The 144,179-nt window shown below is 39.9% G+C and overlaps 1 protein-coding gene and 1 pseudogene across 1 annotated transcript; both read right to left on the bottom strand.

Moving 5' to 3' along the window:
- Positions 1 to 32,497: 32,497 nt before the first annotated feature.
- Cd2ap (CD2 associated protein) lies at positions 32,498 to 109,068 on the bottom strand. The gene is made up of 18 exons (XM_027387470.2): positions 108,929 to 109,068; positions 88,555 to 88,715; positions 84,104 to 84,257; positions 77,231 to 77,331; positions 72,295 to 72,415; positions 65,822 to 66,009; positions 62,473 to 62,551; positions 62,036 to 62,130; positions 60,058 to 60,162; positions 57,905 to 57,941; positions 56,541 to 56,603; positions 52,562 to 52,727; positions 52,068 to 52,210; positions 44,842 to 44,954; positions 44,038 to 44,139; positions 41,176 to 41,351; positions 35,547 to 35,610; positions 32,498 to 33,630 (listed from the first exon to the last, which is right to left on the bottom strand). Exons 1-18 carry the CDS (start codon positions 108,930 to 108,932, stop codon positions 33,589 to 33,591), a joined length of 1,914 nt encoding a protein of 637 aa, XP_027243271.1. The 5' UTR covers positions 108,933 to 109,068; the 3' UTR covers positions 32,498 to 33,588.
- A 19,011-nt stretch (positions 109,069 to 128,079) lies between these two features.
- LOC100770925 lies at positions 128,080 to 134,038 on the bottom strand (annotated as a pseudogene).
- Positions 134,039 to 144,179: the final 10,141 nt, after the last annotated feature.

A 144,179-nucleotide genomic window follows, 5' to 3' on the forward strand; every position in this document is an offset into this window, starting at 1 on the left:
TCCGAGTTCGGTTCCCAGAACCCACATCATGCAGCCCACAATGCCCATAACTCCAGGTCCCTGTGGTCCAGTGATATTGTCTGGCCCCCAAGAGCACCAGCATACATGGCATACAGTCACACAGACATACACATAAATAAAAACAAATTCATAAAATACATAATTATACTATAACTGTCATGAAAATACATATAAACATGTAATAGTTGGCCACAATTTTTTTTTACCTACAGATGTTCATTCATAAAAGCACTGCATGCAAATCTTTACATAGTATACACCCTCACATCTGTGCTCATTGGTAAGGAATAATATTTCTTCCTTCATAAAATGAGAATACTGAAGTGAAAACTTTTAACTTGCAGCCAAACTCCAATTACAAAACAGAAGATAGAATTAAAAGGTAGACTCTTGACTCAGTGACTTAATGATTACATTTAAAAATGCACATTTACACAGCAAACGATTTTTTAATCTATTCACAAATGGGAGTTGTCAATTTTTATGAATTCATCCACCTTGTATCTTATTTCTCCACCCCTCCCATCCCACACCTGTGCGCGCGCGTGCGTGCGTGTGGGGGGGGGTGGGTGTGTGGGTGTGTGTGTGTGTGTGTGTTCTCTCCTAACATGTGGGTCCCAGGGATTTAACTCAGATCATCAGGCTTGGCAGAAAGGATATTTAACCCAATGGCCCATCTCACCAGCCTAAAATGTAATTGCTTTAAACTCTGTCCTGGGACAAACTGTATAGCTGCTACAATTGGGACATTATGCTGAGCAGGACACTTTGTAGTGCTTGCTTACATACATTATTCTATGCACAGCAATCTGACTGGACCATTCTGATATGGGTAGAGTTTTGGGTTTGTTGCCAAATCTGTTTAATTTTTGTTTTGTGCTACAAAGCTTTCCTATCGATAAAAATGAGTTCATTCACACCATCCCAATCTTTCCAAAGACTTAATTGGGAAAAATAGTGCCAATAACAAGCAAGGACTTTGGTTGATCAACGGTCAGACACTCTCAAGTGTAGCTGCTCAAGGCTTGCTTTGCCTTTGTGAGGGGAGAGTAGGTTAGACTCCTGGTAGTATTGATATTGCTGCTGTTTTTATTATGCTATCATTATTGCTATTAATTACCTGCCTAGGCATGTTCACATCTCAACCAAACTTGTCTGGAATTTGCCTGTTCTTTCAAGTGTTTATCATGGGTGCAGCCACGTGAACAATAATATGCTTGGCCCAACTCTTTGAACTAAGGGAAAGCAGCTGACCTCACTGGGCCTATAAGCCCTCAGCACAAGAATTTTAAAACCTAAACAGGAAGGAAAAATTAGACTCCCTCCCTTAATCCAGAAAAGGAGAAGACAATGGCAGTCCAAAGCAATAATTCCTGATTTAATCACACAACAGGATTCCAAGAAGAATTTCTGTGCCTGAATTCAATGAGAATTTCTGGAAGGAAGACTCAGACACCAGTGTTTTCCATTAAAGTCTTTTGTGTTAGTTAGTTTGTCATTTTGACATAAACTACGGGTACCTGGGAAGAAAGCATCTCTGTTAAAAAAAAAAAAAAAACTGCCTCCATCAGATTGGCCCATGGGCATGTCTGTGGGGGCATTTTCTTAATTGCTAACTGATACAAGAAGACCCAGCACACTGTGGGCAGTGCCATCCATCCCGGGGCAGGTAGCCTGGGCTGAATGAGAAAAGAAACTGAGCAAGCCAGGGGTAGCAAGCCAGTAATGAGTGTTCCTTCGTGCTGTCTGCTTCAGGGTCTGCTTTCAAACTTGCCTAGACTTGCCTCAGGGATGGACAGTACATAACCTGTAAACCAACAAACCCCCTTTCCCCCAAGGTGGTTTTAGTTGGTGTTTTATCACAGCAAGAGAGAGTAAGCTAGAATATCTTCATTCTGCACGTTCTCATTACTGCTGACAAACTGGCGTGGAAGTGCAAGGGTACCTCTACGCTATACCTTGACTGCGCTCATCATTAGTGAAAAAGCCAACGTTTAGCGCTTCCCAACTGATAGAAACACTTGTGAATGAGGAGATACCCCAGGATTGGTATTAGTAAGTCATTGAGAACAACCCATCCACTGAAGGAAGTGAAGAACAAATCAAGAAGATGCCATAGGAAAACCAAAGTGAAAACTGAGAGTTGGACCACTGTCTTTCATGCCCTGGATGCCCCAGTATTGGGATGCAGTCCCTTTGAGACACTCAAGCTAGAGTGGTTTAGGAGTTTGCTGGCCGCATCTAAAAGCTTTAGAAATAATATGCAAAGGCAGTAAGAGTCTACAACTTTTATAAAAAATAAAATCAGGAAAGGAGAGGGTTTCAATAGTTAAGAACATTGGCTCTTCCTCTATAGAACTTGGGTTCAAATAAATCCCAGCACCCACATGGCAGTTAACAACCATCTGTAATTTCAGTTCTAAGGGATCCAACACACTCTTCTAGCCACTATGGGCACCAGGCATACATATTAGTATGCAGACATTTGTGCAGCCAAAAATACACATAGATATAGATAAAAAATAAAAATAAAATAAAACCAGTGGTTTTCTTATCTAATTATGGCTATTTACTGTCTACTCTATTAAGAGAAATAATAATAGAAATAATTAGAAATAACAATTTCTATAGATTCCCAAAGCTATATATATTCCCAAGACAGTGGTGGCAGTGGGAGTGACCTGCCCCACAAGGAAGAATCGCATTATCACTTAATGACCCAGAATTCACAGAATCCACCAAGGATTAAGTAAAGAGAGAAAAACTGACCATTTTTGAAACACACTTGTACTATTGTTCTCTATAGGCACACTACCCCATTTCCCCTTAGATCCAGGAAAAACTGCTTCCAACCTCATTCCCTAGCTCTTCCCCATATCCAAGTCTAGAAAAACAAATCCTGGTTCCTGTTTACAAAATTTCATTCATCCAGCAAACACACGGTATTGGTGAAACTCGGTACTCTGAAAGTATGGCTGGAAAGGGATGTGGGTGTATCTGATCTTGGAATATAATCTGTAGAGACTCAAAATGGAGCACTTGGGGGCTGGGAACTGGCTCAGTCAGTAAAGTGCTTGCTGCTCAAGCATACAGACCTGTTTGTCTCCCCAGCGTCTATGTAAAAAGGCTAGAAACTGGAGTCAGCACCTGCAGTCTCAGTGCTAAGGGGCAGAAAGAGAGGGACCCTAGGGACTCCAGAATGGACAGACCCTGTCTCAAAATACAAGGTGAAGAGCAATAAGAGACACCCAATGTCAAACTCTGGTCTCCACAAGAATGTGCACAGATGCATATGCAACCTACATACAGATGTGTGCCCACTTGAGCACACTCTCTCTCTCTTTCAGACACACACACACACACACACACAATAGTAGGGCTTGCAATAAGACTGCTAACTCTGACAATCACGCATCTAAGCTACTTAAGAAGTCAAAAGTACTTCCAAAATAAAAATGCAAATAAATACCCATCATTTTTGAAAGAGTCAATGAAATAAGCCCAAATTAATGAGAGATAAATGTGAGCTTCCCTTTCCAGCCAATAAGCTTTTTCCAATGGGGGGACAAACATTTTATCAAAATCCAAAGGGTAAACATTTTGAATAAGAATTGCGCTTTTTTTTTTTAGACCTTACATATTTAATACAGTGCATTACCCCTGTACAAGAATTGTGCTTTTAAAGATTGCACTCTACTGACAAAGACTCCTCTTGGGAAAGGACAGCATAAGTGAAGGGTCAACCACAATATGGTTTTTAAAAAGAGCATGAAAACAGAAAGGGCTGGCAGGATTGCTCAGAGAATAAAGGCACTTGCTGACAGGACAACCTGAGTTCCATCTCTGGGCCCCACATGATGAAAGAATACAAATAACACTTGAAGACGGTCTTCTAAACCAAAAGAAACCCCCCTCAAGGTCAGACAGGCTCCGTGGAAGTGTAGGCCAAGGAAATGACCGTGCCTCTGCTAGCTGATGGTATTCCAGGGCTTTTTGAGAAGGTATAAAATTTTCCCTCTGGTATCTAGGAGATTTTGAAGTTGGCAAAACTTCCATAATAAAATTGAGTGTTAAACATCACAGCATCTGATGGGAGCAAATGACAAAGGTTTCATGACCATATGTATTTAAACACGTGGAGATTACCAGATGGGGAGTCAGATGGAATCAGTTGTTCAGATGCTCTAATTTCCTATATTTCAAAATGTACATGGGTCAGGAGAGCACTGAACCAAAGATGCAAGTAAAAATATCTTCACCCGTGACTGGAGCTCTTATTGAATACAGCTTCCAAGTCACCAAATCCTTCTTGGTACTTATTTCCTGTATGTGTTATTGAGGCCCAAATAGCCAAAGCCTCCCAGCTATGCTGTCATAATTAGCTGCTCACTTCTGAAATTCCTCAGCATTGGTCACTGGAAGGAAGAAGATGCAGGAGTACTCACTGTGGCTGGACAACAAGATTCTTGGGGACACCTGCCCTCTTCCCTGGTGGCTTGAGAGAGGGGCATCAGTGACTTTCCTTGGTCATCTCTCTCTTCAGACCAGCAGCTGGGCTCTTGTACCTCTTGTGAAGTCACTTCAGCTCCAAATGGCAGCTCCAGAGACTGAGGCAGCTGTGCCGGGCTCTGCCCTCCCACAGACAGCTGCCCCATGTGCTGAGGAGCCCCAGCCTGACAGACAGGTCCTGCCTGGGAGTAGCATCTGCAGAGGGAGGGGCACAGAGCTGGAGAGTGGATGAGTCAAGCGCCAAGGGATACACACTCTCTCTCTCCAAAGGTCAAGGCTCTGCCTTTGACAAGAGGCCCAGGGCTGTGGTGATGGATGGGATTCATGGTACTTGGTCATACCTTCTCACCTGGCAAGTCTACCTGAGCCTGGGATCTGGACAAGTGGTAGTACAGTTCTCCACCCTTTGTGGTTATGGAGACACAGATGTTCCACCATGGTGGCCAGCAAGTCAGAATTCCAGCCCCTCCACCAGCCTGGGTTTTGTGTAATTGTAATTGATAAGCAAGCCCTTGTGACTGGCAGCGGGCATAAGAAAAGGTTGTTGTTTTTCTTAGTCACTGGTATCTGGGAGCTAGTTTTTACTACAGCAAAACCTAGCCTACACTGACTGATGTAAACACATGGATTCTTTAAAAGCAACAGGATTGTACCTTTCTGAAACTTGAAGCAACAGAAAAAAAAGAAAGAAAGAAAAGGAAAGAAAAGAAATGAAAAGGAAAGGAAATACTTTCCAAGTATTTGAAGGGGGCAAGGAGATTGGGGGTTTGGGTTTTGTTCATTCATGGGGGTAGGGGTCATGTTTGGAAAGCTACATTCATGGTTATGTAGACTGTCCTTTCCTTTTTAAACACTCCCAGAAAAGTTCTTGCAGTGTAGTAAGAGGCATGCTGTCCTAGTTTGCTTTCCACTGTTGTGATAAACACCATGAGCAAAAGTGATTTGGAGAGGAAAGGACTTACTTCACTTGATAACTTATAGTCAATCATCCATCAGGAAGGGACGTCAGGTCAGGAACCTGGAGGCAGGAATTGCAGCAGAGGGCATGGAGGAGTGCTGCTTACTGGCTTGCTCTCTGTGGCTTGCTCAGTCTGCTTTCTTACACAGCCCAGTGGTGGTGCCATGCACAATGGGTTAGGCCCTCATCATCAGTCAGTAATTAAGAAAATACCCCCCACAGACTTGCTGCCTACAGACCAATATAACAAAGGCATTTTCTCCATTGAAGTTCCCTCTTCCCAGGTGACCCAGGCCTGTGTCACAATGACAAAAAACTGACCAGCATACACACTTTAGTTCTACACACACACACACACACACACACACACACACACACACACACACACACACACCCTCTGTGGCCTGGAGTGTTTTAGATATTCTAGGGGGTGATCAGAACAGGACGGGGAGTCAGTAGGTGCTGACTTGGTTTGTATTTTCACAAGCTCTGGATTTCAAAATCCTCTTTGGGGTAAATTCATCTGGCAATCTTGTCAAATACCTCAAATGGGAAAATTCTATATTCCAGCATATTTTTATTTTTAGAATGCTAGGTTCCCAGTGGAATTGACCTGAGAATATAAAAAGGTTAACTTACGAGCTTTAATTTAAAGTACAAGATCTCTCATTGATCTCCATCTCGGCTCATATTAGTGACATACTTAATACAGCCAAAGAAGTTCTCAGATACATCTTCGTCAATCAGTTTCCTTCTCGATATGAATGATTTCTGACACATCAGATATATGTGAATTTGCAGACTTCCTTAAAGATGCCCCTTTGGAAAGGCTTCTGAGGCTCCACCCCTAAGGGAGATACTATTGGAAACTGAGGGCTGTGGATGGATGCTCCCGTAGATGCTCCCACTTCCAGGCCCATACGGGAAGCACAAGTGGATTCAGTGGGGTTTAACAACAATAGCAGGGGAGGTGGAGGTGGGGAGATAAAAATTGAAGGCCGAGATAGGAGAGGAACCAGAGGGGAAGGAGTACCGGGGAAATTTGATCAAAACCAGTATATGCATGTATGAAATATTCTGAGACAGTAAAATAAAGATGCCTTCTTTGCTCCCAGAGTTCACAGTCTTGGGGGAAGAAAACACGTGAGCACATCTGAGTGTTTCTCTAAGACCTGATAGTTATTGCAATTGCAAAGCAGTGAGGGGTGGCTGGAAGCTGGCTTGGTCTGCTGCTACCCCATGGACCATCCAGGACCAGTCCAGGCCTGGAGGAATTCATTCACTTCATATGAGCATAGTTTTCTTTTTTTTTTAATTTAAATTAGAAACAAGCTTCTTCCACATGTCAATCTCAGTTCCCGCTGCCTCCCCTCCTCCTCCAACCCACTATCCCAACCCCTTTCTGCTCCCCAGAGAGGGTGAGGCCTTCCATGGGGGATTTTCAAAGTCTGTCATATCATTTGGAGCAGGGTCTAGACCTTCCCCAGTGTGTCTAGGCTGAGAATCCCTCTATGTGGAGTGGACTCCCAAAGTTCATTGTGTACTCCGGGTAAATACTGATCCACTACCAGTGGCCCCATAGATTGTCCAGACCTCCAAACGGACTTCCTCCTTCAGGGGGTCTGGATCAGTCCTATGCTGGTTTCCTAGCTATCAGTCTGGGGTCCATGAGCTCCCCCTTGTTCAGGTCAGCTGTTACTGTGGGTTTCTTCGTCCTGGTCTTGAAAAGCATAGTTTTCATTGACAGTTCATTTGTTCATCAAACTTCTAGGCATCTACTAAAGACCAAGAATATAAAAAAAAAAAAAAATGGAAGTGTTCTTGCAGAGCATCCTGGAACAAATAAGAAAATCGACTCAACTCTCATTAGCGGGGCTGGAACTCCCAACTTTTATGAAGGTGGGGACTGGCATTCACTAAACAAAGCAGAGCTCCAGCTGCAGCAGAAGGCATACTCTGACCCCCATGTGATACTCCCGGCAATGCCTCGCTGAAGGCTTTTTATCTTGTGTTGAGCCTCCGAGTTTTGGTCCTCACTGTCCTGTGCTGATGCTGCCCTTCATCCCCTCTTCTGTGGCTGACTCAGATGCTCAAGCAGAGTTCAACCCAACACTTGCTAGAGGACGCTTCGTCCAAAGTCCAGGTGAATGGAAGCTAGCACCCTACTTCTGCATAGGACCCCTTATCACTGATTTTACAATGCTGAAATCCAATCTCTGTCCCCCCCTCCCCCACAAATCATCTCTACCAAGGTAGCAACCTACCCCATCCTGTTCATCCTGCTCCAGCCCTGCAAACTGGTTCCCACCCCTTGCCTTTCTGTTGGCATTTGTTGTCGCCTCCGCCCATCCCCACCCACAGCGTCACACCTGGTTGACTCACCTGTGTCCTGAGTGTCTCCTCCTCTGTCAGGCTTTCCATGACCACCCTCCCTGGCTAGCTTCCCCCTTTGCATCCCAAAGCACGCAAGGCTGTCTCACCTTACTGTGTGATTGCAGCTCATACGCCATCTTACCAGACACACATTCCATGACAAAGCTGTCACCATTGACTACCCCACACCATATTGCTTTCACCTTTTCTTCTTCCTCTTTTATTCTTCATCTTCCTTTTCCTCCTCCTCTTCCTCTTCTCCTTCCTCCTTCTTTCTTTTTCTTCCTCCTCCTCTTCCTCCTCCCACATTTGACTGTTCCTAATGACTTTTAGCTAGTTCAGTCAGGTCCTTTTTGCTGGTCACTGAACTAGACATAGGCGATGACCATTTTTTTACCTAATATGTTTTAGGGGATTTTCTGGGGAATAAGTGGTATTCTAAGAAGGATATTTTCTTGAAAGATGAAAATATTTTTCTAGGTACACTAGGAAAATAGCCACCTTGTCTCCATTTCTGACATATCTTTCTTCCTTCTGAGTTTGGAAATGATGGGAGGAGGATGTAGTGCATGCAGCTAGGACAGCCATTTTGCAACCATGAGGTGACAAGAATATGAGAGTCAGGGGTTAGAGGTGGGAGTGTGAGGTAGGAAATTAGGAAACCCCTTGGTCATTGATTGTGGCGATATATTATTTATGATTTATTAAAGCTTGCCTGAGGGTACAGAAAGCAAAGCTAGCCACAAACCACAGAGCCAGGCAATGGTGGCACACACCTTTAATCCCAGTACTCAAGCAAATGGATTTCTGTTAGTTCAAGGCCACACTGAGCTACATGAAATTGATCCAGTCCTAAAGAGAAACAGCTCACACAAAGGTGATCTCAGTACTTGGGATCCCACGCCTTTAATCCCACCACTAGGGAGGTATAAAAAGAAAAAAGCAAAGAGCCTCGTGGGGAGATTTATTCTCCAGCCACGCTGAGGAGAGGACAGCCTTTTCAGCCTTAGTAGAGATAAGAGCTGCTTTGTTTATCTGACCATCAGCTTGAACCCCAATATCTACCACTGGGTTTTTATTATTCGTGCTTCGATTGATAGCACCACTAATTTCTGGAAACTTCCCTGGGATTATTAGCTTCCAAGCTGTTAAAATAAAAGACTGGTGCACTGTGAGCTTAAGTCATTGTCAGTTTTCTGTTACTTATGATTGAAAAAGTCAAATTGATCCTATCTAAAGAAACACCAAGTCTTTCTCTATAACATTTCATTTATTTTCCTCACATCCATTAGGCCTCACATGGCAGTGATGTGTTCTGAGAAAAGCATTGTAACTTCATAATTGTGTTGCTGCCCTAGTGTGAGCTCACATATGCCTAGACTGATGCAGGCCAGTCCCTCCATATGGACTACCGATTCAGGCAAGAGATGTGGCCACTAGCAGGTATATATGGCTGCTACCAGAGTCTACAGTCCATGCTATCCTAAACTAATTTTTTTTTAAGTAGAAAGAGTATGTTTGAAATAGTAAAATAATATTATTATAAATGTGAGGACTGACATTAAGATAGTTGTTCCCTGGGCTGAGATGGCTCAGTCGGTAAATGCTGCACAAATATGAGGACCTGAATAAAAAGTTAGATGTGGTAGGGAGGTAAAGACCGGAGGCTCTCTGTGCTTCTTGGTCAGTCAGTCTAGGGACCCTGTCTCAAAATAATAGGGTGGAGAAGTGATTGAAGAAGACACCTGACATTGACTTCTAAACAACACACACACACACACACACACACACACACACACACACACACACACACACACGGGGAGGGGGGGGGATGACTATTTATCAGTCCCAGCACTTGGGAGGTAGGTGGAAATACAAGGCACGTCATCAGCCAGCCACACAGTGAGTTTTAGGATGGTCTGGTCTATATGTGTCTTGGAAAGGAAAAGGAAATGGGTTCTGCAGTCCACATCTGTGAGCACTGTGTTTTCATGCAACCAGACAGCAATAGGATTTTTACAGCCTCCTCTACCACAAACACAGAATGGATGTGCTGGACTACCTGACAAAAGCTGGATCACTAGACGACAGAACATTTTCATCTCCATCATAATCAGACAGGTCCACACCCTGTATGCTGTCTGTTACTGAGCAAACTGGCACTCTCGGGCATCGAGTCGTGATTTGAAGAGTGAAGACCCATGCTGTCTAGCATTTCTTCAACAACCACTTGTTGGCTCTCTTTGCATCAGAGTGACAAATGACTGGGCTCATTCGATGCAATAGGAGGAAACGCTGACTTTGGCTCACAGCTTTACAGGTTTCAAGCCATGGTCTGTCGGCCCGTTAATTTCAGGGCCTGTGGCAAAGAAAGAAAAGCATGTCACAGTGAAAGCATATGGAAGAAGCTGCTCTCACCTTCTCCAGACAGAAGACAGAGAAAGAGCAGGGACCAGAATCCCAATACCCCTGTCCTAGTCAAGGTCACTATTGCTGTGATGAAAACCATGACCAAATGCTGGGGAAGGAGGCAGGTTTTATTGAATACAGCTGAAAAAGGAGGCGGGTTTATTATACACAGCTGAATGAGGGGGCAGGCTAGCCAGTCTGGATAGTTTTCATGTTGCTGCCGTTAGGAAGGAGAAAGTGTGGTTCACAGTTTCTGCATACACCTGTTTTTCTAGCTAAAGGTCAATCCTTAGTAATGTCCATTCTTGTCCAGAAGTATGTGCTAGTTTCTGACCGGGGGAAGGCTTTGCCTATGCCCATGGGTCTGAGGCATCAAGGGCATTCACGTGGGACTCCATCTGCTCTCCACATCAGCCTGAGTCCAGCTGGCTGCTCCGACAAGAGTGATCATACATGGACAGAAGAGTACCATACTAAGCATCCCTGCAGCACTAGCCAGCATTCCCATGATGCTCTCTGTCAGGACCTGCTGCCAATGCAGTTACCTTCCCAGCTGCTGCCTCTCTCACTCAAGGCACCATACAGCCAAAGTCACTTATATTCCAGGACTTCAACTCTCACGTTATTGAGCTTACTGTCATCAACCATCGGGTCCTCTGCATGGGAGGTTTGGCATTTGGGCAGTGGCTACAGTGTCTGGCCCTCCTTTGGCTGTTGGTTGGTTAGTCAGGATAGTCTCAGAGGAAGGGCCAAATACACAGCATCCAGTCATCTATGCAATAAATCCTAAGCATCTGCTCCTTAGCCTCGCTTTCTTGCCAAGCCTCGGTCAGCTACGGTCTCTGCGTGCAGCTGCCTTGTGCCCTGGCAAGCTAGCTTATAGCTGACAGAACCAGAGTAGCGCATTTCATCACTTCTCATGAAGCATCAGGGGAGCTTCATGCCCAAATAGAGGGAGACATGTGGGGTCACTAGTCCCGCAATACAGCACTGATAAGCAGTAAGCCATGAACAAGTTTCCAGAGGTCCATGTCCTGTATCATCTCAAGTGCTGTTTGCTTTCCTTCACTGTGGCCAATGGCTGGGGCAGGACTGGGTGTCACAGGACCTGGACTCTTTATTTTGCTGGAGGGTGAGTCACACCCTGGTTCCCCTTTGCTTTGGTTGAAAGCATTTCCATGCTGTTGTGTGACTGACACAGTCCTGGGGAAAGATGTAAAGAAACAGCTACTGAGTTCATAGAGGGAGCCAATGGTGGAACAAAGTAAGGAGACCAGCAATGAATTTGTTGGGAATACTAACAGGATGAAGAGTTCCAGCCGGGATGGGAAAGGTATCCTGGCAGTTGGGAGGCAAAGAATAACACAAAGTCACACCACACAACAAATCTCACCCATAATTTATTAGGAGGGAAAAACCCAGGAGGGTGGTTACCTGTGTTTGGGTGACAAACAGCAAAGAACTGAGCAAAAGATAGGATTTTTACAGGGTTTCTTGGGGGGAGAGCTCTCCAGGGTGGCCTGGAATTGGAAGGATTATATGGCCTGGTCTTGGGGTAAGATTGGAGATTGGTGGGATTTTTTTCTTCTACAGGGCAAGGCCTGGTCATGCTCCACCTCAAGAGGCTGGGAATGGCTGTTAACACCATTAGAGAAGTTGAGAATGGGGATAGCTGTTGGAGATTCTCAGGGATGGGCTTGGTGGTTGGAGTTTCTCAGGGGCAGAACCTCGCCATTGGAGTTCCTGGGCTGGGGAGTGGGGGTGGGGGTAAGCTAGCCATTCATGTGCCTCACAACTCAAGTGGTTGCCAGAGTAGTCTAAGGATGGGGCCTAACAGAGGTCTCCAGGGGCAGGGCCTTCAGTGGGAGTCTTTGCTTGCAGCAAGGAAAGCCACCCCCACCCCCCCACAACCCCCCCGCCTGAGTGAATAGCCAACAAGGATAGGGGTGGGGTTGCTTACAGAAGCAGACAGACTCAAAGGCATTTGCATCACTCTAAGGCCACCCCAGCCTGGGTGATGGATTATGAAGCTGGAATCCTGAAGCTTACTGCACACCTGGCAGGCAGCTCAACAAGTGGGAAAGTATCTCTTCTAGGCAGCCTGGCTGGTCTGAGAACGTCTCTCCCCACGCAGTCCTTACTGCCTATACAAATGGACTGGGAGGGGTAGAGTGAATCTGGTCAGTTTCAGGGATGTCCTGGGGTTTCTGAGTTGCCTACTTCCGAAGTTTTAATGAGCCTCCCTGAATTGCTAATTTCAAAGATTTAATGAGCCCCCTTTTAAGATTTTCTGCGTCTTAACCAGCCTCCCTGCAGGATGCAAAGTTTTCTCTCTGTTTAGAGCAGTGCTTCTCAACCTTCCTGATGCTGCAACTACTGAATACAGTCCCTCAGGCTGCGGTGACCTGCACGTAGGGTAAAAGGTCAAAGCCCACTTCTGGTGTGAAAACCTCCCAAAACCCACCAATCCCTGTGCTTGAAAACCTGCCAATCCCTGTGCTTGTCTTGAAATTTCACCAACCTCCACCCTGAAAAACTCCACCCCTACTTCAACCCCCAGAAGCCCTATATAAAGCCTGCCTCCTGCTCAGTTCCCTGCTCTTTCACAGAAGCAAATGCAGCCACCCTCTTGGGTCTCTACCAGTAAAAAAACTCTTGAATAAGTTTTGTTGTGTGGTGTGACTTTGTGGTATTCCTTGGCTCCCGACTGCCAGGGAATTTTTCTTTTCAGAACAGTAATACTTATATAAGGGAAACGTCTCCCCTCAGAGCTGTGACACACCCCAACCATAAAATTATGTAGTTGCTACTTCACAGCTGTAACTTTATTACTGTTATGAATTGTACTGTAAATATCTGGTATGTGACCCTCCCCCCAAGGGGTCTCAACTCACAGGTTGAAAACTACTGGTTTAGAATATTCTGCATCTGTAGGAGTTTCCCTACAAAATGAAGTACATCAATTCAAAGAAACACATGCTTTTGTCAACCAGCTCAGTATTCAATTTCATCCTGAGGGATCTGGATGGACAAGCCTTTCTGTTTCCAGTTGGTGAGGCTCACATCTGCCCTGCCAGTGACTTCCTACCCTCTGAGCAGCTGACAGTGTCTGGTGCCATAAAGATGCAGCTAGAAACTTCTGGAAGGTGGGAAAGAGTTGACGAGGGACTGATATGGGAAGAAAGAAGGTTTTTGTGAACTTTTTGAATTTTCAAAGGTAAAAATAATTAAGGAATTCTTGAAAAAATGCTCAGAGGTCAGAGGCTGGAGAGATGACACGGGCTTTTGTCAAGGACCAAAGTTCATTTCCCAGCACATTTCACAAGTGCCTAAAACTCCAGTTCAAGAGTGTCTGACACCCTCTCTTCTGGCTCCATGAATAACTGCAATCATGTACATATCGTCCTACACAGATAAGCATAAAAACATAATGAAAAATTAAAATAAAATATTTTAAAGATAATCTTGACAATCAATTCAGTCTTCAAAATTTAAAGGTAATTTGGTAAAATAAAAGGGATATTTCTAACAAGATAATATATACTTAGTTTTACACTTGAGAGCAGTATTTCCTGTCATACCAACTACCAAACAACAATAAAACAAAATCAAACAAATAAAAACATTGGAAAAATCTACTTCTCAGTGGCTAGGGAAATGTCCCAGTTGTAAAGCTTGCTACATAAACATAAGGGCTCAAATTCAATCCCTAGAATTCATGTAGCAATGCCAGGCACAGTGGCATGCACCTGTAATCCTAGTGTTGAGGAGTAGAGACTGAGGATGCCTGGGGCTCACTGGCCAGCCTAACCAATCAGCAAGCTCCCACTTCAGGGAAAGAATATACCTCAAAAAAATAAAGTGAAAAGAAATTGAGAAAGTTCCCCAACATCAATCCCTAGCCTACACACACACACACACACACACACACACACACACACACACACACACACACACAAAATTATTTTTAAGAAAACAATCCATTCATATGCAAAGCTAGGTCAACAAAAAGAACTGTAGATAATAGGCTCGAACTCTACCTTCACAGACAGAAAGTTCCAGAAGATGAAAGTCAGAAGGAAAGAGTCATGGCACAGTGTTGGAAGCCTTGGAAATTGGTTAGGTTTGCAGCCATCATGTCTCAAATTCTACCTCCCTATCCAGCAGTAAATAGATCAGCTGTAAGGAAACCTTTGTATTATCTGAAGAACCTTTCTTACAAGGGGTTGTCTCTTACACAACTTTACTTAAAAAGAAAGTGATGACTTGGTTATTACTGGCTCCCTTCACTAAAAAAGATGTCAATTAATATAGTCTAGAGACCCAGGAAACTGGAACACTGTTTTATGTTTTCTTGAGTGCATTTTTCTGAGGGTGTTGAGATATTATTTCCAAAGCCTGAAGACCCACAGCATCAGAACTTGATTTTCGAAGAGCCAAACTTATTCTTATCCATTCCTGTAGTGTAGAATTTCCTTCAAATTGAAGCACTCCCTCCTTAAAGGAGGGAAATTCATAAGACTCAAGAAGTAAACAAAACCCAGGAAGTTCCTGAAACTTACAAGATGCAAAAGGCTCCTCCCCAATTGTACAAGCAGTGCTGCTAGAAAGAAGAGACTCTCTGACCAGCAACAGTGGCTCTAAGTATATGCAGGGATGATGTGGCATCTATGAAATTGTCATCCAAAAAGACTAGGGACTTAGCAGTGATTAAGTTGTTTAGGGTCACCCACATTCTTGTAAGTAAGCTCAACAAGATCACTGACTTGCAAAGTTGGGCATTGATGGAATCATTACTTTGGTCTGTCATTGTTGGTGTCCTATCTAGGCTAAGTAGACATTTGTCCTCTCTCCCCCAGGAAAAGCTAACCCATCGATCACTTACCCAGGGAAGTTGTTTATCTGCTTTTCCTCCATAAATGGGGAGGATGGGTAATCATAACCATAATGAAAATTGATAGACAAATAATGGCATCTACCATCTTCCCCATCAGTATTTGTCCATCAGTTTTCATTATCATTATGATTATTCCTCATCCTTGACTTTTTTTTCAGGACAGGAATGTTTTCCATGAAAATGCAGAGCTTCCTACAGACCTGTGCAATAGGGTTAGGATTATAAACAAGTTGTGACCAATGCAATGTCAGTTGAAGGGACCTTAGGAGGAAATCAGTATTTTCTCAGTAAATTCAGTAGCATCAAAAGAGCATGTAACTGTCCTGGCAGGAGGAAATATTCTAAATACAGGCACTTGTGTGTTGCTCCCTGTCAGAAAACAAAAGAGTGGAGCCCAAAGAACTGCAATTGCCCCTGGTGTTTCATGCAGGGACAGGAAACAGCTACGGTTCCATGTCAGTCACAAGACAAGAGGGCTTGTCTACAGAGATTTCCCACAGTCCTGGCAACGTGTCAGAACACCTTGCTGGAGAGCCTGGAACCCAGCCTGAACAGTGATGTGTGAGACTGTTTAATTAAGCCTTCTATTTAAACCCAAACCTCATATCAGGACCCTAAATAAAGACTTGGGGTCATTGAACCTTTTTAATTGTTCATCTTCCCAATGTGGCCATATTGAATAAATCTTTCTCTGTGCCTCATTATTACAATTATCTTTTTAATCAGCATATTGATAGTGGCTAAACCTAGCTTAGGGCTGTGTGAGCCCAGGTGTTGATTCTACAAACTGAGAATGAGCATCTTTGGCAAGCATGCATCTTTGCTATTTACCCGTCTCCTTTTTCTACCTGGGATGGAGATACAGCATCTCTTTTTAAACAGCAAAACAAAACTCACACTAAGGATGTCTGACTGGATATAGAGCAGGTATAGTCCCCGATTCCCTCCCTGATCTGTTACTTGAAGACTGTCTCCTAACTTACAAGATTATATGGAAAAGTCCCAGTGTCCTAGATTTTAGTTGCAGTTAAATAAGATTTGGTATGAGTGCCTTACATGGACATTTAAAATCGATTAGTGTGCATGTTGTCACTTACGGATGCTGCTTCCAAAATTCAGGAGTTGGAATGTGATGGCAGGCATTGAGATGGGATGTGAGGTCTCTAAGAAGTGCTTAGACAGTGCTCTTTGCTAAGCTCTGTTAAGGCTCTTACAAGAGGAGCTGGGGAGGGGCTGGGGCATGACTCAATAGTTAAGAGCACATGCTGGTTTTACAGAGGACCTAAGCATCTGGGTTGGGGCTCACAACCACCTGTAGTCCCATCACCAGGGGGATGATCTGATCTGATGCCTTCTTCTGGCTTCCAAGGGCACTGTAGTCATATGCATATGCACACAGAGATATACAGATAAATAAAAATAGTTTTTAAAGAGCAGCATGTAGTTTGTTCTCCCCTGCTCCTCCCCTTTGGGTGCCTTAATCTTTAACTCATGTGGGAGAAATAAATTTCTGTTCTTCACAAATTGCCCTCTTGCCTGTACTGTGTTACAGTAGCACAGAGCAGATTATAGCCTGACATATCATAAGGCCTTGATAAACGTTAGCCAGCACTGTTAGCATTACTACTGGGCTTCTTCCACTACTAGGCAATGCTAAGATAGCTTTAAGCATTCCTGTCTTGAAGAAGACTAACAGAACAGAAGGGAGTCTGAAAGAGTTAATAGAGAACTGACAAGAAGTGTTGGGCATGTTAAGATCCCCAGCTTAGGGGTCTTCTGCTTCATGCTTTAAAAAAAAAAAAAATCATCCTAAAGAAAAAGGGCAAGAAAAGTTCCATTTAGGACAACAAATCCAGGTGGGGAGGGTGTTATCTAATTATTTCAGTGTTCTTTGGTTCAATTTCCCTTTTCTTCCCTCCTTACTGTAACTTGAATGAGTGCTCTCTACAATAGAAAGTTATCATTCATCCAGGGTGAACTCATTTTCTGAGAACCCTAGGGTTGGTCTACTCATGGCATGTGCAGACTGAGATAAGTCTTAGGAGAATGATGTGAGGCTAGGTAGCTCAGTTGGTACAGTGCTTGCTTAGCAAGCATCAAGCCTGGGGTTCAATTCTCAGTACTAGATAAACCAAGCATGGGAGGCCCACACTTATAATCCCAGAACTTGGGACATGGAGGCAGGACTACCAGAAGTTCAAGGTCATCCTTGACTACATTGTAAGTTTGAGGCCAGCCTGAGCTATGTGAGACCATGTCTTACAAAATGAAAAGACATATACTGGTAATGTCTGTAATCCTGGTTCTGAGAGGCCAAGGCAGAGGAATCTTAAATTTGAAACCAGCTTAGGCAACATACAGAGAGGTTGTCTGGAGTGAGGGAAGTACAACGGGTCCAAGTTATCTGGATAATCATTGGTGTGCAGTGAACTAAAATGAAAGCTCGTCATTTTTATTTCATTTCCCTATTTCTCATTTTCCTCCATAGCACTGTTCATTATCCTGGCAAGACTGAAGAAACAATCCCATTCACGTGTGAACACTGTTCTCTGGCCTGTGACAAAATACACAAGCGCAATATAAGGAAGGAAAGGATGTATCTGGGCTCATGGCGGGAGGGTGCAGACGAGGCCTTTTTGGCAGGGAAGGCATAATGACAGTATGGTATGGAAAGCTGCTGTTCAGCTCACTGTCTCCATTGTATTCCTCCTGGGACTCCAGTCAATGGAACTGTGCTGTTCACATCTGGTGAGTCTTCCCTCCTCAGTCAGTCATCTCTGGAAAGAGCCTCACATACATGCCAGAGGTGTGCCAGCTTGGTGGTTCCAAGTACCTTCAAGTTGACACTGAAAATGAATTATCACAACATCTGAGAAACATCGTTAAGAGTCTCTGGTTTGACACCCTGTGTAAGCTCTGAGTCAATGCCATCTGATACACATGGCAGCTTTCCCTTTTCCAAGATGTGTACTTCTGCTAACTAGTTGTGGAAAACTGTGTGACATCACCTCACCTTTTTGGGTCCTCCTACACAGCACATCTCTTAAATGAGCATGTCATTGTTTTAAATTGTGACCCTGTGCTTATATCATTACCACAAGAGGGACACTTCAGTGTCCTATAGGGATTGGGGGGGGAGCTTCTTTTTACTTTTTCTTTTCCTCCGGGACAGGGTTTCACTATATAGCTCTGATAGCAAGTGGGCCTCAAAATCACTTCTTGCCTCTGTCTCCCAAGTCCTCATGTTCTCTTAGAAATGAAAGTCATTTAAAACTACTTAGAATTAAATCAGCAAATAAATGTGCTTTCTTCTGACATCGTCCTGCTACCACAGTCTCCATGAGCCACCCTCCCTGGACTGTAGTATGCCCTATGCATTACTGTAGGTTCCTGGGAGAAGAGAGGAACAGAAAAATAGGAGATGCCCTATCCAAAAACTCACCAAGAAGATACAGCATGCCTTCTTGTGAGGTTATTACATAAGGAATTGTAGAAAAGATGTATTTCCTCTTGGTTGCTGTAGAAGTGCATTACAGGACAAAAATAGAGAAGCAGAACCTAGAATAGCAGAGTGAAGGGTGGTAGATGGCAAAGACAAGATGGAGGAAGGACTTGTGTGTCTGCTGAAGCCTGGGTTGAAGGCACTTACCTCCACATCAACATGCAACTGGACTGTCAGAACAGCCAATCAGCTCTGTGGCTGCTGTGGGAATTAAGTATTTCCCCCAAACATCAGGGCATTTTATCTGCCCTCTATACTCCACCCCAGTGCATGACAAGAAGAAATAGCTTTAAATTATTGCAGGAATTTTTTGGTGTGTGTCTTGATGGTAAGAGAAATGACACGATTTGAATGATTTCTGGGCACATAAAGCTACTAATTTTGAGAGGCAGTTTTCAAAGCTATGTTGTCTGATTCAAAGGCCCTCAGCCCCATACCTCTGGCAGTTAAGCTGAGGTGGTCAGGCTGAGGGAATGAAAAGGGTAATCAGTAGATGGAGCCTTCCATGACTTTACGTCAAGTACAAGGTTTCCACAAGACACCAAAATCATTGAGCCTTGACTGCCATCTAGCGTCCATTTAATTTCCTTTTAGAGACTGAGCAAAACTTGGGGATTTTCTTTGCTGAGAAGCCATGAAAATCATTTGAGTTTACAATGATGTGCCTACAAGACAAAAAATGTCCCCTGATGCTCTATGTGTAAGCATGCCATGCAGAGGATATGGCAAATCACCCTGATAAATTATGGAGGTTCTCTTACCAGTGGAAGAATTTGACACTCAGTTTGTAAAGGACCACAAGTGGAAAAAGCAAAAGTGGAAGAAATCTGAGAGCCCATTATGTTCTGCCTCCTTTCCTATGCATTATCCACTCAGAGAGGTGTCTATAATATGGCTTATCAGGAGCACTGGCTACAAAGTCAGCTGAGGGATCAGAGCTATTGTAGTTCCATCACTTTTAGCTGTGTGACCTTGGTCAAGACATTTAACTTCTCTGAGCCTGTTTCAGTGGCACAGTTTTAAACACACTTCTTCCTCCTTCATGGTATAGTTAACTAAACTTTTCAATTGTTCAAGGGTCAGATGTATGTTGGTGTTATATACTTGCTAAGTTTTCCTCCTAGGGCATAAGAGATTTCAATGGAGGCTTTTGTGGTAAATGGAAATGATGAAGGAAAGAGACTGGGAGGAGAAACAGGTTGAAAGAAAGATAAGAGGAAAAGAATTTTATGGAGGGAAAAGAGTAAGCAGTAAACTAAACACATAATAAAATAAAAACAAAATTTTCTCAAGTTAAAAACAAGTTAGATAAATATAAAATTAGTTTATTAAGTTTGTACTTATTGACTTTAAAGTGTTTAAGCACAATTCATCAATTTAAAACTTGAAAAGAGATCCAAGTCAACAGCACTATACAATGTAATATAACAATAGACTGCAAGGAACACGAAAAATCAAGGCAGCAAGACTACTAAACTCAGAGACTGAACTAGGTAACATGCCAGGTAAAATGAAACTGAGCAATAACCTGAAAAAAAGACATAAAAAAGCACGTGTATTTAACCCTGCCCCTGGAGATGGAAGTCAGCAACACAAAAGACAAAGTCAGCAATATTAAAGAAAATCTCAGCAGAGACTGGGAACTTTAAATTTAAAAACAGATATATTAACATGAGACCCTCAATAATTTAATTAGAAAGCATCATTAAGATTCAGCATAAGTGCTTCCTACCCCCTCCTCCGCCAGCCTGACCCCTACCAGGCGGGAGTGTACCCTCTGCTCCTGTCCTATTCCTACCCGACTTCCCATTCACCCCGGATCTCTCTGGGCCTGCACCTGCTTAGAGTGGACCCGCCCAGGCAGGGAGAAGCTCCCTGAGTCTGGAAACACCTCACTCTTCCTTCCCCTTTCCGCCTCTGGCCTGACCCTTTCCTAGTGAGGAGACTACCAGGAGAGGCAAGACCATCCAGAGTTGCAGACAATGAAGTCTTGGCCCACAACCACCACCAGATGACAAGGGGAGATAGAGAGACCCCACCTGCACCCACTGGAAGAAGACATGGGAAGAAGACTGAATAAGAACACACTTAACAACAGAAAGACCAATATGACACCACCAGACTCTAGGGACTCAACACCAGCAAGATATGAAAAGCCCAACACAGAGGATGGACCTTTAAAGAGGAAACAAGAAAATCCCTTAAAGAAATAGAAGAAAAAACAGCAAAAAACTTACATGAAGTGGAGGAAAAGACAAACCAAAAAAATTCACGAAATAAACAAATCTCTTAAAGAATCTAAAGAAAGCCAAGAAAAAATAATCAAACAAGTGAAGGAAGCACTCGAAACAGTTCAAGGCATGAAAGCTGAAATAGACACAATAAAGAAAACACAGAATGAGGAGATGATGGAAACAGAAAGGCTGGATAAATGACCAGGAACTAAAGATGTGAGTATAACCAATAGAATTCAAGAGATGGAAGAGAGAATCTCAGTTGTTGAAGAATCTCTAGAGTATATACAGTCATCGACCAAAGAAAATCTCAAGTCCAACAAATCCCTAACACAAAATATCCAGGAAATATGAGACACTGTGAAAAGGCCAAACCTAAGAATAATAGGTATAGAAGAAGGTGAAGAAATACAGCTCAAAGGTACAGAAAACATGTTCAACAAAATCATAGAAGAAAACTTCCCCAACCAAAGAAGGATATGCCAATGAAAGTACAAGAAGCTTACAGAACACCAGACTGGACCACAAAAAGAAGTTCCCCTCGACACATAATAATCAAAACACCAAACCTACAAAATAAAGAGTAAATATTAAGAGCAGCAAATGAAAAAGGCCAAGTAACATATAAAGGCAGACCTATCAGAATCACTCCCAACTTCTCAATGGAAATTTTGAAAGCCAGAAAGTCCTGGATAAATATCCTACAAACACTAAGGGAGCATGGATGCCAACCCAGACTACTGTACCTAGCAAAACTTTCAATCACTATAGATGGAGAAAACAAGATATTCCATGACAAAATCAGACTTAAACAATACATATCCACAAATCCATCACAACAGAAAATTCTGAAAGGAAAACTCCAACCCAATGAAGAAAACTATACTCACAAAAACATAGGCAATATATAATCCAATTTTACCAAACATGAAAACAGGAGGGCAAAATCCAAAAACAATGACACCACCAAAAATAAATCCAAAACAAACAAGAACCAACAATCAATGGACATTAATACCCCTTAATGTCAATTATCTTAACCTGCCTATGAAAAGATACAGGCTAACTGAATGGATACAAAGACAGAATCCATCCTTCTGCTGTATACAAGAAACACACCTCAACTTCAAAGACAGGCGTTACCTCAGAGTAAAGGGTTGGGAAAAGATTTTCCAATCAAATGGGCCCAAGAAACAAGCTGGTGTAGCAATCCTAATATCTAAAAAATTAGACTTCAAACTAAAATCAATCAAAAGCGATGAAGGGCATTTCATACTCATCACAGAAAAAGTCCATCAAGATGAAGTCTCAATCTTGAACATCTATGCCCCAAATACGAAGGCACCCACATTTGTAAAAGAAATATTACTAAAGCTCAAACCACATATAAAACCACACACACTTATATTAGGAGACTTCAACACCCTGCTTTCACCACTAGACAGGACCACCAGGCAGAAACTTAACAAAGAAACAAAAGATCTAACAGAAGGTATGACCCAACTGGGTTTAACAGATATCTATAGAACATTCCATCCAAACAAAAAAGGATATATCTTCTTCTCAGCACCACATGGAACCTTCTCTAAAATTGACCACATAGTTGGCAACAAAGCAAACCTCCACAGATACAAAAGAATTGAAATAACCCCCTATATCTTATCAGATCACCATGCTTTAAAGCTAGAATTCAACAGCAATACAAATTGCAGAAAACCTACAAACTTGTGGAAATTGAATAACATCCAATTGCACCATTCCTGGGTTGAGGAAGAAATAAAAAAAGAAATTAAAGACTTTGTAGAACATAATGAGAATGTAGACACAACATACTCAAACTTATGGGCCACTCTGAAAGCAGTGCTAAGAGGAAAGTTAATAGCACTAAGTGTCCACATGAAGAAACTGGAGAATAGTCACACTAGAGAATTGACAGGACAACTCAAAGCTTTAGCGCAAAAAAAAAAAAGCAAACTCACCACGGAGGAGTAGACACCAGGAAATAATCAAACTGAGGGCTGAAATCAATAAAGTAGAAACTAGGAAAACATTACAAAGAATCAATGAAACAAAGAGTTGGTTCTTTGTGAAGATCAACAAGATAGACAAACCTCTATCCAAACTAACCAAAAGGCAGAGAGAGAGCACGCTAATTAACAAAATCAGAAACAAAAAGGGGAATATACCAACAGACACTGAGGAAATCCAGAGAATCATCAGGTCATCCTTTGAAAACCTGTACTCCACAAAATTCAAAAATTTAAAGGAAATGGGCAATTTTCTGGATAGATATCACTTACCAAAATTAAGCCAAGAACAGATAAGCAGTTTAAATCCACCTATAACACCTAATGAGATAGAAGCAGTCATCAAAAGGCTCCCAACCAAAAAAAGCCCAGGGCCAGCTGGCTTCACTGCAGAATTCTACCAGAAATTCAAACAAGAGCTAATTCCAGTACTCCTCAAATCGTTCTACAAAATAGAAGCAAAATAGAAGGGACATTGCCAAACTCTTTTTACAAGGCTACAATCACTTTGATACCCAAGCCTCACAAAGATACAACTAAAAAGGAGAATTACAGACCAATAGCCCTCATGAACATCGATGCAAAAATACTCAACAAAATTTTGGTGAATCAAATCCAAGAACACATCAGAAAAATCATCCACTATGATCAAGTAGGCTTCATCCCAGGGATGCAAGGATGGTTCAACATATGAAAATCCATCAATGTAATCCACCATATAAACAAACTGAAAAAGAAAAACCATATGATCATCTCGATAGACGCTGAAACAGCCTTTGACAAAATCCAACATCCCTTCATGATAAAGATCTTGGAGAGAACAGGAATAACAGGAACATATCTAAGCATGATAAAAGCAATATACATCAAACCAACAGCCAACATCAAACTAAATGGAGAGAAACTCAAAGCGATTCCTCTAAAATCAGGAACAAGACAAGGCTGCCCACTCTCTCCATATCTCTTCAATATTGTACTTGAAGTTCTAGCTAGAGCAATAAGACAAGAAAAGGAGATCAAAGGGATACAAATTGGAAAGGAAGAAATCAAACTTTCACTATTTGCAGATGATATAATCGTCTACGTAAGTGACCCGAAAAACTCTACCAGAGAACTCCTATAGCTGATAAACACCTTCAGCAAAGTGGCATGATACAAGATTAACTCAAAAAAAATCAGTAGCCCTATTATACACAGATGATAAATGCACTAAGAAAGAAGTCAGAGAAACATCACCCTTTACAATAGCAACTAACAACATAAAATATCTTGGGTAACACTAACCAAAAATATGAAAGACCTGTATAGTAAGAACTTTGAGTCTTTAAGGAAATAAATTAAAGAAGATACCAGAAAATGGAAAGATCTCCAATGCTCTTGGATCGGTAGGATCAACATAGTAAAAATGGCAATCTTGCCAAAAGCAATCTACAGATTCAATGCAATTCCCATCAAAATCCCAACACAGTTCTTCACAGACCTTGAAAGAACAATACTCAACTTCATATGGAGAAACAAAAGACCCAGGATAGTCAAAACAATCCTGTACAATAAAGGAACTTCTGGAGGCATCACCATCCCTGACTTCAAGCTCTATTATAGAGCCATAGTTCTGAAAACAGCTTGGTATTGGCACAAAAATAGATAGACCAATGGAATCAAATTGAAAACCCTGATATTAACCCACACACATATTAACACCTGATTTTTGACAAACTAAAGTTATACAATGGAAAAAAGAAAGCATCTTCAACAAATGGTGTTGGCATAACTGGATTCGGACATGTGGAAGATTGCAGTTAGATCCATATCTATCAACATGCACAAAACTTAAGTGCAAATGGATCAAAGACCTCAACATAAATCTAGCCACACTGAACATCCTAGAAGAGAAGGTAGGTGCTACCCTAGAAAAAAATGGTACAGGGTTAGGGATGGACAATAAATGGGACCTCCTTTAACTCAGAAGCTTCTGCAAGGCAAAGGACACAGTCAGCAAGACAAAACAACATCCCACTGAATAGGAAGATATTCAACAATACCACATCTGACAGAGGGCTGATCACCAAAATATACAATGAACTTAAGAAGTTAGCCACCAAAACACCAAATAATTCAATTAAAAGTTGGAGTGCAGAACCAAATAAGAGAATCCTCAACAGAGGAATTCAAATGGCTAAAAGACACTTGAGGAAGTAAGTGCTCAACATTCTTAGCCATCAGGGAAATGCAACTCAAAACCACTCTGAGATACCATCTTACTCCTGTCAGAATGTCTAAAATCAGTAACACCAATGACAATCTATGCTGGAGAGGATGTGGAGAAGAGGAAGTCTCCTCCATTGCTGGTGGGAGTGCAAACTTGTACAACCACTTTGGAAATCAGTATGGCGGTTTCTCAAGAAAATGGGAATCAGTCTACCTCAAGATCTAGCAATTCCTTTCTTGGGCATATACCCAAAGAATGCACACTCATACAAGGACATATGTTGAACCATGTTCATAGCAGCATTGTTTGTAATAGCCAGAACCTGGAAGCAACCTAGATGTCCCTCAACTGAAGAATGGATAGAGAAAAGGTGGTACATTTACACAATGGAGTACTACTCAGCAGAGAAAAAAAAAATGCAATCTTGAAATTCACAGGCAAATGGATGAAACTAAAAGAAACCATCCCAAGTGAGCTAACCCAAACACAAAAAGATAAACATGGTATGTACTCACTCGTTTTTTTTTATTTTTAGACATAGAGCAAAGGATTACCACTCTACAATCCACACTGCCAGAGGAACTAGGAAACAAGAACCCTAAGAGAAGATTGCATAGTCCCTTGAAGAAGGGGGTGGGGACAAGAACCCCTGAGCAACGTGGAAGCACAGGAGAGAGCAGAGGAAGTGGAAAGGGAAGAAGAGGAGGGGGGAGGAGAACGAGAGGACTGAGACGGGAGGAATAGAGGAGGGCAGGAAAGGAGATGCCTTGATAGAGGGAGACAGTGCAGGTTTGGAGAGAGGTCTGGCGCAGGGGAAATGTTCGGGGATCCACAGGGATGACCCCAACTAAGAATCTAGGCACTGGTGGAGAGGATGCCTTTGATGCCCTTCCCCTATAATGAGATTGATGACTACCTTGGTTAGCATTCCTAGAGCCTTCATCCAGTAGCTGATGGAAGCAGAAGCAGACACCTACAGCTAAGCACTGAACCATACTACTGGAATCCAGTTGTGGAGAGGGAGGAGGGATGAGCAAAGGAGCCAAGATGGGGCTGGAGAAACCTGTAGAAACAGTGGACCTTACCTACTGATAGCATGGAGACCCTAGTCATAAAGCTGGGGAAACAGCATTAGACCAAACCAAGTCCTCTGAATGTGGGTGCCAGCTAGAAGCCCAAGACAGTCTATGCCTCCTCTAACAGCAGAGTCAGTCTTTATCCTGAGAGCACAAATGGACTTTGGGAGCCCATTCCCTATGGAGGGATACTATTGCAGTCCAGATACAGCAAAGAGGGCCTAGGCCCTCCTCCAAATGATATGACAGACGTTGAACATCCCCCATGGAGGGCCTCACTATCCCTGGGGAGGAGTTGGGGGGGCCATTGGGGGGGGAGTTGGTGGGGAACATGGGAGGATGGGGAGGCCAGGGGAATAGGGGAGATGGATATGTAAATATGAGTAGTAATTAAAGAATTAAGAAAACTGTAAGGGCAAAATGCCAACTCCCCTATAATGGCAGAAAACATCAGAATATTGTGGGATTGCCTGTAAGCAACCTAAATGACAGAAAAGCATGTAATTATACTCCAAGGTCTGCAAGCCAACCAAGAGTGCTGTATCCCACAAAGCTATCTTTAAAAGTTGATGGAGCAATAAGGACACTTAAGCACAAGTCCAGACTACATGTCTGCAGGGGCAGTCATAAAAGATTTAAAGGAATACCACACAGAAAAGACAGTTTCAATTGTGAGATCACAGGAACAAATAAATATCATGAGAGTCATAGGTAAAGTAGAGCTAAGAAGTAATCAATTATATCCAACACAGTAAACCAAGAATTAATTAAACCTAAAATTAATGAAAAGAAAAAAAATCAAATAGCTCAACCAAGCACAAAAACCACCAACAAAAACTTAAAACATAGTAAGCTTATTTGAATAATAAACTTAATACATCTTGAACTCACCAATGACAGACTGGCTGGCAGAGTGAAAAACTAAATTTAACTCTGTTGTCTCCTAGGAACACAGCTGACTGCCAAAGATACCCCACAGACTGAAGACAACCCAGCAAGTGAATGGAAGCTCAACATGAGTTGGGGTAGCTGTTCTGTTGTATGGTAACATAGACTTAAAACAAAATCAGAAGAGATAAACTTACCAATGAAGTGAACAATTCATCAAGAAGTTACAAGTGGGACAATGTGTGTGCAGTGTTGAGGCTCCTAACTTCATAAACACTCATGGGCATATACACAACAAAAATTACGCAGCTATAGCGATGATGACAGTTGCAGGAAAATGGAACCAGAAGTTGTTATGCTAAGCAAAGTCAGGCAGACCTAGAAAGACATTTTATCTCTGAACACGTACTTGAGATATTAAACATATATACATTTGTGTATGTATCTTGCGTATGTTTGTAGGCCATGAAACTAGAATGGCGGTGACGAGAGGGAAGGAACCTTGGAAGTAGTGTAATGGAATATGTGTGATAAACAGAAAGGGAACTATTTGGACAAAGGAAGGAAACCAGAAGGGAGTGGTTCTGGAAAGAACAGGGGAGGAGAATGATTGCAAACAAGATATAATCACACATTTTCAAAACTGTCTAACAAAGGCCAAAAAGACTGTTGAGTCACATAAATGCTTGTCATGCTAACAAGAGGATCGAAGTATGGATCCCCAGCATCCTTGTAGAGTGGAATGGGACACAGGATGTGGAGGGCTTCCCGACCAGAAAAATCTGTGAGTTCTAAGCTAAGCAAGACACTGTCTCAAAAATTAGGTGGGTTGTTCCTAAGAGCTTGACACACATGTACCTGCCCCAATGTGTTATGTGTACACACATACACACAGCCACAGGAAGGGCTTGATATACATGCACCTGCCCCCACATTCATGTAGACACACACAGCCAATAAAGAAACCCACTACTTTGTACACTAGCCTTCAAATGAAAATTACTGGCTATATTTTAAAATGCTATTATCTATTTACAAACTTACTTTCTATATATAAGCCAAGTAAATTAATAGTGCTATTAAAGTAACAGAATATTAATGACAGAAGTAAAGATTTGAGGGTATAGCCCTAAAAGATCCACTTGAGTTAAGCCAGTGTCTGCTTTTGTACTAGAATAGAACTGATCTAGTGATTCTACCTTCAGAAAAAGCCATCTGCACAAAGTTGAGTTAGACAATAGATTGCATGACTCAAACCTTGCTCAGCATTTATCTATAAAACTAAGTTTTGCCCTGTATTTATGCAGATCCAAGAAAGCAATTAGAATCCAAACATGGAAGCAGACACCTATAATTCCAGCACTTGAAGCAGCTGGAAGGTTTCAAACGCAAGGTCTGCTGGAGACTCTGACTCAAAGGGCTGGGGTTGAAGCCAGAGAGATGGCTCAGCAATCAAATGTTTACAGTGGTATCCACCAGTCAACTCACAACTGCCAATAAATTCAGGAAGTTGAATGCCCTCTTGTGGCTTCTGTGAGAAGCTATATAATTCATACCTACACAGGCATGCACATAATAAAAATACGGCATTTTTAAAAGGTTGCTTCAAGGTATCAGTGGAACAGTGTTTGCCTAATGTGTGAATCCTTGAGTTTCAATCCTCAGTCCAAGAGCAAAATGACAAAAACTTGAAAATTTTAACCTAAGACTACTCATTTCTAATTTAGATGCTGTAGCAAATTTATTTCTCAGTCTTCCAGCAAACATTTAAGGCAACCTTAGCCAGGGTACGTGGGTTTTAGAGTGGGGTGGGGATTTTTGGTTTTTTTTTTGGGGGGGGGGTTGTTTGTTTTCTTGGTTTTTTTTGTTTTTTGTTTTTTTTGCCAAAATTTCTGCTGCTGTCTATTAAACCCAAGGCCAGGTAAATATTTGGCAAGTAATCTCCCACTAAGTGACATCCCCAGCCTTTTACTGCCCACTTTTGTATCATGTGGACTTTGTGAATTAAGAAATCAATAAGGTTATGAGGTGCGCTTACGGGAGTCAAATGGGCAACCGAGGCCTCAAGAGCAACCTTTGTAAGTGGCAGTCTTAGATCTTCCTCCAAACTCCATGCTCTACTGAACTTAAGTTCTTTCAGAAGACAGAAGAATACATGTAGAGAGCTCTCACACTGACAGCTCTTATTTCCAGTCTGTAAAATCCTAGCCTGGGACAAACTGGTGTCATTTAAGTATTCTCTGAAGGGGCTGCTATCTTCAAGTATGTCCCACAAATGGAATAGCCAACCCCACCTCCACCTCCAGAAAGGAATACTGTATTCCAAACTAGAGGAAGAAGTCTTCTGATCTTAGTTTATCTGCATCACACCACCACTGAATAAGACACTTCTGACAGATGGGACCCAGCTCTGAACCAAGCACTCCACAAGACACCTCACAGAACCTCAAATTCTCCCATCCTGTGAGGAAGGAACTATCCAAGCATTTTCAAATGAAACTGCTACTCAGAATGGCAAAATCCAGTCAGCCAGAACTTGCAATGCCATAACTTGGGCATTTAAAAAAAAAATTCAAAGTAAAACAAATAAATGTCATCATCCTTAAAATCAGCCCATGATGAATAACATGGTGGTTTGAGTAGGAGTACCCCTATAGGCTCATATTTGAACGTGTAGTGCCCAGCTGCTGGACTGTTTTGGGAAGGGCTGAGAGATGTGGCTTTGTTGGAAGATGTGTGTCACTGAGGGTAGGCTTTGAGGATCCCCTGTGTGTGTCTCTCTCAGCCCCTGCTATGGATCAGCATGAGAGCTCAGCTGTTCTTATTATGCCTTTGCCTTGCCGTCATGGACTCTACTCTCTGAAACCATGAGCCAAATGCTGTCATTTATAAGACGCCTCAGTCATGGTGCTTAATCACAAGAGAAAAATTAACTAAGATAAACAATAACCAATGAAGACAGACACAAGTATCAATACAATTCTTTTTATTATTCATTTTTCTTATTGAGGGAAAAGCATGGTTTCTTTCATTTCTTTTTTTACAGCACCTATAAAAACTGAGTATATTATTCTGAAACACACACACACACACACACACACACACGGGGGGGGGGGGGTGGTGGAATGTTAGACTGTCAAAACATCAACTGCATCACATTAACAGCTACTGAAGGCAAGATAGGCTACACAGGATAGAATTATGTAACTAAAAATATTCATAGCAGCAACTTTTGAAAGATGATTTTTATTAAAGTCATTGCACTTGGTCATTTTATTGCTACAGCACAAGGCCATTCAACTGTAACACTCCTCAATTCTGATCGTAAGGATTGTCTCATTCTGTTCATACATTTCAAGTTTAAATGCAAGCAAGCATAAAACATTCATCGAAAAAAATCTACAGATCACTTGAAACGTTTCTCTTGTCTGTGATCACAGTAAGAAGTGTTTTGTTTAAAAAAAAAAAAAAAAAAAAGTCCTCTGTTAAAACCAGGCCCATTCTCTCTCGGCATCTTCAGAGAAGTCCTGCACAGTTTCATAGAGCTAACAGCTTTATAGTAAGAAATCAGCTTAGTGGTCACAAACACACCAAAATAACATTGAAATTCCATTACAAACTTAGTAGTATTGTGTTTCAAGAACAGCAAAACTGAACTATACATTCACTAGTAATTTGGCAATGACAGATTCAATGCTGTCTTTTATACTCATATGTGGGGAGGATTTACCTCAAAATAGAAGTTATTATTATTACTATCATTTTGTGACATTAACTTTAGGAATAGTAAAAGTTCCCATACAAGGGAAAATACTGGCAAATTACTATTTTTAAAAGAATCATTTTTCCCTTTAAATAAGTTCAAGCTTGCTCATTTTTTTCTGAATTCTTTCGTTAAATGCAGAAAAACAGACGGGGGGGGGGGGAGCCAGTATGACTTCTCCATTCTGACTGAGAAGGCAAAAGCATGTATGTACTGCAACGCCTACTGCCATTCTGACAGTATGTCAACTAGTGCAAAATACCACCACCACCACCACAACACTTTCTTGTGGTCCTTATGCAGCATAGGCTGGCCTCAAACTCATGATTTTCCTTCTTCAGTCTCCAAGTTACAGGCATATTGTCACCATACTTGACTCCCAAAAACCTTTTTAACAGCTTATAAGTATTAAAATGTATGTGTTGCCAGGGCCAAGATCACCAAGCAGATGAATGATACATAATAGTTCAGAAAGGAACCAAATTTTGCATGATAATTTGGCATACAATAAGGGGTTGTGCTTCTATTTTCCTTACTCATTTTATATCACATATATTCAGTTTTCTCTTATCTGTTTTTCTATTAGAAATATATCCCATTTTTATGTTTTAATTAGCATCTATAAGGTATATAGTTGTCCAGAAAGTGTACATTAGTCACTTACCTACTGTTGAATATTTATGTTTCTTTTCTATTAATCTTCAATGGGAAAATAACACAGCTTGAGCTGTTGGAGCCATTCCCACCCAGCAGTGTGGGTGGAGACAAATCTCCACAGAGGATGATCTCTAGGGTAAGATGGTTTACTTTCATCTGAAGATTGTCATTAAGAGCTAATTTATTAACAAGAAACAAAGTAATTCATTTAAAGATAAAATGGAACAATTTTGTTCATCAGTAACTCCTCATTAGATGAACTTAAGCCTGAAATGGTTAAAATGGCTAAGCACAGTGGCAAGTCTGTCATCCTAGCACTTGGGAGACATAGGCAGAGGAATCAGAAATTTCAAATGATCTTTGCTACATAACAAGGTCCAGTCCAACCCAGGATATTTACGACCCTTTGTCAAACAACCAAAAAAGCTAGAATGCACACTTGATGTGTAATTAATGCTGTCCCCAGAAGTTAATCAAGTGTAATTTGGGGTTGGCAATTGTATTATTTTCTACTTCAGTTCTCTTCTATTTGAAGCAACACAAGAAATCTCATTTAAAAAAGACTTTTCTATTTTAAGATTAAAATGTAAAGAAAAGTATTGTGTTTTTTTTTTGTTAAGAAGCATGATACCTTCATTGATTTACTAAAGTAAACCTTAAAAACTAACTTTTGATTTTTAACAAATAAAAGCATTTCCCATTTTAAAACTAACCTCTTTGCTTTTAGACATGTTGCCCTACAGATACAACATTTTTAAATGTTTGTCTGGTCTGAGCCATACTACCCTGAATGCAGTTGATCTGGTTGAAGATGTTCAACTGTTGATTTGTGATGCTGAAGAATAGCTAAGCATCCATTCTGAAATGACCTTCAATATGGTCAATTACATTTGATTTACATAACCTATAATGTTACTATTTGTGAAATACTAACACTCTTTTAATGGTTTACATAAGTAACAGTCCAAAATATCTCTAGGAGTTCATTTGTTTTATTAGATGAATTATGTCTGTAAAGCCTGAGTGTTTACATGATAGCGTTCCAATATGGACCCTCATTCTGCAATTTTGAAAACATCTGGGTTTAGAGGCTTTGTTTCCTAAGATAACCATTAGTGAAAATTAAGGAAGGATACAATGAGCTAAATATAAGATAATGAAATGAGTTATATTTAAGACTGCAGAATGAGCATAAGAAACAGCAATAAGGCTGGTGCTTACATATCCCACATGTGCTGCAGTGTCTAGGCACATATAAGAACTAGCATGACATTTTTCGATTCCTTAGGCCACATGAATTGAGAACAAAGCTCCTATTTTCTCAAAGCTTAATCCAGTATATTTTAACTTCCTTTAACGAATCCTATAGTATGAGCATTATAGAACACTCTAGAAGTTTAATTTACTTTTTTGTGTTATTTCATTAATAATTAATTATGTGGTAGGTGAGGAACCTGGTAACTAGGAATCCCTATTTTATAACCCAATATACAAACAGCACTGCAGACAAACAGGCACAACAGTGTAACCCTGGGTAAGAAGTTAAAAATGTGTGTGTGTGTGTGTGTGTGTGTGTGTGTGTGTGTGTGTTGTGGTATATGTAGTGTATGCATACAAGTTTATGTCCTTATATATTACAGGAAAGCAGTGATTCTAGTTACTATAAAGCTAACCTGTCCATCTCAAATAGTTTATCTTACAGCTTATTTGTAAAGATAGTACGATATTTATAGTATAGAACTCTTTAAAAATAATACAAGTCTCAATAAAAAAAACTATTGTGAACTTTCATTCCTTTTTATACAGATTCAGTAGTATTTTCAAGCAAACAACAGAAATGTTTGCTATCCCAGCACAGTAAGAAATAAGGCCTCTTTTTTTCATATTGGCAAAACAAAATATATAAAAAAATTTGTCACCCCCCCCAACTTTTCAATAGATACCATAGTTCATGTCCTCTCATTTCTTCACCACAACACCACATTTGTTGTCTTAACAAGTCAGTTAAGTTCAAGGTGTTGCTCCTAAATCCCTGGAGCATTAAGAACACTGGGTCCACACCACCTCAAGAAGACAGAAAAGCTTTCTTCAGCTTTGCGATTTCCACCTAAAAACAAAGCATAAATTATACAACATAAAATACCTTTAGTACAGTCTAAATTGGCCTCTCTGCACCACAAGACCACACTTTGCAGCCTCGGAATTCTAATTTTAACATCAAAATCTAATTCCCCAGAGTGCAAAAACTAATACTGTTGAATGAGAGTGTCAGCAGGAAATATAGTTATTCAAGTTCCAAAACAGCAAGAAATTTAAAAAAAGTAATGTATTTCTTTTATCTAGAACAACAATGCTAAGTGATACAAGCATTTGAAGTATTGGAAGAAAACCAGAGACATGCATTCACCCCTTGCACACAAACACAATGAAAGGAAAAATCACCTGAAAGGAAAAGGAAAGAGAATGTAGGAAGAATGCAGGGTCACTGACCCTAAAACTCCTAGAAAATGGTAATGGTAAGATGTGACATGCTCAGAAGCTGAAGAAGAGACCCAGATCTGCCATCAGCAAGTATAACGTAAAATGCACAGGGTTGAGGCTGGATGCGGTGTCCCCTGTTTGTATTCACAGTACTTGGGAGTCGGGGACAGGAATACTGCAGTGGGTTTAAGGCAAAGCCTGCCTCAAGAAATGGGGGGGGGGGGGGCGACCGGGACCACGACCCACAGACAACACACAAACTGATTTCATGGTAAAGAATCCGAGATGGAAAATGTAGAACATTTTTAGCAGGCAGAGTGAGAGCTATTTCTGTCTTGTGGCAAATGAACCCCAAATAAAAAGTGAAAACAACTATAACAGATCAAGGGGGAAGCTGGATGATGAAGAAAGGCTTTGTCTTTAAATAAAAATGGTGCAGGAGGAATGAGTATTTTCATATAAAGAAACAAAGGTGCCAAAGGCAGACCTGTCAGGTATCAATGAAGTTGTGGTAACTGACAAAGTACCTTCAAGACAACATACACTGATCCCAGGGAGCTACAGAGGATAAGGATTCCCACAGGGCAAATAATAAAAAACATGACTCTAGCTGTGTTCACTGCTATACCATCATTCTAAACCCTGCTCCATCTTTGTAGTATGATTAGTAATCCTCACAGCTCCTTGCAGGTTCCAGAAATATCTAAGCCCACTGGATATGGAGCTGTGAAGTAGCCCTTTTCAGTTAGGAAATTTAGAAAACACACTTTCTGATTCTCTGACAAGACATTAAAGGTAAGTAATGAAGCAAAGTAGACGAGGTGTGACGGTGGTAGTGACCAAGAAGAGGAGGCTCAGAAGAGGCAGAACACAAGTGAAGAGAAAAACAAGGAGAAAAGTTAAGATAAAGAAACTAAGTGTAGGGCTGGAGAGATGCCTCAGAGGTTAAGAGCACCGACCGCTCTTCCAGAGGTCCTGAGTTCAAATCCCAGCAACCACATGGTGGCTCACAACCATCTGTTATGAGATCTGGTGCCCTCTTCTGGTGTGCAGATATACATGGAAGCAGAATGTTGTATACATAATAAATAAAATCAAGAAAGAAAGAAAGAAAGAAAGAAAGAAAGAAAGAAAGAAAGAAAGAAAGAAAGAAAGAAAGAGTAATTTCCAGCTATCCCCAGAATAATGTAGTCTCTCCAGTGGCAAATGCAAGTGAGTGCCACAAAGTGCTTTCCCTTAGATACCAGGTGCTTCACACACTGTCCTGAATTAGCACTTAGAACAATTACTGTCTGGGACTACAGCCCAGCGCCTGAACCTTTCCTCATGTGTGGTTCTCAAAACAGAAAGAAAAAAGAATCTTTTTAACTGCATAAATAAAACAATGTTATAGATTCCATAAGGAACTTAGGAAATTGCTACTAAGAAATGGTGCAGTGTTCACTTGAGGTAGGAGAGGACAACTTGCAACAGAGCCAACCACACAGTGGAGAGATGGGAAAAAGCAAACCCTCACATTTTCTAACACTGGAAATGCATTACCTCCAGATTACTTCGCATGACCTTCTCTTCTTCTAATTCTTTGCGTAGCTTTTCCAGTTCTTTCCTAAAGGCAAAGTTTACCGGTCAGTTTTACAGTCTATTTCACTGATGTTAACTAACTAACACACACACACACACACACACACACACACACACACACACACACACACACACACAGCACCCAACAAATAAGTTCCTAGGAACAATGACCATGTTCATTTAGAAAACTTTCAAATTCTTTAGTTTGAGTAGTTCAATGTAAGATGAAAATCAAACAAACAAAAACAGCACTTTCTGTTCTTCCACAGGATCTGAGTTTAGTTCCAGCACTAACATGAAGTGACTTACAACCACTCATAACTTCAACTCCAGCAGACCCTGATGTCCCGCTCTGGACTTGGTAGGGAATACACTCACATACACATAACCACAAACAGAAACATACACAATAATAAAAATAAATGTCTTTGGTGTCATTTTTTCCCTCCCCATATAAATAACACTAGAGACCACTAGAAAAAGTCATAATAAAACTTACTATTATAGAGGGTTCTGGGTTGTGAGGGTGGGGTAGGGTGGGGCATAACAGAGCTAAAATTGGGGGATGGGACTGGAGAAATACTTTAGTGATTAAGAGTACTTGCATTTACAGAGAAGATCTGGGTTTGGTTTCCAGCACCCACATGGTAGAAACCAGACCAATGACACATTCATTGCAATGAACACTTGCAAGTAAAGATGAATGGACTAAATGGTATATACTGTGTGACTTAACAGGCCACACTACAGTTTCCACAAAGAGATTTTTCTTTTCTTTCAAATTTTATTTTGTTTTATTTTGCATGGGGGGAGATGTGGAGGACAGGGAGATGAGTGGGACTGAGATGCATGCTGTGTCGTCCACAAAGAATCAACAGAAAGCTAAATGGGGGGAGAATGGGGAGTGACAAAAGTATCTAAGATAAAGAAATTAAGCCAGGCAGTGGTGGTACACATCTTTAATCCTAGCACTAGAGAGGCAGAGGTAGGCAGATCTCTGAGTTTAAGGCCACCCTGCATACCAGTCTACAGAGCAAGTTCTAAGATAGCCAAGCTACACAGAAAATCTTGTCTTTTAAAAAAGGATAGATAGACAGACAGAGAGATGATTGATAGACAGACAGACAGCTAGGCAAATTCAAAGCTTCTAGAGACAGAGAAATAAATAACATGGCTTATAAAAGCAGTTCTCCATAATCACCTAAGACACATTTTGTAGGCTGGACACCCCAGTACTCAAAACAAATGACAAAGTGACTATCACCAGGTTAATTACAAGGCAAGTTACAATTTATCTGGTAAGATAACTGGACTTCAAGTTACTGTCTATTGCTTTCAATTAAGTATTACATTAAATTCCCCAAACCAAAATATTCCAACCAATAATCTACAATCTTTAACTCATGCTATTACTTTTTCAATTCCTTCTAATATACATAGTGTTTAAGTATATATTTTGGACATGTCTACATAGTAATTCTGTAAGTATTTGTTGTTGGTTTTTTTTTTCCCAGAAGTTTTTAAAATATATTCAAGCTGTTAAATTTTACTTTTATTTTTTTTCTTTTAAAAAATAGTGTAAGTAGCCAGGCGTTGGTGGTGCATGCCTTTAATCCCAGCACTCGGGAGGCAGAGGCAGGCAGATCTCTGAGTTCAAGGCCAGCCTGGTCTCCAAAGCGAGTGCCAGGATAGGCTCCAAAGCTACACAGAGAAACCATGTCTCCAAAAACCAAATAGTGTAAGTAGTTTATTTAGCAAGTAGAAATTCACCCAGAGGTCATGGAGTAAAGTGACTCAAAATAGACAGAGGATAGTATCTCAATTTTTTCACTTTAAACTGACATTTGGTATTCAAATATCTAGTGTTTTATTGGTTAGTTGTTCTGGGGTCATAGAAAACAAGAAAGGGGAATTCACATAGTAATAATATCTCTAAGTATAGCAAATTTCTAAACTGACATGTATAGACTTCTGTCTTTTAATATTTCCTAGATAAATTCTCCTAAAGAGCAACATACAGAAATGGCTTAAAAATTATTACAAAAGGAGCTGGAAGGGTGGCTCAGGTATTAAGAGCACTGACTGCTCTTCTAAAGGATTGAAGTTCAGTTACCAGCACTCACATGGTGGCTCAAAACTGCAGCTCCTTCCCAGGGGAGCCAATACCCTCTTTTGGCTTCCACAAGCACCAGGCACACACATGATACACAGACATACATACAGGAAAAAAAAAAAAAAAAGAAAAATAAATTGAAAAAATTTACAAGATCTATTGAGAAAAATTCTCATAGAAAACATAAAAACCTGGGCCTGACAGTTTTATCTCAGATGTTTTTGTTGTTGCTTTGTTTTTTGTTTTTTTTTTTTTGGGGGGGGGGGTAATGGGAGTTCAAAAGTTCAAGGTCATCCTCCACTATGTAATGAATTTAAGGATAACATGGGGGCCCTGTCACAAAAAGCAAGGGTTTGTCTTTCTCAGTTAACATTCTAGCCTCACTGAGGAAGCTCAGGAGCTATTGGCAGTTTCTGGCTGCTGAGAGAAGAATCAGTTTCTTCAGGGTTTTGGACCCTGATAGCTTGCCTATGCTCCAATGGATGACGTTTCGTCCTTGTGCAGCTGGACCCAGAGGGTTATTAAAAGTAAGTAAATAAAAAAGAGAACACATAGTTGAGAGCATCTAAGGATGATGGCTTAGAAAGGGGGTAGTAAGAGGTAGACATGGTCAAAGTAATTACACACATACAATATCACACACAAAATACATATAAAATAAAGAAGCGGGGCTGGAGAGATGGCTCAGCGGTTAAGAGCACTGGCTGTTCTTCCAGAGGTCCTAAGTTCAATTCCCAGCAACCACATGGTGGCTCACAACCACCTTGAATGAGATCTGGCGCCCTCTGATGGCATGCGGGCAGAAGACTGTGTACATAATAAATAATAAAATCTTAAAGAAAGAAAGAAAGAAAGAAAGAAAGAAAGAAAGAAAGAAAGAAAGAAAGAAAGAAAGAAAGAAAGAAAGAAGTGGGTGTTCAATTCCCAAATCCCACATGGTGGCTCACAACCATCTACAATTACAAATGTTGCACACTCCGGTTCTCTCATTCTCTCTCCCTCTTCCTGTGCAGTGTGAACATATTTGGCCCCCATAAGCTCACAGGAAGTGGCACTATTAGAGGTGTGGCCTTGCTGGAGGAAGTGTGGTCTTGCTGGAGAAGGCTGGATGACACATGCCTTTAATCCAGACCTTGAGGCTGGAGGGCACACCTTTAATCAAGGCCACATCTTCTGTTGGAAGTGTGACACTGGGGGCAGTTTTTGAGGTATTTTTCTCAAGCTTCACTCAGTGTGGCAGTGCACTTCCTGTTGCCTGAGTCAAGATGCAGGACTCTTAGCTCCATCACCTGCATAGCACCATGATGGACTGAACCTCTGAACTGTAAGCAAGCCCCCTCAATTAAATGTTTCTTTATAAGAGTTGCCATGGTCATGGTATCTCCTCACTAAATAGAAATCCTGAGACACCCCCTTAACCTCCCCATAGAAAGCATAAGGTAACAACACAGTATGGAGTCAGTTCTCTCCTTCCACCATGTAGATCTTAGACACCAAACTTATTTAGAGTTATCTCACTAGCCCAAATATATCTTAAAGACAGTATTATTTTTATCCTGGTTTCATAATCTAACACTGAATGTTTATTTCTGATTTGTTCCCACCTTCCATTTCATGGACAGACTGATGCTGTTTATGTAGCCACAATCATTCATCATGACTTACACACTGTACATTTCTCAACTAGTATACCAATATGTGTCGTTTACACATTCTTTTGCTAATGTTCTGATTTTAGATTTAACAAAACAAAATCCCTTTCATCTACCTTCATTTTTCCAGAGAAATTTGAGATGATGAAAAATAATCTTTGCAAAGATTTCTAAAATATGTAATTGCACACAATAAATCAAAACTATTGTTCTCATTCTACAGATAATTTAAGAGAACCTACAGGCAATTTATGTATGCAAGTGCTACTTCATTAAAAATCCTAACCCTGGGCTACGTGTGGTGGCACACACCTGTAATAGCAGCACTGGACACAATGAGACAGGAGAATTAAGAGTTCAAGGTCATACTAAATGTGAGAGTACAAGGCCAGACAGAGCTATGTGATATCTGTCTCAAAGGAGTAGACTTGGTATCCAACGTGTAAAGCAACAAAACTTACAAGTCAAGAGAATTTTGTAACTGGTAGGAGGTATTCAACATTTAGAGAGGAATGAGCATACAGTTTCTACCATGTGTAGTACAGAATTCGTGAATTTTTTTTTTTTTTTCAAATTAGATCAACCAAAGGACTCAAGGAAGACCTGGCATATCAAATGACAAATTCTACAATCACAATATATACAAGAGATAATATATTTCAGTACTTACCCTAAATAAAATCTTTGTCCCTATCTGCTATTTTTTAATTTATTTTTATTTTGTTATTTGATGTAGAGTCTACACAGCCCTGAACTAACCTAGAACTGTGTTGATTAAGGTGGCCTTGAACGCAGGAGATTTTCCCTACATCTGCCTCCAGAGTGTTGGGATTAAAGGCATCCATCACCATACCAGGCCCTACTTTATATTGTTAATACTACTTTTCATCATACAGAATTCTAGGACCAGTGCGTATTAAGGCAGAAACAGTTAAAATTAAACTCAGGGTCTAAGCATGAATTTTATATCCTATTCTAAGAAATCCTTTGGGGGAGGAATGTATACAAATGAGATGGGATAAGCACACTCATCCTCTTTAATTAGATTAGCTGATCTTTCATCTGATTTATTCATTGAACTTCTAAGATTATCATTAAAATATCAATAGATCAAAAGATCTGTAAACCAGTAAGAAACAAGGTTGAGTGTTGGCTCTGCCATTGAAGAACTGTGCAACTATTAGGTAAGTAGCTTTACTTCTACACCCTGATTTCCTCATTAAAGGGGGGGGAGGGATCTACAATAGGGTATCTTTTGAACTTCTTTTAGATCTAAAACTTTTAATTAGGCATCTCCTACTATATACCATATCAAAAACTTTCAGGGCTGTGGACATAGGTCAATGGCAGTAGAATGCATTAACTCAACACTCTGGACTTGATCCATAACACTACACAAACAGCAACAAATACTTTTAGAGTTAATAGGAAGGCTTTAGAGATCTCTTGTGGGTTAGAAACCATTCATTTTGTAACCATATAATGTAAGCCTGGTTGAAATACAGGTCAAAGTCCTCTAGAAGATAAGTATGAGCATATGGATCCTTCCCAAAACACCAATGCAGTTTTCTCAGGATTTTCAAGACTTAATGATATCGGTGCCCAGCCAGCTCCTACCTAGGCACACAGGTACATACAGATCTTCTAGAATAGAACACTGCAACAAGTTTCCAACCAAGGTTTTTGCTGAAAGTGCTATAATACAAATGTCTTTGAAAACGTGCACTTGTGTACTCTGGAGATTGGGGCTTCACCTGACAACACCTAAAAGAAGTCTTTGGATATGTTGGGGGGCAGGCTTAAGAGAAAAGTAAGAGTTACTTACCCATGATCCCTTCTCAATGCATCTACCATACCCAGTAATTCATTCATCTGAGCTCTAAGTTCATCCAGGGGACTTTTTTTCACATCATCTGATTCTGCTTTAGCTTTGAGTTCTAATGGAGTTAGGAAAGCAGATGTATTTACTTTAGAAGCACTTGAAGGTGTTGAAAGAGATGGCTGAAAAACAAAAATGTTTCGAATTATATTTGTCTTTATATTTAATACATATTTAAATTCAGAAGACTATGTTTTCTTCTGCTTTTTTTTTTTTTTTAACACAAGTCCAAATGTCCAGGCTGTCTTATAACTCAAGATCCTCATATATTAAACTTCTAATCTTCCTGCTCCCCACATGCCAAATATTGAGATAACAGTTTATACAGTACTAGGGATTAAACCCAGGGCTTTGAGCATGCTAGGCTAGCACTCTGAGCTACATTCCTAGATCACAATATTTTTACAACAAGAATACAAGCAATTAATGAGTATATATTAAGCATTCCTAATTTGTAAATCCCTAACCTTAAAAAATTCTACATCAGACTGTTTCAAACTGCAGGCATGCCTAAATGAAGGTAAGGAATTACATGAAACAAATGAATTTTATGTTCAGTCTTGAATCCCAAAAAAAAACATATAATTACACATGTGAAAATTTTCCAGAATTCTGACTTCAAGCATTTCAGAAAAAGGATATTCAGCTATGCTTCGAGATAAATGGGACCCACTGGACTGGATGTGGACTGCTTACTGCCTGAACTGAGTTCCAACCAGAACTTCAGATTAGACAAGCTTCTTGTAGTAAATGATAACTAAGACAGAGACCAACAACTGGACAGTGTGCAGAGAAAAGGGGACTTTGGAGTACTCAGTCCTAAATGGGATGCCTATGCTTCGCTCATGGTTCAGGGATCTAAGCAGAACAGGAGGTAGAAAGATGCTAAGAACCCAGGGTGGTGGGTGACTTCAAAGGACACAACAGGGCAGGTGCACATACGAACTCATAAAGACTGGATAGCACGAACAGGACCTCACTAGCTCAAACCAGACAAACTTCCAGCTCAGAGAAGGGGAAGTGGACATATTATAGTCCTTCCCCTGGCAAAGAAGCTGTATGCAGGAGAGAAAATCAGTTTCCTTCAGTGGAGTGAAGCTAAGTGTATATTGACCACGCTCCAGGGCCGGCCCCACACTCAGGTGTAGTTGGTCAACACAAATTGGACTCCTTGTTTGCTTGTGGGTTGGGTTTTGTTAAGACAGAAAAATCATGAAGTTGGGTGAGAAGGAAGAGGTGTGTCTGTGTGTGTGTGTGTGTGTGTGTGTGTGTGTGTCTGTGTGTGTGTATGTGTGTGTGTGTGTCTGTGTGTGTGTGTGTGTCTGTGTGTGTGTGTGTGTGTGTGTGTGTGTGTGTCTGTGTGTGTGTGTCTGTGTGTGTGTGTGTGTGTGTGTGTGTGTGTGTGTGTGTGTCTGTGTGTGTGTGTGTGTGTGTGTGTGTGTCTGTGTCTGTGTGTGTGTGTGTCTGTGTGTCTGTGTGTGTGTGTATGTGTGTCTGTGTGTGTGTGTGTCTGTGTGTGTGTGTGTGAGAAGTGTTGGAGGAGGGACAAGAATATGATAAAAAAATATACTGCATGAAATTCTTGAAGAATAAAAACATTAAAAAAAAGATAAATGGTAAAACTCTGAAATTCCAAAAGCAGTTTGGTATTCATTGCTGGGGGAGGGGGGAAATAAAAAAGAATCTGCAATCACTAGTGGTTTTATTTAAGGAAGGAGATACTCACTGGCTTATCTAGTGGATAGTTTACCCAGGAGGGCATCTACAAGTAAAACTCTATCAACATCAAGGTGCTATTTCCATCTTTATTATTACAGATATCCAAAGCCTCACTTAAAAATAATTATGAAGAATTAAGTCCACAGACTACTTGAGGATCTCACTAAAATCAGTCCTTTTAGAAAAGTTTCAAGAGACTGATGACAATATAGACGATCAGATTAAATGATTTGATAAACTCAAGAAGTGACCAAGGGCTGGGCATTGGTGGCGCATGCCTTTAATCCCAGCACTCGGGAGGCAGAGGCAGGTGGATCTCTGTGAATTCAAGGCCAGTCTGGTCTCCAGAGCGAGTGCCAGGATAGGCTCCAAAGCTACACAGAGAAACCCTATCTCAAAAAACAAAAAAAAAGAAAAAGAAAAAGAAAAAGGAAAAGTGACCAAGAACAAACTTAACTATATGTGTAAACTGTCCTTAATAAAAACGATTAGCTTTTAGAAAAGAAACATTACCATGTAACAGATGGGTTCATTCATTCTTCCACTAATCCAGTACATACAGAATGCTAAAGAGGGTGCCAAGAACCAAACTAAAGAATGAATGAACAAATCATGATTTCCAACCTGATCACCTTCATAAGTAATTAAGCTGAAGTTTTATGGGGGTTGAGCCTGGTTATACATGCCTATGGAGGCTGAGGTGGGAGGATCAACACAAGTTTGAGAGAATCTGGTAAACATACAAAGGTACAAACCAGTCAGGGCCACAGACAGAGACCCTATCTCAAAACAAAACAGGCCCCAGCCCCCAAATTATTTTATGTGAACTAATTCCAAAGTGTATGTTCAATAAGATAATGAAACAATGTACAGACCTATGCCTTGGAAATATGAAACATAAAGCACATTCTTTAAAGTAAGGTAAGTGCTTCTATTATTGAAAGAGCTGATGTGACAAAAACAAGAATTACTCTATTTCTTGACAGAAGAGAGAAAATAATCTTTCTAAAAGTATACTTTAAATTCTCTGATTGATGGCTACAACACATCTTAAAAATTAAAACAATTCTTAGGCCATGGTGGGTCTACCTTTGACGAGTAGCTCGTGTCCTTTTTAAGCTCCAACAACTTTAGGTTGCCACTATCATCTTCTTTTGGTAACTTCATGGTTTTCTCTGGGCTTTGAGTTGGCTACATGTTCAACATTAAAAAAAAAAAAAAATCAAGAAACAGATTTTATTAAAAGGAAACTTTAATAAGTATGTTCACAATACAGCCAACATTCCCACCACTTAGCTGTTGCTGTTCCCACTGCTCACAGCTGTGTGCACAGTCTGTAACTTCAGACTGAATAACACTTTTACATATGTGAAATGCAAAACCAGCTTTCCTCATAGAAGCAAAACTTTTTTCCACTGAGGTAATTTTAAAGCAATACAGTGCTGATGAATTAATATAACACTGAAGTAGATTTGCACTCCAAACGACAAATAGAAAGCATGAAAAGAAGTTACTCGGCTATGAGAACAAACACTCCAAGAGGAGGACTTCCCAAGCAGTGGGGAAAGTACCTCCCTCCTTCCCTGGATCTGCTGCTCAGCTCTCCTCACTGACCCTGCCGTGCTGACTGAAGAACACAGGCCCTGCTCTCCGCTGGCCCTGCTCTGTGATGGTGGTCTCAACACAACTTCATTTTCTGATTCTGCAATCTTTCATGCAAAGACCTTATAGAACTGACCATATCGCTTTTCCTGCATTTTCTTAAGTAAACAATCACAAAGCTCTCTTCCAGACTTTAAATTTGATGTGGCTATAAACCCTCTCATTCTCATCTTAAAGAGGCCTTAGCACTTTCTTAATCTTCTATGTTTTCCTAAAGTAAGGGAAACTCACAGAATGTCCACCATTGAAGCGGCCAGGCAACCTTCTTCCAGGCATCTTGGGTCTATTTGCAGTGAGATGTAACAAGTTCTCTGAGGAAGCTATGTCATCAAAATTTACAGTATCTAGAGAATAAAAATAAGTATTACCAACTAAGAGAGTTGTTCCTTCTAAAAGGTAAAACTAGTTATTTCTGGCTTCTTACACTATGAATTAAAAGTCATCACTAAGTAGAAAAGCTCATAAATTGATCAGTGCTTTATATATGCATTTGGAAAAAACACCTATGCTCTTTAAAAAAAAATCTATCTTTCTACATATATATAGTAAGACCTTTTTAACCATGTAACAACAGTCAGGCTCAACAACATGTTCTTATAGGAAGAATTCTGTACCGTGAACTGCAGTAGACTATAGAAACTGTTATCTGAGGTTCTCATTTTTTTTTTAAATCTATTTAAATTCTCATTTAATTACAACTTAAGAGAAAATTTACATGTTCAACATTTTAAACTTCATACTATAGACTAATACCAAATTTGAAGAACTAAATTGTATCTGGTTAACTGTACCTGTTGCTTTCTATGTATTCTCAATGTAAACTGAAGTTATGATTTAATTACATGAACATATATGGATGTTATAGTCAGGACTCAAAATTTAGACCTAAGAATCATAAGCTAGTTTTAACTCTAAGGCAAGTAAGATACCAAGTATAAATACTACATAGATCACTAATTTGTTTGTCTGCAATCAATCAAAGGCTAGGAGTTGACCCTTTACCAAATAATTTGGGTTTAAGGGCATATAAGACATATGTGGTAAATCATACCCTTCAAACAACGGAATGCATTGCCTGGAGTGTTCTAGAGTAGCCAGAAAACCTTAAACAAGTTGTTATTACTTTGAAGTTCAGATGTCAACACATGGCACTAAATCTTTTGTAAATTCCTGATATTGTCCAAGTCAGTCTAATATCCGGTAGCTCAGATAAGGCACTAGGAATATCAACCACAGTCAAAATATCCCAGTCTTCCAGGAGACTCATCTTGTTCATTACCATTTGTCTGACAGTTGTCTGACTTATCAGACACTTTCATGCCCAAATTCAATGATATGCTATTTCTTTATAAGAGACCTAAAGTAAACATACTCATCAGTGTTAACCTCAAAAGTTTAATTCATCAAACTTTATATCCAAAGTAACTTACAGAATTTTCATTTAAGAGACGGAGAATACAAGGTAAAAAGAGTCATCACTTTGGAAATATGCACTGTATAACTGGAAGTAGTGGCTGACTATTAAGTTTTTTATAGATTACTTTTTGTGTTCTACCTTGGACAAATATATCACAGCAGATGCTATAATTTTTTCAAAAAAAATTGAGTTTAATTTTCTGGTCTTTTGATAATTTTAATTATAAAATATAGCAAACCATAGAAAGAAATAAGCAACATTAGTGGAAAATTAATTATATAATCTAAAAGGTTTGTTTTAAATGTTAAGTATACCTCATTCTGTTTATAAATATATTAAGAAATAATTCGCATAAAAAGTATGTTCAACTGATAAATGTGCATTAGCAGCCTATGGGAAAACTCTGAAAAGCAACACCCTACCATTTTGAGCAAAGAAATAATTTCAAATGCATATTTAAGCAACTTGTAGAGAAAAGAGAAACAAAACAAAAATATGGAAGAAATTAAGGAAAAATGAAACAGAAAGGGTAGTTTTTTTTTAAAATATAAGTTTACAAAGTACTCATATAAAATGCCTTCATATGTCTAAATTAGGGTTACAACACCAAGTCAACTTTACCATTCTAAAACTCTCTCAGGTTCTCCATTTAAGACATCAAGTAAAACAGAACAGTGCACATTTTGGATTTATGATAGACCTAACCCTTTATAAGTGATCTAAGATTAATTAACAATGGATTTACACTGTGAAAATGGTATAAAGGCATCAACTTTTACAATCCCATCTGTCTCTCTGACAGCCACTTACACTTTTGTGTATTCTAAGGAAGACATGGACAGGTTTTTAAGAGCCAAGTGATATACCAATTGTGGGAGAAAATTTGATTTGTATGACTGCCAAATTTTTGGAGATGTATTATCAAAAGAGTATTTTAAATTATAATCAAAAAAGGTTTTCAAAAATGAACTTCAATTTATTTTAAAATGGAAAACCAAAAGGGTTAGAATAGACAAACAAACATGTACACTTTTAGCAGAATTACAAAGAAAAAAATTGATGTGCACTACCTACATATATTGAATATATTACTTTGATTTCTTTTATAAATTGTTATCTTACCAAAATGGAGAAGGGTAGGATAATTTCCTGACACGTAAGAAGGGAGGAAACATGGCAAACAGGCTAGGAAACAAAATCTGGAAAGAAAAGTCAAGGATAGGAATGTCTAGAAAAAAGACTAAACCAAAAAAATTATTTTACAAAGCAGGAAAAAAAGAACAGTTGTAGATGAATAGAAGCATTTCAATGTCTAGCAACCAAGATTATCAGAACCTACACAAAACGTGTACTTATTTTAGATGTATTCCTTTGTCTTTCAAAAGTAAAATTCTCAATTACTATTCATTTCAATATACAATAATAAGATTTTTAAGTCTCATTATATTACTCACTGAATAATACCAAGACAGTTTCTAAAAGGACAGCTTATTACTGTAAAAGGCCAAGGGTACAAATCAATGTTCTAATATCTCATAAGATAGTTGTAACTAAAATAACACCATCGTTTAGTCAAGTTCTAGTGTTTGGTGCATTACAGTGATAAAAGTGATTTTAATTTTATGGCAATGTAAAATAAAAATATGCCAATAGCAAGCAGTATTTTTAAATTCTTCACTATAAATCTGATTCACCACAATCTTTGACATCTCTCATTATATATATACACACATATATACATAAACATATATATATAGAAAGAGAGATTCTAAGGCCTTAATGCTAGCTCTCCATGACTAAGCAAAATAATGATTACTAGGAATAGGAACACCATTTTGTTCCTAATTGGGATATAAATCTTACAGTATATGTTTACTACTTAATAGTAGCCTTATTTGAAAAGTTCCATCATAAATTATTCCTGAAAGAAATACATGAGTAAACATTAAAAAAGCAATTCAAAGAAAAGTAAACCATCTATAAAGTTAAGAGAAAGAATAATTTATTTAACAATGTCATGGATGCGTTGGTATTAAATATTTTAATAAAAATTTACATTTAATTTTAAAAGAATCTATCAAAGAGAAAAATAATCAAGAGATAATATGCTTATATCAAAGGACACTTCATCGGAACTTTTCAATGTAACTGAAATGCTGTTAGTAAATTCTTTGCTTTTTTTTTTTTCTTTTTTCTTTTTTGGTTTTCTGAGACAGGGTTTCACTGTGTAGCCCTAGCAGTCCTGGAACTCACTTCGTAGACCAGGGGGCCTCCAACTCACAGAGATCAGCTTGTCTCTGCCTCCCAAGTACTGGGATTAAAGGCATGAACCACCACTGCCTGGCATAAAATTTTCTATCTACTGTCCTAAAACTAATTTGAAAAATGCTTTGCTTCTTAAAAAATATGTTATCTTAGAAATGTGACTGTTAACTGATAATTAATTGGTAATGGCAATGAGATTTTCTTTAAAACTAACTTTTGATGAAGCACTTGAAAAAGAGAAAGAAATTAAAGCATGGTTCCTAACAGCTCTACAATTTGTAGCAATACTATATTATGACCATACTGGTGACAGAACTGAAATTATTTCATACTACTAAAAGAAAAAAAAAACTCAAGAAACTAATATTCTAAGAATGACTTTCTTGTATTTTTAAAATTTCTTCGTGTATTTTTAAAAGCATCTAGATTTACAATATATACAATGTTTATTTGTAGCTCTACAAACAGGAAATTGTGGAAATGAGGTAAGAAAATCATGTCCTTCCTAGATCACAGAAGAAACAGAATGAGACAGATTTTAAAAGGTGGAGGGGCTAAAGAAACAAAATATTCACAGTATCCTCCACAACCGGTGTCCCAGGGGGACAGAGGAGAAAGAGGCTCATTTGGTCACAAGTTAAGCAAGAAAAATGATACTGGGAATAAACCTGCCTATTAAACAGTAACCAAAGTTTTAACACCAAAGTCAGTGTGGAGTCTATTACACTATGTCACGTCAAATTATTTAAAAGACAATGAACCTCTCAGTAAAGTTTTCATGTATGTTTTACTCAATGTGCCTGTGAGTGGGTGCTGTGCATATGAATACAGGTGCTCAGGGGGACCAGAAGAGGGTTTCCTATTCCTGGGATCTGGAGCAACAGGGAGCTGGGAGCTGTCCAGTGTGGGTGCTGGGAACTGAACTCATGTCCTCTGAAAGAGCAATACTCTCTCTTAACCACTGAGCCATCTTGCCAACCCTTATTTTACATTTTCTGAAACTTACAAACTACGCTCTAGCCTAATGCCAAACCCAAGGTTGTACTTAACCCAAAACTCACAGGCGAGGTAGAACATTTCTGTATTATAAAGACAGATTTAAAAGTCCAAAACTGAAAATACTAGAAAATCAAGCCTTCAAATGGCAACAAGAAAATTTAACAGCTTGTGTCAAGGTGTAGGTAGAAGTCACAGTCAAAACAAATGTGCACTAAAAATATTATCAAATTACCTTAAGGAAACATATTTAAAATTATATGCACACTGTACGAAGCTAATTTTGTTTGAAATGATGTTTATAAGAGAAGCTATTTGGTGTCACCCATGACACCTTAATCCTAGCAAAGATCCTGTGTTTAGTATACTAGGGATGTAACAACTGCTCAGTAAAGAACTGGTACTTAATCCCCCAAAATTATTATTACTGAAGACAGAGCACAAATGTGAAACACCAAATTAAGTAAAAAGAATCAAGGACAATTGCTTGAAAGTTCACTGCTAATTTCCTGCCTTATGACAGTTTCTAACTAGTAACTAAAGAGTAGTTTAGAGGTGCTAACGGGGGGCGGGGGGGGGGGGGGAAGAAAACTTAAAACCAAACTGTATCTTTTCAAACTCTATTCCACAATGCCTGTCTATTATGTGAGGAGCAAACAACCATAGATATAAAACAAACATGTAGCTTTTACATTCCAACCAGGAGTTTAAAATTGTTAAATGAACATTCTACAAATGTTAAAAAAGACTGTCTACGGATGTATATATAGAAAAAAGTGAAAACTTGAGATGGCTCAGCATTAAGAGCTGTATTGAGGCTAGGCACGGCGGCACATGCCTTTATCTCCAGCAAACTGGAGGCAAAGCCAGAGGGACCTCTGTGAGGTTGAGGTCAGCTATGCAACTTGATCTATATAGCAAGTTACAAGACAGCCAGGGTTGCATAGAGAGACTTTGTCTCAATCAACAAAATAGAGTGTTCTTGGAGAGGACCATGTGAGGTGGCTCACAAACCACCTATAACTTCAACTTCATGAGAATCTAATGTGTCTCATCTCCATAGTAACCTGACGCATATATGCATGCACACACACACATACATGCAATTGAAAATAATAAAAACAAGTCTTTTTAAAAAGCAAAAGCTTATTTCATCTAAAGTATTTTAAAGCTTCTACTACCTTAAACAGATATTCAAGAGTGATACAATGCAACATTTAAAAAAAAATTAAATTCCCAAAGGTACCCATCAAATTTAAGACTTGTGATAAAGATCACAAAAACTGGGGCAACTGAAAGATCATACCAACGGACGCTTTTATCTAAAGCATTAAATTTGTATAAATAGCTGAATTTTCTTCAACTATCACTTTTGAAAACATTTCTGGCTATATTTTGAGTAAACATAAAAATACGAGTTGTGACAATTCTATCATTTTACTACTAAGGTCTATGAAAATAATGGATATTTTAAATCATTTTCCATTTTTTATTTAGTAGTAAATAAGGGCAATTTTAACAAAGACACAAAGAATATATTTTAGTGAACTTTTCTAAGCTATATTTAGCATCTTAATTCCCAAATATTTGGTGATGATGAATGTAGCACCATTTGGAGAAGGAAGGGTGCAAATATGATAAAGGGATTTACAAAATATTTAAATCAGATGAGCCTTTGCATTGATACACTGAAAAGCCAAAAGAAAAACAGGATTATACTTTTAAAATTTTAAATTCAATACCATATTTTACAAAATCATGACAAAAGTCTGTGTAATTACCATTTAAGCTTCAGTGTAAATATAAAATGTTAGTACTGAAGCCAAAAAGACTACTATGACACTAAGATTTTCTAAGAAACATCAGAGCATTTATCTACACGCAAGGACGTCAGTGCTCTCTCACTCATGCTGTGCGTGCTGGGGTATCTGCACCTGCTACACAGAACATGGGCAAGTGCCATCTATTTCCTAGAGCTACGGTAAAAATTAAAAAAGAACATACATGAAAAAGTCCTCTAAAATTGTAGGAAACTAGAAAGGAATGCATAATACTATGCAAAATAATAGCCGTTACCATAAAATGATGACTGTCTAATGCTCCTAAAGGGTGCTTCCAGCCTTCCACTTCCCAACTATATAAAGAACCAAGAAGTATGTACAACACAAGATGGCAAAAAAGTCCTAAATCCTAAAAAACACTACTTAACAAAAGTGAAGCCAATTGACAATAATATTTTCTTGTAGAAAACAAGATAGAAATTTTTGTTTTACAGAATATAAAGTATTGCTAGCACTGAAAGTCTATGTCATCCTAGTATTGAGTTTTGTAAAAAGCATGCATGCAGTGACAGACGGTGGCCAGAAGAGGGCTTCAGGTCACCTAGAGTTACAGACAGTTATGAGCTGCCATGTGGATTCAAGGAAAGGAACCTAGGTTCTCTGGAACAGCCAATGCCATCTCATCGACCCCTAAATTTCAAATTTTTAAAATAAAAATGTACTCTTTAGGAGATATGGTCATTAAATTGTAAGGACATAAGGAAGTACTAAGCATGTCATTTCTTTCTCACCCATGTAAGAAATCTCTACTTGTCTGAACTATAGAACTATAATCTGTCTACCTAACATCCTTATTTTTCTACTCTGGCTACCAAATTTTAAGGCCATGTCAATTAGTTGCCATTCTTTCTTTCTGTAAATTGCATATACAAATCTTAAGTTTCTAAAACTCATCCTGATACCTGTTTTAAAGCACTATCTTGTCCATTCCAGCTTACCTGTTTCTTTAGAGTTTCTGACTAAAAGGGCATCAAAGTCTACTGATTTTGGCCTAACTGGCAATTGTTCAGGATCTAGCTTTGGTTTTGATACTGGCTCAGTTTCAATCTTCGAGGAAATTGTAGAAATTTCTCCATTAATTCTGAAATGAGAAAAACAAACATGCAAAAATCACTTGAAGGTAAACTAGAACTCTTTAGTGATAAAAAGCATTAAAGATTTTGTATAACATAATACTAATTTCTATCTGTTCTGTAAAGCTATGCATAAACACAGGCTTCTAATCCTAAGACTGACCACAACAAAATCAGAAATGCAGAAACAGTTTGAGTGAATTCATTTACTCTGAATATTAAATTAACATTTAAAGAATTAATAGTCTACAAAGAAAGAAGTATATGGAAAACAGATACTTAAGCTTAGAAAGGCAACAGAGCCCTTCAGGTTAAAGGAGAGAAATCAACACCTAATTTTAAGTGGAGTTAAAGCTTACTTGGCTGTTGGAGGTGGAGGAGGAACTGGTTTGTCTGGTCGCTTTGGGTACACTGTTCCAGGAGATCGCAATAAATTATTGGCTTTGGTAGGTGGAGTGGGCTTTTTGGGTGGGACTTGAGGTGCAGCTGGTTTACAAGGTTTCTGTTCCAGCAGAGACTTTTCATCTGATGAATAAAAAATACTTATTAACAATCAAAACTATTTACAGTTTTTTTAAGGCAGAAATCATTATTAGCTTTCACGTTCTATGTGTATAAGCACACATTGTTTGAAGATTGTACTTTTAAAAAATTACCCAGTAGAGCCAGGACTCATTAAAAACCTGATTACAAATAACACATGCTTTTTGTTATGCTTCCAGTAACTTTTGCTTGCTATTAGGGGTGGTAATGCTATTTTAATGAAATAGTTATTTGTTATTTGATAAAAATGCTTAAAAAACAGTATTATGACAAATTATATGCCACATTCATTAAAAAACAACTTCACCAGCTTAAAAGGCACCAAACACTTATGGTCCTACATATAGCATATTCACTTCCTATTTTTCAAGTACTACACACAAATACTTAAAAAGCATCTATGCTTAGATAGTTCTGATCCACACAGTGGTGTGACAGACACAATTAAAAAATAATAAACTCAGAACAAACGCCAACTATTTGTCTTCAAAAATAATGTATATAAAAGTCTACAAATAGTTTTATGAAATTTCCTCTTAGTCAGAAACTAGTGAATATTAAACTTGAACCAATATCACAAGACAAAGCACCTCCTTTAAAATTACAAATTTCACTTTAAAATTTAAAAAAATATAAAAAACACAGGGGCTGGAGAGAAGACTCAGCAGTTAAGGGCACTGGCTGCTCTTGCATAGGACCCAGATTCAGTTCCCAGAACCTACATAATAACTCACTGTCTGATTCCAGATCCAGTGATCTAACGCCCTCCTGTGGCCTCCTTGATAGCAGGCCTGTGTATGGTGCACATACATGCAGGTAAACACTTAAGGATTACTGCCTATATTCTATCATGTATGTAATTACCCCCTTAGAGTGTATGAAAAAATAGCAGTCTGTTAAAGTACTGATCATTATGCAAGACAAAAGTCTGTTGTTTTTGTTTTTAAGACAAGATTTCTCTATGCAGTCCTTGACTGTCCTGGAACTCACTATGTAGACAAGGGTGCACTTAAGCTCACAGAGAGCCTCCTGCCTCTACCTCCCGAGTGCTGGGATTGTAGGCATGTGCCACCATGCCTGGCTAAAAGTCCATTTTCACACGGCGTCAAAATATAGCAATATATCACATACCTATACTACCAGGAGAAAAGTACAAAACTTCCTATTTCTGTCCATAATCAAGTAGAGCCCTTATAGAGCTGTAACAGCTAACTAAATCTGAATTTCTAGAACAAATTAAGAACTATTTCATAGAAGATAGCATATAGCACTCTTTGCTTAGCACAGCTCTCCCTCTAGCCCACTCCCATCCTTAGGAGTCTTTCTCCTGTCTTAATAGACTGTCCTATCCTATTTCGAATCCTGTATTCCTGATGCAATCCTGTGCTCTGGGACACAATAGTCTGGGATTGGTTGAAGTCTGGGACTGGTTGCCTTCTGAACTCAGATCTGCAGCTCTGAACTAAGCATGTTTCCCCTGGCATTCTGATTTTCCTCAACGTTCCTCTCACCTCCAAATCTAACTTAAATGGCATGACTTATTTTATACCTCCCCTCTTCCTGGCAGCTGTCAAGATTCACAGCATTCAGGCAAAACCTCCTAATAATCCCAAAGCAAATCCCCAAGTGCTCCTTTTGGGCAGAACCCCATACTCAGGTACTCTGCACAACTGACTTAGCATCCTAAAGGCCTATGGCTGTGTCTTCAACTCTGCAAGAGCATCAGGTTCTGACTGACTTCTTTCCTACTGCCTATACGGTGCCTTTAGAACAGGCTAAGAATCTAAACAAAACTCAAAACAGATCATAGATCTAAACGTAAAGACAAAAATATAAAATTTCCTACAATATAACAAAGGAAAGATTGAAATGCTCTTGGGTGTGACGATGACTTGAAACTATGGTGAAAGGAGAGAACCAACTCCCAAAAGTTGTCCTGTAACCACATACAAACCCCTAGCACTGACAAATCATATATACACACATAATAATCAACTTCTTAAAAAATCTAAAATGTCAGAAAAAAAAGAAAATAAGCTACACAATGATGAAAAGGTCTTTGTAAAAAAAACACATGATAAAGGGCAGCTACTCAATAAACAACTATTAAACTCAGGAAAAGAAAAATGAACTACAAACAGACAAAAGAAAGATACACAGTTGTCAAGCACATGAAAAGACGCTCAATATCAGATGTCATTAGGAAAGTGGAAACCATAAATGAAACAGTGTCAATCACACAGCTACCAGAACACAACACAAAGCAGAAAAAAAACATTAAATGCTGCCAAGGACACGAAACAAACTTTCACTGCAAGCAGGAATATAATATAGCCACTTTAGGAATAGTTGGCAGTCACTTAGAAAACTAAACCCACCCCTACCAAATGATCCAGCAATTTCATCCTTGGTATTTACTTATATAAACTAAAATGCATGTTCAAACTAAAATCTGCATATATGTTTATAGCAGCTTTGTTATAATGCAAAAACTGAGAACCAATCCAAATATTCCTCAGTATACACAGACAATGAAACAGTAGTAAAAGCAAATGAGATACCAAGTCATGAAAAACCATGTGTAGATTTTTATATACACAGTAAATCAAAGAAACCAATAAAAATGGCCACACATTTCAAATAATAGGAGTTGTAAAAGTATATGAAGAAGTGAGGAAAAGTAACTGTCAAAGGTTAGGCTGGAGAGAGATCTGAGATACAGCAGAGATGTTCAGGACAAATGAAACTAGTGTGGTGGCAGAATGGTGAGTACATGTCACTACGCATTTGTCCCCGCAACAGAATATACAACACAGTGAACTCAATTCTTGAAGAAAATGGCATGTCAATTATAATTATAACCACCAGTCATAATAATATACTACTATGATGCAGGATGTTTATGGTGTAGGAATATGAGCAAGAGAACATATATTTTTGGTTTAATTGTCCTTTCTTTCCTCTCATTATTTCTGAGTATGAGTATGCATGACAGGGGGTTGTACATGCCACAGTACATGTGTGGGGGTCATAGACCACCTTGATGTGGGTTTCAGGAATCAAACTCAGATCATCAGGTTTGTGTAGCAATGTACTTTAACCCACTGGGTCAATCTTGCTAGCCTTGGTTCGACACTCTGTGACTCAATGTGCTAGGAAGAAAAGGAAGGAAGATAGATAAATGACTCTGAATATGCTATGAAGTACAAGCCAGACAAGGAGCTAAAGTGGGAGAAATCAGTTAAAAAGACAATAATTCAGGCAAGACTCTAACATTGGCCATAGAAATAAAAGCATCCTGAAGCAAAAGTCCAGTTTGTATCCAATCTATTAGAGACAGATATCACAGATCTTTTTGTACAGGAAAAGTCTTATTTTCCTAAATTTAACAACAATATAAAATGTTTTGACAAAATACATGGTATCTTGGAAAAACTTACCAAGTTCATATACAACAAGATTAAAGAATACCTAGTAATCTCCAAAATTAAATTCCAAAAACTTAAAATTTATTTTCACTGAGTACCTACCTTTTATATGTAATATGAAACAATAATTAGATACTACATGTTACTGAAGGATTCATTTACTTTTTTAATTAATATAAATTATCAGTATGATGAAAGATTTAATTTTGTATCAGTTTGACACAATACTCATCCCTAGAAAACTCTTAACACTGTAAAGCAAGTATCAACAAGTGACTAAGGAAAGTGTAAATCATCTATTGTGGTGGTCATGCTTAAGAGACAATCAAAGAAGCGACTTGTTGGGTAAGGGAGGAATCAGCCTTACCTTTTTCTTCAGACTTTAGAGGAAAAACTTTCTTTTCTGCAGCTAACAGGTCAGGCTTTGGAGCTGGAGGTAGAGAAAAAAGTGAATACTATCAAAAATAATATACAAGAAGAGAACAAAAAGATGGTAATTTCTGGAATGCAATGAAACACCAGAATTCAAACTAATTTCATCTGTACTTGGATTAATACCACTACTGTTCCCTGATTGGGCATGTTTATCTTATGAATGCATCTATACTCGTAAGATTACATTTTATTTCAGTTGTAAAGCCATATAATAGGGATGGCATGATCGTAACACACCTGAAATTGCAGCAGTTAGGAGGCAGAGGGAGATCGTAAGTTTGAGGCTAACATGAACTGTCTAGTTACCACAGGTTTCACCTTCAGCTTCATAGTAAGATCCTGTCTCAACAAACCAAAATCAAACAAAAACCCAAAACAAAAGAAATGCACAAAACTCCAAACTGTGTTCAGGTATCTAGGAAAATTTTCTGTAAGAAATATTTGTTCAAAATAAATACAAATAAAAAAGTAGACAATGGAGCCAGGTGTCCTGGCACACACCTCTAATCCCAGCATTGGGGAGGCAGAGACAGGTAATCTCTCTGAGTTAAATCAGCCTGGTCTAGATAATGAGTTCCAGACTAGCCAGATCCACACAGTGAGACCTTGTCTCCAATCAATCAATCAATCAATCAATCAATCAATCAATCAAGTCACAGCAGAGTGGGTGAAGGACTGACGGATACTTCAGCACTTAAGAGAGCTGGCTGTTCCTCCAGGAGACCCAGGGTTCAATTCCTGCACCAATGTGGCAGCTCTTACAGCCATCTTTAACTCTGGGCCTGGGGTGGGTCTAGTGCCTTCTGCATGCACATGGTGCGAGAACATGCACGCAGGCAAAGCACCCACACACGTAAAATTTTCTAAAAAATTTAACTGGAATATATATTTCAGATAAGTCATTCTGGAACAGGTTTAAACTTAATTCATTGTATTAACTCAATATTCCTATTACTGAAGTATCCAAATTATTTCTAAGATCCTTATTTTATTTTTGGAGACAGGGTCTAACTATACAGGCAGGCTGGCACTGAACTTACAATCCTAAAAATTTGAGGATTACAGATATTCACCACCATGCCTGAGTAGGATCTTTATATCATCTGTACTTTTAAAAATAATGATGACTAATGCATGTGAACATTTAATTTTACATAGACCTAAAATACCTTAATCTTCATTTTAAATGGTTTTGTTAATAATAAAATTCATTGGTTTATATTAAAGTAAAACTTACTATTTGTAACTTGAAATCAGAAAAGTAGCAAACTAAATAACACATTGTTTTTTACAAACCTGGACCCTTTACAGGAGGAGGTGGTTTCTTTGGTTTCTGAAAGGGGGTTAAAAAAAAAAAGTTAAAATTGATTAGCTATTTAAGTTAAAATAAGTTCATCTAAATTATATTGTTTCTCACCTCAATCTTGCCAAGAACAATAAAATACTAAGAAACTAAAAACTCTAAGGAAGGTCACTGAAAAAAAATATTAATTATAACCAAACAGATTCCTGGTGCACTGGCATGAATGTATGGGGTAACCAAGTCCCTTCTACTTAGATATATGTCCACTCTACCAGAGGGTAAAGCCTGGCACTACAAACCTGGTCAAAAGCACATGGAGTGGGAAGTCACAGGCCCCAGGGGAAAACAACTACTGATGTTTTCTATGTGGACAAGATATAAAACTGCCTTTAAATATTTCTATTTCTATTCACAGTGTTGCTCTCTGCCTTAATCAGAGCAGCTTCTGTTTTGAGCAAGCTATACGGTAATGCAGAGACTTGTGACAGGATAAAGTGCTAAGAATAAACTGCTTTTCAGCACTCAGCACCAAGCTGTCCATAGGCTCAGAAACATCACAAAAGTGGATGTAGAAAGAAAGAACATTAAGACACACAAGGTGGGAAGAGTCCTGTGAAAAGCTGGCTTTGGATATGATGTGGGCATCCATCCATGACCTCACGGCAGCAGAGGCTATGTGCTTGAGACTGAGGCCATCAGCACTGCATCCATCATGCCTTGAGGAGGGCTCAGAGGCCTCACTCAATAGAGGAGCTAGAGGCAGTAATGGTTTCTGGATATAAGGTGTCATTCCTCTGTGGCGGAGCCACTGGTAATTTGCCCTTGTTCAAGGTTCAAGTAAATCAACCTCCATCCACAGTCAACTCTGACTAAATACAGTTGATTACAAAAAAAAAAAAAAAAAAAAAAAAAAAAAAACGAAAAGAAAAGGGCTTGTTGGGAAAGAAAAGGACTCGGTAAGAAGAGGAATGTGATAGAAGAGGATAGAGAGGGGGAATATGATCATTGTATATTATATATGTACAAAATTGTGAAAGAATAAGTAAAAATAAAAAACCGTAAAGTACTTATGAAAAATTAAAAAACAAAAGAGTAACAATAAAACTAGCTTTCATTCTTAAGTCTAAAGAACTCACAGACAGTTAAAAACAAAGGCAGCCTTTCCTCTCAATTTCTAAGTATTCATTAACTTTTAGTGTCTTAAAAAATTTCTAACATTCTTAATTGTGTTGCGCCAAATTAAGAATAACTAGTAAGTAATATAATAAAAGCAGGAAAAAAAACAGTGCCCATTAAGGAAAGAATGAAAGTAGAATGGAAGCTGAATCAAAACTGAATGCAATATAGCGAAGAAAGGACTCAGACAGCCTAAGCGTCTATAAAGTAATTGCCAATGATTAACATGATTAAAGACTACAAGGATTAGCATGCTCTGCATGGGCTTGAACTGAAGATGACAGCCTATTTTTGCTGGGTACACCTAACTGCTTTGCCTTCTAATTTTAAGTTCACGGAACCTTGATTGTGGAGAAAGTGTCAAGGCACGAAAAGGCAAAAAAGTGTCTAGTACTAATGAATGATTCCGTCCCACTCATTTCTCTCTGAGAATTAATACAGAAATATTACGTGTATAATAAGGAGGCAAGCACTCAGTTTCACAATACCATAAAATAAACTGACACTTTTCATTAACATTAAATCCCATTCAGAAAATTAAGACTCTATTCAACTTATATTAAGCCAGCTCTTTTCTGTAAATCAGAAAAGGTAGAGAAGTCACAGCTGAGCTGGGTGGTGGTAGCACACATATCTTTAATCCCAGCACTTGGGAGGCAGAGGCAGGTGGATCTGTGAGTTTGAGGCCAGCCAGGTATACAAAACTACACAGAGAAACCCTCTGTCTTTTGGGGGGGAGGGGGATCACAGCTGGCCTTCAGTACACAGTCAATATCAAGAATAAAATATAAGGCTGAAATAAATAATGTTTCAGGGCACATCAAATTTTGATATCCTTTTGTATATATGTAAACTCTGTCTACTCTATGAAGTTTACTCAGCAGCAATGTAAAACAACTATTTTTGAAGAAGACTATCTGAAAACATTACAGTATCATCATCATTAAAAGGCAATTGGAAACTTTCTTACTGGAAAGTCTTTATCTAGTTCACTTATCTGAACAGCAAAATTATCTGGAAACACTCCTTCTTTGCCATTGAGTTCACCCTTCCACCAGCCTGCTTCTCCAGTCTCCTGAAATGCAAAGCAAATAGTTACACTAATGGAAAACTCATATTTTCCTTCCTTTTTTGGGGATGGAGAACTTGTCAAGTAGCACAAGCTGCCTCAAACTAACCATCCTCCTACCCTACCTCTGCAGGCACGAGCTAGTAGTTACCATTAAATGAGGGGAGAGTTCACAATGAGCTAGGATCTTTATCTTTAAAGGGCTTGGACTGGGGTGGGCAACCTCAACAAACAGTAAAGTTTCCTTAGGGGGAAAAAAAAAAAACCAAAACTATTCTCAGCATGCTACTTTTAGTAGTACTCAGAAAACTGGGTTTAATAACTAGGTGTAGTGCTATACACCTTTAAGTCCCAGAACTCAAGGGCTGGCACTCACAGATCTCTGAGTTTGAGGCCAACATGGTGAGTTCCTTGCTAGACAGAATGAGACCCTGCCAAAAAATTAAAAACAAAAGAAAAACAGAGCAAAAGAAAAATAGAATTTAATGTTTTAAAATATATCAATTTAAAATGTAATATATAAGTTAAAATGTTCTCATGGGAACAGGGGACGTAGAGAAAAGAAGAATATAATAGTTAAGAAAAAAACAGGAAAAGAGTAAGAATTCCTAAATTTTTATTTGCACATCCTAAAAAAATCACTTACCTAACAGATTCAGAAATTAGCACTTTTAATGACCACTGCATGAAGTATTAAGCTTTATCAGTCTAAACTCTACAGAGGGACTACAGGTGCTTTATCTATCATGTGGGTACCTAAGTGAGATGCTGGATATATTCATTAACATTCTTGCTGTTTTTGTAGTCATAATACAAACACTTTAAATGTACACAATAAATACATTTCTAAAACAAAAAATCAGATACACTAAGCCAAATGTTAACAGTTAGAACAATAAGATGAACTTTAAAACAAACTCCACAAGGCTACAGCAAAAGTAATTATTTAATATTCTCTCATAAGACCTAAAACCCAGGAGGCTTTGGGTTTTTTTGTTTGTTTGCCTTAGAATTTATTCTAATTTATACAATCATTTCTTTCTTTAAAATAGGTGTAGCAAGGCTGGTGAGATGGCTCGGCAGGCAGAGGCACCTGCCATCAAGCCTGATATCCTGAGTTCAAACCCAGGGACCCACAAGGTGGAAGGAGAAGTTGTTCTCAAACCTTTTCTCACAGGAAGACGAACTTACTAATGAACATTAGATTGTCCAATTCTTGGAGTTAATAAAGGAATAAAAATAAGCAATGTAATCACTGGTCTTTTTTTTTTTTTCATTTTTCTCCTTTTTAAGATTTATTTAAGTGGGGGCTAGAGATGACTCAGAGGTTAAGAGCACTGGCTTGCTCTTCCAGAAGTCCTTCCTGAGTTCAATTTCCAGCAACCACTTGGTGGCTCACAATCACCTGTAATGAGATCTGGTGCCCTCTTCTGGCCTGCAGGAATACATGCAGACACAACACCTTTATACATAATAAATAAATCTTAAAAACAAAACACACACAAAAAAGATTTATTTAAGTGTCTGAGTATTTTGCCTACATGTATGAAGATACACCACATGCACGCCTCATGCCTGTGTAAGTCAAAACTAGGTGTCTGATCCCCTGGAACTAGAGTTACAATGTCTCTAAGCAACATGTGGGTGCTAGGAACTGAACCATCTCTCCAGCACCGATCACTGGTTTTTAGTACATCAATTACAAGCAATACAGACAATAAAAACTTGAGAAAGAAATCACTTTAAGAGCTTGTATTTATGTTCCCAGACCCCAAAAACAAGATAAAGTTCCAGTCCATCTGATGCCAATATTCTATAGGCAATGCAAGAATTTTGAAAGATACTCCTATGAATGATGATTCATTAAAAAATACCTTACCTTACTTATCAAGTGGATTATCTCCCCTTCTTTAAAAGTAAGTTCATCTTCATTGGTTCCTTCATAGGCAAATAATGTTCTACAATATTCCTTAGCTGAAATAAAAAATATAAAATAATGTGACTTATAATAAAGCAGATACGTATTAAGCCTCTATGTAAAGTAATATACTCACTAAGCTATTAAACTAAAAAATTTAAAGCTTATTCTCTATGTTAAGAAAAAATTTCCCTATCACTGAAATATTATTCAGTGTCTGTTATGTACAAAACATAGTTTTACATAAGAAAGATTCTGAAATGAACAGAGCACATCAGAATTCTCAATCTCCTGTGCTTTTATCCAGTGGGGTTTAATATTCTGGGAATTAGTACAGTGTAAAATGAGCTAGTAATTTAAAAGCGTATTTATACCAGAGTGGTTACTTTAGAACTTACCTTTAATCTTGCCGTCAGTGTCTGGTTTCGTCACCTCCACATTCTGGGTTCTGGATCCCAGTGACTGCAGGATTAAGGGCTAGAAAAGGACAGTATCAATTAGCTTAAGTTAAAATAAAAATATGTTTTTTAATACTTTAATACTTTACTTTACTTTTCAGGCTTGGGAGACAGTTAAGAGCACTTGTTGCTTTTCCGGAAGACCCAGATTCAACTCCCAGCACCCACATGGTGGCTCACAACCATCTATAACTCCAGTCCCAGGGAATCCAAGCCCCTTTCCGGCCTCTGAAGGTACTAGGCATACATTTGGTACAGATATACAAGCAGGAAAAACACCAACACACATAAAACAAAAATAAATAAGTCTAAAAGAAGTTTGTTAAGATTTTATTTAACTTTAAATGATGTATATGTGTCTCTGGTGTGAATGTTTATGTGGATTCAGTTGCCCATAGAGGCCAAAAGACGGTGTTGATCCCTGGAGCTGGAATTACGGTGGTTGTGTGTCACCTAACTGGATTCCGGTCCTCTACAAGACCAATATGCATTCTTAACTGCTGGGCCATGTCTCCAGCCAAAGAACAATACCGTTAAACCAAGTTTTCCTTTATACTTGCCCAGCCCTCTCTAATGGTCCTTTTAGTCAGCAATAAAACTTAGCAATAAAAAATTAATAATCTCAAAATTTCCTGCAATGAGAGCTACTAAATTTTTTCTTCTTACATGTATCAGTGTTTTGCCTGCATGTATATCTGTGCATCGAGTGTATGTGGTGTCCATGTGGGTACCCTGGGACTGGAGTTATAGAAGGCTGTGAGTCTGGATTGTAGGAATCTAACCCAGGTCCTCTGGAAGAGCAGCCAGTGCTCTTAACCACTAAGCCATCTCTCCAGCCCAAATAGCCACTAAGTTTTAAAAGTATCTAAAAATAATAAATACATACTGGTATCTACATTACGATTTACTACTAGAACTTCTAAAATAAATAAAAGTAATAACCATTTTAATCCTTACAACTTTCTGCATCAGGCAGGGATTGTCTCTTCCTTTTTACATTAGGAAGCAGTTAACCTAACAAAACAGTGATTTTAGTCCTGAAGCCCAGATATGAAACTACAAAAATTGACTCTTAACAACACTAACCCTTAAAATTAAAGGGAATTTTAAATTCATTTTCTCTGTGTATTTTAATTTCTTGTATGTATATACTGTGTTTTTGAGTTTCATATGAGTAATGCATCTATATCACTCTCACGGCACTCCAATGCTGAAAGAGGGTATTTTAAAACTATCTGAATGAAAATATTTATGTACTACTACAACTCTAACATAGTCTACTTAGACATTTCTCCATAGAACATGGTAGGTCCTGCACCACCTTCAACAATCGCTTCCTTGAGTCCTTTACCCAAACAGAACAGTACATACGACATTGGACTTCAATGGTTAAAAACATGAACACATTGATAACTAACCTACCATTATGTTTATGTGTCTTACAAAATACTCACTTTAATTTCTCCCTGTCCAAACCATACCTTCCAATACTGTATCACCTAAAACATACCAAGTGCTCCCCTTAAATAAAGGGGCTCTGAGACTACTCTCACTAATAACTAAGCAGTAGACATAGAGTGCTAAGATTTAAAAGATGCAAGCCATCACACTGGACCAGACTCTAAAATCCTAATGCCAAGATTCAGGATAGGACAGAGCAGGGAGCAGAGGTGCTCTCTCCTGACTCTGACTTACAATTAAATAGGAAAATACATAGCAACCTAGCAGACAAGATACTGAAAACTACCATCTTGGGAGAAATAACAATGTATTTCACTAACCAAATGAGATGTAGCTGAATTAGGTAGATAATAAAATATTTTAAACTTTTAAGAGATAAGGAGACAAATGAAAATTATAGGTCCTAGAGAGATGGCACAGCAGGTAAGAGCACTTACTGCTCTTAAAGAAGACCCAAATTTGGTTCCCAACACCAACTCAAGCAGCTCAATCAAGCACAGTGTAACTCCAGTTTCAGAGGGTCCAGCACCCTCTTCTGATATTCTTGGGCTTATGTGAACACATGTTATAAATACACATACATGCATACATATATACACATAAAATAATTTTTTTAAAAAATGAGGACTATAGGGATAAAGTTCATATCTTCTGAAGCAAGTGCTCAGTCAATATCTCCAAAACACAGACACTGGGGAAGAAATGCTCAAGAGTTCAATTATTACCCCCAGAACAACATAAAGGCTTACTTTTTAGCTTTTTATTAGATCTTATAAATTATGGGTTGTTCACTTGACTTAATTTGAAAATGCCAGTAAAATGCTAATAAAATTATCTAAACACTCAAAAGTGAAGTTAGTAAATTTAACTACTGTTGAGAATCCAGAGAAAAGTTAAGTAGCACTTAGGTATTTAGTATTTCACTTTCAATTCACTTTAGTTCATTTTTAGCTATCAAATTAAAAGAAAAATAACAAATCTTTAGCTTTAAAAGACAAAATGAAAATATTTCCCTTTTATATTTACACTATAATAACCAGAAGATCCTAAGGTTGCTAGTAAGAAAAGTCTATCTTAGATTTATCAATTAATAAGCACCTTGATTTTATAACACTGAAATATAATTATTAACCATTACAAATCACAAGAGAAGTTTCCCACAAACTTCTAATTCATAAGTAAGTCCCCATGACCCCTAAAAGGAAATTAAAAGATTTTCAAACCTTTACAACTTTAAAAAAAAAAAAAAGCTTAGTGATGAGAGGTGAGATACCAGGAGGATCTTGAGGTACAGGCTAGCCTTGGCTACATAGGGAATCCTTATCTTAAAAAAGCATACAAACAAACAAAAAACCAATACCCTCATCCCCCCCAAAAAAAAGCCAAATGAAACAACAAATAAAATTAATCTAAGTTAAATTTATTATTACTACCTGTGATGGTTAACTATGACTATCTATGACACTTAACTATGACTGTGATGGTTAACTGTGACTGCCAGTGACAGTTAAGTTTTTGTCAACTTAACATAAGCTAGCATCACCAAAGAGGGAAGCTCAAATGAGGAATTGCTTCCATAAACTGGCCTGTGGGTCATATCTCTGAAGTGTCTTCTGGATTCTGACTGATGGGAGAGGAACCAGCCGAGCAGAGCAAGCCAGTAAGCAGCTTCACTGCATAGTTCCTGCCTCTATTCCTGCTTAAGTCCTGCTTTGATTCCCTCAAAGATAGACTGATAGGAACATGTGAGCCAAACAAAGTCTTTCCTCCCTCCAAGTCAGTTTTGGTCAGTATATTATAGGAACAGAGAACCAAACTAGTACACTACCTTTTCTGTCTTCTTCTCTTCTGTTTCACTACTGGATGTTCTTGTCCTAAGTTTCACAGATCCTTCTTTAAAAATATCTCCAAATCCAATTCCTCGAATTTTCTTTGGCTGTGTGACTGATCCAGGAGCAATTTCACTCCCATTCCCCGGAGACACTAGAGGTGAGGTAGAGCCAGTCAAAGCTATTTCTAAAAAAAAAAAAAAGAAAAAAAAAAAAAAGAAATTGTTTATGAAGAATGACACCCAAAATTACAAAAGTCTTTATATCACTTACAAAATCTTATGCCTTCTTTTTTTGTTGTCATTGTTGGTTCTTTGTTTTTTCGAGACAGGGTTTCTCTGTATTGCTTTGGAATTTGTTCTGTAGAACAGACTGGCCTCGAACTCACAGAGATCCACCTACCTCTGCTTCCCCAGTGCTGGGATTAAAGGCATGTGCCACCAACACTCAGCTAATCTTATGCTTTCTAATTTAAAAATAATAATAATAACAAAGAAAGTAAGATAAACAGCACGGTGTTCAAACATTCTAGAGCAAGATGTACTTTACACTGGGTTTTGTTGCTGTGTTGAATCAAACAGTAACTATTCTAATTGTATTAATATTATGACTAAGAAATTCAGGAAACTAACACAAAAGATTCTTAGCAAGTGCTACAGCTTAGATACAGGTGTCTCCTAAAGGTTCATGTCCTTGAAGCTAATGGTACAGAAAGGTGATTGACAATTTGAGAGTTGGCACCCCCTAGGAGATGACTGATTCATCACCACCTGGGGAGGACTAACACTGGTTTTAGGATTTGCAGAAGTGGACTGCTTCGTAAAAGAGAACTTTGCTATATAGAAGCTTCATGGTAGAAGCTTCATGGTCATATTAATTTTGTATTAATATGACCATGCTACATTTAATATGTCTCACACAGAACACTAGGCTTTCTTGTAACCTGCTTCGAGGCTCTGACAGTATACTTACCAGTCTGACATTCTTGTCCTTTCATTTTTCAGACCATTTATAATTAATGATATTTAAATCAATTAGTCTGCCATTTGTTTTTTATTTACTCACTTATTTTTACTCCTTTTCTCTCATCTTGGTTTGTCCCACTATACATCAGCATCTCATTTTAATAGCTCACTAAATATACCTCTGCTACAGCTTGAAAGTACACTAATAGTCATTGGATACATACATCTATCTCACTACTTACTCTAGAATTCGTCCCTTTTTCATTAACTTTATACAAAAAAAGCTACTTCATGTGTACCTCCACACAGTGACATAAAACATATTTTTTAAATTAAAATGTGATCCTTTGTTTGAAAAATTAACAAAAAAAATGGATTATACTGGGTATTAAGGAAAAGTAATACAACGGAGACACCTGATGAAAACACAACACTCAACAGAAACAATCTAGTTTATCGTTAATTTTACAACAGCAGTATAAAAGCTTTCAAAGATGGCCACACATTTTCTTTTGTTTATGTATTGCACATGAAGGAATAAAGAGGAAGGGAGATTATCTTGATTATCTTTACTTGGATAGTCCCAAATTCCCTGCAGGACACTAAAATTCAACATCTCCAAAGTAAATTCACCATCTCTCCCCACTTAACCTATCTCCAGAAACAGTATCTGCCTCAACCCAAGGACTGCCTGCTAATCTCTGACCACTCTTCTTCAGTCACTTTCCATATCTCATCATAATTAGGTCTTATATGATACAGAGCCTATATAGCTCTCCCATTCTACCCATGTCTCTCCATCACCACAGCATTCTAGTTTAGACAAGTACTATTTCTACCTAAATCATCAAACACTCTCAGCTGGCCCTGCCAGCCAAGTCTTCTTCGATGCACTTTCACACTGCAACCAAAACAATCCAGCTTAATAAAACAATTTGATCATTTCACTCCCCTTCAAGCCTTCTCTGTGATTTAGTGCTTTTAATGCGTTAAGCCTGAAGTTTCACTATCCTTAACATCTACCACCTTCAACTATATAATCCAAAATCCTCAAATGAATGAAAAAAAACTGTTTTACTTCACTCTTCAAGTTTGCTGAAGCCTATTCATTTTGAGATCTCAATATATGACTTCTGCAAAAAGGTTCTCCTCCCCCTCTTAGACCCTGAAGTTCCTTGTGACAAATATTTTTCATGTCAAATTACATTAACTTTGACTTATTTAATAAACAGCCTTTAATTTTGAATGGAACAAAAGCTTAAAGGGGGGGTGTTTTTTATTTACCACTGAATCCCCAGAATCTGGCACCATATGTTGGACAACAAGCCAAGCCCTCAATATACTAAAAGTAAACAAACTATGGATGTTAAGTCAATAGTAGTTTTTATATGCAGGATTTCCCTTCAATCATAAACTATTAGATTTCAGATTTAATGCCATGCCTCCATTGAATGTAAATGGGCTCTCCTATCACTGCTCAGAAATCTCAGTCATGACTCAGAGAAATTAAAATCCAACAAGCAAACCTCAGGGCTGCAAAACTATACTAAGAAATGCCTAGTACCTCATTTACTGTCCATGACTTCCACACATTAAGTAGTATAAAAGAAACAACAGAAGCCCAACTGTGACTTTACTACTCAGTAGATAATCAGGACTTCCAATTTCATCACTCTTAGTAAAAGTGATACCAATACCTTTGACAGTTAAGATTTCACTTTCTAAACTGTCTGAAAAGTTTCTGTATACCAAAAAGTACTATTCTTTCATTGAACATCAACATGTCACACTATTCCACAAAAAATAGGAATTTGGAAATGAAAAAAAATTACATATTTTAATTAGTAGCTTGCCAGTATGTATGTGTGTCCAAATAAAGAAGAGTAAATTCTGCTTCAAAATGAAACCAAGGAGAAGATAATGAAAGAGAAGAGGTTAAGGCTTTTTTTTTAATAGAGCAGTCAGAAATGGCATCAGTAATAAAATGATCAATAAGAGAATCCTAAGTCAGACACTAGAAGTCATAAGAATACGTCAAAAAGACTTCCAAGCAAAGACACAGAGAGGTCACAGTATCCGTGGAAGTTTCATACCCAACTGTTCTGTATCCAGATTCAACCAAGTGGAAATGTGGCTAGATAGCTGCATCTTTACAGACTTTTTCTTGTTTTTCCTTATAAATACAGTAATGTAACAACTATTTACTTTGTTTTAGGTATTACAAGTAAAACTGGAAATTACTTAACATGCACAATCAGATGTGCCTAAATTCTATGCAAATTCTATGCCATTTTAGAAAGAAACTAGTGTCCTCTGATTCTGTTATCTACGGGGAACCCCAGAACCTAAGTGCAGCAGATACTAAACAAACAACAATGTACTGAACCCACTAAAAAATCAAAGCCAATGTCTCAATGCCTAGAAAAGCAGGCAGCAGATAAAGGAACTGGTCTAAAGACTAAAACTAAACCATACGTGTGGTCATAAGTGAAGCAGAAATCATTATAAAAGCATAAAAGAACAATTAAAGAAGCCTGTATATAAACTACGTGTGAAACAATATTATCAATATAAAGTTTCCTGATTTGATGATGACAATAATCCAACTATGACACTACACTTGTTCTCAAAGATTAACAAGATTTCTAAAACAGATGCAGACAGAACATGAGCAATAATTAGCACACGGTGAACTATTAACTGGATAAATCTGGGTAAAGAATACATACATGAGAATTCTTTCATTTTATGTTTCTCCAAGTTAAAAAGAAACATTTCTAGCACAAGCCTGCAATCTCAGTCCTGGGAGGATTACCATGAATTTGAGGTCAACCCTCTTTCAGAAAAACAAACAAACAAAATGCTTCTAAAGATGTCCTTTAAGGCAATACTTTGTAAATAAAAGTACTCAGCAATGGGATTCAAATGACAAAACTCTTAGAAATTTTGATTCAATAAAAATAAAAGCACATCATCATAATAGTGTCAAGTTTCTCTGCTATAAAATGGGCTAGGGGCTGGAGAGATGGCTCGGCAGTTAAGAGTACTTGCAGAGGACCTGAATTCAGTTACCAGCGCCCATATCAGTCATCTCAAACAGCCTGTGTGTGACTCCAGCTCCAGATCTGACATCCTTCTCTGGACTCCCCAGGCATGCACATACTCACATGCAGATATACATTTACACAGAGAGAAACAAAAACATTTAATAAATACAAAAAAATCAATCACTCAAATGAAACTACAGAGTTATAAGGACTTTCTAGGTTTCTAGGTATTTCTGAACTTTATCACCTCATGCCATTTTCTGCCATTTAAAAAGTCTAGCTTTTCCTCCCAAAATCAATTTTCTTCATGCTTTCTACCATTCAATAAGACTGCCTTCTTGGGCTGGGGAGGGGGTTCAGCAGTTAAGAGCACTAGCACAGGCTGCTGTTACAAAAAAAAACAGGTTTGATTCCCAGCACACAAACATCAGCTACAACTATCTGTTAACTCCAATCCCAAAGGATCCAATACCCTTCTATCCTCTGTGAGAACCACGAACACATAGAGCATACACAAAACATGCAGGCACAACATCCATAAACATTAAATAAATTATTAAAAAAGATTCTGCTCTCCAGGATCCAAATTTCTTTATTTTTTTTTCAAATTAGAACAGGGTCCAAATTTCTTAAGTTGTAATGTTAGGGGAGGTACCACATAATAAACACATAATTAAGAATGATGACAAAAGCCAGGAGGTAGTGGCAGCGCACACACGCCTTTAATCCCAGCACTCGAGAGGGAGAGGCAGGCGGATCTCTGTTGAGTTCGAGACCAGCCTAGTCTACAAGAGCTAGTTCCAGGATGGCCTCCAAAGCCGCAGAGAAACCCTGTCTCGAAACCCCTCCCCCCCAAAAAAAGAAAAAACAAAAAAAAGAAAAAGAAAAAAACAGAACGATGACAAAAGGTGCAGGAATTCTTTTCAAAGTCTGAAATAGTAAATCTACAAGTAATGCTACTGTAGGTAAATTTTAATTTTGAAATTATTTTAATTATTTGTATGTGTGGGATATGTGCACATGAGTGCAGATGCCCAAGGAACCAGATCCTCCTGGACCTGGAGTTACAGGCTATGTGGGCTGCCCAACATGCACGCTGGGAAACAAACTCCAGTGCCCTGAAAGAGCAGTATGTACTCTGAACTGCTGAGCCATCTCTCCAACCTTGTCTACGAAATTTTCAATTATTATTTGGATTTATTTTCTCTAATGGTCTCTTGTCATTCAGTTCACTAAAGCTCAGAAATCCATTCTATACACATTAACAGATTTCATTTCACTTCATATCATTTGCTTATCCATTTGCTTAAAACACTGACAAAAGTCGGAGGAAATAATAGTTCAAAACAGTATACTGGGGCTGGAGAGAAGGCTCAGAAGTTAAGAGCACTGGCTGCTCTTCCAGAGGTCCTGAGTTCAATTCCCAGCAACCACATGATGTCTCACAACCATCTGTAATGAGATCTGGTACCATCTTCTGACCTACAGGGATACATGCAGACAGACACTGTATACATAATAAATACATAAATTTAAAAAAAAAAAAAAGTATACTGCCCTGCAATTGCATATAATACCTTTATGGTAAAATCACTACTCTTGTTTGCAAATTAATTACAGAAAAGCAAAGATAGCTTATATTCACTACTTCCACTCACATAAACAAGCACCACACACACACACACACACACACACACACACAAAATACCTTGGCATTACACTTACCCCTCAAAAATCTATGAATATATGTATATAACCAAAAAATGGCTATGTATTACTAGTTAGTAAAAGCATGACTTTTTAAAAATCCTCAGTATATGTACAGTTCCACCTACACTTGAAAATTTAAGTAATCTTTTAAAGCAACTTTCCTAAATACCACAGCAATTTTTTAAAAATGGTGTTAATTTACAACTAGCTTGGGTTAAAATTTCCTCAAATCCTTGAATGGTGAGCATATTAAGATGAATTTGTGTCTCTAATTGACAAGAGATCAAAATTTATTAAGCTACACATGGTAGGACACACACTTAGAATCCTAGCACTTGGGAAGCTGTTCAAAGTCAGCCTTGTCTACACAGTGAGTTCCATGTCTGACAAAGCTACATATAGAGAACTTATCTCAAAAGACCAATAACAATAATAGCAACAAAAATTAAATGCCATTTGGCCATAGAAAAAACAGAAACTGGTGTATGAATATAGAAAACAAAAGTAAGTGCTATGATAAATTTTCTCAATTATTAAACTAGGCCATTTGCAAACTCAGCAGTTCAAAAAGTACAGATAAAACAATAAGATAAAACAGAACTCAGAGAAAGAAAAATAACTATTTGACCAGGCATTTTTCCCTTTTATTCCCACTATAATTTGCTTTTTAAAACTAGACTAACTGAAACTGATTAAGCACCCAAAAGAAGAATTACAAAAGATAAAGTCATAGTAAAGTCTTTCACCTACCTGATTCATCCTGCCCTTCATGAGTTTCACCATCATCTGTGAGCTCTAATTCTTTCACAAAGTTTGAGGGGAAAAGTCCCAACTTATTGTTCAGCGTTCCACTCCACCAGCCTTCCTCTACCTGAAAAAGTTCACAGCTCAAATGTAACAAAATTCTTTTCAATGAAAACCTTCACTCTATGGAAAAACTGAGCTGTAAAAATAACTCAACAAATAATGATGCAAAACAAGTACTTTAAAAGAAAGAAAGCACAACAGGGAAGTATCATTTTAAGTTGATAAAATCTTATTAGTCTAAATGAAGTTGTACATGGAATTAATCATATTACTTGCAATGTTTATATTGAGAACTTAAAATCAATTATAACCTGTGAAGCAAACACTTTTTATTAAAGTGATAAGTAGAGTATAATATATAACTGAGAAAGCTTATAGCTCCTGACTGGAATGGTACCCACACATTGCTGAGCTTTGTTTTATAAATGTAAGATATATTATTTATTTAAAATATTTTTTTGAACAAAGTTTAGTAACTCTAAGAATGTAACCTCTCGGACCAGTGAAATGACTCAGTAGGTTAGTGTTTGCCACCCTGAAGTTGATCCCTGAAGCCCACAGAATAGAAGAAAACTGACCTCTATACATGTGCCATCGCAGGAGCGCATCACACACATATGCTCAGGGGTTAAGAAAGTAAAGGACCATAGTTCAATTCCCAGCACCCATGTCAGACAGCTCACAACATCCCATCTCTGGGGGAATCACAAACTTCTAGTCACCTCAGATACCTGCACATACCTGCACATAGACCCACACACATATACATAATTAAAAATAAATTTAATAATAAATGTAAAAACATTTCTAAGGATGTCATTTCCTAAGTGATATAAAAATCTTATTTCCCCTTTTTAGTTAAACAGTAATTCTTAACCAATGCATAAAAAAATTATTTTGGTTTTGTTTATTATTTTGTTCATTTTCTGTGCATGGACATTTGCCTGAATGTGGTGTGTACACCACATGCATGTAGTGGCCCAAGAGTCCGTAAGAAGGCATCAGAGGCCCTGGAACTAGAGTTACCATGCGAGCTGTCATGTGAATACTGGAAAGTGAACTGGGGTCCTCCAAAAAGAGCAGCCAGTGCTCTAAAATGCTGAGCTATCTCCAACCCTGAAAAAGATCACTTTCAAATAAACACCTTACTCCAAACAAATATTCCTCATGAATCAAATTCTTTAGCAGGGGCTGGAGAGATAGCTCAGTGGTTAAGAGCATTGACTGCCCTTCCAGAGGACCAGGGTTCAATTCCCGGCACCTACATGGCAGCTCACAACTGTCTGTAATTCCAGTTCCAAGTGACCCGACACTGTCATACAGACACACATGCCAGCAAAACAGCAAAATGCACATAAAAAACCTTTAAGAAAGCAGTTATACTCACTAATAATAAGACTGCTCAATTTATTAGAAAGTGTGCAATGACTGTTGAGAAGTGCAGTTTCTGCTGTGGATCCTGAGGGTTTAGTGAGTAAATTCTGTAGAGTACGCTGCTGTCACCATTTCTTATCAGCATTACGTCACAGTTAGAAATACCTCACTTACATAAATCATTTTCAATAGTATCCACCTCATAACTGAAAGCAAACTATGTATTTCTACATAACTTTTCTGGCTGTCCTGGAACTCACTAATAGACCAGGCTGATCTCAAATTCACAAAGATCCACTTGTCTCAGCCTCCAGATTAAAGGCATGTGCTACTGTGCCCAGCCTGAAAACCAACTTTTAATAAATAACTGATGTAATAGGCACTCTTTATGTACAAGCCATGTCTTACTACTAGGAAAAGATTCAAATCTTGCATATGAGAAATCCCTTCCTTAACGTTGCTGAAATAGCTAAACTGGGAGACTAAAGACTACAGCAATCCCTGTTCTTGAATAAAACAATCTAAGAAAGCAGTAAACACATAGTAAGAATGTAACTGCTAGGCATGGTAGCACACACCTTTATTCCCAGAACTCAGAAGACAAGCCAATCTTTTTTAGTTCCCAGCCAGCAAAAACTACATAGTGAGTACCTGTCTCAGAAAAACAAAACAAAACAAAAAAAAAAAAAACTGATAATAATGAAATGTAAAAATAAATGCTGCAATCAAAGTGGGAACATAGCGGCATAAGCTTGAAAATATCAATTATCTTCTCCCCTAAACGCAAATGACCAAAAAGCTCAACATTAACCCTAAATAAGAATCTTCTAGATAAGAAGCATGTGGGGAAAAAAAAACAGTCACATCAAAACACATGATGGCTACAGACAATAACAAATAGCTAGATACAGTATGTTTGGGACGGCGATGTAAAGCAGCAAACATTAAGGGCTCAGGGGCTTTTGCAGACTTAAAGCAATATGAAACTAGACATGATGACTCATGTCTGACCATAGCACTCAGCACATAGGGCAGGAGAAGAGTTGCTTTGAACATAAGGCCAGACCAAGCTAAATTGTGAGCTCCAGGAAGTGGGCTACAGAGTGAGACCCTGCCTCCAAGAATAAGGGAAGAGAAGGAAGATAAAACTAAGATAAAGGATTAAAAATTATAGGAGTTATGCATGCTATGGAATTAAGTATGACAAAAATTACAAGACAAAAATGGAACACATTCAAAGAAAAACATCAGTATTATTTAAACTAAGAAATTCTTGGGAAGAAGTTGTGGTTAAGAACATGCATTCAAGCATAGCAATAATGAACTGGGCATGACGACCATGCCTGTAATCCCATCACTGAGGAGGACCAGTTTAAGGCCAGCCTGGGTTTTTATCTCTAAGAAGCAAACAAACAAAAAAGCAAGTAATCATTTGAAAACAGACTGCACAGTCTAGCCTGCTGACACAAGCCTGCAATTCCAGTGCTCAGGAGGTGAAAGGGAAGACTACAAGTCTGAGGCCAGACTAAGATACATAGTCAGACTCTGGCCCAAAAAACCAAGGGCTCACTATGCACAGAACCCTCGGTTCTTATCCTCCATGGGGGACTGAGGAGAAGGGGAAACTTCAAGACAGATATAACAAGACAACAAACTACACACATTCAAATTCAAGCCACTGCATGTCAGGCACATAGAAAGTTAAGGTGTCTCACACAACAAATATGGTCTTGACACCATTCCCATGAAGAACTGATAATTTCTGAGCTCTCCCCCTTCACTCCTGAAAACTTCTAAGTGGTTTGTAAGTAGCTATCATTTCCAAGGCTAGACTGTAAAAGGCACTTCACCCTGTTTGCTAATACAGTTAGTTGCACTTCGAGTTGTCAAACTGCTATGTAAATCAAAGTAAGCACCATCTGCTGAAAATGTGTTTCAGATTTCAGACTATGGAATAGTTTAACTTTACCAAAATTCTGAAGCTTTTTTTATTATTACATAAGTAGTCAAGAGGTTTCAGAATCTTGACCATTTCAAGATTGTGATATCGACTACCCAGACACTCCATACTTACTCTAAAAAATCCAACCCAAATGGAAAGAACACTAAATAGCTGTAAAGGGGCTATCAGACACTATGTGTGAATAAGGGGCATTCTTATAAAGGCTCTCTCTCTCTCACTCGCCCACCCCTTACTCTGAACCTTTGCCACTGAGGCCCTAGACAGCAAAGAACAAACAAGCCAATCCTCTTGTGCTTTAATCTGCACACTTGAGCCATACAATCCACAAGCATAACAGTTGTTTTTGCCACTAATTTTGGGGTAGCTTCTTATGTATCATGAGAAACAACCATAAGCAATGTGACTTAATCTCTACCTCTGAGAAATGAAGATAAATATTCCTTTCTGTTAAACTGTTTATAAAGTTTAAAGGAAATAAATATGAAACGTATTTAGCACAGTACTACCAAATAAACATTAACTGGTGGTGCCATCAGACAGAGTAGATCAGACTGCCTTTTATATAGGCAACCTCAAAGTTATTATAGACTCAGTGATAAGTGAGAAATTATGACACAAATCAATTCCTGCTACAATATAGTTTATCAAAGCACTCTCTTTGAAAACCGTTATCTTCACTGCCCAGTAAGACATTTAATATTTCTTCAATGAGAAAAGCAGATGTGAGAAATTAAAAATATTTTCATATCTCATTCTAAAGTATTAAACTGTGAAAAAAGTATACTTGGCTAGTATTTAAATACAACAATTCAAACATGACAGACTTTAAAAAGCATTGCACTCCATGGGCTGGAGAGATGGCTCAGAGGTTAAGAGCACCGACTGCTCTTCCAGAGGTCCTGAGTTCAATTCCCAGCAACCACATGGTGGCTCACAACCATCTGTTATGAGATCAAGTGCCCTTTTCTGGTGTGTAGATGTACATGGAAGCAGAATGTTGTATACATAATAAATAAATAAATTTAAAAAAAAAGCATTGCACTCCTATATCATGCAAAAGGAAATTTTTCTGTTACAGTCTTGTGCCAACAGAGAATTAAGATAAGGCTCTCTGTTGTTTGGGGCTGTTTAAATAACAAATAATCTTACTATTTTAGGATTACTAGAAAGCTATGTGTGCATTATGTGAGCGTGGGTTTGCCCATGCAACATGCATATGGTCAGGGGGCAACATTTCAGAGTCAATTCTCTCTTCCATCTTTATATATGTTACAATGGAGCTCAGGTAGCCAGGTTTCGGTGAGCTATCATATCAATAGAACATTACATTAATTTTAAGCTTAAACACAGTTTATTTTTTTCCTTAAGGCAAACACACAAATAGTATATAGCAAGGACAACTAAAAAAGACTGTCTTAAAACTTTATTGAAAGCTGGCATAAATTTGTGTAAATTTTAATATTCTGACAAAGCCCTCTTCTAGAAGCCATACCACCTAGCTGCTGCACTGCTGCCAATGTACAAAGCCCTTAAGGTCCTTACCTCTTCATTAATATCAATGATATCCCCCACTGTCAGCTCCAGTTCATCCTCATTTTGTGGAATGTAGTCAAAAAGAACTTTACACTGACGCTTTTTTGTCTCTAGAAGAAATCATTTTTAAACATATGTTAAGAAAGATCACTTTTCTAAATAGCCCCCTTATTAACATGCCACAATTATAGTTACAGGATGTGTAAAAAAAATGGAAGTATTTAAACAGGTACTCACAAACAGCACTGGGTGATTTTTTTTTTTTTTTTAAACACTTCTCCCACAACATAATATGTTCATCCCATATAAAGTGTAAGCCTTCTGGTCATAGAAAACATGGATACACCTGATCCCTTCAATTACACAAAAGCAAAATATTCCCAACCAACTTTTAAGACTACAAAGACATTTTGACAATAAAATTATTGTAGGCAAGCTCCTCCCAGTGGTAATTTTCAGATTACTTCTTGATCAAAGCCTAGGAATATTAACTTTTAAGTAACTGATGAAGGGAAGGCAAGATGGCTAAACAGAAGCATCCAGCATTCACATGCTACTTCCACAAAAGAAGGGTGGGAGGAAGAAACAGGGAGGAAGCAGGCTAGTGACAGGTAACAGATGTACAGCTGCATGGTAAGATGACAAACTGGCATTCAACCACAGAAAAATGAAAGTAGTGTTGTAAAGTCAAGAGCCCTGGGACAGCTGCATAGTAAAAGAAAAAAAAAAAAAATTCCAACACTCATGTCCTTAGCTCAGCAGTTGAGACCCTTTCCCTTCTGCTAGGATAAAGGAGAAGGAGAATTAGAAAACTATCAGCACAGACAAGACACTGACACTCCTACCTACTTGGAAATTTCACAACCTTGGGAGCTTAATTTCTAAATAGTGTTAGGAAAAGGATTTCATCTCTCAGCAATTCCCCAGGATGCAGTAACCCAGAGGCTTCTTGGAAGGTGACTGAATTTGGAATGCCATGTTTCAGAGGGTCAGACTTGACTCAGCAGAGAGACACTGACTGATACAAACCCACCAATAGAGCTATACTGTGAGAATTCAGTATGAGGGAGGCAGAGTGAAGTGCAAGGTGTTAGCCACAAAAACCATACTGATCAGAGGACCTGTCAATTGAGATGAGTGTGTAGATCCTGCTCCGCTCTCAGTTCCACACAGCAAGTTCCTGAATCTAACAAGATGAAGAAAAGAGCTCCAAGACTATTTTCTCAACCCACATAGGTGTTTTGGGGCAGTTTCAAGAAATGTCATTGCACCATCAGTCATAGTGCTGCCAACTGGTTCAGCTAAAGTGGGCAGAGAAATTGTGTCTGGATGTGTTCTTTCTCCTTCATTTCCATCTGCACCTTAAACTAAGAAGAATTCTGCAAAGCTCCAGCTGCAACCATTCTTGCAATACTGGTAGGTAGATAGTACAACTGATTTTTCAAAGGAAGATAAGCCCATTCCAAGCAAGCATGTACACCAGGGGAGATGGGATCTGAGGTCCCACTCCTGGACGGGCATGATTACAGCAGCAGAACAGAGGAATACCATTTCTCTTCCATCACAACTAACATGGGTCCTCTGTATCAGTCTTCACAATATCTTATACAATCATACACTCCTATTAAGACTAAGTATCAGTCTTAGGGAGTGCTGATTTCTCTTCTAACCTTCCTAGGACACCACTGGACTTGTACCAATGCCTACTCAAAGAATAAATGTTTTAGTCAAGATCCCCTGAGAAAATTGAGAGCACAGAAAGAGGGGGAGGGAGCTAGGAGAATGAGAAGGGAAGAAGAGGAAGGATGCAGAGGTCATGAGGTTGAGTCAGGGGAAGAATAGAAGAAAGGATATGTGATAGGTAGGGTTTAGTTGGGGGTGTGGTAGGGGAGGACGGGAGGGAGAAGGGAACTGGGATTGTCATGTAAATCAATCTTGTTTTTAATTCAAATAAAAAAATGATAAAAAAAGAACAAATGTTTTAGACCCTACATGAATACTAGAGCTACAGATTCAAATAACAGAGGTAATATAAACAGTGCCTGAGGAAACCTCCATTATCAATAAAGACTACCTCTCCAATTTTAGATACTCTACCACACAAGGCCTGGACTGCTACAGTTTCTCTAGTCTTGTGTCTTCAGCAAAAGTGGGTCTCTCCAACTCCAATACTAAGCATGGGTTATGCCCAAACTCAATAATCGAACCCAAAGAAACTCTAAGGAGTAAAGTGACAATATTATAATAACCAGCTAGAAATAAACTCAATTCTGCATCACAAACTATTACTCCAAGATTTACCTTCACTGAAACAGGGAAGATACTCATTTTACCAGACATGCAAATCTCAATAGAAATAAATAAAAAGTATGAAAAGGATAAACAGCAATCCTAAAAAAAAAGCAAAATTCTGCAATAACAGATTCAAATTATACTGAACAAAATGAAATTCCAGATAGAGAATTTGATAGTGTTTTGTCATTGTTGTTTTAAAGTTTAACGAGATCCAAAGAAATATAGATGGAATGATTAAGCAAACTGGAAAAACAAGGGAATACAGGAAAGAGAAATTCACTAAAAAGAGATTTTTTTAAAGCACTAATAGGAATCCAGGAAATGGTGCTCAGTAAATCAAACAGAATTCATCCAAAAAAACCTCAACAGCAGACTTAGTTAAGCAAAAAAAAAAAAAAAAAAAAAAAACACCACAGCTTAAAGACCTCTTTTTGGAAGTACCACATTTATATAAAAATACAAAAATAAGAATGAAAAGACAATGAAAGACTGGGGGAAGATCAAACATGCATGTCATCAACATATTCAAAATTTAAAAAGCACAAAGCAAACCAAATGAAATAGCATAAAATTCCCCTAATTTTGTGAAAGGCATGTACATCAGGAACAGAATTGCTATATAACCCCCAAAAGCCAAAAAATAGCCTTTCTACAATGTATGGTACGAAAGCTGTCAAAAAGACAGCACAAGAAAGACTTAAAGCCCACATGAGAAAATGCCAGATCACTTTATGGATAACCCTATTGGACTAATGATAGATTTATCAACAGAAACCCGAAGGCCAGACAGGTATGGTAGGTATGGTGGGTGAGCAGAGGGAGGATCAAGAGTTCAAAGGTGGGCAAGAACATTGAAGATCTGTCTCAAACTAAATAAACAGTAAGTATCAGAAGGACATCACATGAAATAGGCTTTAATACAGTAACAGCAGGGACAATTTCAACACCCCACAGTCATCAATGCAGAAATCATCCAGTCACAAACCAGAAGACAGAACTGGAAGCACACTGCTGTTCTCAAGACAGAACTAGAGAAAACTGTAGTAGACTCTTGTCTCAATGTCTTCCCCTCCTTCAATGCAGGTTAGCCGCTAATGGCTTTGGGAGTGGATACAAGTCCTCTGGTCTCTTCTGTACCAGGGAGATCCTCAGGGTTGAATCTCTTCCCTTTTTCTTTGAAAATCAATAATGCTGAAGGCCAGCAAGATGGCTCAACAGGTAAAGGTACTTGTCACCAAGCCTGACAACTATAGTTTGATCCCTAGAAATGACGAAAGGAGGAAGGAAGGAAGGAGGGAGGGAGGGAGGGAGGGAGGGAGGGAGGGAGGGAGGGAGGGAGGGTTCTAGCTGGCCTCCACATGTGTGCTATGTCACACATGTAAGTAAACAAATGTAGTAAAAAATTTGAAAGTGATATTGGACAATCTGAACTTAAAAAAAAAAATCAAGTCAGCTTTTTCTTTAAAAATCACACCCAGCTAGATTTCCAGGTAGGTGCTTATATGTCCCCTTTTAGACAAATACAGGACCTCAGTGTATGTTAGCTAAGGAAAGGGGACAGAGCTGGAGAAGTAAGGCAGAGCCTCTTTTCTCCTGTCCACACTGCACAGCGAGGCATTTTTACTTGCTTGGCAAAGCACTATTTAAGTATCTTTCTTATTGGTCATATAATCTTTAAACATTAGGTAATTATCATAAATCCCTATTTTTCACTGCTCAGCTACAGTATTTTCTGTAGGAATCCTAATATTTTAGAGTCCCTGATACAATAATAGCGCATTTCTAACAAGCTTCCAGGTAGCATTTTTCTGCTAATGTGAGAAAATAGATTTTGAATATAAAAAATAGTGTTTTACTAACTACAAGCATCTGAATTCTTAATACAAGCTTGGTGCAAGCACCTTTACCCACTAAGCCTTCTTGCCAATTACAATTTTCATATATTCACTGACCGTTTTATTTCATCCTCCCAGATCCCACCTGACTGACCCTGAACTTGCTGTCCTCCTGCCTCAGCCTTGTTTACCTCTCAGAGATGGAAAGATTTGGAAACACAAACCTGTATCATTATATATTATCATCTCCAAATATAACAAATAAAAACCTAAAGTAAAATTTTATTTTTACCTATGTGTTTATATCTGTCAGAGAATGAGTTACTATAAAGAAGCTGAAATAGATTTTTTCAGTTAGGCATTTGCCTCTCACCATTTGTACATGTTATTCTTTTAAATGTTTAACTCAGCATCAAAACTGCACATAGTGGTGGGATTCAGTGATGTGCACTGGTAACATCCAACTAGCCCACACCCAACCCAGACCCCAATAATCCTTTTACTATTGTACTTTTTCAAGTCTATTTTGCTACGTACAGCAGGGTTTCATTCTTATTTTGAACCAAATAATATGCCATTATGCCGTTAACGTGTTGTCTTTAGCCAATTATCAGTAGATGGTCACTTACCCTGATACTGAAACTTAGCTATTGGAATGGTGCTGCTTAAACACAAGTGCATGTATTTTAGTACACTGCTTCATTTCTTTCAGATACGCTAAGAATATAGCTGAATTTTTGGTAGGTACTGTTATTTGTTTGTCACAGGTCCTGGTTGAAATCCAGATTATTCTGCCTCCCAGTGCTGGGATTATTTTTATTTCTTGAGAAACTGCCACTCTGTTTCTCAAAATGGCTGACCTAATTTATGTAACATCAACAGTGCACACATCTTCCTTTTTTCCAATTTATGTTGTTTCATAGCAGCCATCATAAATAGGATAAAAATGGTATCTTGCTATAGTTTTGAATTACTCTGAAGACAGTACTAAGCATTTTTCTTTTTAAATTTTTTAAAATTGCTTTTTTTTTTTTTAATGTGTGGAAGCGGTGCTACAGCAAGCATGTGAAGTTTAACGGACAACATGGGGAAGTCAATTCTCTCCTTCTACTATGTGAGTCTCAGATATCAAACTCAGGCTATCAGACTTGGCAGGGTCTCATGTGTCCTGTAATGCCCTCAGACTTGCTTCATGGCCAAGTGTAACCTTAAGCTTCTGACCCTAACCCCCAAGTACCAGAATTACAGCATTACTAATTTCTACATGTTGTCTTGGTTGGTCTCTAGATTTTTCTGTCATAATGTGAAAGCAGGATAATCTGACTTCCTCCTTTCCTGCTCATATGCCTGATATTTCTCTGTCTATCTAACCTAATTGCTCTAGCTACCTCTCCCTCCCACCCTCCCTCCCCCCCCTCTCTACACACACACACACACACACACACACACACACACACACACACTAAAAACCATGAAAAGTGCCTCCATCCCTGACCATGCAAATCTTGTCACCCTTGTCTTGTTCCTGGCCTTACAAGAAATGCTTTCGGTTTTTCACATTCATTACTCTATGTGCCTGCAGCACACTCTGGTATGAGTCTTCTGTACCTACCATGTCCACACCATGAGGGATGTTGAGTTTTATCGAATGTTTCTTCTCCATCTATTGAGATGATTATATGATTATGTTTGCTGATTTGCATATGTTAAAACATCTTTGCATCTCTGGAAGGAAACTTGGCATGTGATATTTGTGGTAAGCCTGTCAAACTGAGTTTGCTAGAATTTTGCATTTTTTTTTTTTTTTTTTTTTTGTGTTCATCAAAGGCACTGGAGGGGTTTTTTCCTCTTTGTTTGCTCCTGTTGGGTTTGGGGACCAGAATATTGCCAGCTTCACAGAGTGAATTTGGAAGGGTTCTCTCCCTCTCAATTATACAGAATTTGCTTGGGAAACACTAGTGTTATTTCTTTAAATGTCTGGTTACATTTAACAGTGCAGCCTCTTCTGGTGCCAGGCTTTTTTTCGTGGTTGGTAAATTTTATTACTGATTCACTATCATTACTCACTAGGGGTCTATCGTGGATTTCTTTTTTATATTTTCTTGCATTTTGGCAGGTCACATGTGTCCAAAAATTTGTCTGGACATAGGTTTCACCTGTGTTGTCTGTGGTCTTTCCCTCACTACTTATACCAAAACTGAGAGGAAGTCTGGTAGTTTGAATGAGAGCTACTCCCCATCCTCTGGGATGAATTTTTTTAAAAAAAATCAATAAATCATGGTATTCTTTCTGTGTCAATTTTTTCCCTAACTTATTTACAGACAAAGAACTTTCCAGAGAATCACACATGTGAAGCCAACATAAGCTACTGAGCAAGATCTTATTTCACAGGAAAAGGAAAAAAGAAAAAAAGAAAAAAACTATCAGACACTTCAGACTAGCAGATACCTCAACATCTAGTAAGTACTATCAAATACAATCAATGTGTTGGTCATTCTAGAGACAGTAAGAGATAAACTGGAGATCTTCATTGCAATTCCTGTATATGGCTACCAGCTCCTCAAACTGGATTATTAATGTTATTAACTCAACATGACCAAGCATAAAAACTATGTATGCCAATCATCAGTACATGATTCTAACCTAATTACTACAGTTGGCTGTATAAGACTGAACTCATCTTTCTGAATTTATGAGCAGTCATAAATATCCTATTTTGACATAACTAACTAGGAAAGAATTGTTGACATACTCTTCTTAATAGCTTTGGCTTGTGGATGTGGCTGAATTCCTCCAGCTGGAAGTCCATAAGTGCTGATTCGCTGTACAAGACTTGCTACATTTCCGTGTCTTTCCCGTTTGATGGGCAAATTGTCATCCTTGGGTTCTGTGTCTCGCTTAATTTCCTATAAAAAAAGGAAATCAATAAAAGAAAAAAATTTAGTGTGTCTTATTCAATTTCCATTCTTAAACATTTCTATATCGTTTTTAATGTAACTTAGGCTAGCCTAGAACACGCAGTAATCCTCCAACCTTAGTCTCCCTACTCTGTTTCTCAAATGTAAAATACCCAGACATATCTACAGTAATTACTAAACAAGTCATGACATAACTCATTTTTAAGCTTTTTTGTATTCAGATATTGCTGAAGAACGCAGATCATTTGCCAAGCATGACATTGTATAAGTTTACATCTTATTGAAACTGGAGAAAAGGTACAGGAGAGCTGCAACCTACCCTCACTAACATACACAAGAAAAGACTGAAACACCAAAAAAATAACACAATAGTTTTAAGTCAAGGGTACACAACTTTTTTCTATAAAGCACTAAATACTAAATATATACGGCTACCAGGCCATGCAACCTCTTTCCAATATCAAATTTATTATATGTAATTCAAATGCAGTCATATACTTAAATAACTAAACTCAAGCATATTCTAAAGGTATCCATGAACATAAATTGGGCGTGATGGTCCACACCTGCAATCCCAGCACTTGGGAACTAGAGGCAAAGAGAATCAGGAGTTCGAGGCGATCTTTCACTATGAGATCAAGGCCAACAAGACTACATGAGACCCTATTTCCAAAAAAAAAGGGGGGGTCTTTTAATTTTCACATATCTTACGCATCATTTAATACTTAATTTTCCTCCATTCAATTATAAAAATCTTACCTAGCAACCTTACAACATGGGCCTTGTACAAACCAATGACCAGATTCTATCCTATAGGTTTTAACTTAGTGGCTCCCTGCTCTAATTCACAGGTATAATAAAATAAATGCTGGGCAGTGGAGGCACACACCTTTAATCCCAGTAATCAGGAGACAGAGGCAAGTGATCTCTGAGTTAAGGTCAGCCTAGTGAACACACCAAGTTTCAGGATAGCCAGGGCTACACAAAGAAACTCTGCCCCCCCCCAAAAAAAAAGAATCATCTGCAAGAGAGTATGAAATTTTACTAGAAGAAACAAAAAACCACATAAACATGAAGTCATGCCATGTTCAATGATTAAAATGTCAGTATGAGAGGCAGCCATGGAAGTGACCTCAGTCCATGTCCTGTCTTCAGCCTCTGTTCGAGGCTGAAAGTTACTGAACTTTAGTTCACCTACATAAATTTAGCAGAGGAAAGGCAAATCAGAGTAACTTCACAAAGTGACCTCAGGGCTGGTGAGATGGCCAGTGGGTAAAGTCACCAGCCACCAAACCTGACAACCTAATTTTAACTGGCAGTATCCACATGGTAGAATAGAACTAACTCCTTCTACTGAGGCAAGTAAGTAACAGGCAGCAAGGCATGGAAAGCAACACAAAAGACAGAATGTGAACAACCTGACTGGAAGACAACATAGAGCAAAACTTCTGAGAAACCAAGGTGACACTACATATAGCTGAAGCATGAAAGTGAAGAGATCTGTTATGACTGTTAAGTCATAAAGACTAAGAGCAATTAGGCTGGAAGGTTGATGATACAAGGCTCTGAAATATACTACAAAGATGGCAGGACAACACTGAAACATTTCCACAATGCAGGAGGTCAGCATGTGCAGTACGACAACAAGCTTAAGGCAAGCAGGTGCAACTGATGATCACTATTCCCTGAGTCAATGACAGAGCAGACAGAGTTAGAAAGATTCAGAAAATATTCAAAATATTGAGAATCTTGAAAATTCATCATCTCCACTCAGAGAAGATGATACCCAACTTCCTGGCTTGAGCAACTCTCAGATGACACTGCCGTTCACTAAGCAGCCATCTCTGGCCATTGCCCATTCTCACCCCTTGATAGAGCTCCACTTCAAGCTTCAATCAACTCTAGCTATGTCTACACTACATGTGTCTTGTTTGAATTCTTTCAACAGAGATCACAGGGACTAAGGAGCTAAGGAAAGTCCAAGTTACATTATTTTAGCATTCCCATCAAGGTGCAACTGAATTTCTTCATCTTCATCATAGGTAAGTCAGAGACTTCCCTAGTAAGGTTGAGATCATGGATTCCCTGTTCTGCTACACTTACAGGATTCCTCAATGTACACACTTGTCTTAGACAGATTTCTTACTCAATCTGCCCTTGGCATTAGAAGATAACTACAAGTACTATCACAGTGAGACCTGAGATCACTACTAATAACCTACAAAAACAGCAAATTCTGTTTCCTATAACCAGCACCTACAGGAGGAACAAAGTTTAGGACGAAAGGAAAAGAATATGAGTGAAGGGCATACAGAACTTTTCGTAGCTTCAGTGGTTAACAAGATCTCCCACTGGATCCTCTCCATAAGAAGAAATACACTGACACATTAATGTTAAAGCTGTAAGCACCAGATCACTGGAAGAGAAAGTGCCCAATTACTGGGTATACTAGGATTCCTTGCCCTCAATGTAACAGGGTACTAGAGGGCTTACTGCCCTCAGGATCAAGAGATGCTCAGAGCAGAGCCCCTGGTGCTGCCCCTGAATAAGGTGGCCTCTAACTCAATCACAACAAATTGGATGAAGCCTCAGGTAAACCTTGAAGTCTCAGTTCTGCAGTGGTCTAACTCCATATATCTGGGTGTGACCTTGATTGCCATCCAAGGTCTAAGTTAGCAAGACTGAAATCTCTATACACTTCTATGCCTCACTTCAGCCAGATCTCCACGTATATTGTGAAGTCTCGATTCCTTTATTCCTATTACTATTGTTAGAGTGTGTGCACACATTGTGTGATGTCATGGTACATGAGTGGAGGTCAGAGGACAACTTTCATGAGTCGGTTCTCTCTTTTCCCTCTGCTGAAGTAGGGTCTCTCTATGGTTTCTGACATGCTAACTGGTCTGCCGACAACTTCCCAGGCAATTCTCCTACCTCCAGCTCCCATTTGGCATGCTGGGATTACAGATACAAGCAACTTAATCTATCTTTTTAACATGAGTTCAAGGATCTAACCCAAGTTGTCACGCTTCTACAAGAAGCACTTTTAACCACTGAGCCATCCCTCTAGCATGGGTCTCACCTCTTGAGGAAAGGTTGTAGCTAGTTATATATTAGCAGGGTTAGATGTCACTGAGGATGGGCCACTCCCCTCATAATCAGCACCCATTAAAACCAAGGACTCAAACTCCAGCACTACAATTACTGATCAAATGAATGGGATCTGAAACAGCAGTGGCCCTTGGTGAAAACAGCATTCTGACCTGCATAGAAGACCATTAATAGATAACTAACATTAAAAATTAAGTAATGAGATTACTAACTCCATGAAGGCTTTCTAGTAACAAATAAAGACATTATCATTGTCCCCTCCTATGTCAATTCATTACAGCACTCAGGAGGCAGGGGCAGGTGGATCTCTGTGAGTTCAAGGCCAGCCTGATCTACATAGTGAGTTCCAGGACAGCCAGAGCTATATAGTGGGACCTTGTCTCAAATACAGAAAGAATAAATTCAGCCAAGCATGGTGGCATGCCTTTAAATCCTAGAAAGGGGGAGGGAGGCAGAAGTAGGCAGATCTGTGGTTTCAAGGCCAGCCAGTAAAACCCCATCTCAGGAAGGAAAACAGGCAAACCAAATGGAGCCTGTCAATCACATGAACAAGAAAGCTGTGTGTTACAGAAACTATAGAAATGGTATAAAGACTTCCTAAATGTAGGTGGACACATAGTCTCCTTAGCCACTGTCGAATCTTACCCCTTCAAAGTGTACATTACTGCAATGGTCTCTTGGGTCACTGTCCAAGCTCATCTCTAATAAATTCTATGTACACACACACACACACACACACACACACACACACACACACAAAGAGTAAGGGGGGTAAGAGAAGAAGAAAATACACAGCAGAAAATATTTGCAAAGATGCATGATGCATCTGATAAATCTAAGTTAAAAAAAAAAAAAACAATTCTGAGACACCAGCTCAAAGTGCAACCCAATTGAAAGCTATTATCTAGGGCTTACAAAAGGGAACGGTGGGCAGGTAGATACATGCATACAAGCATAAACAAGCACAAAGATACACATACATCCACACAGCCTTACTATACAGCAGGCTGCCAATCAAGAGTAAAATCTGTTACAGATGTATCTGTACCTGTGTTTTTCTAAATGTCAAGAATAAACATTTTAAAGTATTGTCATTTTGAACATGTATGTATTTCTTGACATACATACTTAATTCTGTGAAGCGAAAGCAAGACATTAAACTGAAAATACTTACCTTAACAAAATTGTCAGGGAACATTCCCCTTCTCCCATTTAGTTCTCCTTCCAGCCATCCTTCTTCCTGTAGTTTTCTCACATTTCTGATGACTTCCCCAACTCGAATGGTTAATTCATCATCGTGTACAGCATCATAGTCATACTCCACAATATAGTCAACTAAAAAAGGAGAAAACAAAAAAAAAGGAGAAAACAATGTCTAAAATCTAATTCACAAAGTATCTATAAACCATATTAACAAGTTTTCAGTTATAGAATCTATGTAGCAACAACTAATACTGCAAAGATATAAGGCTTGTCTTGGTGGTTTAAATATTTGATCACATCAGCAGTCCTTGATCACGTAAATATAGAGCATAATACATTTTTAAGTGAGAGCCTCAAGAGAAACACAATGGATATTCATTACATATTGCATTCCTACAGTTCAGCTTTGTGGCACACTGTGAAGTGGTCCCAAAATCTCACACATAAAGCTACATGTATATTCCTGTTGTTATAAAATTCCTTCTTAAGTGTGACCTATGACCAACTTGTAACCAACAGACTACGACAAAAATGATAAGCTATATGGAATGAAACAGTACCATAATGGCCATGTTGCTTCTTACTACTGGCTTTGAAGACACAAGCCAAGACATTAGTATGCTGGCTAGGGTGGGCCACAAGCAAGCAATGGAGAGAGAGACGTCTGGTTAAGGCCCACACTGTAATAAATAAAGCAAAGAACCTGAATGATAGCAGAAGTTTAGAAACAGTCTATCCGCAGAACCCAACCCTGGGAACATCTTTACTGCAGCCTTACAGAGGACCCAGAAAACACTGTGTCCAGACTCTAAAAACCACAGAAATGGTAACTATGTAATATTTCTTTTTTTATTTTTAAATTAAGTGGTAGGAAAAGGATACACATGTGAGTGCACATGCCTGTGGAATCTAAAATAGGGTAGGTATCAGATCCTCTGCGGCAGGAGTGACATGTGATTGTAAGCTGCTGGATGTGGGTGCTGTTGCTGTGCAACAGCAGCAATACATACTCTTAACCACTGAGCCAATCTCTCTAGCCCCTCCCTACACAATGTTTTAAACCTACTAAATTGTATCAACAATATCAGAGAACAAATGAAAAACAAAAGCACATTTAAATAAGCCTGCATTCTCTAACTACAGGATTTCTGATCCAAGATACCGTATAGGTACATTTTATAAAGTTCAGTTTTAAAAAGCAGAACAGATTCCCTATGAAAGAGAACAGATTACCAGCTATACCCATTATCTTTTCTTCTGCCTACAACCATAAGGAAAAATTTTTTAAAAAAAAAATTTTCAACCAAAACTATAAGTAAAAAGGTACACTTTAAGTCAACAGCCAAGACACCCCTCTCATTTCTCAGAGTCTTAATTTTGTTCAGATAGTCTGAAACCCTGGGTTTATAAATAAAGCTTCCTACAGTCCAGGTTACATCTTGACTAGTCTAGATCAGTACTTCTCAAGCACTAAGTGTAACCAAGTTATCTGAGAAATCTTGTTTAAAGACCAGCATATTAAAACTGAGATATCTAAGCCATTGGTAAGAGGCAAAAGTGTAGAGATAATTCATTCATAATCATTCTAATTCCACCCAATCGCACTCAGGAATCTCATTTCCCTTCTCATGTGGCCTAAAAGGCAAAAACACAGAGCTAGAATATAGCTCAGTTGTAGTGTCTGGTTATTATGCTGAAGGTTCTGGTTCAATCACAAACACACAAGGACCAGGCATGGTGACACACACCTATAAATCTATCACCCAGGACAATGAGGCAAGAGGAGCATGACCCTGGGGCCAGCCTGGACTAAACAGTGAAAACATATCTAAAATAAATACAGGAAGTGACACCCCAAACTGCTACAGTCTCGGGTAAAGAAAGCCATAGGTATGATTAAGGCAGAAAGGAAGACAGAATCCGAGCAGATTTGTCAAGCTGCTACCCTAACCAAGCCAACTGCAATACCCCAGATTTGTTATATGATGTAATGTTTTTGTAATGTTTTGTTGTTTTACTGTTTTTTCCTCAAGACAGGGTAGCAGCTCCGGCAATCCTGGAACTCACTTTGTAGAGCAAGTTGGCCTCAAACTCAAGAGATTAAAAGGCCTGTGCCATCACCACCCAGTGAAGTCATTTTTTATTTAGTTTGTAAGTGAATTTCTACTGGAGCTGAAGATATGGTAAGAGAGCCAGTAGAACTGATAAAGCCAGGAAGAAGCTTAAAGCTGCCCACTTTTAAAACTAACTGATTACTTCAAAACTAAAAAAATAGAAAATAAATAAATAATTTAGATCTGCAGAAATGTTCTACTGGGTTGCTCAGGAGGACCTGATTTCAAATCTCCAGCAACCACACAAATAAATAAATAAATAAATAAATAAATAAGCAAGCAAGCAAGCAAGCAAGCCATGTGGCAGCCTACTTCCAGGTTCAGTTAGAAATCTTCTCTCGAGAATAGAGAATGACAGAGGACACCTACAGTCCTCCTCTCACCGCCATCAAGTACATCCCACACACACCATACATGCATAAAATTACCAGAAGTAAACTAAATTTAAAAATACATCAACTAAGTTTTTTCTTCAAGTTCATAATATTGGCAATGCTTTAAATTTAAAATTACTGAATATTTGTCAAATATTTGATAAATCCAAGAAAACATTCAAAATAAAGAAAACAAACAGAAAGCAAAATTATGGCCAGGTGCTGTGGCATATGTCTTTAGTCCTAGTACTTGTGTATCATTCCAGGATAGCCAGGGCTATACAGAGACACCCTGTCTCAAAAAAATAAAATAAAAAGGGGGGTCCCCAAAAAAATATGAAAGCAAAGACATGGGTAATAATGAATCCAACTTATCAGAGTCTAAAAAGGAGACAAGTAAATGAAGACAGCCATCACACACACACAAAGAAAGCATCACAAAGAAACCCATTTCTCTGTGTGGTAACCAATTTAGTCAGTAAGGCACTTACTGAACAAGCATTAGGACTTATGTTTGGATCCCCAACATTCACATAAAGAAAGGAGGGAGGGAGGGAGGAGGGAGGGAGGGAGGGAGGGAGGGAGGGAGGGAGGGAGGAAGGAAGGAAGGAAGGAAGGAAGGAAGGAAGGAAGGAAGGAAGGAAGGAATCTCAGAAGGATCTCTGTTAATGAGTAAGTTTCAAGTTCAGTGAGAAACCCTATCTCAGAAAATAAGGTAGAGAACAACTGAGAAAGACACTCAATCCTTAGCCTCCATATACATATATATTATTCTCCATATATAGTCCCCATATATATAGCCTCCATGCATGTGTGTGTATATATATTCATATTCCACACAGGCAGACACACACACAGTAAATGAATGTAACAGAAAAGGAGATCATAGGATACCCCACCTCACATATCACTCCCCCCCCAAAAGATGCTGATATAGTGAGCTACAGTTGAAAGAGCAGCAAGATGAAGATTCCATCTTACATCCACTGAAAGACTCAAACTTAATTTTATGATCACAGAATACTATCCTTAATCGCCTTTTACAGCTACACTGATACTCCAGTAATAGTGGACTGTAACTGAAAGGATCCAAATATGCACATTCTGAGTATTTAGATAAACTCAAAGACAAGCAGAGAGATAAAACTAAGACACTAGGGGATCTGAACCCTTTGGGACCTACAGCTTGAGCAATCATTAAACAGTTTACAAGCCCAAACCAGGCAAAACACAAGCCTCAAACTAAAGACTATGGTGCTATTTCTAGACCTAAATACATATACCTTAACAACACTTTAAAACACAAAACTGACTAGTATTTTTTAATGTTACTATATCTCATTAAATTCTACAAAATAAGATTCATATGAAAATATTAATCAAAAGTCACAGTATCATCCCTAAAGCCCCTTTTATCAGTTATCGAATGTTAAACTCAGAAATGATAAAAGCAGCATTTCTTATATATTTTCAACAGAGCTAAGTAAATCTAGTACTTTTCTTCTATTTGTGTATGTTGTGTCTGTCTGTTTTTGAAACAGGATCACACACCACAACTCAGACTGTCCTGAAACTATGTAACACTGGCTGTTCTCAAACTCCCAGCAATCCTGAGTGCTAGAATTAAAAAAACTATCCACTATGCCTACTTTCTAGTTGTGCATTTATTTATATCTTTATTTAGATACAGGGTCCTACTTATTCAAGGTGAGCCTCCACCTCCAATATTGGGATTGCAAGTCGGAGACAAGTGTTGGGATCACAGGTGTGCACCACCACACCCTAAAGTTTATCTAGTCTTATGGATTGAACGCAAGGTTTCATGCATAACAGGCAAACATTCAATCAGTTAAGCTACATCCCCAGCTCTAATCATTCTTAAGATACCAAAAACAAATGCACATAAAACCTACCTATGAATTAGTTACTTTTTCTATTGCTGTGACAAACAATGTTCAAAAGCATTTCATAAGATTCAGTAAGCAACAATAGAGAACACATGACAAGGCAGTTCACATCACAGTACACAGGAGACTGACCGGAAGATGCCAGGAACAAGATACACTCAAGGACAAACCCCAGTGCTACTCCCTCCAACCAAGCCTCACCTCCTAGTTTCAACCAGCTCCACCAGCTCAGATCAAGCAAACAAAACATGAGCTTGTGGGGACAGTTCAGACTCCAACTGTAACCCCTTCCTCTTCCTGCTCAAGTAGTATGCAAAGGTGCACACAGTATGTATATTCCAACCACATTTCTCCGAAGAACATTTCATCAGTTATCTTTTCATAGTAGTCTATCCCTTCTAATATTACAGATCAATTGGTGACATACCGACAAAAACAACCTCAAAACTTAAAAATTATCTTGATCTTACAAGGACTAGAAATTGTCATATGCATATAATCAATTCCTTCTCCTAAAATAACGCACAAAACCTATACTAGAAAAAAGCAAGTTGGAATATTCAGTAAGTTTCTACATTCCTTGTTTGTTCAGGTTTTTTTGTTCGTTTCCTTTTGCTTATTCCTCCCACTATCAGTACCCCACCCCCATACACACAAGGTCTTGCTTCATAACCCAAGCTGGCCTCAAATTCACAGCAATTTTGCCTCAACATCCCCATTACTGAGATTACAGGTATGGACACCACACCTGGTTCTTAATTCCTCAATTTCAATTCTTAACTTCAATAAAACACTAGAAATACGAGCATTAATCTTCTTTCAAGTCAGACCGAAAACATACCATATAAATGCTCACTGAAGTTGTATAAGAACTTGGAAGGGGGAGGTTGGGAGGGAGGGGAGGAAGGAAGAGAGGAGAGAGGGAGGGAGGGAGGGAGGGAGGGAGGGAGGGAGGGAGGAAGGAAGGAAAAAGCCCAAGAATATATAAAGAGTAGTGGTTTGAATAAGAATGGCCCCCCACAGGCTCACAGATTTTTATGCTTAGTCCCTAGGGAATGCCACTACTTACAAGGATTAGGAGATGTTGCCATGTTGTAATAGATATTGTGTTGTTAGAGGAAGCATGTCACTGGAGGTGGGCTTTGACATTTCAAAAGCCCAACCCTGGCATGGTGGCTCTCTCTCTCTCTCTCTCTTCCTGCTGCCTGTAGATCCAGATGTAAAACTAACTCTCAACTTCTCCAGCATCCATGTCTGCCTGCACACTGCCATGCCCCCCCCCACCATGACACTGATAGACTAAATAAACCTTTGAAACTCTAAGTAAGCCCCAACTAAATGTTTTCCCTTTAAGAGCTGTCATGGTCTCTTCACTGGAAAAGAACCCTGACTAAGAAAGAAACAATGTGTAATGCAGTATATTTGGTAAAAGTATCTTAAAAGAAAGGAGTTTCTCAAACACTTGGACAGTGTATGGTATCCATCCACAATTTCTAGGAGAGTTAATCTTGTTTATACTGTTTCTGTTTCTGTATTGAAAAAGGGACTCTTGCTCAGCCTGGTCTCCCAGGCTTTCAGAGTAGCTGGCATTCACAGATTTCAGAGTGCCATTGTGCTAGCTAAGCTTCTTTATTTGCATATAAGGTAGTTATTTCAATCTTACTATTTTCTTTGCTTAACTCAACATTTCCTCCCTTTCCTAAAATGTTTTAAATGTCTAAGACATACTTTCAAACCAGACCACTGCAAGTCTGAGCCTGACCCCCACCCCCACCACATCCTGTCTCTAACTTCGGTTAAGCAACAATCTCTCCACTTCTAAGGATTGTGATCATCAATATTTTTGCCATAACACTCTTACGGAGATTAAAAGCTCAAAGCAATACCTAACATGGTAAGTATACTTCAAATGTGAATAACTGGCAAAATATCACCTAAAGAGTTTAACTTAGGAAAACAGGAACTTGCTATAAAAGTTCATTCATTTTCTAAGCAGATTAAAAAAAAAAAAAAAAAAAAAAAAACTAAGTTATGCAGACAAAAGCAAACACTTGTAACATTAGATGCATGGATCATGAAAATTTCTGAAACAATCATTTGAATCTCTTCATATTCCTAAGCATCCTTCAATACTAAAAAAGGAACTAAATTCTTAGACGAAAAGAACAAGGACGCATGCTTTATAATACCTGACATAATACATAATCAATAGCTATGTGTAGCACTGAACTGAAATATATTGCATGGAGTTTTAAAATCTCATTTCAAATTTGTTAGCTATGATTTCCAGTCAACTTAGTTTTCATACGTATAAAACATGTATACTCATGTTCAATTTTCATTCAGCAAATATTTACTTGTTTATTCAAAAAAAAAAAAACTTGGTCAAGGCACACTTAGGATACATCTAAGAAAAAACAATGATCTCTGAACTCCTGATGAGTCAGAAATAAAGATTAAATAGGCTGGGGATATAATTCAGAGGCTAAGAGCCTGGGGTTCAATCTTCAGCACCAAGAAATAAAGGGAAGGAGACAATAAAAAATTCCAAAACAAGTTACACTCTGGATGAATGTAAGAAAAAATAGGGCAGGATTAGATCAAGAATGTCTACACCCTGTAACCCAAATAGCTCCCAAGGAAAGAATGAGCTGTTCTACTCTACAGCATGGAGAGTTCAGCAGTGAACAGGCCTGCCTAAATTCAAGCCTTGGCCTTGAATTAACTGCTGCGGTATTGTTCCCCCCAACTATAGGAATAACAACAAGGCATGGAGAATGGCTCAATGGGTACAGGTGCCTGCCACCAAGTCTGATGAACCGGGTTCAATCCCTAAGACCCATCCAGCAGAGGATGGGTCTCCAACCTACACGTATACACTGTGGTACATGCACACATTCCCACACACGTGCACATACAAAATAAATACAAAAAATGTTTTTTGAAGATTAATAACAGTTCTCAAAATGAATAGACTTGTGAGAATTAAAGAATACTTAGGAAAGAGCTTTAAAATGGACTTGAAACAGAAATACATAATAAACAATCACTAAATATTAACACAAATCACAAACACATTCTTCCCACTGAGTATCTAGAGTACAAGTATTTTGTCCTTTTTTTTTTTTTTTTCAGACAGTCTCATGTAGCCCAGACTGGCTGTGATTACACAGGCAGGAATGACCTTGAATTTCTGATACTCCCATCTTCACCTCCTTAGGACTGGGATTACAGGCAGCATTTCATACCCTGTTGTGTTTCTGCAGTGGGAAGGGACTGGAAAATTCTAGCAACTGAGCTACATCCTTCAGCCCCTTATTTATCAGTTTTTTGAGTGCTTCTGTTTGTAATGATACAAAGGTTTCAAATCATATTTGATGAATTTAACCAAAGAATTTACTGTTGGGATAATAGTTATTATTACTCTGAGAAAAAATTACTATGACTGGTTAAAAAGAACTAGCACACAGTAAAAATCAATATTTAAAAAAGGAAAAAAAACAAATGATGTAATTGTAAAGCAGAAACTGCTAAAGTTCTTCAGAACTCTCATCAGATTACAGACCTCACTGAAAAAGTCCCTAAAAGAAAGTCACAGAGTTGGATAATGCCTGTAATCTCAGCACTTGGGAGGCTGAGGCAGAACTATGAAAAGCAGAAGGCCAGTGTGAACTAGAGTGGGTTCTAGGCCAGTCTACACAACAAAAAATACATACATACCATGAAGACATAGGTCCTTTTCTCAAAACAATCCCATCACAAAGGTCCACAAAATTTTTGCATATATAAATCTGATGGACTTGGGCCAGCCAGATGTCTCAATAGATTAAAAAATTTTAAAAAAATACTTGCCTCAAAAGCATGGTGACCTGAGTTCACATGTATCTTGTGACCTGATGACACATGCAACATAGCACATGTGTACCCATGATCACACACAAAATAAGCAAAAAAAAAAAAACCTTATGAAAAGCTTTCCCCATGTCATTTTTTAGAACATTATTACATTCCTATAAACTAAATTACTTCCTTATGAGGTTTTCACCAACATTGTTCAGTTATTACTGAAATATTTCTCTTAGGTCTTCCTTTCTTTCCAGAGAGGCCTAGCCTGGAATTTGTGACATGGCTAAGTTAAACTCAAACTCACAGTCTTCTTGCCATATCTCCTGAAGGCTGGGATTGTAGAGTACACTACCATGCCTCGATCTCTGATGCTATTTTAAATGTAGCTACTGGTCAGGCATGGTGACACACAGTTTGAAACCTCAGCCTCAGCACTAGGGTCTGATCTCCACAGAGATGGATCTCTGTGAGTTTGAGACCAGCCTGATCTACACAGCAAGTTCCAGGCCAGACAAAGCTACTTAGTAAGACCCTTTCTCAAATAGGTAGGCAGGTAGGTAGTTAGTGTAGGTAGGTAGGAAGTAGGTAGGTAGGAAGGTAGGTAGGTAGGTAGGTAAGTGAGGCTTCCTGCCCAGGTGGAGGTGGTCCACATGGTAATCCCAACATTTGAGAGGCAGAGGCAGGAACATATGTTAAGGCCAGCCTGGGCTATGCTACACAGCCAGTTCTGGACAGCCTGGGGAGGGAAGAAATTATACTCTAAAGTATTGCCAAATACAGTATTATTAAGCTAAACCACAATTATAAATAGCAATCTAAATGTTGTTTAGAAGCTTTAAATATACTATTATTAAGCTTCCTAAGCTGTGATTCACAACCTCAGAGTCTTATAATTGAATGTGCACATCAAAAAATATGTGGCAACAGCAAGAGGTCTCTGAACACGGTGACCAAAGATTAACTCAAAAATCAAACAAAATGAAATCTAGGACACTTGTAGTGGCTCTCACCCATGCTATACAGAGCATCTTCAATGAGCCTTCTAAATATATACCATGCCTACTTTGCACAACACATGCCCCATGCCAGGAAACACTAACTAGCACTACCTGAACACTGCTCAGACTCAAGAGCACTGTTATTTTTATGAACTGCAGTGTTTGCTGTACAAGGTTTTTGTCCCTTATAGAAACAAGACAGTTTAATTACTGAAAACAAAGACTACTATCACTCCTCAGTGCATGAGTATCAAGTAAGTATACCACTGGATTGAATTGTATTAAAATGTCTGACCTGAAGAGTGCTCTTTAAACTGCTAACTTGCATTTCATTAAAAAAAAAAAAATGCATGTTGGCTTTGGATTAGAATAGAATTTCCAACAATTTCTATCATGGCTCTGAACACACTTCTGCCATTTTATACTACATATTTACATGAAGTGATCTCCCAGCAATGACAATTACAAGATCAAATATCAGACAGGCATAGTGATTCACACCCATAATTCCAGCACTCACGAAGCAGAGGCCTGATGACTGTTACAAATTCAAAGTCAAATCAATCCACAAAGCAAGTTCCAGGCAAACCAGAGTTACAATAAGAAATGACTTACAAAAAAAATCAAAATTGCCAATCAGATGTAAATCTGAAGATGTTCTACATCACGAAGTATTAAGGATTCTGCCAAGATTTAATTCATATGCATGGGAGCTGGAGAAATGGTTCAGCAGTTAGGAGCACCAGCAGCTCTTACAGAGGGCCTGGGTTCAATTCTAGTATCCACATGGTGACTCATAACTCTTCAATTCCAGTTCCAGAGGATCTGACATCTTCTTCTGGCTTCCTTAGGCACCAAGTACACACACAGCACATAGAAATACATGTAGGCAAACACTAATACACAGAAATACATTAAATTTTTTAAAACAAACACAATTATCTCAGTGTGTAAATTTGTTTTCACCAACACACACACACCAAAGAATTACTTGGGTTTATTTTGGGGGGAGGGCGGGGTTGTTTGTTCTGCCACAGGGTCTCATTATGTCCTGGAACTCTCTCAGATCAGGCTGGCTTCCAGCTCAGAGTTCCACCTACCTCTACCTCCCAAAAGCTGGAATTACAAGCATGTGAATTACAAGTGTGTGCCATCACATACCTGTGCCCAAAGAAATGTTTTAAAACAAATTTCTTATGATTATTTTCATTAATGTTTATGTGCTGGCTAATTTTATGTCAACTTGTCACAAGCTAGAGTCATCTGAGAGGAGGAAAACCCAATTGAGAAGATGCCTCCATAAGATTAGGCTACAGGCCAGCCTGTAGAGCATTTTCTTAATTAGTGACTGATGCGGGAGGACCCACTCCACCCTGGAGAGGTGGTCCTGTGTGCTACAGGAAAACAGGCTGAGCAAGACAGCCAGTAAGCAGCACTCCTTCATGGCCTCCACATCAGCTCCTATCAGGTCCCTGCCCTGTGTGAGTTCCTGTCTTGACTTCCCCCAGGGGACTACCTGTAGAAGTATGACAACCCGCTCTTGGTCATGGTGTTTCATCACAGCAATAGTAACCCTAATTAAGACAATTTGTATGTCTATTTTATATGTGTGTACATATCTGGGGTCATACAAAAATTTCTCGGAAGGATATAAAATTTCAATGGGAAAAAGTTAAACCTACTCTAACAATAAGTCACATTCATGCCAGAAACTGTTATTTAGAAAACAGGATGAAATAAGTCTGAATGCTATTGCATTTAATTTCCATGAGAAAGTACACTTAAGTATAATAAATCAGCACCAGCTAAATATCTAACAAAAAAATACTTCAGAAATATTTTTATACATTCTCCCATTAGGCTCACAAAAACCTACAAGCTTCAAATTCTAAAAATGCACACTAGGTTCACCAGCCATCTTTGCCTGGTGTGGCTCTCAACCCTCAAAGCTGATCTTTGCAGCAAATATAGACCATAGCAGAAAACCACAACTGGTCAAATTATGGAGAATTTGACCATGGGATGCCCAATCCCAACAGATGTATATCAATGATGAAACTAAGAAACAAGAATGGCTCAGGCAGACATGATGGTGGCAAGCCTTTAAGCCCAGGACTCTGCCAAGCACATCTCTGGGAGTTCAGAACCAGCACCATCGATGTACGTTCCAGGCTAGGCAGGTTTTCATAATGAGACCATCTCAAAGGAAAGAAAGAATGAAAGGAAAGAAAGGGGAGAGTTTAATTAGTATTTGAGTAAAAAGGAATTCTCATTTTATGTGATGCATGCACAAGTAAATACACACTAAGCAGCAAAGCAAAATACTCATTGGAATTCAATCTCCTATAGCAGAAAAGGAATTTTAATTAATGTCTACTGCAGAACTTTGATCTTAAGAGAACATTTTTTGGTGGTATGTTTGTATGTTTGCGCATGTGCATAGGGAGGCCAGAGATCAATGCTAGTGTTCTTCCTCATTTGCACTTAAATGTCTTTTTTTGTTATTGTTGCTACATTTATTTATTATGGGGCAGGGGGATTGTTTTTAGAGACAAGGTTTCTGTGTAACTCCAGCTGTCCTGGAGCTCAACTCTGTAGACCAACTGGCCTCAATTCAAGACATCTGCCTGCCTCTGCCTCCCAAGGGCTAGGATAAAGGTATATGTCACCACATCTGGCTTACATTTATTTAATGTAGGAATGGAATGAAGGATGATGAGGGTTCCAGTGTGTCTGTGGAAGTTAGAGGACAACTCGAAAAGTCGGTGCTTTCCTTCCACCACATGAGTCATCAGGCTCGGTGACAAACACCTTTACTTACTGAGCCATCTCACAGTTCCTCCACCTTATTTTCTGAGACAGCATCTTTCACTGAACCTGGAACTCCAATTCTGCTGGGCACAGGGCTACTTCACCAGTGCTAGGATTACAGGTGCACTGGTTTGTTTTGTTTTGCTTTTTAACATAAGGCTGGACATCCAAACTCAGGTCTTCCCAAGCACTTTAGCAACTAACATCTCCCCAGCCTTCTTCCTTTCTTTTGTTTGTTTTGTTTTTGAGATAGGATAGGGTTTTAGAGATTCCAAATTGGCCTTGAACATACTACGAAACCAAGGAAGGATGACCTTCAATTCCTCTTCCTCTTCCTGCCTTCACCTCCCAAGTGCTGGAATTACAAATGTAGGCCACCACACCAGCTGAGGAAACACATCTTTAAATAAACTGAAAATTGTTTCAACACGATGGCAAGTATTTGAATGACCACAGTGGTAGAGCACTTCCTAGGCTTGTGCTGAAGCCCAGGGTTCAATTACTGGCTGGGGGGGGGGGCGCACAACAATGTACATGTTTCATTTTAAAAAAAAAAAGTAAAACTATCCAAATTCAAAATTACAAACTTCTATATTTAAAACCCAAAATGTTTTGTACTTAACAATTAAAGTATTCTTGAGTATGATACTCATAGTTCATAGTCTACAGGCTGGAAATATCTCTAGCCTCTTCAATAGTGGGGTACCAATATGTCAGTAATACCCATAAGACAGTGTTAATACTTCAAATTTTAGAAGTTCCTTAAAGGGATCACCTCAAGTGAAAGCTTGCTTTAGTCAGAAGACTTGATGTCAGAGAAGATCTTAAAAGTATTTTCGTTACTGCTGATACAGTCTGGATCTTGAATGTTCTAAAGGCTCTTGTGTTTTGAAGATCTAGTCCCCCACCATGGCCCCTTTAAGTGATGAAAAGGTCAGCAGGTGGATGGAAGGAAGTCGGACTAAACACATTCCCTTTAGGGTCACCTCTTCCTACCTCTTTTATGTTTTCCAACCATTATTGTCTTAGTTAAGTTTCTATTGCTGTGATAAACACTAAGACTATAAAATGGGTTTATTTAGCTTACAACTCCTCATTACAGTCGACTATAAAAGAACGTCAGTCAGAGCAGGAATTCAAAGCAGGAACCTAGGGACAGGACTTGAAGCAGAGGCCATGGAAGAACACTACTTACAGTCAAGTTCTCTATGGCTCACTCAGCTTATTTTCCTATAACAGAGGACCACCAGCCAAGGGGTGGCACTGCCCACAATGGAGTAAGCCCCCTCTCATATTAATCATTAATCAAGAAAATGCATCACAGACTTGCCTACAGGCAAAATGATGAAGGCATTTTCTCGATTGAGGTTTCTTTTCCAGGATGACCCTAGCTTGTGTTAACAAATAATAATAATAATAATAATAATAATAATAATAATAACAACAACAACAACAACAATCAGCACAGTCATGAAGACAACAGACTTTCTGAACTATGTGCTCTCACAATGATGCTACCAGTCCTAAAGCAACAGTCAAGAGACTATAAATTATAAACTGAAATTCTATACTGTGAGCTCAAGTAAACCTTTCCTCCTCTTAAGTTGATATCTCGGGTATTTTTGCTACAGCAACAGAAAACAGTCACATCTGCCAAGTACTGTATCACTGATCAAACCAATGAGAGGAATAAATCCTATTCCTCCCTATACAGAAATTCTTATTAGTCATTATTCTTCTCATTACACTTTTTTTTAAAGATTTTATTTATTTAGTATGTATACAACATTCTGCTTCCATGTATATCTGCACAACAGAAGAAGACACCAGATCTCATAACAGATGGTTGTGAGCCACCATGTGGTTGCTGGGAATTGAACTCAGGACCCCTGGAAGAGCAGTCGGTGCTCTTAACCTCTGAGCCATCTCTCCAGCCCCTTCTCATTACACTTTAAGGTTTTTTTGTTTTTGTTTTTTATACTAGAACACAGCCCTATCCCCTTAAATCACCACAATCCCTGGTTTGGGTTTCTAATGAAGTCCCATGATGTTTCATTCCTATTGCTACATTCTAATTCCAGTACAACACTAATAAGCCATGCCAACAGATTTATAACACCAGAACAGGAAGAGACAGGAACATTCATATCACAATCCAGAGGTTGTAAGAAGTTTTGTTTTTTAAAAAGAAAACAATACTTGTTAACTAATCTCCCAGCAGCAGCTCCTTCCCTTGATATGACCTTGCATTAATAACTTTCTTTTCTGAATGGACATAACAATTCACAACCCACAAAGCTAGGTAAGTACTTTTACGCTGAGTACATCCCAGTCCCCACACCACTCTTGTAAATCGGTGGTAACTGTGTATTACTACAATGAAACTTCAGAGTACTTTTCTACCAGAAATCCCTAGTGATTAAATGCTCCACAGTCACTCCCTTGGAACACAAATTACTTGGACATTCAATCATCTTGAGTAACCTAAAATACAACCAATACGGTGTCTAGGACATTCAGACAGCTTGCGTTCAGAAGTCTGAGGTCATCCTAGGGAATATAACAGGACCCAGTTTCCAAAGGGGGATAGGGACTTAGAAAGCAGGTACCTCAAATCACCAGGACTAAGTAAGAGGGGATGCTAGACTGTAACAAAGCAATAGTCTCAAGCATTTTGAGAAGCAGAGGACTGCTTTAAAACCCAGAGCTACTGATGATCACCATACTCATACATTCAACCACTACCATTGACTAATATAATCTCAAGACATATACTATGCAGTATAAGGTCTATAACAGAGAGGCTCGAGCATCTTGTCAGTAATACTTTTGGGCTCATCTGAAACGAACGAACGAACGAACGAGAGAGAGAGAGGGAGGGAGGGAGGGAGAGAGGGAGGGAGGGAGGGAGGGAGGGAAGAAAAAGAAAAAGAAAAAGAAAAGAAAAATAGAGACAAAGAGAAAAGAAAAATACTGGCCCTTACCTTACTTCCTTTCCCTATGCTAGGTCTTTGAGGGCTCCTGCCAAACCCCATTTCCTCTCATTTCCCCCAGGATTTCGGTCTGAACTTATACCTAGTACTTGCCACTAACTACCATCTCACTCCCACACCAATCTCACCTGCTCCACCTATCTTTCTACACACTGCATTTTGCCACATATATATATAGCTCACATGCTGACTCTAGGCACATATGAACCTCTATCTAAGTTTCCCAAACTTATGTTCTGTCCCCTACCTCACCTAGGAAGACTTCATGAGTGACTATTATTTATTTATGTCGAGTCTATATATTAGATATTAATTTTACAGAATTACAGGTGTTCAAACTTTAAAAAGTTTTAATAATCTGATCATGAACCAACATATTCTAATTAAGTAGACTTAAATTATCGTGTTTCAACTTTGAAAGAAAACTTTTCTTTTTTATGCTCTGAAACTGCTTGGTAAATCACAATATATCTATACTTAAAAATATTATTTGTGGGCTGGAGAGATGGCTTAGCTGTTAAGAGCACTGAGTGTTCTTCCAAAGGTCTCTGGTTCAATTCCCAGCACCCACATGGCAGCTAACAACTGTCTGTAACTCCAAGATCTGACACCTTCATACATACATACATACAGATAAAATACCAATGCAAATTAAATAAAAATATTTTAAAAAATATTATCTGTATAAATGGGTATAGTGTTAGTTACAAAGCAAACGAAAAAAAATCACTCACTATAGAAGTACATTTATCATCTAAGCCAACTATAAAGTTCTATTAAAAACAACTTCAGCCAAACAAGGTGGCACCTGTAATCCCAACACTCAGAATGGTGAGTTCAATGCAAGCCTGATCTACACAGTGAATTCTAGGCCAGCCAGGGCTACAGAGTGGAAACCTGGTCTCAAAAAATAAGTAAGTTATGATTGGTGTGTTTTATACACACACGAAATACTTTCAAAGCAAATTTTACTGTTTTGCAGAAATTTATATGTAATTTTGATGCTGTAAAATAGCACCAATCAACCAGGCGGTGGTGGCTCACACTTTTAATCCCAGCACTCGGGAGGCAGAGACAGGCGGATCTCTGTGAGTTCGATGCCAGCCTGGTCTACAGTGAGTTCCAAGACAGCCTCCAAAGCCACAGAGAAACCCTGTCTCGAAAAACCCAAAACAAAACAAAATAGCGTCAATAGTCTGTCCCACAGAGGATCCATTAGGCAAAGTGTATGCTTGCTGCTACCACAAAACCTTCAAGTTCTGGAAAAAACAAAGTATCTATCTATACTTCTCCCAATCATGAATTTCTGAAACAGTCTTGCTATGTACAAGCTCCCCTGGAATTCATGATCACCTCCTACACTCGTTCCCAAGTAGGTGAGAAAACAGGTGCCTATATGGATGTTTAACCCTGAAATTATCAGTGTGTCAGATAAGGCATCTGTCTGTCTGTACACAGAGGCTAGAGAGATAAGCTCAGAAGTTAAGAGCACTTGCTCTGCAATCCTGAGGCCCGAAGTTCAGATCCTAGAACACATGTAACAAACTGGGGCCACCACAGGCACCCATGACTCCCAAGGACGCAGAGACAGAATTGCTGAGCCTCAGTCTTTAATCCTAGCCAGGAAAACATGATCCCCAGGGTTCAGAAAAAGACCTTGCCTCAAAGGAATTGGTAAAGAGGTTGAAGAAGCACTGAGCACCCTCTTCTGGAATCTACATATGCACACTAGTACATGTACCTTCACATACAGCTTGTAGGCACTAGAGTTTGTTCACACACACATCAATCAGTCAGTCAGTCAATCGATACATAAGTCATTACAGTAATCCAAAAACCTACACATTTTTATCTGACAATAAAAGGTTCAACTATTTTCATGGGCATAAATTTTATTGTTCAGCCAGCTACAACAGTAAAAACTTAAAAAAAAATTCTTATCTAAAATTAAGAGAAACGTTAAGTCTTAAGTATCTGCTTAGCTTTTCAAATATATAGAGAGTCATTCATTGTGTCTTATTCCACTCCAAAATACCTATCTGTATTTTTGAGGGCAAAAAAAGGATTGGGGGCTAGAGAGATAACTCAGCAGTTAAGGGCACTGACGGCGCTAACAGAGGTCCTGAGTTAGACCTCAATTCCCAGCGCCCACATAGCAGCTCACAACCCACAGCCATCTATAACTGCAATGCCATGGATCTGAGGCCCTCTTCTGTTGTGCAAATGTAAATGCAGACAAAACACCCAAATGCATAAAGTACATAAATAAGTATTTTTTAAAAGGTATTGCCTTTCTTAATTGCCTAAAACCCTTTCTTCCTACAGCCTTCACATGAGTACCTTAAAAGTTGACAGTCGGGCTGAAGAGATGGCTCAGCAGTTAAGAGCACTAACTGTTCTTCCAGAGGTCCTGAGTTCAATTCCCAGCAACCACATGGTGGCTCACAACCATCTGTTATGAGATCTGGTGCCCTCTGCTGGCATGCAGGCAGAAGACTGTATACATAACAAGTAAAATCTTAAAAAAAAAAAAAAAGTTGACAGGTATTTCCCTCTACATTTAATGTAGAAACTAAAAACATTAACACAACACAAACCTTCAATGTCTCTAGTAGTAGAAATTCTTAAGTTTTTCTCAAGCAATTAAAATTTTCTCACAGTATAAGCAATATTGAAAAACAATTTTTGCCAAGTTATATTATACAGAATTCAATTTCTGTGTTAACACAAAATCATCTTACTCTTGAAAGGCAATACTCTGCATTCATTTACAAGTTAGTGAACTGCAGAGATCTTTGAACATACAAGTCTGCTCCTGCAATATTCCAAGCCTGATTAGCTCATTCATTCTCCTACAGCCTGTACTTGGCCCTTCTCACCGATTCATAGATCAGGAGACTGAAGCAGAGACAGGCTAAATCAGTAAGTTGCAAAACTTGTAAGTAAGATCTCAGGATGTCCAGAGCCCTTTTTCCCTCTTTTTTTCAAGAGTCCTTTGGAAGAACAGAGAGAGAGAGAGATCTTAGGAGCTACCATGAATTACAAGAACAAACCAACAAGCTAAGTAAGGCCTATAATCCCAGCAGCCAGGTGGCCGAGGCAGGAAGATCACTTTAAATTCAAACCCTGTACCACAGGGTGAGGAGGTTAAGTTCTTGTCTTTAAAATGCAAGACAAAGAACAATGGCAGGTAACAAACCGAACAAATTATATATTAGAGGAATTCAGAGGATTTTATATTTGAGGATTTTAATGATTACACAACCAACAAATTTTAAGTATATATTCATCGGCAAATGTTTCACAAATACTATACGAAAAACAATGACAAACACTCAAAATAACAGACCTTAAAAGCACACATTGACAGTATGCTAAACAATTAGCTTTCCCAGGATACTCTGGCAATTGAGCTAAATAAACCAAAGCAAATCACAAAAGAAAGGGCCTGTGAACAATAAATACAGGTATTACAATGTAAAATACTTTTCATTTACTTTTCTTAAGAAAAGACTTTAGCTAGGGGAATGGGTCATGCCTTTAATTCTAGCACTTGGGGAGGCAGGTAGATCTCTGTGAATTCAAAGCTAGCCTGATATACAAAGTGAGTTCCAGGACAGCCAGAACTACATTGTAAGAACCTGTCTTGTAAAAACAAAAAGAAAAAGAACAACAACTTATATTCAAGTTGTGAGCCCACTGATTTCCCCTATGACAAATCACAAATTTAGATGATTTCCACCGTTTTTAGAAATACAAATGAGAAAGAGGAAGGTGAAAGTTAACACTAATCACAGTTTCAAGCCCGAATTCAGTAACAATCAGGAGAACTCAAACTTAATAAAATAACTGCAAAGTGCAAAGGAGTAAGTTTGTTGTTTAGCACTGGGCCCAACAGTCTGTACAAGATCCCAGGTGGTTATAGGGGCTCACAGCAAGTCAAAGTCACAAAATGGTGAGTCTAGACCATCAAAAGATGCTTAATTACATTCTGCATCCTGACTTAGGGCAGATAAGAATTGTATACTTACTTTCAGTGTTTCACCCAAATCAGTTAAGCTAGCTTTTGATGCTTAAATAAGCCTGCAATTACCCCGTAAACTCAACTAATCAAGTGGAAAGGAATCCATTTGAAAGTCTCAGCAAATGCTTGGCTCCTGGGTTGAGGAGCACTTGGTATACAAAAGGTAGAGAGAGCTGGAGGGAAGCTGAGGGAGCATAAAATTAGAAACTCTAAGAAAACAGAATAGGCAGAGTCTGTAAACACTAGCTAAATTCGTCTCCCACAAAACAAAGTGTGGGCACAGGGTGCCACATCAGCAGTCCTCCTGGCTGTGTCGTACTTCTAAATCATCCGTTAGTTTTATGAATTATTAATTTCAGTAATGGTTGAAGCAGCACCAGGTCTCAACGGAGAAGTGAGAACGTCTTTCCGATTTATACCACAAAATCAAATTCGGGTTTTACCACTTACTGAACACACTCTTCCTGCCTTATGGCGGCACAAATTTGATTTTAAAAAGAAAAAAAAAAACAGTTTTAATAGTTGTTCTTGACTGCGACTTTTAATTTGTAAACACTTGAGTTTGTGCCTAGCCCAGGCGCAACTTTGTTATCAAAAACAAACAAACAAACAAACTGTTACACCACTTAACAAAACTCCTTTTCAAAGACCGCGGCCACACAGCGCAGCTTTCTCTAAGCCCAAAAGCAAACCCGAGGAAGGCACAGAAAACAACCTTGTGGCCCTGTACTTTTTCTCCCCTCCGAGAAGGAAGTGTCGCTCCAAACAGGAAACTGCTCCTCCAGAAGTTCGACTGGGAATCCTCGAATGCCGAGCCCTCCAGCCAGCCCTCGGGAGGAAACTCCAGGTGCCGATGCTAAATGCCAACACACCTGACCAGGGAGGCTGCCAGGAAAACCACTTCCCAAAGGAACCCACGAAAGGGGGAAGGCGAGCCTAGGCGCAAATCAGTGCCAACCCCAGCCAACTGCAAAGGGGGGACGTGAGGATTTTCCGCGCCTCCAATTATCTAGGACCAAACGTCCGTGTGTGCAATAATAGACGAGGGGGTGTGGGTGCTTTTTTTCCCCCCTTAGAACCCCAATCTGTACCCGGCCTCGGAGGAGCAGGGGGCGGCCGGCGCCACTTTGTCAACTTCGCGCTCGCCCTCCCCCATCGAAGCCGGAGGCTCCCGGAGGACGCGGGGCGGCCGGCGGCGGGTTCGAGCCCCGCTGTGGCGCGGAGGACTGCCCGACCCGAGCCGCGTGCGAGCCCCGCGGCCGGCGCGACCGTGCTTACCCATGCTGCGGCTCTGGCGGGGGAGCGCGCGGCCCCGCGCGCGGCCTCTTCTGTGCACCGGCTCAGGCGCGCCAGGGAGGCGCCTCCATCCGCCCGCGGCGCGCCGCCGCGCTCACGCCCGGCCTCCGCCGCGGCCCCGGCAGGCGGGAGCGAGCGGCGTCCGCGCGTGCGCACGCTGCGCGCTCGGCCGCGGGCCCACCCACCCCTCCCCGCCCCCGGTCGTTTCCGCTCGCCTCGGAGGCACCGGCGGGATCTGTCGCCGGCAGCCCGCCCCGCACCCGCTGCCCCAGAGGCCGAGCGCGCCTCGCTCAGAGACCCGGGTGGAAGCCACGAGCCGGAGCCAGGAGAAGTTGGGCCCCCGGCTGGGGCGAAATCTCGCGAGAATGGTCTGGGACTCCCGGCCACGCCCCCCCCGCCGCCGCCGTGGCCCCCGCGCCACCCTGGCTCCCGCAGCTGGTGCCAGGTGCGGTGACGTCACGGCGGGGGCGCGCCGCCCTCCTCCAGGTGCGGCGGGCTGCGGGCGCGCGGTGTCCCCGAGGCGCGCGACACCTGGCGGCATCGGGTCCCAGGCGGATGCCGGAGGGGTTCTGCGAAAGGAGCCTGGGTCGCCCCGCTTTGTGCTCTGCAAAGATGTAGCTTGTGGGAGATCCACGAGGGGAAACCTTGGGGAGCCAGCGCTTTGATTTCAAAGCTCAAGGCAGGCCCGGCAAATGGGGGGACCCCCACAGTCCCCCCTGCAAAGTTCCCTCCCTCCCTCCGGGTCAAAGGCATTCGCTCTTCTCTGCGATGGGGGAGGCACGAAATGAAGTTTCATAGGAATACATTACTGCATTCCTTGAGTCTCTTTTTGGCCAAAGACGACTTCCTACCCCCTCTTTTGAAATAGAAATTATTCTAAATTTGGCATCATGGTTTGAAACATCGCCAGGCGGTTTGTTTTTGTTGCGCTCCCCCCCCCCCAGGCCCAGAACTAATATGAAGTCCGGTTTGGGATTATTGTGATCAGACAACTATAGACAAATTTTATTAATTCAACGTAATTTTCTATCCTTTGTTTTTTTTCTCCCTCCCATTTGAAGAAATCAACTTCAGCCCCTGAGCAAATATGGGGAAGCAGCATCTGTCTACTGCCAACTATTGTGCCTTTTCAAGAAATTATGTCATTGAATTCTCACAGCTACTTGACACTTAAAACTGCCTTGCCCTTTGGAACCTGGCCGAGTTGGGTCTCTGAAACTCAACCCTGCCATTTACTTTTTGTAGGTCCTTGGGTGGAAGAACCTGACGCTTCAGCTCTTAAAAGGGTTGAAAGAAATCTTTACAGTGTAGAACTGTATCTGACTCAAGAGTAGAAACTTGCTACATACCCATGGTCACTAGCTCCTGTAAGCCAGCTTTGGGCATCTTTTACTGCTTCTGAAAGGGTTGCCTTGGTGATTTTAAAACAGGAATTGTTAAGGTGGATAAAACATTTACAATCAGTTGTGTCACAGAAGAAACAAGGAAAACATTTAATTTGCACGAGTAAACAAGATGTCAGCTACAGAGCATGAAAAGCACAGAAGACTGCCTTGTTTTAGTCAAGGACTATTTATTGAGTATTATGTTCACTGTCTCCTATGCAGCAAACAACAGGAATAAAAAATTCATAGCCCTTATCTTCAGTGACTGCTTTGTAAGCCAAAGGCAGAACATAAACACAAAGTAAACAGCCTAAAGCAGACACAAGTCAGGTGTATAAGAGTGTAAAGGAAAATAAGTTATGAACAAGGCAAAGCTCAGGGAGAGAGGGGCAGGACATCAAAGAGGTAAAGCTGAAAAACTATCACAATCCTAAAATTAGCAGTATCTTCCAAAGATAAAACCATGAAAGCCAGAAATGTATTATTTTTACATGTATGTGTGAATTCCTATATGTCTGTGTGCCAGTACCTGTGGAGGCCAGCCTGGAGCTGGAGTTACAGGCAATTTTGAGCTACCCAGTGTGGGTGCTAGGAACCAAGCCCAGGTCCTCTGTAATAGCAGCAAGTGCCTTTAACAGCTGCGCCATCTCTTTAGCCCCCAGAAATATGTTTCTAAGTTTTAAAAATTGTGTGTAGGGGGCTGGAGAGATGGCTTAGAGGTTAATAGCACTGGCTGCTCTTCCAGAGGTCAATTCCCAGCAACCACATGGTAGCTCACAACCATCTATATATTAAAAGTACTTCCTAAGACCAGCAAGATGGTTCTTTGGGAGAAGGCACCTGCCAAGGCTGACAACATGAGTTCTATCTTTACGACTCACATGTTCCTACTTAATTTTTTAAGTACTTTCTAAGCTTCCAAGTGTGCAAATGTTAGTTCATCAATTCTTGGCTCTTTGTATTCCAGGGCAAGGGATTCATATCACTCTGACCATTTATCCTTTTTTTTTCTATATAGTGAACATTTTAATTTTAATTTTAAACATTTCAAGACTGTGACTGACACAATTTCCAACCAATCTAATTCTTGCCTATCTACCATCATGTTTTCCCAAGGTTTTCTTAGGACATAGTCAGAAAATAACTGCACTGACATATCACCTATTGTTTTGCTGTTGGTAAAAACTGTCTTACACGGACCAGTATACTAAAGAAAGAAAATTCAGTGTTTGTTTTTAAGTACTTGTTGAACTCAAAGTTGTCAAAAACTAATTCTTTGTTTCTTTGTTCTTAATGTCAAAATACAAGGTTTCCTGAGCAGTGTTTTCATCATGTTTGGCTTGGCTAATTTCTGCTGCAGTTAAATTCCTACCACCTCAATCTTTTTTTTAAATCCCTATTTAGAAAACAATTGTAGGAAATTATAATCTTAATCACAAAGCCTATACTGTGAGTTCAGGGAAAAAAAAAAAAAAAGAGCATCCAGCCTCCTCCCTTGCCCCCACCCTCTGCTCAAACTGGTGGCCCATCCATCAGCCTGAGACAGGACTCTGTCACTCCACTAGCAATTTGGGGGATATGCTGAGACATTTGACCACTCTAAGCATTTTCACTATTGTAGTTCTTTTAAAAGTTTTAAACTCTGGGGCTGGTGGAAGGCTCAGTGGTAGGTTGCTTGCTTAGTGTGCACAAGCCCTGGGTTCGTCCCTAGCTCTGAAAACCTGTCTTTAATTCATTATTAATAATAATAAACTAGAGAGATAAAAGCAAAATCTTGATGGCTCCATTCAAACAAATGGCCATTCTTCATACTGCAGGGATCTTTTTAAGGATGCTATTTGCAGTTGATTGGATGCCAGTGTCATAGGCAGGTCACAGGAGCCTGGGAGGCTCTCCACAGGAGTCTCTTTCAAGAGGTATTAGTCTCCCAAATGTTAAAGCTCTCCTTTGGTGATAGCTTCTCACTTTGTAGCCCAGGTTGGTCTCCAATCTGTGATTTTCCTGCCTCTCCTACCAAGCGTTGGAACTCCACGTTTATGCTCCCATTCTATCCTTTTTTGTTCATTGTTAACATTTTGATGACAAGTTCTCTCCTGGCCTGGAACTCACAGAGATCCTCCTGTCTTTGCTTCTTCAGTGCTAGGACTAATTGTATAGCTACCATGCCTGGCTCTTCGTGCATGCTTAAAGTGGCCCCTGTTGATTGTGAAATACTTTTTTTTTTTTTATTTTTGAAGATTTATTTATTTTTGTGTGTATGAGTATTTTGCCTGCAAGTATAATTAATTCACTGTTGTTTAAATGAGATTCCCTATCTAAAAAAAAAAAAAAAAAAAAAAAAAAAAAAGCTGTATTGAGAATGAACATAGCACAGACCAATAAGATGTGAACTCTCCCCTCCTCCTCCACTCTTCTTTGTTTGTTTTGGTTTGCTGTTGTTGTGTTTTGTTTTTAAATATGGTTGCTTGGTTGATTTGGTTGTTTTTTTGAGACAGGGTCTCACTGTGTAGCAATGGCTGGTCTAGAACTCGCTATGTAGACCAGACTGGCCTTTAATTTACAGAAATTAAGTTAACTTTCTGCCTTCTGAGTACTAGTTGCTTTGTTTTCTATTTTCATTTGTGTACATTTGTTCTACATGGTACTACATTACATAAGGGCATTTTCATACAAGTATAGAGTATATTTTTATCTTATTTCCCCCCAAGCCCTTCCCCCCTCCACTTCCTCCTATCCCCTTTCTCCTTAATTCCTTTTGTTCCTCTCCACAGTTTCACTTCTACCTTTATACATGCATAATTTCAAATATCTATATAAAAATCACCTAAGAACCACAAATGAGAGAAAACATGCAGTATTTGTTTTTCTGAGACTGACTTACTTTACTTAATATTGTATCCAGTTGCATCTATTTTCCTGAAAACAGTATTTAGCTTCATCCTTTTTTGTGGCTGAAAAAACTTCATTGCTAAAATAAACATCGATGTGGCCAGTGTCTCTGTGGCAGGTCGGCTTGGAGTCTTGTGTGGGTAAGTGGCCTGAGTAGTACAATTTGGTCCTAAGTCTATATCCGTTTTTAATACTTTGAGGAACCTCCATACTGATTTTCATAGAAGCTACACTGATTCATTCCCATCACCATTGTACAGGGTTTCCCCCACTTTTTGTTTTGGTTTTTTTTTTTTTTTCTTTCTTTTATACAAGCTTTTCACTGTATAGTCCTGGCTGGCCTGGAACAGACTATATAGTCCAGGCAGACCTGAGATTCATCGAGATCTGCCTGCCTCCGTCTCCCTCCTAGAAGAGTATGCTCACAGCACCACCAGGCCCAGAGAGGTTTCCCTTTCTGACTGCCAGTTGTTTTGTTTTGTTTCTGATGCCTCCCAGGCTGGCTTCCTACTGGCTCTGTCGCTAAAAGATGATGTTGAACTTCTGATCCTCCCACCTGTGTTCGCTGAACCCTGTGATTACAGACTTGGGTGCCTTGTTATTTGTTTTCTTAATGACTGCCATTCTGACTGGGCTGCGATGGAATCTCAATGTCATTTGAATTTGCATTCTCTCAGGACTAGTGAGATTAAACTTTTTACATAAATTGATTAGCCATTGTACTTTAATCTTTAGAGAATTGTCTTTCCATTTCATTAGCCCATGAATTGGTTGAGTTGTTTACTCAACTATTGTGTTGTATTGTCCATAAGTCAGGTAATAGTTGTACATAACACAAATCACCCTACTACAAGGAAGTTTTTTTAAAAGAGAATAATGTTACTAATTTGTGTTTCCATTACTCAGGAGAGCCAGGCAGAGAACCTCAATCCTAGCACTTGGGAAATGAATAAAGGAGGGTCAGGAGTCTCAGGTCATCCTCAGTTACAGAATGAGTTTGAGGCCAGCCTGGGCTACATGAACCCATGTCTAAAAAGCCAAAAAAGGAGTCCTGGAGATGGGGTTCAGTTAATGGAGTGCTTGCCTGGCATACATGAAGCCCTAGGCTTGATTCCAGCACCAACACAAACTAGACATGGTGGCCCACTTGTGTAATCGCAACACTCGGGAGACAATTACATGATAGGGCTTCTTCTTAAAATAGTAACCCAATGGACTCTGAGCAGACGATCCCATACATGCTCGTTATTTCCTGGCCACCATCTGGCCTAATAAGTACTAAAAGGCACTCATTACATTATTATATCGATGTGTTTCTGCCCAGACAGCATCATCTGTTTCTAAAACAAGAAGTGGAAACTTTATTTTAGATCCCCATTTAACTTCCCTAACTGTGCTGAGGACAGTGAAGATTTGATCTCTCATAGAACACTGGAACTTTGAATCAGTATCTCCCCCAACTGCGTGTGTGTGGGTGTGTGTGTGGGTGTGTGTGTGTGTGTGTGTGTGTGTGTGTGTGTGGGTGTGTGTGGTGCTGGAGACTGAATATGAGGGATATGGTACTGGAGGTTGAGTGAGTGTCCATGTGTAATACTGGGGATTTAATGTATATGGATAGAGCTGGGAGTGTGTGTGTGTGTGTGTGTGTGTGTGTGTGTGTGTGTGTGTGTGTGTGTGTGTGTGTGTGTATCTGTGTGTGTGTCGGTCTGTATCTCTGTGGATGTGTATTGGGGGGGGGTTAACTGAGCACTGAATGACATTAATTTAATGCCAAGAATTAAATGCCTGTCAAAGCAAAAAAAGCTCATAAACCAAGACGTTCCTCTCTGCTCATTCCTGACATGCACATTCCATTCTGCTGGTTTCCGGCCACATCTCACCACCCCCACAGCCACACCACCTTCTATATGTGGCTCATGGGCTAGGCTCTCCAGCCTCCAGTCAGCCCAGGCCTGCTCTGCCTTTAATTACACCTAGTTATCTATAGAAGGTAGAGCTACTTCACCGGGAACACTCAGACCTTCAAGGCAACTTCAACTTCCTTATCCTTGAGGTTTCTATTAATACTTTGACTTTATAACCAGGGAAACTGAGTCATCCGAAATCGCCCGCAACACCTCTCTATCCACTTTCTTACAGAATTGCTTCTCCTTGGAAATGGACTATGCCTTCTGTTCTACTTTACTTTCTATTGTTGTGACAAAACACTGACCAAAAACAACTTGGGGAAGAAAGGCCTTATTTGATTTATAGGTTCCAGTTCATAATCACAGGAAGCCAGGGCAGGAGCTCAAAGCTAGAACCCGAAGGCAGGAACAGAAGCAGGACTGTGAAAGAATGTAATTTCCTATCTCACTTTCCATGGTTTGCTCAGCCTGCTTTATTACACAGCCTAGGGGTGGCACCATTCACAGTGGGCTGGGCCCTCCTGTATCAGTCATTAATCAAGAAAGTAGTTGGACATGGTGGCATAACCTTTAATCCCAGCACTATACAGGCAGATCTCTAGGAGTGGGTACAAGGCCTGCCTAATCTACATAGGGTGTTCCAGGACAGCCAGGACTACACAGGTGAGACCCTCTCACAAAAAAAAAAAAAAAAAAAAAAAAAAAAAAAGGAAGGAGAGGAAAAGAAGAGAGATGGGTCGGACAGATAGAAAGAAACAAAGAAGGAAGGAAGAAAAAGAAAAAGCTTCACAGACATGCCCACGGGCCAATCTGATGGAGACAATTGCACAGCTGAGGTTTCCTCTTCCCAGGTGACAGATGTGTTCAGGTGACAGAAATAACCAGCACACCCTCTTTCCTCCCTCAAAAGTATGTCTCTGACTTGGACTTACCATTTCCCCCAGCAACTGTATTTCCTAGGCCTTATCTTCACCTTTTTCCTTTCTTCCATCCTTGCCTTTTCTCACTAGCTTTCCAATACTCTCTTTAAATCGCCAGTCCTGTTTTCCCAGGTTAGTGAACCCTACTTAAGTGGCTTTTTTTTTTTAACCCTACCTCACTACCAAATAAATACATTTGCACAGAATACCCGCGACCAAGATAACAGCTTATAATATCAATGTGTGCCCCAAAATCAGTCATTGAAGGAGGAAATGCTCTTTCTACTTTGACAGTAGGAGCAACAACGACATGGCTAACGGCAGCCGTCCTCTGGCCATTTGGAGTCTCAGACACCATCAGACACTTTCTATACCTCCTCAGACACTCCTTTCATTGCGTCACTCTGAGCAAGCCCTGGGCCCAGAGGGAACTCAAAAGCTGTTTAAATGGCCTGAGATCACACGAACTGGAAATGTAGACCCTGAACAAAAGGAGACCATTCTTCTACCTGATACTCTAGCCTGTTCTAAGTCAATTTGCTTCTTGAACTGGGATTTCTTTCTTCATTGAAGGAAGAGAAGGAAAGAGGGAGGGGGTGGGTGGAAGCACTGTTGTGAGAAGCAACCAGGAGATGGTCTGGCACAGATTTCATAGCATCGCTTGCATCACTCGCTGAAGACCTGCTCTCTGCCAGGGACTGCCTAGGTATTCGTATAGATGGGTAGAGAAAGATATGAAGGCGGCATCATTCTTGCTGTTATGCTAGATATGGCAGAGTAGGCCTTTAATCCCTGTACTCCAGAGGTGAGAGTATGTCTCAAAAATAAAATGAAGGAAAATAGTAGCTCAGTGGAAGAGCACTTGCCTAGTATGTACAAAATCCTGTGCTCTGAACAAATAAAGTATAGCAAGGAGTGGTGATTTACACCACAATGCTAACCTTGAGGAAGGTCAACCTGGTCTACATAATAAGTTCTATGCCAGCCTGGCCTATTGAATGACACCTTGTCTCACAGAACAAAACTAGGGGCTGCAGAGATGACTCAGTTAAGAGCACATGCTACTCTTGCAGAGGACCCACACCAGGGCAGCTAACCATCTGTAACTTCAGCTCCAGGCATCTGTACTTTAAGTGCATACCACAAAGCATGTGCACGTGCATATGCACGCACGCGCCCACACACACACAAACACACACACACACACACACACACACACACACACACACAATTAAATAAAAGTAAAAATAGTTTTAAAAGAGGAGGACGGTAGATAGAGTTATAGACAGAACTGGATACCTTAAACGCCAGGCATGGCAGCTCACACCTGTAATCCCTGCATTTAGGAAGCTTAATCTAACCTGGGCTACATAGTGAGCTCCAGGCCAGTCTGAGCTAATATCGAGACACTGACTCAAAGGAACAAAATAAGCAAATATTGAATAAATAAAAAGAAGGAGTCCAGCTTCCTTATAACCCAATTCCCCACTCTGGTATTTCTTACCTTCTTCTCCAAGACTCTCTTGAATACGATTCTCATGAAAACAAAACAAAACAAAAAAACTATGCTTAAATCTCTCCTGGGATATTTGGTGCATTTTCTCATGTAAAATGGCTATCTTCATATAGCTTTCATTTCCTGTTATGTGGGGGGAGCCCTTCAAGTCTAGAACCACCCCATGCATTTCTATGTTCTCATCAGCTATGGCACCTGGAAGACTCTCGGTGGTGGCAGGCTAAGACACTGACAGGGGTGTTTGTTGTTAGGTGGGGAGCAGTTCCCTCCCTCATGTATACAAACAAGGTCCCAATGTCTAGCATAACCAGAAAACAAAATAACAACTAAACCAAATACAGCAGCATTTGGAAAAATGAAAAACTATTTCCTTACCTCTTCAAGGTTTCAGATCAAGGAGTTATTGCTTCAGTGGTTACAGCAAACTTTGTTTTTGTGGGACAACTTAGGGCATCTTTAAATTCTCAATCCTCCTGCCTCAGCCACCTCCCAAGTACTGGGATTGCAGTCACATACCACCATGCCCAACTGCAAACACTTGTAATGAATGAATGAGACTTAATAGCAAATTCTTGATGGAGATGTTGTCCAAGCTGTGATTACTTAAGATTCATGCTTACTTTGTGTGGAATTATCATTTTCGGTGTATATGTTACATGTTAAACAATTAAGTAATAATTTAAAATTAATTTTACATATTTGTATTCTATTTGGAATACCATTCTAAGGACTGAAATTATAGCTCAACTGGTAGATAACATGAGCAAGGCAGTGGATTCGGTCCCCAACACTGCGTAAACCAAGATCAGTACCAACATACCCGGTAACCCAGAGCTTGGGAGATGGAGGTAGAAGGATTCAGACATGCAAGATCATCCTCTGTTACATAAGAAGTTCAAGGCCAGACTAGGCTAGTGCCCCAGTCAAAAGAGGGAGGGAGAGAAAAAGGGAGGGAGGGAGGAAGGGAGGGAGGGAGGGAGGGGGCAGAAAATATTTGAATCTCAAAAAAAGATATAGGGATGGCTCAGTGGTTAAGACCACTTGTTGCACCCTGAGTAGTGGTGATGCACGCCTTTAGTCCCAGCACTTGGGAGGCAGAGGCACGCAGTTCTCTGTGAATTTGAGGCCAGCCTGGTCTACGGAGCAAGTTCCAGGACAGCCACGGTTACACAGAGAAACCCTATCTTAAAAAACCAACCAAACAAACAAACAAACAAAGAGCACTTGCTGCTCTTGCAGAGGACACGGGCTCAGTTCCCAGCACCCATATGGTGGTTTACAACCATCTGTAACTCCAGTTCCAGGGGATCCAACATCCTCTTCTGACTTCTGTGGCTACCAGGCAGAGACATAGAGCATGAATATACACACAGCAAAACATTCATACACATACAACAAAATAAATTTGAATTTTTAAAAAGCCTTTAATGCCAGCAATTGGCCTAGAATACAAAGAGAGTTCCAGGCCAGCCAGTGTTGCATCATAAGACCCTGTCTCAGTAAATAAATGAGTAAATAAGCTTTTGTTTGTTTTTCTTTTTCAAGACAGGGTCTTGTGTGTAGCCCTGGCTGTCCTGGAACACTCTATGCAGACCAGGCTAGCCTCAAACTTGGAGAACTGCCTGCCTCTGCCTCCCAAGCACTGGAATTAAAGGCATGTACTGCCACCACCTCCTGGCAAATAAATATCTTTAAAACGGAAGACTAGATATATTTTATTATTATTAGGTCATAAACTTTCCTAAGAGCTACTGGATACAAAGGAGTAGGGAAATAAATGCCCTTTGTGTGTGATACTGAATGGTTCTGACTGTGTACAGTGCTCCCGATTTGAACAGCCAGTCCTAACAGAGGAAAGCTGGCCTTCCAAAGCCTGTTGTCTGTGGACACTAACAGATATTTGTGTTTACACTCGTGTGTGTGTGTGTGTGTGTGTGTGTGTGTGTGTGTGTGTGTGTGTGTGTTTCTACTATAGAACGGATACCCTATTCAAACCTTACCTGGAACCTGTTTTTAAAAAAAGCAAAGAATGAAGAAATCTAGCCTACAACATTACAACCTCATACCCCAAATGTATCCGAGAGTCATGACCTACTGTTTAAAGAAGTAATCACTGCTTCTGTGGTTGAACCTAAAACCAGATGTCAATTAATAAGTTAGTATTCAGAGACACATCAGATGTTTCCGAACCTAAGTAGGCAAAGAAATGAAAGATTGGCAGAATGAAAAAGGCTTCTAATTACCACGTATCAGCACTTTTCCAAGGACCCAGGAAGTGACATGACTCATGAGAAATTGCTGACAAGGGCTTTCCATGTCTAACATAAGTCCCAGACCAACCTCTTCCCCAAATGAAAGTAACCATTGGCATGTTTCTGAAATCAAAATGAAAGGGAAAGGAATTTCCTTGCTGATGCTTGGAAGAGACAGGAATTGAAAGTATAAGGGGACAGCTTTATTTTGAGGGAAAGAACCTTGAAAAAGAGGAATTTCAGTTTAAACAAATTTAATTTGGGAGGGAGAAGTACCAGTCAACTACAGGCCTGTGAGAAAAATCACTTCTAATCATCTATCCATCCATCCATCCATCCATCCATCCATTCATTCGGGGAAAGGAAAATTTCTTCTTTTTTTCTTGAGAGCCTTGGACCAAGACTAGAACCTCATAATGCTATGTGCACACTGGACCACTCAGGTTTACACCCCCAGCCCTAGAGCTCAGTTTCATACTCTTCTCATATGCTCTCAAAAATTGCTCTGTGGAGGTCTAGAGAGGTGCCCAGAGGTAAAGAGCACGTCCTGTCTTCCAGAGGAGTAGAGCTTAACTAGCAGCACCCACACCAGAGACTCACAAAAGCTTATAACTCCAGCTCCTAGAGATCCAACGTCCTCTTCTGGCCTCCCCAGACATATACCACATGCATATACCTTCACACAGACACACACATAAGGAAAAATAAAATCTTAAAAGTAGTTTGCTTTTGAACAACATTCAAACTCACCCCAGAAATAGGTAAAAAAAGACAACGCTCTAGATATTCCAAAGAACTCACTTCTTTCTTACATTTACTTATGTTCGAGAGAGAGACAGAGACAGACAGACAGACAAAGATCCACAGCACTCATGTGGAGGTCAGAAGACAATTTGGGGGAATTGGTTCTCCATCCACCATGTGGGTTCCAGGGCTTGAAGTCAGCCAGAACACTTCTCTTTACACCGAGACCACTTTCATCAACCATGATGCATTCCTTCTGACTCATTGAAGAGGCCTGTAGTGTTCGGGCTCAGCTGGCTGATCTGTTCTTTGGCTGCTGGGATAGACATCTAACATTGTTCCTCCAGGTCCAGTGTGATGAAGAAGCTATGCATTGTACTTAGACCTCCTTGTTGGCTTCCCAACTCTTGTGATGGCAAGTCTTATATTTGATTGTCTCTGTAGCAGACACTTGGAGTAGGCTGTCTTTTCCTGGTTGGACCCTACCTGATATATTCAGTCAAGCATTAATGGATCGATGTTTAATGTTTGGGACTTGTTTGGTTTTTTACATTCCATGGTGTTTTTATGCCCTTTAGAAAATTTAACCTGGCATAATTAGCACAGGGCTCTAATCTCAGCCCTTGGGTGGTAGAGAGGCAGAAGGATCCAGAGCACAAAGCCAACCTGGCTTTATAGCGTTTGAGGTTAGCCTGGGCTACATGAAGAACTTTGTAACAAGTCTTTTTTTCTGCCCCACCAGTCAGCTCCCAAATAATGATGTGGAGAACTTCTTCTTCTTCTTCTTCTTCTTCTTCTTCTTCTTCTTCTTCTTCTTCTTCTTCTTCTTCTTCTTCTTCTTCTTCTTCTTCTTCTCAGATTATTTGAATTAGAAACAAGATTGTTTTACATGACAATCCCAGTTCCCTCTCCCTCCCCTCCTCCCCTACCACCCCCCCACTAAAACCCTACCTATCACATATCCTTTCTGCTCCCCCTGGATGGTGAGGCCTTCCACAGGGTGTCATCAGAGTCTATTATATCTTTGGGATAGGGCCTAGGCCCATCCCCGTGTATCTTGGCTCAGGGAGTATTCCTCTGACATGGAGACTTCTTATTAATTATGAAAGCTCTGCCTTAACTTAGGCTTGTCCCACTAGCTCTTATAACTTAAATTAACCTATTTCTATTAACCTATGTTCTGTCATGTACTGTCCATGTCTTCTTCTCTGTCTCCTGGAGTTTCTCTAGAGCCTCTATTATCTCCTTACTCTTCCCAGAAATTCCTTCTATACCTCCTGCCTAACTATTGGCCATTTAGCTTTTTATTACACTAATCACAGAAAATATACCTTCATGCAGAACCTGTCTCAAAAAAAGAAAAAATATTAAATTGCATGTAGCTATGTTATTAGTACTTTTACAGAGGCTTGAAAGCTTTGTTTGTATGTATGCCCACACATAAGTGAACATGCATACACACACACACACACACACACACACACACACACACACACACACACATTCATACTACATACACAAACACATGCATATGGAACTTAGAGGCTGACATTTGGAGTCATCCTTGACAGCTCAACATCTTATCCACTGAGGCTGAGTCTCTCACTCAAAGCCAGAGCTCACTAAAAACTCTTGGTCTGGTTACCTAGTTTGTTCCAGGGATCCCATCTCTACTTTCAAATCACTAGACTTCTCTATGGGCTGCCATGGACAGCTGGCACTTACATGGGTTCTGGGGATCTGAACTCAGACTTACACAACAAGAACTTCAACTGCTGACCAATCTCCCTAGCTCCTAAGACTTTGAGATAAAATTATACCACTTAGCTTTTACTTGTCATGCTGTGATAGTACCCAGGGCCTTGTACATTCTAGACATGTACTTATAGGTATACTTATAGCTACAACCCTAGGCAATTTTTATCTATTCTTAAATCTTTCATTTTTAAGATATTTCTTATATTGTATAATATACAATATATATAATATATAATATATATAATAATATACAATATATATATATGGATTTTCTCTCTCTTTTTTAAGGTTTTTGTTGGGCAGTGGTGGTGCACACCTTTAATCCCAGCACTTAGGGGGCAGAGGCAGGTAGATCTATGAGTTTGAGGCCCCGACAGGAGTAATGGGAACCTAATTCATGGACTCTGAAAGACCAGTAAGCACTCTTCACCGTTTGGCCATCTCTTCATTTCCCTGTTTTTAAAATTATGTGTACATTCAGCATGTCTATGTTCAGGTACCACATATGAGTGCAGGGGCCTCAGAGACCAAAGGATGATGCCAGATCCCCTGGAACTAGATACAGTTCATTTTTTTAGGTAAAGTTGTGATGTATCTAGATTTGATTTGAGAGTACATAGATTAAGATTGTACTTATGTTGATTTATTATATTTTTATAATGTCTGAGAAGATGTGTGTGTGTGTGTGTGTGTGTGTGTGTGTGTGTGTGTGTGTGTGTGTGTGTGTTTGAGATAGTTCTCACTATGTATCCCAGGCTGGCCTTGGATTCACAGCAATCCTGCCATTAGACTCCTGAGTGCTAAGATTACAGGCATGAGCCACCACACCCAGCCTCTTCTGTTTCATAATGTGTAATACTCAATTGTGTTGGACATCTCCTTTTGGTGATAACTGGCCATCAGAATGTAAACTGCTTTAAATGTGCAGAATAACAAAGGGGACTTGCCCTTGCAAGAAAGAATGAGTCAAAACAGAAAAACAAGTTCTCAGCCAGGTAAACTGTCTTGTATAACTCTGAGCTGATGTGATGTTTATCCTCCTGTTGCCAGCCTCACCAGGTCTTGACATATGTAAATATTCAGGAAAGCAGAAGCCCAGCTGAGCATGGTAAGTACAGCAAATGCACACTTTGGCTAAATGCTAGATGTGAAAAGGAACACACACAACCGTACACAAGATATGGTTATTGATGGTATATTATAAATGATAACAATGATAACAACTCACACGGGCACTCTGAGTCACCAAGAACCCAGATGCCTCCAAGACCTGGCCTGAACCTCTCTCTGTATCCTACCCCTCTACGTACGTGGTCAGCGGTACAGGTGTCCAGGGTCTCTCCATACACAGATGGAGTGGTAAAATTACATTTGAGCAGAAAATGATCTTTGCTGGATGCCAGTATCATAGATTAAAATCCTGTCACATTAGAATAAAGGCAAATTTGTTGTTAAGATTATCATTCCAAGCAGGGTTGTGGTGGTGGTACATGTCTTTAATCCCAGCTCTTGGGAAGCAAAGGCAGGCAAAGCTCTGTGAGTTCAAGGCCTGCCTGGTCTATCCTAGCTAGTTCCAAGACAGCCAGGACTGTCACACAGAGAAACCTTATCTCACACAAAAAAAATTATCATTCCAACCTGGCGTTGGTGGCGCACACCTTTAATCCCAGCACTCGGGAGGCAGAGGCAGGTGGATCTCTGTGAGTTCGAGGCTAGCCTGGTCTCCAGAGCGAGTGCCAGGATAGGTTCCAAAGCTACACAGAGAAACCCTGTCTCGAAAAACCAAAACCAAAAAAGGGCTGGAGAGATGGCTCAGAGGTTAAGAGCACTGACTGCTCTTCTAGAAGTCCTGAGTTCAATTCCAGCAACCACATGGTGGCTCACAACCATCCGTTATGAGATCTGGTGCCCTCTTCTGGTGTGCAGATATACATGGAAGCAGAATGTTGTATACATAATAAATAAATAAAATAAAATAAATTGTCATTCTAATTTTATTATTTAAATTTTAAGGGCCTGGAAAATGGCTCAGTGGACAAAGTGCTTGCCGTGCAATCAATGTGGATCCTATTTTGTATCCCTGACACCCATATTAAAAAGATGCTTCAGCAACTACACCTGTAAGCCTAGTGCTGAGGGCATCGAGGCAGGAGGATCTCTTCGACTTGTCACTTGTCAGCCAGCTAGCAAGAGTCATTGAGCTTCAGGTTTAGTGAGAGACGCCATCCCCAAAACCAAGGTAGGGGAGTGACTGAGGAGGAAACCTCGGGCTTCCACATGTGTCCATGCATATTCATGTGCACGTGCACACCCACCTGCTCTCTCACACACAAACGCAAGCCCACACATACACAAAAGAAACAAGTACCAGGTGGTGACATGGCTCAGTGGGTAAAGTCACCAAGACTGACAATCTGAGTTTGAATTTCAGACCCTACAGGAAGGAAGGAGAGAGCTGACTTCACAGATTGTCCTCTGACCTCCACAAGTGTGCTGGGGTGGACATGCACCTACACACATATACACCCATCATCTTGCACATACACACTGTACACGCTAATAATGAATACGATAAAAACAAGGAATACATTTTAGAAGTCTAATGTTCTAGTCTGACATTATAGGGCAAAGCACCGTTTTTCATTGCTCTTGCCTGTCCTAGTGCTCCTGTCGTCATTGTAATGTATCTTCTGCAATGTTTCATACATGCACATCTTAACAGTAGTCCGTGGATGACTAGTATCCCGGGTTTGAATGTCCTTGCCTGGTAGGGTGCTCATGTATTATTGCTACCAGTTTTATGAGCTTCCTTGTTTTCCCAGTGATAATTGACAAGGACCTGTCTTGTAGACCAAAGGATGGGCGTTGTCTTCCCAGAACACTTTCTTTTCCATTTTGAGATAGGTCCTCTTGTTTATGTATTCCAGAATTTTATATCTTCCTGCCTCAGCCTCCAAAATGCTGGCATGACAGGACTATATCACCATGCACACCTTAATTTTCTAAGCCATGCAATTATTCCTAGAACCACCAAAATTTTTTCATAAAATTCATAATATATGAATCAATGAGAAGTAAAACTTTCATTGACTTGGAAGAGACAGGATGTTTTCCCCAGACCCTTTCTCAACACTCAGCTTTACTCTATATGCAGTTCACTTCTCTTTTTATCCCAGGGAGCCTGCGCACAGTCCTTGGCTTCTGTCTCCTTATTATAGCCTAAGAACCAGCGACTTAGCCTCTCTCTTGTCAAGCTTCAGCCCTCCTCTGACTAAAACTCTGCCTTCCTTTGCCCACATCTACATACGGAGTGGGGGGCTTGCAGTGTGTCAGCATTAGCTGCCACTCCTTGGGAGTTATCAATCTTGGTTTTTAAGACAGGGTCCCTTGGTAAACTATATCCTCTCTGTTGAAATTACAAGTGTGTAACACCACACTGGCTTTTTTTTTTTTTTTTAACATTTTTTATTTGAATTAGAAACAAGATTGATTTACATGACAATCCCAGTTCCCTTCTCCCTCCGTCCTCCCCTACCACACCCCCAGCTAAAACCTTGCCTGTCACATATCCTTTCTTCTATTCTTCACCTGACTCAACCTTTCTGCTCCCTCATGACCTCTGCATCCTTCCTCTTCTTCCCTTCTCATTCTTGTAGCTCCCTCCCTTTTTCCGTGCTCTCAATTTGCTCAGTGGCTCGTGACCCTTTCCCCTTCTCCAGGGGACAATGTTTGTCTCTTTTAGGGTCCTCCTTGTTTATTAGTTTCTCTGGCAGTGTGGATTGTACGCTGGTAATCCCTTACTCTATGTCTAAAATCCACATATGAGTGAGTACACATCATGTTTGTCTTTTTTTTTTTTTTTTTTTTTTGGTTTTTCGAGACAGGGTTTCTCTGTGTAGCTTTGGAGCCTATCAGGGCATTCGCTCTGGAGACCAGGCTAGCCTTGGACTCCCAGAGATCTGCCTGCCGCTGCCTCCCAAGAGCTGGGATTAAAGGCGTGCCCCACCAACTCCCGGCCACACTGTCTTTTTATGTGAGTGATGGGGATCAAACTCATGCTTGTATAGCAAGCCCTTTACGGACTGAGCCATCTTCCAAGCCCCTGGGTAATCTTACTATTCACCTACCTTGGCTTCCTAAGTGATATTGTCGGCTCTTATCATCATCATACTAGCCTCTTCCTGCTGCTTTTAACGACACTTGCAATTACTTCAGGCTCACTGAAATAATCTACGTTGCTCAAATTAGCAGCATTAATTCCATTTAAATTCCCATTGGCCAGCCAGGTGTTGGTGGCGCACCCCTTTAATCCCAGCACTCGGGAGGCAGAGGCAGGCGGATCTCTGTGAGTTCGAGGCCAGCCTGGTCTCCAGAGCGAGTGCCAGGACAGCCTCCAAAGCTACACAGAGAAACCCTGTCTCTTGAAAAAAAAAAAATCCCATTGGCCATGTAATGTGTCATATTCTCAGCTTCTAGAGATTTAGGATATAGACATCGGGAGGCATTATTCTGCCTACCATGCCAAACATGTTTATGCATTTTATAGACCAAGAATATCAAGGTTCTGTTGTAAGGAACATAATCTATTCTGGGCTAGGCAGAGAATTTGTTCCAGAGGCCTTGGAACTGTTGGCTGACTAATTAACTAAACTCAGCTAAGCCTCCCACAGTTATTTCCAAAGAATGCAGTGCAGGACTAGGTGACCAGAGAGTTGACTCTTGTGCTAAAATCTCTGGAATCTTGAACTTGTGAGGCAAGCAACTGTGTGCAGCAGCCACATCACCTCCACTCCTCTCAAAATGGTACCTCCGGCAGGGGGATGGGATGAGTAGTCTCTGAGCTGAATCAGGAGGACAACACAGGGAGACCCTGTCTCCAAAGCAAAACAAAGCAACGCTGTTGAACCATGTGACCCCCGTTGGCACCCACACCAATACAACTAATGCCGTCTGTCCTGACCGTCCTCTTTTAGCTGAGTTTCAAAAGCAAGTGTGAATCAAATGCATCCAAGTAGAGAAAACTAAATCGCATCAGGAATTTGGATGTTTTGGGTTGTGGCAATGTGTTTTCTGTGTAGCTCTAACTGTCCTGGAACTCTGTCACTCTGTAGATGAGGCTGGCCTTGAACTCGGAAATCTGCCTCCTCTACATTCCAGGAATGTGGATTCTAGTATTGTCTTGGGTTTGTATTTTTAGCTTGCGTGCCTCTGGAAATGCAGAAGACAGTAGGGACAGATGCTAAACACAGTAAACAAGATACCTGCTAGGAAGTAGGTGCTTGGGACTCCTGCTATATACGGCATCTTCGTGGAGGAAAATCTAAGATACTAGCACAGTGGACATAGCCAAAGAGAACTGAGGGTGGGTAGAGAAATATTTTATTTTCACTGTGTAGCCTTTCATCTATAACTACTGGAATCTGCAACCTTACCCATGGATTGATTATTCAAAACAAGAACATTTTTAAATAGTAGAGGGTAAAACAAAATCAAATAAACTAAAATAAAAAGATCTGACCTTTTTTTAGCTTTTTGTATTATTATTTTTAATAAAAATAAGGCAGTGCTTTGTATTTAAATTAAACATACTGAACAACAGCAGGGGTACCGAGTATGCTCAGGACTTGGGAGGTGAATGCCATGGGTCTCCCAGATGGACATCATCACTGTAAACACCAGAAGGATATACTCAGAACTGGACAAATCACAATGGGTGTGTTCCAGTGACGAGTTTGCCAAGGATCTGTCCAGGTCTATTATAGCTACTGAGCAAATGGATTGGCATGGATAGTTATGTCCTTGATGTGTACATCATTAAGAGTACTCATCTTCTCTTTTACTGGTAACTTCTCCAATTCATCCAATATCTCCAGACCATCTATTTCCTTTCTAAATACTGTGTGTTTCATGTCCCGAGGTGGCTGTTTGCCATAGGTGATGAGGAACTGAGATCCATTGGTATTAGTATTATTAGCCATAGATACAACACCTCTAACGTTGTGCTTCAGATAGTCACTATATTCATCCTCAAACTTTTTTCCCCAGATACTGCTGCCTCCCCTTCCAGTACCTTGGTGGGTCTCCCATTTGAATCATGAAGCTCTTGATGTTCCTATGAAATACACAGCCATTGTAGTAATTACTGGCACAAAGAGCCAAGAAATTCTCACATGTTTTGGGTGTCTATTTTGATACCTCCCACATCTGTGTGCAATGTCACAGACACCCTCCTGCTTAATGGTTCCAGGAAGCCTTGCAGAGAAAAACTGATGAGTTTCTAATCCTCTAGGCCCCCCATCTGTCAGCAAGAGGGCTCTCCAGACAACCACACTAAGAAACAACCAGCTGCTGTCCCTGCAAACTCAGACCTGTGTATTTTCAGTATTGTTTGTACATGATGCTTGTGTGTTTCACCTTTGTTTACTTGTTTTTATTGTGATTTTCTTTGTTTTGTTTATTTTGAGACAGGGTTTCTCTGCGTACTGTTGCCTGCCCTGGAACTAGAGATCTGTCTCCCGAGTGCTGGTACTAAAGGCATGCACCACGACTGCCTGGGTTGTTTTGTTTTGCTTTACATACAGGATTTCACTATGTGGCTCTGACTTGTCTGGAGCTCACTACATAGACCAGGCTAGCCTCAAACTCTTAAAGAACCACCTGCATCTGCCTCTCCAGTGCTAGGATTAAAGCTGTACACTGGCACCCTCAACTTTTTATTTTCTTTTAAAACATTCCATTTATTTGTTTACATTGTGTAAGTTTATCGGTTTTTGAACCACAATGTCTGTGTGGTGGTCAAAGGAAAATCCGTGAGCACCAGCTCTCTCCTTCTACGTTGTGGGTCTGGGCAACCAAACTAGGGCTATCAGGTATCAAGCAGCAGCCCTTACCCATGGAGACATCTCACTGGCCTGGTATTTATTCTCTTCCTCTTGAACTTTATTCTGGTTTATTGCTTCTTTCCTCATATTTTAGCATGACTGGGTAACTAACATACACTCAAAAGGGTGACTTATCTAACAAGCCTACACTACCAATTATCCCTCTTTTAGCTAAGGCAAGAACCACAATTTCAGGGCTGAAAATTGCAAGGTTGAAAGAATGAAACCAACATTGGAATGGATGGACCTATAGGGCAGTCTTATATAATCAATTTTATTAAACTATGAAAAAAAACATTGAGTAGTAAGTTATGTGCAATGCTGAACCAAAGAGCCTGAGAAATAGGAATAAAATGGGAAAATTCAGAGGAGGTACTATTTTGACTAGGGAAAATAATGAGTTGATTTATTCAAAAACAAGGTTGCTATTTGGAGATTGTCTCAGTTAGGTTTCTATTGCTGTGATAAACACAAATGACCAAAAGCGGCTTGGGAAACAGAGAGTTTATTTCACCTTACAGCTTACATCCTTCATGAATGGAAGTCAGAGCAGAACCCGGAGGCAGGAATTGAAGCAGAGGCCATGGAGATACTCTGATTACTACCTTGCTCCCATGGCTTGCTCAGCCTGATTTCAATACAATGTAAGAGCACCAGCCCAGAGCTGGCATTGTCCCCAGTAAGTTGGGCTCTCCCACACCAATCATTAATCAAGAAAATGCCTTACAGACTTGTCTATGGGTCTATAAGGCAGGGAGGCATTTTCTTAACTGAAGTTCCCTCTTCCCATAGAATATGTCTATGTTGTGTCTTGCTGACAAAAACCAACCAGGACAGAAATTATTTTTTTTTTTGGAGACGGGGTCTCATATTGCCCAGGCTGGTATCAAACTCTATATTGCTGTGGATGATTTTGAACTCCTGATTCTCCTTTCCCCACCTCATCAAATGTTGGGATTACAGGCATGGGTCAACCCATTCTGAAGACAGTCCCTTAAATAGAAATAGAAAAATCAGTTAAGGGACCCAAATTTTTTTTTATGTTAACTTATTTTAATTATCATTATACAATGTGTATACTTACCAAATCATCACATTATAACTGATGAGTAAAAATATACATATGTTAAGTAATATATATATTTGTGTGTGTTAAGTAAAAAAGAATAAGAGGAATCATAACTTGTTTACATTTAAAAATAAATTAATAAGTTCATTTTTGGATGAAACTTCTAATGTTTAGCATTGTTTTGTTTTTGTTTGTTTTTTTTTATTTTATTTTTATTATTAATTCAAGTTAGGGAACAGGCTTGTTTCACATATAATTCCCCTCTCCCTCTCCCTCTCCCTCCCCTTACCCCCATTCCTTCTCCCCCACCTCCAACCTACCCCCCACCCCATCCACCCACCACTCCCCAGGCAGGGTAGGGCCCCCAACCGGGGCTCCACCAAGTCCACCAAATCTTCCTGTGCTGGGCCTGGGACCCTCCCCATGTGTTCAGAGACAGAGTGCATCCCTTCAAGTGGGATGGGCTCTCGAAGTCCCCCACATACGCCAGGGCAAAAAGCCAGTCCACCTCCGGAGGCTCCTAGGAGTGCAGGGGCCTCCTAAGGGACCCAAATTTAAAGCGAGGTCAGGAAAATAGTAGCATTGGGCACAGAAACCACAGACACCTGTAAACCTTTGTTAGACAGCTGGGCAGCCTTGACCATGAATCAACACACATTCTGATGTCTTTCATCTGAAGTGAGTGGAAATGGCAGTCTGGGGCTTTTTCATCTACAGTGTGCTGGAAATGTCACTTCCATTGCAGTTCCTTATAAGCATGTGTCACTGTATGGACTCCCATAGGCTAAAAGAACCAAGTAGAAAAGTTCACCCTACCCAAGGGTAAAGTTTACCCCAGAGCACTGTGCCTGGGCACTTGTGGTGATACATTATTTGTGATTTATTAAAGCTTGCCTAAGGGTACAGAAAGCAAAGCTAGCCACAAGCCACAGAGCCAGATGGTGGTGGCACATACCCTTAATCACAGTTCTCTAGAGACAATCAGATGGATCTCTATTAGTTCAAGACCACACTGATCTACACGAAATTGATCCAGTCCTAAAAGGAAACAGCCTACACAAAGATGATCTCAGTACTTGGGATCACATGCCTTTAATCCCAGGATTTGAGAGATATAAAAAGAAGCAAAGTCAGTTTTAGGATTAGTCTCCAGTTTTAGGATTGTAGTCTGAGGAGAGCAGTGCAGTTTGGAGATGCAATCAGAGGACACAATCGCCCCTTTGGTCTGAACATTGGTAGAGGTGAGAAATCTCTAGGGCTTGGCTACTTTGCCTTTCTGATCTTCAGCTTGTAGCTTGAACCCAATATCTGCCCCTGGGTTTTTATTATTCATGTTACAGGCACACATCTATGGATTTCCCTTTTCTAGCAAAGGAATATTTGAATGGGTGGGAATTGGAGACAACAACTTTTGTCTTTCTTAATGTGTCAATTAGAATGACAACCCTTTGTTACTGAGCCAGGGACTGCTTTGGAGAAGGGGTATTACACACGCATGTACGCATGCACGCATGCACGCACATGCGCACACGCGAGCACACTCACACACACACACACACACACACACACACACACACACACACACTGTAGAAAAGTCACCTGCTGAGTTAATGACTGACTAGAACAAGGAAGATAACCCTCCCAGTTCTCAGGGATCAGTGATACCCACAGGTGCCTGTGGAAGTCAGAATATGCCCCAGTGATTCCAACAAGAATTCGATGGGTGTGGAGGAAGAAACAACTTAACTTCATGATCTGACCCATGACCAGAAAACTAACTCCAACAAAGGATGCTGCTGCAAAGACACTGTATTAGATACACTCTGCACCAGTGACTGGGGGAAAAGGCCAGAGCCAGGAGAAGGGTGACAAGCCTGTGGCAGAAAGTCCAGGCCCTCAGTGACTCAAGCTTGCCTCAGTGACTCAAGCTTGCCTCTGCAGGAATGCTGGCTGCTGGTGATTTTCCTAACCTGTGATGCCCATGATAAAAAATTTTGCTTTGTCAAGAGATCTCCCTTCAGGGCCAGCTAGATGTCCTAGCAGGTAAAGGTCCTTGTGACCAAGTCTGATGACCTGATGACCTGAGTTCAGTCCTCAGAACTCACATGGTAGAAAGGGAGATCTGATTTCTGAAAGTTGTCTTCTGACCCCCACTTGGATACCATGGCATGAGTGCCCCAACCCCACCCAATACATGCATAATAAATGTGAGGACCTGAGTTTGAATCCCTAACTCCCATATAAAGATTTACTGTCTCAAACACCAAGATCTGGAGACACGTCAGTGGTCTAGTAGTTGCCTAGCATGTGCATGGCTCTGGGTACAGGCCATAACAACACAGACACACATCCAAACCAACATGACCACCAACAGCAATAGTAAGCTTCAGTTTCTGAGATGAGTACTACACCAAACCCACCTGATTGATTCCTTCATTTATTTCAAGATAGTCCCAACCCTAGCCAGCCTGGACCTTTCTTTGTAGACCAGGCTGGCCTCAAATTCGTAATGATCCTCCTGCCTCTGCTTCACCAGTGATGGGATTATAGGCATCCACTACCTTGGTCAGCTGGGATGCTGAGTCTCTTCTTGGAGCTGGGGAGAAGGAGGCTGAGAATCAGACTGCCAGCCTGTTACCTGTGCTGCTGCTGCTGGTGGTGGTGGTGATGACATGACTATCAAAGGAAACCCCAGGATTCAGGAGAATTCTAAATAACAATTGAAAAAGGAGGCATAATAAGGGCAATAAGTCCCCAACCCATAGCACACACTACAGACTAAAACCTACTCATGTCCTTGTTTCATGTTAGGTACCTGGTAGACAAGATTCAAAACACCGTCGTCGTTACCGCCAGCAAAGACTGATGATTACTCCAAAGGCACCTGTTTCCCACCTAAAAACATAGCACCTGCTGGCACATTATTGAAGCCCTGGGAAGCTGTGAAAGCTTCACAGGTGTTAGGTGTAAATAGTCACCAAGGACTCAAGATTGGTATACAAATAACAGGTGATGACAGAAAGCTGGGCGGAAGGACCTTGCGAACATTGGCTGATGGGAAAGAATCATTGATCTCACCTATTTCCCTTTCAGCTCAGACTAGTCAACTCTGCTCAGGAAGTGTCCGTGTGCTTCCGGCATTCATAAAGGAAATAGGCATACGTTTGCATATATAGTAGACCATATGGCCATACACTCTTTAGGGCTGGGAGACGAGGGTGGAACTCAGTGTGACTCACAATTATTACTGACAGGATGTAGGGGCAGACACGTTTAATCTCAGGCTGCGACCGCTTGATCTCCCTGATCCCAGGGCAGCCTAGACTACATGGTGAAATCTTGTCTCAAAAACAAAACAAAATAAAGAATGAAATATGCTGCTCAATGTGCAGTTTAACCAGGAAAATATCCCATGAGTGTGATGACCAGAAAGTGTTTTCCTCCCAAAGCTGCAAATGAGATTAACTTCGCCTCCTTATGCCAACACCCAGGGAAAGGGAAACATTAGAACATTACATACAGCTGATTAACGCCAAGTGGCACGCTTTCAAAAATCCTGGCTAGCTATACTTTCCAAGCACAGTGCATTCATTCTGGTTAGTTAGTTTCGTTTTCAAAACATAGTGCAAAAGCAGCAGATTGGGGAAGAGAAGGGTGAGCCTGTGCTCACAGCTTGGAGCATGCAAACTGGAATGCAGTTCCCTTACCTTCTTTGACCAGTTCGCTCTTACTGATTTGAGTCACAGCATGCAAAAGGGTGACAAAGTTCATGAGTCTAGTGTTGGAAATGTAAATCAGTCGGCAGGGCACTTGCCTGATGTGTACAAAGGCCTGGGTTTAATCCTTAATCCCTGGAAACTGGATACAATGGCACACGCTTGTAATCCCAGCAGAAGGTAGAGAGAGGCAGGAGGATCGGAAGGCCTAAAACTCTCAACTACTTCACAAGTTCAAGGCCTGCCTGGAATACAGGAAACAATGAGTAAAAAATGTTGATATGCCTACTGTGAAAAGGGACTGCAAGGCAACTTAGATGAACTGTGTCACTCACTCAAGTCTTCTTGCCTCCAAGAGGAAGAGAACATTTGCCTCATGAAATTATTATTATTTTAAATGTTATTCATCACTATTGGTGTGTGTGTGTGTGTGTGTGTGTGTGTGTGTGTGTGTGTGTGTATGTATCACATGTAGGTGTGTGTACACAGGGGTGCACATGTGGAGGGCAGAAGAAAACTTTCTGGAGTTGCTTCTCTTTTTCTGGATTCCTGGTTCCATTCTATTGCTATGGTAAAAGCATTCTGGCCAAAACCAAGTTGTGAAGGAAAGAATTAGTTTGGTTTAGATGTCTAGGTCCTAGTCCATCGTTGAAGGGGCGGAAATTGAATGCAAGAAACTAGTGCAGAAACCATGAAGGAATGCTGCTTATTGGCTTCCTTGCTGGCTTGGATTAAGTTAGCTTTCTTATAAAGTCTAGGTCTGTCTGCCTAGGAATGGCATCGCCCACCGTGGGCTGAGCACTCCCACGTCAATCATCATTTAAGGCAATCTCTCACAGATGTGGCCACAGGCCAGTCTGATCTGGAGAAATCCTCAACTAAGTCTCCCTCTTCCTAGGTGACTCTAGGTAGGACAAGTTAACAGTAAAAATAACTGGAGGACCAAATTCCAGTGGCTTGGGCTGTGTGGTAAATTACTTTTACCCATAAGTCGTCTCATCAGTCTGCATGAAAAGCTACACTCTTGGTATAAAATCTAGGATGAGGACAAATCTAGTTACTGTCCAACTCAGTCACTAACTGACAAATTAAGTGTGCTGGCCATGCATACCTATGTCATTCCTATCATATACAGTATGGTATGTCAGTATATATGAATAACAGCACAACTTGTCATTCCTATCAAATATATTAATTTCAAATTTGGAAGATTCAATACACATACTTTTTCGCTTTTTTGCTTTTTTGCTTTTTTTGCTTTTTTGCTTTTTTACTTTTTAGGGCTTATTTATTTTAGTATTTTATGTGCACAAGTGTTTTGCATGTGTGTATTTATGTGCACACATGGCTGCCTGATGCCCTCAGACGTCAGAAGAGGAAATTGGATCTCCTGGGACTGGAGTTACAGAGGGCTGTCAGTAGCCATGTGAGTGCTGGTAGTTGAATCCTGGTCCTTCACAAGAGCAACAAGCTCTCTTAACCATTGAGCCAACTCCCCCATGATGCTTGTTGAGTTAGGGTCTCAGTATAGATAGAGCCTAGGCTGGCCTAGAACTCACTGTGGACTTGCTGACCCCCCAATCACCATCCCTGTGCTTCAGGCTCCAAGTGTTAGAATTAGAGTCCTGCACCACCATATCCAGCTAGTGAAGATTCAATGTTAAACTGCCCCTAGAGGTTAGGTTATTTTGTTTTTTTCTGGTTTTTGGTTTGTTTGTTTTGGTGAGACAGGATCTCACTGTGTAGCCCCTCTGACCTGGAACTCACTATGCGGGCCAGGCTAATCTCAAATTCAGAACTGCCTGCCCCTGCCATCTGAGTGCTGGGATCAATGACATTTGCCACCATGCTCAGTCTGACAGGTGACTCTGTAGACCAGGCTGGCCTCAAACTCACAGATTTGCTTGCTTCTACCTCCCAAGTGCTGGGATCAAAGGCGTCCACCACCACACCTGGTATGATAGGATGTTTTTAAGCAACAAAATTGATTGTCTCTATTAATTAGCTACATTGTGAAACTCTAAAAAGAAAGAATTGTGACCTGCAATGCGTAAAATGAGAATCTGAATGTGACCTCTTCTACATTGGGGATCAAAGATATCAATATAAGTTGAGACAGTGAATTGATGCTTGTCAGGAGTTGCAAACCATCGTGAAAGTCCCACTTCCCCAAACAGTGAACATGAATTCTCTATTTAAGGAAGAAACATGGTCCACACTCTCATAAAAAGCCTCCTAAGTAGTTTAAGAATGTGGAAGTGGCTTAGGGAGTGCAGTTACAAATTACTGGCAATGGATGATGGTAAACACCAACACCCAGGCCTCCAAAGCTGGGCAGAGGAGCATGGGAGCTACTCCCAGTGGAAGGGTGTGTGGAGCAGCCAGCAACTTTAAGGTTCACAAGCAGGAGGACAAAGGAAAGGAATGAAGGGCTGTGAGATGGCTCAGTGGTCAAGGTACTTGCTGCTAAAACTGCAGATCTGAGTTTAATCCCTGGAGCCTACACGGCGGAAGGAGAGAACTGACTCCCACAAATTGTCCTCTGGAGTCCACACACATGCCCACTCACACACACAAAAAATAAATAGGTATTAAAGAAAAAACAGTTTAAGATACGGCTAGAAGGAAAGCCTGGAATATAGGCTTACTGATACAGATATTTAGTTTTCAGATTTGTTTTTTCTCCTTTACCATTGCCTAGTTCTCTTCACTTCAGCCTCCCTGGAGTTAGAGAGGCATGAAATGCTGCCAGGTTCACCTGTGAATGCAGAACTCAGAGGCTGAGGAAGTAGGTTCAGGATAGAGAGCTTAAGGTCAGCCTGGGCTCAAGCAAAAGAAGAAGAAGAAGGGGAGGAGAGAGAGGAGCAGAAAGTCAAGCAGGACACCGTTTTCTTCATCCTATGCATGAACCCCTTTCCTTGCAGTCTTTGCTCTGTCCTAACGTCTACCAGTTATGTGACCATATATGAGCCATCGATCACTGGGAAAGAGAAAGAGGTCTTTCTTTCCTTTTCCCCCAAATCAATGAGAAGTATTTCCCAGTTTTTGAATTTATATGTCAGTATTTGGAACAATTGATTTAAATTTATTGTTTTTTTTTTTCAGGAGAAAGTGGGGAGCAGCCTCAAAGTTGGCATAGAGAGGAAGCTGATCTCAAGCTCCTGATCTTTCTGCTTCCATCTCCCAAGTGGTTAGATCTTCATGAGTTCCAGGACAGCCTGGACTAGAGTGAAATAAACAGAGTGAAGGCTGGTGAGAGGGCTCGGATGGAAAAGGTGCATGCTACCAAGCCTGAGGACCTGAGTCCAGACCCCTGGAACCCACATGGCAGAAAGGAAAAGCCAACCCTTGAAAGTTGTCCTCTGACCTCCATTTGCAGGTTAGAGCACAAGTGCTCTACCCGCACAAAATAAATAAATGGATATTAATTTTTTAAAGAACAAGAACAGACATTATCATAGACTTTATAAGCCTTTATTTTTCACAGTGCTGGAGGCTGCAAGTTTGAGGTCAGAAGGCAGCATGGTCGAGTTCCTGGTATATGCCATTCTGGTTTGCAGAGGACCATTTTCTTATTGAGTCTTCACATGGAGACAAAGAGGCAGCTAGTTCTGTGCCACATCCCACTTTTAAGAAGTGTCTCATGTAGCCCTGGCTTGCTATGTAGACCAGGGAGGCCTCGAACTAGTAGATACACCTGTCTTTGCCTCCTGAGTGTTTCAAAGGCATGTCAGACCACGCCCGGCTGGCACCAATCCCATACCTGAGCTATCTTCCCTGACATCCTACCCACTTCCCAAAGGCCCCACCTCTGTGTGCCATAATACAGACATGGGAGGGGGAAGCTTAGCCAGGGAGGAGGCTCAAGTCCTGCCCCAAATGATGTGACAGACTTCAGTGATTCACCATGGGAGATCTCAGCCTTTGAGGAGTGGATGGGGGTTGGGATGGGGAGATGGTGGGGGGAATGGGAGAGGGAACTGGGATAGGTATGAAAAATACGATTTTTTTAATTTTTAAAGATTTAAACAAAAAAGGAAACAAGTGAGTTAGAACAACAAAAAAAGAAGCTTCATTTTACCTTGTCTTGCTTACTTTACATGTTCTCAAAAAAATATTATTCTATTTATGTAGGATCTGAGAAACTTAAATTTCATAGTTTTTTTGCAGAATAAATATGTTAATTACTAAAGTGTTTTTTTTTTTTAAACATCAGGCTGTTGATGTTTAATTAAAGCTGAGAGTGTATCCTCCTCTTTTCTTTTCCCTTAAGGCTATCTCTATGAAAACATAGTACTACTATTTAATTACTCAGTATGTAGATGTTTAATTATATGTGAGGCTGTGATTGACGGGGGCATATTGCAAAAGCCACCCTTTTTTCTTCTCACAGACATGGATGCTGGTCTGCAGGACAGACCACAGGGGAGGTGTTTATTTTCAATTAAGTAAGAATAAGGAGAATGTCTGAAGATATTACTTAGGCTCCTCCCACTACCCCAGCATCCAGGCTGCTCTCAAACTCAATAAGAAGTGGAGGATGACCTTAAACTCCTCTCCCTCTTGCCTCCACCTCCTGAGTGCTGGCATCTCCTGTTATGTCATGCCCCCTGCTTTTACTCAATGCTGGAGATCAAATCCAGGGCTTTGTGCATGCCAGGCAAGCATGCACCAACTGAACTACATCCCAGCCTCCCATATATTTTTTTCTTAATGATTATAAAAGTCAAAGTAGATTCGTGTGTGTCATTGGTCCACTCCTTCAATCCCAGATGGATATCTGGGAGTTTGAGGCCAGCCTGGTCTTCATAGGGAGTTCCAGACAAGCTAGGGCTACATAATGCGATACAGTTGAAAAGTAAATAAATAAAATAAATACTGAACATGGCTGAGTGGTTAAGAGTACTGAGGGCACAGGCTACTCTTGTAGAGGACCCAGGTTTGATTCCTACCTTCCACATGGCTGATCACAATCATCTTTAACTCCAGTTTTAGGGGATCCAACACTGTCTTCTGGCCTCCAAAGGCATTAGACATACACACAGGGAAAACATCCATGCCATAAATTTAAAAACAACAAAAGGATAAAAATGCTAATTACTAAAGTTTTTTTTTAGTAGTCTGCTGATAGGACAGTATAATATTTATTTAAAACAAGAGAATAAGTTGTTCTAAAGAAACCTGAAGGTTTTAGTTAATTCCAGATTTTAGTCAAAGTCACAAGTAACCTTCTCAGTGTTCTATGACCTACTTGGGTCACTTTTGGGGAGTATTAGTACTCAGAAGTTTAGGAGCAATGTTGACCAAACAGTCACCAACAGATCTTCTGTGGAATAATCCATCTGTGAAGATGTTTTGCTTTCATTGGTTTAATAAAGAGCTGACTGGCCAGTGGCTAGGCAGAAACAGGGTAGGTGGGAGAGCCAGCCTAAGAGAACACTGGGAAAAAGAAGGGGAGAATCTCCAGCCAGATACAGAGAGAACAGGAGATGAATATGCCATGCTAGAAAAAGGAACAGCCACGAGGTAGAGTGTAGATAAGAAATATGGGTTAATTTAAGTTGTAGGAGCTAGTAAAAAGCCTAAGCGATCAGTAGAGCATTTATAATTAATAATAAGTCTCTGGGTGGTTATTTTGGAGTTAGTAGGTGGAATAAAAAAGTTCTCCTCTCTGCCTAGTAGAACCTGACTGAGCTGCCAGCATGTGCTGTGAGCATTTCTACCTCACTAGTATCTCCATGTGGTTAGGGTGTGTGGTGGTTTCAATAAGAAATGCCCTCACACGCCAGGCGTTGGTGGCACACGCCTTTAATCCCAGCACTCGGGAGGCAGAGGCGCATGGATCTCTGTGAGTTCGAGGCCAACCTGGTCTCCAGAGTGAGTGCCAGGATAGGCTCCACAGCTACACAGAGAAACCCTTGTCTTGAAAAACAAAAACAAACAAACAGACAAACAAACAAAAATGCCCTCATGCAATAGACTATGGGCTTTGATCACTTGATCCTCATACAGTTGGCGGCGGCACAGTCTGGGGAGTTCTGAGAAATGCCACTTTGCTAAAGGCAGTACAGCGGGAACCAGCTTTGAATTTGATGTCTCTGTTTCTTGTTTCCTTTTGAGATGGTTTGGCTTCTGGTTTCTGTCAGCGTTGTCTGCCACTTGTCTTGATGACTCCCATGTCACTGTGTACTCTAGAACTGTAAACTCAAATAAAACTCTTCTTTCTATAAGTCGCCTTGGTCATGGTGTTTGATTGCAGCAACAGAAGAATAACTCATATAGCATCCTGTGTCCAAAGATTGTATATCAGTGAGAATCACAATTCTACTTTTGGTCTCATTTCAGGCCACCTCTTGGGCACCTTCACCTGCTTCCGGTCCTACAAGAAATCATGTGATTGTTAATTCACTCAACGCTTTGTTCAGCACATTTAATATATCAGGCTCTATGCCAAGAATTTTGTTCAACGTGAGCTTCGGGTTTCATGTCGGGACTGGCAATTACATGCCCGAGTGCCTGCAACATGGAAAGCAAATGGTAACATTAGATAGAGAAAACTCAGGATCTCTGGGGAAGAAACAATTACAGCTGAGGAAGGAAGGGGCATTTGAACCGGGCTTTGGAAAGCAGAATGATTTGGATGTGCTGAGAATTGATAAGAGAGCATCCCAGGCAGCACTAACATGAACTAGGGAAGGTGGAGTGTGTGCCTAAGAAATACCAGCTAGCAAAGTGTTGCTCTATCGTAAAATATAGGGGGAGTCATGAGGACTACATCAGAGAGATAGGCTAAGTTGATGAGAAATGGTCAGATGCCAGACTAGTGTGTTACACAATGTTCTGTAGGAAATGGAAAGCTCCCAAATTTTATTTTAATTAATCAATTTGAGACAGGTTTTCTCTGTGTAAACCTGGCTGTCCTGGAACTCACTGTGTAGATCAGGCTGGCCTCAAACTCACAAAGTTCTGCCTGGTGAGTGCTGGAATTAAATGTGTGTGCCATCATGTCTGGCCCATTTATTATTCTTATATATATATTTTTATGTGTGTGGATGTTTCATCTGTGCACTATATTTGTTAATCATGGATGCCAGAAGAGGGCATCATATCTTATGGAACTGGACTTACAGTTGTTGTGTGCCACCATGTGGGTGCTGGGGACTGAACTCAGATCCTTGTTAAGAGCAGGAGCGATCTTAACCACTGAACCACTGAACCATTTTTTATTTTATTTTATTTTATTTTTTGTGGCAGAGAGGGAGGAGGGGTGTTTCGAGGCAGGGTTTCTCTGTGGCTTTGGAGGCTGTCCTGGAACTAGCTCTTGTAGACCAGGCAGGTCTCGAACTCACAGAGATCTGCCTGCCTCTGCCTCCCGAGTGCTGGGATTAAAGGACTGCGCCACCAGTACCCGGCACTGAACCACCTCTTAAGCCTATTTGTTTCATGGTTATTTTTGTTTGATTGTTTCAGGGATTTTTGGTTTGTGTGATGGGGTCAAAGATGACTGAATTTCTGAACCCATGCCTTCACCTCTCAAGTGATAGATTTATATGCCTATATCACTATCTATTCTTTGCTTTACTGTCCTTGGATTAGTCATGATTCTTGCTCTGTTGCTGTGGTGATATCTTGCTTATACAAATAAAGCCTGTCTGAAGATCAGAGAATGGAACTTACCACTAACTAACCATAGAGGTCTGGAGGTCTGTACAGGAGACAAGAGAGCGAGATCCTGTTTCTTCCTGCTTATATCCTGTCTGCCCAGCCATCTCACTTCTTGTGTGTATAGTCACAGCATAGAGAAGGATATCCCCATCTCATTGCCTTACAGCTGGGATTCTGTATTTGAGCCTCATTTTTATTTATCTGCTGTCTGGGCACTAGTTTTCTCCTGAATCCTCTGTGTTTTGACACACCTTTCCATTCTTTGCTTACATCTCAGGGAGACACAGGATGCCACAATTCCAGTCTTCCCCTCACAGAACACATTCCCACATTGACAGTCGAAAATTCATAGCTGCAGGCAGAAACAATTTTCATGCATTCAAAAATAATGTGAATTTAAGAAAGTATTTGGCTGGGCAGTGGTAGTGCACACCTTTAATTCCAGCACAGGCAGAGACAGGTGGATCTCTGTGAGTTCAAGGCCAGCCTGGTCTACTGAGAGAGTTCCAGGACAGCTTCCAAAAGCTACATAGAAACCCTGTCTCAAACGACAATAACAACAAACAAACAAACAAAGAACAGTATTTGGCAGCAATGGGCAAGAGAGCCAGGACCCAAGACCACATACGATGAGGACTGCTCACACTGGAAAGTGCAGCTATTGTGTTCCTGAAAGGGTGATGCCTCTGTGACCATTCTTGAGAGACTGTAGCTTACAAGAGCTGATGTTCCTAAGCTGTTTCTTCCCAACCTCAGATCTGTAACTATGTCCATCTCTGTCTGTCTGTGTGTACGAAACCGTGTGAGTGAAAATGGAGGAAAGACAAACCTCAGCAGGTCCTGAAGTGGCAAGGGCATGCTTTGTTGTGGACTTCCTCATGGCCCTGGGAATGTCCTAGAAATGTCCTAATTTGCAGGAGATGTTGATCAATGAGCAGAGTGTTTGTATAGCATGCACAGGGCTCTGGGTTCCATCCCCAGCATTGCAAACATCAACAGTGGTACATGCCTGTAATCCTAGCACTTATGTGGTGGAAGCAGAAGGAGCAGGAGTTTGAACTCCTCAGTTGCAAGATGAATTTGAGGCCAGCTTGATATACATGAGACTGTCTCTCAAATAAATAGGAAATAAAATGCCTTAGGTTCCATAAAATTTTTAAAAGAATGACATTGCAATTACAACCTTGACCGTCAGTCACATGTATTAGACTTACACAATATTATAAACCATGGCTTGCAAAGTTTAAGTAAAATTTTTCTAGGCTTGTAGCAAAATGTGGTGGCTCACACCTGTATTATTAACATTTAGGAGGCTGACGCAGGAGGACCACCACGAGTTCAAGGCCAATCTGGACTACTAGTGAGTTTCAGACCAGCCTGGGCTGCAATGTAAGACCTTGTTACAAAACAACACACACACACACACACACACACACACACACACACACACACACACACACGAAAACTTTAAAGTGATCAACAATTAGAAAGATTGTCTAATTATAATAAAGATAAAATATCTTTCTGGGCCAGCAAGATGTCACAGAGGGCAAAAGCACTTGTTTCCAAGCCTTGAATTTTATCTGTAGAATCTACCCAGCCGGATGGAGAGAAGGGACTCTTCCAAGTTTTCCTTTGCTATGGCATGTGTGAACACACATACAATAAATACACATAATTTGGGGCTGGAGAGATGGTTCAGCACTTAGGAACATGTGCTGTTCTTCCAGAGGACCCCGGTTGGGTTCCTAGAACCCACATGGGACAGCTCAGAATCAACTGTAATTTCAGGTCCAGGGGATTTTGTGCCTCTAGTCTCCATTGGCACTTATACTCACATGTACATTCATACAAAGAGACACATACACATAATTACAAATAAAACAAATCTTTAAATGTAATCTAAAAAATAACAGAGTATATTTTTTATGAAAAAAATTATAAAAACCAGACCAAGTAGAGTACATTCCTTAGATGTCTGGCTACAAGGGAGCATCACTCACCTTGAGTTTGCTTGGGAAACAAGTAGAAAGGATTTGCATGCTGTTGCAGTGACTGCATTGGCTAGTTTTGTGTCAACTTGATACAAGCTGGGGTCATCAGAGAGGAGGGAGCCTCAATTGAGAAAATGCCTCCATGATATCCTGCTTCAGACAAACCCTGTAGGACATTTTCCTAATTAGTGATTGATAGGGAGGGCCCAGATGGTCATGGGTGAGGCCACCGCTGGGCTGGTGGTCCTGGGTTCTATAAGAAAGCAGGCTGAACAAGCCTCCAAGTTGCTTTGGTCATTGTGTTTCATCACAACAATCATAACCCTAGCTAAAACACTCAAATTTTTGACATTTTTGGATTCATATCTAGGACTCCAGTTCCAGAGGCCCCAACCTCTTCTGGCCTTCAAGAGCAACAGAAATGCACACAAGAACACACAAGCATGTGTGCAGGCAAAATACTCACACTTATGAAAAATTAAAATAAAAACAACAGAAAATGATAGGGAAATATACATTAAATAAATAAATATTATC

This window comes from Cricetulus griseus (assembly GCF_003668045.3).
Source record: "Cricetulus griseus strain 17A/GY chromosome 1 unlocalized genomic scaffold, alternate assembly CriGri-PICRH-1.0 chr1_1, whole genome shotgun sequence".
Taxonomy (NCBI): domain Eukaryota; kingdom Metazoa; phylum Chordata; class Mammalia; order Rodentia; family Cricetidae; genus Cricetulus; species Cricetulus griseus.

Coding starts and splice junctions, on each gene's coding strand:
- Cd2ap (XM_027387470.2), bottom strand. Junction 57,942..60,057: donor AACTAGATAAAGACTTTCCA/GTAAGAAAGTTT, acceptor ACCCCCTTTCAG/AAACCAAAGAAACCACCTCC. Junction 33,631..35,546: donor TCATGCGAAGTAATCTGGAG/GTAATGCATTTC, acceptor CTTTGTTTTTAG/GTGGAAATCGCAAAGCTGAA.